General features: G+C 32.3%; 6 protein-coding genes and 1 long non-coding RNA gene across 17 annotated transcripts; 1 reads left to right on the top strand and 6 right to left on the bottom strand.

The window, feature by feature from the left end:
* Positions 1-12736: 12736 nt before the first annotated feature.
* On the bottom strand, positions 12737-29649 carry LOC120769757 (guanine nucleotide-binding protein subunit gamma-e). Its single transcript, XM_040096919.1, has 4 exons — positions 29464-29649; positions 23506-23647; positions 18153-18929; positions 12737-18101 (listed from the first exon to the last, which is right to left on the bottom strand). Exons 2-3 carry the CDS (start codon positions 23616-23618, stop codon positions 18824-18826), a joined length of 219 nt encoding a protein of 72 aa, XP_039952853.1. The 5' UTR covers positions 23619-23647; positions 29464-29649; the 3' UTR covers positions 12737-18101; positions 18153-18823.
* A 583-nt stretch (positions 29650-30232) lies between these two features.
* Positions 30233-33211, bottom strand: LOC120768132 (odorant receptor 49a-like). Of its 2 annotated transcripts, XM_040094689.1 has the most exons (5): positions 32409-33211; positions 32041-32150; positions 31655-31856; positions 31274-31429; positions 30233-31208 (listed from the first exon to the last, which is right to left on the bottom strand). In XM_040094689.1, exons 1-5 carry the CDS (start codon positions 32811-32813, stop codon positions 31155-31157), a joined length of 927 nt encoding a protein of 308 aa, XP_039950623.1. In that variant the 5' UTR covers positions 32814-33211; the 3' UTR covers positions 30233-31154. The 2 variants fall into 2 exon arrangements, with proteins under 2 accessions (XP_039950623.1, XP_039950622.1); XM_040094688.1 differs by having other exon boundaries at positions 32041-33211.
* Positions 33212-38730: 5519 nt separating this feature from the next.
* LOC120767237 (ELAV-like protein 2) lies at positions 38731-45840 on the bottom strand. Its single transcript, XM_040093077.1, has 8 exons — positions 45623-45840; positions 42831-43430; positions 42657-42760; positions 42423-42576; positions 42015-42288; positions 41762-41939; positions 41523-41680; positions 38731-41246 (listed from the first exon to the last, which is right to left on the bottom strand). The coding sequence occupies exons 2-8, from the start codon at positions 43144-43146 to the stop codon at positions 40601-40603; spliced, it is 1830 nt and encodes a 609-aa protein (XP_039949011.1). The 5' UTR covers positions 43147-43430; positions 45623-45840; the 3' UTR covers positions 38731-40600.
* Positions 45841-48015: 2175 nt separating this feature from the next.
* LOC120767239 lies at positions 48016-54636 on the top strand. Of its 4 annotated transcripts, none has more exons than XR_005704679.1 (4): positions 48016-48232; positions 48534-48895; positions 49188-49357; positions 54550-54636. It is a non-coding gene; the product is annotated as an uncharacterized LOC120767239 (long non-coding RNA). The 4 variants fall into 4 exon arrangements; XR_005704680.1 differs by lacking the exon at positions 48016-48232 and having other exon boundaries at positions 48448-48616; positions 48678-48895; XR_005704677.1 differs by lacking the exon at positions 48016-48232 and having other exon boundaries at positions 48448-48895.
* On the bottom strand, positions 51945-78513 carry LOC120767236 (AF4/FMR2 family member lilli). Of its 6 annotated transcripts, none has more exons than XM_040093070.1 (13): positions 77966-78513; positions 75080-75398; positions 61839-62511; positions 61309-61769; positions 61200-61253; positions 60514-61108; positions 57011-60448; positions 56652-56950; positions 56389-56583; positions 56197-56283; positions 55967-56132; positions 55753-55903; positions 55383-55672 (listed from the first exon to the last, which is right to left on the bottom strand). In XM_040093070.1, exons 2-13 carry the CDS (start codon positions 75106-75108, stop codon positions 55383-55385), a joined length of 6438 nt encoding a protein of 2145 aa, XP_039949004.1. In that variant the 5' UTR covers positions 75109-75398; positions 77966-78513. The 6 variants fall into 6 exon arrangements, with proteins under 6 accessions (XP_039949006.1, XP_039949004.1, XP_039949005.1 ...); XM_040093071.1 differs by having other exon boundaries at positions 75080-75395; XM_040093076.1 differs by lacking the exon at positions 75080-75398 and adding an exon at positions 65063-65136.
* A 1943-nt stretch (positions 78514-80456) lies between these two features.
* On the bottom strand, positions 80457-87662 carry LOC120767238 (putative oxidoreductase GLYR1 homolog). 2 transcript variants are annotated; one of them, XM_040093078.1, is made up of 10 exons: positions 87275-87662; positions 86685-86721; positions 86183-86265; positions 85239-86058; positions 83680-83790; positions 83462-83605; positions 83268-83394; positions 81671-81760; positions 81516-81605; positions 80457-81447 (listed from the first exon to the last, which is right to left on the bottom strand). In XM_040093078.1, exons 1-10 carry the CDS (start codon positions 87352-87354, stop codon positions 81248-81250), a joined length of 1782 nt encoding a protein of 593 aa, XP_039949012.1. In that variant the 5' UTR covers positions 87355-87662; the 3' UTR covers positions 80457-81247. The 2 variants fall into 2 exon arrangements, with proteins under 2 accessions (XP_039949012.1, XP_039949013.1); XM_040093079.1 differs by having other exon boundaries at positions 81671-81757.
* A 1859-nt stretch (positions 87663-89521) lies between these two features.
* Positions 89522-91895, bottom strand: LOC120769620 (retinaldehyde-binding protein 1). Its single transcript, XM_040096723.1, has 6 exons — positions 91814-91895; positions 90667-90912; positions 90469-90598; positions 90025-90199; positions 89822-89893; positions 89522-89635 (listed from the first exon to the last, which is right to left on the bottom strand). The coding sequence occupies exons 1-6, from the start codon at positions 91893-91895 to the stop codon at positions 89522-89524; spliced, it is 819 nt and encodes a 272-aa protein (XP_039952657.1).
* Positions 91896-121939: the final 30044 nt, after the last annotated feature.

Raw genomic sequence — 121939 nt, 5'->3', positions numbered from 1 at the left:
AAATTTAAGGACGCATGTGTGTATATACTATATTATACAAATCTTTCAAAAATAATTACATTTTTGCAAGTGCAAGTTGAGGAAATTAATTAATTATTAAGCGTTATGTTTAAGTACATAATTCTTATAAAACACTAAGAAAAGTAATGTTTAAAGTTTTAAATATTTCGAACTGTAAAACAGTCAAGTTTAATCCAATAAGCATATTAAATTAAGGGGAAACGGTAAACGATTTTGTTATAAAAATATTTACACTGACTATTTTGCACCGCACCAACTAAAAATATTAATTTTTCGAAAAAAATCTAAATTTAAATTTCAATTGAATTTATAAAAAATAATACTACAAATCTGCTACAAACTTATAAACAAGCATAAAGTTTCAAACAAAAAATGCAGTGATATATCAAAATAATTCTATTATATCGCAAAAGTATACAAATTGTAGATGAAGTAATTGAAAATTGTACTTTGTACAATGCAAATGATAGGTAATAGTTACGTTGGCGTAGGAGACGGTTGGAGAAAAATAGCCAAAAATTATAAAGCAAGATAAGCATTTTATGAACAGCGTTCTTTTATAAAAAAAACGTGTACCCATAAATACGCTTCAAAAACTCATACATATACATATAATTACTAATTTTCTAATTCCAGTAAAATGTTTATATTGTTTAAATTTTGAAAATGTTATTTATTTTGATTCCAATATTTTTTTTTATTTATAAAATAGAAAATTTACACTTGAAAAAAAATTGACACTAGAGTAGGAAAAATTTACATAATGCACAGTTGTGGTTACTAACCGGTTATGATTTTAATATTTTTATTTATTTAGAATTAAAATATACCTAAAAGCCATTTTCATTTAATAAGATTAAAGCTTGTCCCTGGGTTATCTTGCAAAATGTGGTCCATTAGTTGAAATGCAGTCAGATACTAATGCACTAGATACTACGTATAAGAAGATGAAATCCAACTTTATTTTTGTTTCCATTTCATATAATATATCTGGGATTTTATTAACTATGAACTTTCAGTTATTTTCTATTGATTTGAAGTAAAAAAAAAATTGTTTGTTATTTGAAATGTTTTTTTCCTTTTTCTGTAATTAAAAAAAAAGAAGGAGGATAGTTTGATTGTGAGATATTAGTTCAATAAATACATATAGCATGTAATTTGCCCAATATTGTTGTAAAATAAAAATAATAGACGTAAAAACCTAGTTAATTGTCTTAGCTTTAGAAAGCCTAATTAATTAAGTGTAATTAACGAGAAGAAAATGAAATTTTTATTATTAAGGTGTTCAGTGGCTAAAACACTATTGTTTGCTTTATTAATTTATTAAACAAGATAAAAAGGGCAATGAAACTTTCAAATATAATATCCATTAAATAATATAAAGAATTCTTACTTGATTTATGTTAGTTAATTTAAAAGTTACATAGTATATCTGAAATGCAATGTATTTATGTAGGTGCAGCAACTGTTAAGGGTAAATTATTGTTATTTTTTTAATTATATAAAAATATTGTTTTTTTATTAATTACAACTTAAGTTTTTCTACGGATGTAACTCTATATAAAGATATTCTTAAACACGTTATATACTATAAATAGACACCAAACGTATACTTTTCGTGTCGTTGTAGTTAATAGCAGTTATGTTACAACTTTTAATAATAAAAATTAATAGTAAATTTTTTCTACTACATAAGCCTTTTCCGTTTTTTGTCTTCTTAAGTTTGTAATGCAAATTAATAAAAATGTAAAGTTGATATAATAAAAATATTTCGTGTAATCATTTCTTTTTGATATTCTCTTTTCAGTTTGTTTACAGTTATTATTTGAATTCTCTATTAGGTGACTTGTAATCTTGGGAGTACGAATGAAACCACATACATATGTAGATTTGAAGTTATCAAGAGTGTTATAGCACTTCATTCTAATTCAAATAGTGAGGTGAGTTTTATATTTTAAAATTTCTTTCAATTATTGAGTCAATTGTGCGATAAGTAGTATGTACATATAATAGTACATGTATAATAATCCACACAGATTTTTACTTCGAAAAATTAGTTAGAGTTTGATAACGCCGGTCATTCAATAATAGTAAAAATTACTAATTAATAATTTCTTTACCACTTCCTAAAAAAGGATTATATCCATTTTGAAATCATCATTTTGTGTATGAAGTTTTTTTCACTGCATTTTATGTAAATACATTCGAGACACTTTGCTTGTGTGTGCATATTATATTTAAACAAAAGAAAAATAAGTAAAATATAGAGATCAAATTGATTGAAAAACGAAGGGCGATAAAGGAGAACAAAAAACTCTCGGAAATATAGAAATACCTCTTATATAAGTTCAAATTATAAATTAAATAAATGAGATAATATAAAATTATGTAACATAAAATGAATATGATATAATATAATATAGGACAATTTATTATATTATCAGGAAAAACGACTTTTAGATATAAATATGGTCAATTTTGACTAAAGAGCATTCAACCCAATTATGAAGACCGACATGATTGCGGCGACTATTTTTCATTGTAGTGTGAAAGAATGGCCCATTTCTTTATATTTGGAAATATATGTACATATTTCGATACATATATCGACTACAAAAAAGTTAAAGGCAAAACATTACTATTATTTTTTCTAAAAGACCACACATACACAATAAGCCAATAAAATACTGTTTATGTAATGAACTAATATTATCATCGTTCATTGCCTCAATTATTCAAACTCAATGAAAGGACGACGAAATAATACAATATGTAGCTAAGCGGTTGATATTTCAGTGCAGTTGCTAACGTTAATCGAATTCATTATCGATGTGATCAGTCGGTGTTCATAAGAGGAGTGATTTACATTTTTCCCCACATAAAAAAATCAAACAAATAAAAAGATAAATAATAATTTATATATACACACTAAAATATGAATACATTCCCATAGTACAGTATATAAAAAAATATTATAATAAAAACATTTAATTAAAAATATTAAAGATGCACCGTATAGAACATTAAATTTAGAAAGTGAAGTAAGTTAAAGTGAATTGATATGTTAATAATTCTGGTTAGTAAATTATATGCTAATATGAAGAGTTAATATAGAGGAAGTAGTTTCATAAGAAGAAATTTACATGGAAAACAGCGCCTTAAGTGCAGTAAATATAAAAATAAGATTAAGAACGAACCATTTTTAGAGGCTATGATCACAATTAAGTGGTACAAATGTTTATTCGATTAGTGCATTTTTGTAAAACAAAAAAATATATATTTATGTCATAAGATAGTTATTAAAACTGAACACTTGAATGTTTGAGCATTGTTTTTTGTAATCGAACAACAAAACGAATTATCATTTGTGTGCATATGGTATTTGGGTATTATTTGCGGAAAAAGAAATATTCAAAAATATTGTAGTACTTAAATTCTGTAATTAGACTTATTTATTATTATACCAAAAGTTGCTAAATTTATATGTATCACTAATTACTACTCTTAAAAGGTTTTAAACCTTCGAAATAAATGTAAAGAAGGTAGATGGTAAAAATGTATACTAAACATATAATTGTTATACAAGTTAAATGACAAACTATCATTTCTGCGTACAATAATCGATATTTTCGATTAAACATTATAATCTTATTTTATTAGCAGTTTTATAACTACAGATAATTTTAGTAATAATTTTAAAAGTATGATTGCATATGGAAATATTAATAATTGACATTTTATGGCCCATTACATTTTCAATATTCATTAAAATATCACATAGAAATGTGTTTAGTGATAAACCTAAAAATGCGATATTTTCCTGTCGATTGTTAATATTTCATTCTGTCCCTGTTTTCCTCTTTTTACAATGTTTTCCATTTTTATGTGAAGAAAACAAAAAAATTTAAAAAGTGAAATTTTTGTGTGTGAATATGTATTTTAATTCCCTATATTCCTGTTTTCCCCTTTTTACATTGTTTTCCATTTTTATGTGAAGAAACCAAAAAATAATTGAAAAAGGGAAATTTTTGTGTGTGAAAATGTATTTTAAATACATAATTGTTTTTAATTTGTATTTAGTAGAAAAATTTAAAATCTCATTACAAACTGCTTAGATGAATATTTAAATATTTATTAATACATCCAAACAGAGAATTGATACAAATATTATAAGTAAATGACAAAGCGTAAACGAGCAAAATTATTTAAACGACAAGTGGCATTTACTGTTTTTTGAGACTAATTGTAAGTAGTAAATCTCTTTACACTTTTAACACAAAATGTAAATTTAGTGAGAATTAGAATATGAAAAACCCATAACAATAATTAAGGGAAATAGTAAAGAGCAGAACTTATAAATATTAGGTAATAATTTTCATAAAACTGTTATGAAAAATACAAACACAAAAATATATACATATGTATATATTAGTACTCAATTTTCAAACGTTTATATGTTTTCATAATTTCAATTTGAATAATTATTATTTAAATAACAGATCAAATGTTTGTATCAAAAATTTTCTCACAAAACAATAGGTTAATTTTATGTATTTATATACATAATTACAGTATGTATAAAATACTACTCTATAATTTTACAAACACTTGCAGCTTTTAACACATAGAGTACGCACGTTATCTACATACTTGTACATATGTATATGCGCATATATACTTGAATATTTTTAATAAAAGTCCTAATATATGAAAATATTAAAAAGTCTGGAGACTTAATCTTTCATATATACATAATTATACATATAACTGTTTTTTATTTTGTACAATATCAATACTTAACTTAAACAAATATTAAAAATGCTAATACATTTAAGTATTGTTAATTACCGAAAGTTCAACCAGGTTATGTACATACATATATAGGATTTTATACCTGAGACGGTTAGAAAAAACGTATATAAACCTGCGAAATAACAAACTCATAAAAACTGACAACTTTTAATGTTCTGTTCTATTTGCATGGCCTACCTTTAAGTTATTTATTACTGAAATAAAAGAAAAACGAAAAGAAGTACCAAATATGTATTGTTCTACACATTGCTGCCTGTCGAAAAAAGATATACAAAAGTGTAATTGTATAGAACATTGCAATCAACAATGTAAGCACTTACATATATACTTTATGAAAAAAAAAACTATATGGTAACTATATAATAATATTGAAAAATTAAAATATAATTTAAAGGCTAACAATGTAATGTGTACATAAAAGAACATAAAATAATTGCATCACAATCTCAAACTAATTTGGCTTAAATTAAAACAAAACTCAATTCGTACTACATTCGATATATATATATATGTACATATATATATATATAATACAGTAAAGTATACATACAAAATATCTACACAAGTATTTACAAAGTTAATAGTCAATAGATCCCTCGAATTTCGCAATTCATTGCACCAGAAAATATATATATTAAATAGTTGCATACAAATTAAAAACATCATTCATTTAAGAAAAGGCAATAAAATAGAAGACGCGGCCAAATAACTATTTTTTATATGTAGTAATTCTATTGTTTCTATTTAATAGTTTTTCTTATGATTTGAATAACCTCAATTTACTGCATTGAATAGAAATATTAAAATAACATTGATTCGAATGAAAGAATTTATCTCTTCAAAACATACCGAAACGAAGCCTTAACATTATAACAATGGCTTAAAATAAGATGAATGCTACTTATATAATTATATATATATATATACCAACAAGAAGAATGACATGAAATATTGATTGGCTGTGGTTGTTTTGGTGAAAACATGTAAGAAAGTACGAAATCAAGAATAAACACAATTTGGAAAAAAAGTCATGTAATCGTAAATAGGAGGAACATATTTAGGCATCATAACTCCAATAAAATGGGTTGATATGGGATTGATTATAAAATTTAACGATTCAGTAAGACTGAGTAATATGTATGAGCAAAAATGTGTACAAGTAAAATTACTAAAAACTGTAGCAAAAGCATAAATGTTTGCGCTATTGTTCGGAGTCGCATAAAAGTGTACATATGATTTTATATTGTACATAACAATTACATTGCAAGCTAGATTTTGTTTATTTTTCCTCAATAATAGAAATAAAATATAAAGTGACAAAAAAGTTATATGTTTGCCAACAGTACACCCCTTTTTAACAATTGCTGACACTTTTATATAAAGTATATGAAATCGATTTCATTACTTACATATTATCAATTTGATTGTTTTCAACTATCGCTTATACCTACATTAAGGATTCAAAATTATATTGTTTGTTACTGTCCGCATGCTATGTCATTATTGTTACTTCTTTCTTATATTTTTATGATATAGATATGTATAAATTTAAAATATTTCCATGTTAAAGAGTTGTTTACTAAATAAGAAAAGTACAACAATATATGCACCAACTCGAATGTCACTGAAAACTGAAAAAACGGCTTCACAAACTTAAATGTAAAAAATTAAAGTATTTATACGATGTGCATAGTAAATTGTATTCATAATTTTAATTAAATAGATAAATATATAGGTATAAGTATAGTGGATTGTAACACATGTGTTCATGTATGCGCTGCACCTGTCTATATTTTTTCTTATAAAACAAAGAAAACTAAATTGAACTATACATCATATATGTATAGTATAGCAAACTATTAATGACATAATCATATTTCGTATCATTTTGTGGATATTCATGTGTATAAAATATGTTGCGTCTTCAGCATTGTTAATGACAGTTAAGATAAAATCTGTTCTAAAGATTGTTTCAACCTTCTAACAGATATTCCATCAGCTTAATTGATTATAAAAATCCGGTTTAGTTTAATTAATACCTAAACCATGAAGTATTAAAATGTGTGGGTGTGGATATACATAGGTATATGTGTTTCAAAAAATATAATCAACTGTACATACATTTAAATATATCTTTCAAATATTTGTTTATTATTTATTACATATTTCAAGGTATTGTCTCTATGTACTTGTATGTATGCATATTTGTCTAGATATTATGCAAATCGTGGAATTACGCTATAAATGTATGTACATATACATAAAAACAACATTTATATGGTGCACGTGAAGCTTTTGTTAAGAAACTCCATATGTATGTATTTGTATTATTTTATATATTCAATTTACTGAATAGATTTGCTGTAGTTTCAAAATTACATCGACGCGAATAGTAATGGTGAATTTAACTCAACAATACAACATGATGATTTGATGCAACCGTTAGAGGGAGAATTTTAAATCCACTGAACATATGTATGTACCATATACATATGTGTAACAAATATGTATTTCAGTGTTTACATTTTCCTTATCATTTAGTTTATATGTATATTTTTTTCAAATAAGTAATTATGATCTCTGATATTTTTTAATGTTGACTTTCGCCTTCGATATTTCTGCAATAAATAATTATTTAAAATGATTTTGATTTATTTCTTGAGAGTTTAGTATATGAAAAAATGTTGATAAAACGTAAACTAAAAATTAGAGAAGCACAGGTACCAAAGAATTCAATGATCGAACAAAAACAGCAGATTATTAATTTTTTCTAAACGCCAGAAATTATTTGTAGAAAATGTAGACGTAGTTCTTACAACAGGAACTGTGCTAAAAATGATTATGTATTGTATTATTAAATATTTGCTTATAAATCTTATATAATAATCTTTATATACACAACCACGCATATACAGCAACAAAATCGTATGAAATAATTGAAAAAATGCAAATAGAGGAAATGAGTGAGTTAACAAAGAAATTGGAAATGATACAACATTTAATATTGAAAAAAGACTAATAAAAATATTATATTAAATTGAATAGGAATTGGTTTTATTCTTATTTACAAAACCCAGTCATTTTTGAAAATTACGTAAGTACAAAGGTTCACTAATTTTCACTGGAAAAAACATATCTACATACCCTATATCTCTTAGAAAGAATTTAATTTGAAATACATTTAATTTGCGCTAGTACCGAATATTTAATATCTATTCAGAGTTTACAGAAGACTTAATAAAAATGTAAAGTCTATAACATACTCGTATCTACCTTAAAAACAGAACAACAAGAAAAAAAGTTAACTTTATTTTGATCAGTTAGTTTGTATGGCAACTATATGCTATAGTGGTGCACGAGTGGACGAGTGCAAAATTTTAAATCGATACCTCATAAACTTAGGGTCTAGTTCGTGTATATACAAACCGATATACAGACACGGCTAAATCGGTGCAGCAGAGCATTTACATACATGTACATGTATATACATATATGTATATATTCAAAAAAAGCACACTAATTGTTAAATTAAAGTGTTTTTATTTAATGTGAAGTTCAATCGATACAATTAAGCTCTGAATGTAACATCATTCAAATGGCTCTTATGACTTGTTTTTCGTGAACAAGTCCGATGAACCCAATTCTCAAACACTTTTTCTACTAAATCAGTGGTATGTCATGAATAGCCCGTTCAGTATTGACTTCTAAAGCTTGAAGAGAGTCTGGTTTATTGCTAAAGACCAATGACTTCAAATTGCCTCACCAAGAAGTAGTATAATGGCGTTAAATCACAATTTCTTGGAGGCGATTCAATAGCACAATTTTTTGAAATATGAAATCTGCAAAGTTTTCTCCCAATAATTCGGCTGTTGTACGTGCTGTGTGGCACTTAGCCCCGTTTTGCTGGAATCAGATGCTGTTAAGATTAACTTCTTGGAATTGCGGCCATAAAAAGTTGGTTATCCTCGATCTATATCGGTCTTCATTTCGAAAGAAGTAAGGCCGATGATTCCACCAGACAAAAAACCACACCAAACTGACAATTTAGGTGAATGTAATGGTTGTTCATGAATAATTTGTGGATTTTCTTCGTACCAGAATCGATTTGTTTGCTTACCGCACCACTCAAGTGCAGAACACATAGAGCGCGACAGACTGCAAGCGACATCTGTCAAATATTAAAATACACACGTTCTAATGGACACAGTTATTTAGACAGCTGTACGGCTACACGACTGCAGGCCGACAGTTGTCGCTCTCGCTAACTTCAAAATATTTTTATATTTGCCAGCGACAGTGACAGTAGAGAGGAGTGACGCCACTAATATGTAAAATGTAAAATTATTCAAAGCTCTAACAAACCTGTCGTTATTATGTTATTTTACAAATAAAAGCATAAAATAGCTCTGTTATATCATGTGTAATAACAATTTATAATTTAAAACAAATAAATTTACCTATTTACTTATTTTTTGCATAACAAATTTCACTTTAAATAAAATATTAAAATTTCATTGAAGTTAAAGGTATTAGTATGGCCACAACGAAATTGTGTACATGCAAAGTGGACAGCTGTGTTGTCTTGTGTACATGCCGGCCATTGTTATGTCGCTGCCTTCTTACAAATGTTCATGTAGAAGAATTCACGACACCATTTACAGTTCACTGTTGTGCTGCCATGTCGTGTCGCGCTCTATGTGTTCAGCACTTCAGATGAAAGTGAGCCTCATTAGAGAAATTGATTTAAAAAAAAAATTGTTATCAAGTTGTTCTAAGGAAAAATCAGCAAATTAACGAGGTTTACGATGATCCAATGACTTCAGTTCCTGAGTAGTTCCTGAGTGAGAATAATTGTATACAGATTTAAGTCTTAATCCTTCTCCAAAATCCGCCAGGTTGTGGTTTGAGATAGTCCCAATTCTTGAGAACGTCTTGGATTCGATAAATTGCGTTTTTGTCTTATTGACACTTGAACATTATGAAAATTCTTGCGAATATCTTTCCATGATGAAATTTTTAAAAAATACTTAATACAAGAAAAAACGTTAACTTCGGTTGCACCGAAGCTAAATACCCTTCACAGGTGCATTTCTCTTAGTAACTATGTGTTCAGTTTGTATGGAAGCTATATGCTGTAGTAATTCGTTCTGAACATTTTTTTTGTAGATTATATTGTTACCTTAAGCAATAATCTATGCCAAATTTCATGAAGATACCACGTCAAATGCGAAAGTTTTCCATACAAGCCCTTGATTCCGATCGTTGGGTTTGTATAGCAGCTATATGCTATAGTAATCCGATCTGAGCAATTTCTTCTGATATTACATTATTTCTACAAACAATAACTCATACAAAATTTCGTGAAGATATATCGTCAAATGAGGAAGTTTCCCATGCAAGCATTTGATTGATCATTCAGTTTGTATGGCAGCTATATGCTATAGTTAACCGATCTGAAAAATTTTTTCGGAGATTACATTGTTGTCTTAGAAAGTAATCTATACCAAATTTCGTAATTATATATTGTCAAATGTAAAAGTTTTCCATACAAAAACTTGATTCCGATCATTCAGTTTGTATGGCAGCTATATGATATAGTTAACCGATCTGAACAATTTCTTCGGAGATTACATTGTTGTCTTAGAAAGTAATCTATACCAAATTTCGTGAAGATACATTGTCAAATGTGAAAGTTTTCTATACAAACCCTTGATTCCGATCGTTCAGTTTATATGGCAGCTATATGTAATAGTGGTCGGATATCGGCAGCTCCGACAAATGAGCAGCTTCTTAAAGAGAAAATGACGTTTGCAAAATTTCAAAACGATATCTTAAAAACCGAGGGACTAGTTCGTATATATACAGACAGACGGACAGACAGACAGACAGACGGACATGGCTAAATCGACTCAGCTCGACATACTGATCATTTATATATATACTTTATAGTATATCGGTATCCGTTGATTGGGTTCGGAAATTACCGTTCCGTACATATTAAACAAAACACTTATCTACGAACGCAATTTCTCTAAATCTCTATTGTGTGAGGGAAGTGTAAGTGTGCAGGTGCATTGTGGTACCTAAAAATCCCATGATAAATATTGTATAATACCTTAAATGGAGAAAGAGTTTTGAGGCTATCACAAACTTTTTGAGAGGGCTAATATTAGTTTTGACTATGTCTTCTAGTTCGGCGAAGGTAAGACTACCATGATATTTCAGCCTCCGTCTTGCAAAGGCTGGAAAATAGAGATGGAAACCCCTGAATGTTTCCAAAGTGTAAACGTAGAAGTGTATGTAATTTATTATTTTAGCGTAGTTCGATTAGAATTAAACCAACGGAGTAGAACTGTGCATCTCCAAAGACTACAACACGTTCACCGTAGATCGTAGACCGTAGTTGAATATCAAGAATATATCAAACCAATAACATCTTGCCTTTGTAATTATATTTGAATGTGATGCAAGACCCTCCAAACATTGATAAATACCTGTATTTACGAAATTTAGCTTCTAGAAATGGTTCTGTTGGACAGATTAACTGCAAAAAAAATTAATTTATGTAAAAAACTGTTCAACTTAAATAAGGCCTTTGAAATTAATTCAGACATGACAGTAAAAAATTCACATTTATAATGTCCACAATTCTCTTATTCCCATTTCCAAAGAATATTTGTGCTCAAAATTATTCCCAAAAAGAAATAATACTTACGTATGTACATATTTGTAGATTATAGATTTTTTTTGCTGAAATTTCATAATTAAAATATTATTCCAAGTAGATTTTAATTAAAAATAATAATAATATTTATAATATAATGAAGGCGAAAACTTGATTGTCAGTATGTATAATACTTAAAAGCATTGTACTTGAGGTTTAATTTTGAAAATGATTGATACAAATATTTGTCAATGGAAAAAATTAAGAATTGTTTAGAAATACATACATATACGTTTTGTTATTTATCAATTGTTTTACTTTCAAGATATAAACTCTCTTATCTTTCAAAATAGATCAAACTGAACACAGCGTACTAAACTTACTTAAACCGGTTCATTAGTTTAAGAGTTTATCCCGGCGAAAACGTGACGTTATATACATATACATGTGTACGTATGTATGTATGTATATTGATGCATGTACGTCGATACCTAAATTGGATATTTTTATTTCATAAACCTTTTTTGATTGGATACTTATGTACCTTTAGTCTTAATATCCGTGTAATGATATTTTGACAAAATTTATTACATATGTATGTTAGTAGGTTCGCCAAACTACTAATGTTGCAAAATATTTTATAAAACACAAACTAATTGAAAATACATTGAACAGAAAAAAACTTAATTTAATTCAATTTACATTCATGCGACAATATTAAAAACTAATAACGCAATATGTTGGGTTGGGAAGTTGAAGGATATTTTGAATATGTTTATTTATGAGCTTTAATTTGTCATATTAACAATTTCTTGACGAATGTGGAGTAAAAAATAAAACGCAGGCATACTTTTTATTTTTTTTTTTTTTTAATTTCTTAGAAGGTGCTTTTTCACTAAGATGTTTCGATTTTTACTTGGAATATTTTTTCATTTTATTGGTGATTTTTTCACTACTCATTATGAGTTACAGATTATTTCTAGTTTGGAAATCGTTTGCTTTTCTTTCTAATAGTGGCTAAAATTGTAGTTTCATATATATTGTATACTGAAAGTTCTTGCCGATTCAAATATTTTTTCTAAGAGTGGCTAAAATTTTTTGCTTGTTACTGAATATAGGGTTATTACCTGTTTTAATATCCCACAATAATATAAGTGTACTCGTATATAAAACAAATAAATAGGGTTTCTTCTTAATAATTGTGTATTACTATATGTATTTGAATTTAAATTGTTGTTCTTTTTATAGGTTTTTACGAATGATGTTTGTTGGTTTTGTTTTTTTTTTTTTTGTTTTTTGTTTAAATACCATCACTAACTTATGTTTGTAACTTGTATTTCTATATATCTCGTTTAAGTATAATTAGTCATTCTAAGTAGAATACATTAAACTAAGTGCTAAATGAAACAAAGATTTTTTTCTTTTTGATTCGCAGTCTAGATGTTGTTGACCGCTAGAAACTCTTTAGAGTTTATTTTGGTAAATTTGGGCAACTTTCAATATCAATCAATTTCTTAATTATAATTAATCTTAAGCTCAAGCAGCTACTATTATGCATTTAATATATATGCAAAATGCATAATATAGCAATTTAACATGCAAGTCGCTTGGAGTTTACATGTAATCATAAATCTATACTTTTGGTAACATTATTAAAATGTAATATTTTGAAAAGGTATTTAAATTCTATTATTTTAATAGTTATGCATTGTAATTGATAATTTTTGCTAATTCTTTTGTTAATAATATCGTTTATTATAATTTGAGAGCCAACATTAACTTACGTTACTAAATATCTAAATATTAGAGATCTCAGTAGTTTAACCTCATTGAATTTGACTTTGCCATCTACTCCGTTTTATAATGTTTAACATTTCCGTTTATCCATAATTAATATTTGTTTTACTCGTGGTTATCTCTGTGATATTTCGTGGTTATAGTGCTTTCAAAAGAACGTTTCCTTTTTCCTCGAGCATACCTGCTGAAATGTAACAGTTCATATAACATCCTGCTTTCATAACACGATTAAGCTTACAGATTCCAAAGAGTATATTTTCTATTTTAATATTTGTAACCTCTATGAACTGGTTTATATTTCTCAGTAGAATTAACATTAAATTTTCGAGGATGATGCTCTGACAAATACTATACTATATCGGCTTAAAACGAACTTCAGTGATTATTTTTTAAAGAGTTTATGAGCAAAAAATCGTGCCAATAAAAAGTAAGACTACATTAGTTTTTGATTACAGGTAGAAGAGATTTTTTTTCTATATCAATATAATTATGAAGTACTACACGCTTCAAAAACTGTGTTAATATTTTTTGGGGAAGCTGAATAAATTACAATTTCTAATACAATTGTTTTTGCGGTATATGTATGTATTGTTATTTCTTATACTGAATAATTTCAAGTATATATGTATATGTTACGCAGAAATGTGGAGATGTAAATTCAATCATCCTAGCTTACCAGCTCACCTACACGCTCAAAATCATCACCACAGATTTCACACATTCATGCTGTGGCTGTTCGTGAGTTTTCTGACTCCTCATTAATACACGTTTCCTACCCTATCTCAGTGATATATCGTATCGCGCATAACAATTGTCGCACAACTGCACAAATGACAACATTACTACGGTTAATTTCTAAGGCTTCATAAGAGCTTTCGGCAAACTTATTACTGCTTTGATTGTTTGTGAAAACAGAAATTCATTTAATATGATCTGAAAACAATATGGGTATATAGAAATGACATACATATGTATACGAAATTTTCTAAATTAAAAATACCATATATTAGCTATTTTCTTTGTTCTTCGAATTGTTTGTCGAATTAAATGCATATTTATTTGCATAGATTAATTGTCAAAGCTTTTTTGTTATCATATCTATAATCGATTAACATCAAAAGATGAAAAAGTTTCCATCTATGCGATACTACTTTCAACGTATTTGCTAATTGTGTGTTCGAATTTTGTAAAATGAGCCATTGTAGAAGTAATTTAATAACTCTCCATTACATCCATCCCATTTAAAATCTTGGCTGTTAGTTTGTGGTGATATTTTGGCAGTTTTTTCGCAAAATCTTTCGCTCGTTCTCACTGCCTCTTCGTTTTCACAGTCTGTACATCTGTAGTTCAATATTTTGACTGCAATCAAATATTTTTCGCTTCCTAGCCATATTTTCGATATTTTATAAATATTTTTCTCAGCTGCTTAGCCTTCAATTTACTTTATCTCCTTTATTTAAATGAGCATTGACCTTCTTAACATATAAAGATATATTTTTTGGTTCTGAGCTATTCTTAAGTAAGTTTTCGTACAAATTTCCCAAAATTCCGGAAACTTATGTTTGTTCAAAATAATTGTATTATTCAAGAATATAGATTTTGTTTATGTAGATAGTATTATGCATATACATGTGTGACAATTATATACTTATTTTGTGACTTAACCAATTTAAATATATATTTTCTCTACGTTGTCTGAAATACTTTTGTAATAACTTTAATACATTTTAAACTGATGTAACTTAAAACTTATTGGTTATTTCATTCGGTTTCATGAATTATCTAATCACAGAAACTAACGGTTTCAGAAAATCAAATCACACCTTTTTAATATGGATAAAGACATTTTTCTTTTACACCTTACACTTTTCCGTTGTGTCTTTTAATATTTACTTATTAAACGATTGTTGTTTTGATTTTTCATGCTATTAAATGTTATCTTAACACTATTTTTCAGCTGCAATTAACGCTCAATTATCAGATAGTCATTTTAATGAATGTCGGAGTAACTCCGGTTCTGATTTATTTTTAAACTATTACTATTTTTTCGTCACACATTATTATTAAAATTGTATTTTTTCGGAATGATTACATTTGTTAACACACATATATTATTTTTATTATTATATTCAAGATCAAATATTTAAAGTTGTTATATGCTTCCACTACTTTTTATGTAACATGTCTTAATATTTTAGTAAACCTACTTTTACTTATTATTTCGTATTTTTGTTGCTTGTTGACTTAAAATTATGACGACTCTTCCTTCGTGTTGTTGTTAAGGATGTGTATTTTTAAGTTTTACGTTTGTTGTACTCATCACTAATTTGACATCTGTTTGTCAACTACTTTTTATGTGTAAATGTCGGGTTTGTTTTTAATTGCAGTTGTATTTGTTTGTTTTCTTTTTATCTTCATCGCCAGCCAAGTTCAGTTATTTTACTGAACTCCAGCTTATTTTCAACACACTTTCTTCCACTTCCTTTCACACTTTGGCTTAAAGTTCTCGAATAAATTTTATTTTAATAATAAATAAGTTCATGATAACCTCGTAAAAAACGAAAATATCTACTATTTTGTTGGTACTGTTGTTAATTCAATGTTTAACACAAGTATGTATGATGTAAGAAAATTGAAATAGTATAATTTGTAAAGTTACTTTATGTTAGGTGTTGTATCGATACATTGGCTATGGTTCTTTTAACTTTAAGTACTCATAAAATTTTTATTTGGTGTTATTCCATTGAGTAACTTTAATATTTTATTTACGAAAGCAAACTAATAAGTTTTGTGAGACATTTACAATTGATAACTCTTAAAATTACTAAATATTTTTAGTGCGCACATATACCAGAAGGACAACTTCTTTATATTCTGTATATATAATATGTATGTATGTGTATATAGTTTTGTATATATTTACTTACGTTTTGGCCACCTTTTCATTATAATTTATAATTAAGTTTCATTTTATTTACTCATTTTCGATGAATTATACGATTGCGAGACATTTTCGAATAATTTGATGTTGAATTAAGTACATGACTGAAGCTATCGAATTGCATACGAATATTGTTGTAATTTATGTTAAGCTATAATTAAATATAAATTATGTTGTTAATTTGCTTTCGCCTATTTATTATTAATGCCTTATTTGGCCTTTTCAATAAAATGTTAAAAGTACATACATACTGTTTGAACTATGTTGAAATTGTTTTCTACTTTCCTCATTTAATTCATTAATAATATCGGAAACTAATAAAACAGTGAGAAGAAATGTTATACATATGTAGCAATCCAATTAAATTGCGTCACAAGTAATTTATAACATATACTGAAACTATGAGCCATATACATATATACTACATATTGAAACTAGTTCACTGTTTTTAATTTTTTTTGGTAAGATTTTATAAAATGTATTTATTACCTTTCGTTTTGACCATACTAGTATGCAAAGAAAGTTTCCTGATTAAGCAAGCAAAAATGCTTACGGATAAAAATTTCGCTTTGATGTTTTCAGTAAAGTAATAATTTAAAACGAAATACATTTGAAATAACACAACTGACTTTTTGTTTTTAAGTAAAGTTTTAATAGCTAGTAAGATAGCTTCACAATGTTCCAATAGCATTTCATGAATTCATTATGGAATCTATGATTTCAATATTAATTTTTGTTTACTGATAGGCACATAGCGCATGTTGAATAAATCATAGTGAATAATCTTCCTTGGCTTAGCAAAGTCAAATATACGAGTATTTATATGTATGTATGTCGAAGTTTTATTTTTATAAAAAGTTCTGAATATCAAAAATCGTAGCATTGGCTTCATACATCTTTCTACGAATATACTATATTTTCCCAGTAATAAGTTTAATTAATGTAGGTAATAGAAAATTTCAATTTAAAATGTGTATAGTGAACACGTATTATTTGCTTTTGGTTACGGTGAATGTGATTTGATCGCGTGAAAGTAGAATGCAAAAAGTAATATCACTTTTTCGCTTAATTTCATTTGTAAGGCTGCATTGTTGAAAATGAATTAAAGTTTTTAATTACATCATTTCCGCGTATAACTTTGTGTTTATTATGCTTTACTCAAAAATAGGGTGGGATAAGGGTTGTATCTTTTGTATTTTTTCAACACCAGATTTTTAATACTAATGTTAGACTTTTACAATTAAGTATTTGTAATATATCCTCAAGAACTACTTATAATAATACACATATTAGGATTTCTAAAATAATAATTTCGATTATTTTGAATTTTTGGTGGTTTGTTTTTATATGGTTTCATATTTTATTTACTTAGGAGAATTAAGAATTGCTCTTATATTGGGAAAATTTGAGGTTTACGATAATTTTAAATAAAAAATAGCACGTGAAGATAATATAAAATAACAAAATTTTTAAGACTAAGTAGCTTAAAAACTTAAAAACATGAAACTAAAGATATTTATTGAACGTCAATGGCTACGATGATTTGTCAGATTTCATTTGAGTATTAGTTTTGGATTGGTTATTTTGTAACTAGTACATCTCATGTACATATATTAGATTCAGCGAAAAAATAATCTATGTATGTTTTCGTATTTTTAAATATATTGTATGCACATATTTAAACTAAATACATAATGTTTTCTTAGCCTCCAAATTCAACTAACGAGCTTAACGAATAGCTAAAATTAGTTAGAATCAGTTGCGTTAGCAAATCCAGCAAAGAGAAATCGCTACCAACTACGTTGACGAAAGATGTTTATCCATAGCTAATTTTCCAGAAAATCGTTAAATTGTTAACCTAAAAACCTACATACGAAAATTAATTTCAGTACTTATAAAAATAATTTTGTTGCTTACTGTAATCTTCGAGAAAGTGTTTCATAGTAGAATTCCCAAAATTTACCGTGGAACCACATGAAGAAAGCGACAATGTGTATAAGAGTTGGACGTTGTACAATTTCTCGTAGGGTACGACGTTTTAACTGGTGAATTAATTTTTGGGTTTTGGAATGCGAATACTCATGCAGATGTTGATTGTAATTCAAGTTATAATTTTGATAGTAATAATTGTTGTTATTATTGTAATAATTATTACCATAGCTACTACATACTGTAACTGTTTCCTCATTTAGAAAGAATTCATCGACTTCATTTTGTTCCTTTTCGCTGTAGTCTTCTGTTATTCTTTCTCTTTCAACCCCATCTACACCGTCCTTTAATTTTAACTGACTTTCCTGCTGTTGAATATTTTCTGGATGTAAGGAATTATTATAATCAGTTATTTCTTTAAAACAGTTTATTTTATTAAGACTATCTGAATGTTGCAGGTTTGCTTTGTTGCTATTGTAGTCATTAATTGCATTTTGTGGTTGTATTCTTAATGGTTGATTTATTTTATTTTCATTCCTTGTTTTATAACTTTTATTATTGACAAAATTTTTCTGACTAGTGGTATTATTGTGGTGATTGTAGTAATAAATGGGATACTTGTGAATGTTGGTATCATACTGTTGCGGTTTACGATAATATTACATAAGAACGCATTTTCCTTTTTCAGCCCAAGGATTGTTCTTCTTATCCGGGGCATTAATTAGAGGATCATTTTTCTCATTTTCCTCGATGAAAGATCGCATTCTGGAAATATGAGAAAACGAACAAGTAATTTATATAGTACAATACTTAGAAGTATGCAAAAAATAAATATATGTAAGTATATGTTGCTATCATAATACAATATGCTTCAGAGATTAGTTTAACAAAATACATCCTTCAAAATATTTGTATTTCCTTAAGGATGCCCCGAAGTTAGTAAGACCCAGAAGAAAGCATCGGAGATCTTAAAAAAAAGGGGTTAAATGAGTACAAGTCGCCCCCTCTAAACACACACAACATTCTCCATCTCAACACACTACTCCACAAGGCATAACATCTTATGTGACACTACAAAACAAATAATTCAGATCGAATCACTATAGACATATGTATATCTTTTTTCCTTACTAAGTAATCTTAATTCGACTTGTAGATTTTTTACATCAAACAACATGGCCAGAAATCGGAAGCCGGTTACGATTTCATATTTAGTTATACCTACAATTCACCATGCAGCCCAAGTGGACGTTTTTCTTGTTAACAATTACATGTGTATGTTAAATCAATATTTAAGCATATATTCCAATTATAAATATCATACTTTAAGGATTTAGTATTCGTTCTGCTTTCCAGTATTGATTTGTTTTTGTTAATATCTTTTACTTGTAATATTTTATGACAATCCAATTTTGGAGGTTTTGACTGTTCTTCTGTCAGAAGTTAATCTGGGTGCTGAAAGGTATTTGAAGAAAACTAAAGCTTTTCGATTGATTTATACTCCCTCTCGATCGGCTTAAAGCACCATATTAGTTAAATAATAGCAAAAAATACCAGCAAAAAAGCACTGCAACGTGATTAATAGCCATTAAAGATATGCTGAACAGCCACATTCTTTAGTTATTTTTTCATCTCATGTTACCACAATTATGATTTTTGTGTTCCTCACTCTCCTGTCAACTAAATTCCACTTGAATGTAAATATTTGCCATTGGTCACGTTTTGCCAATATTTGCTTTGAACAAAATCAATGGCCTGATGATGTGTTACCACTTATCCATTTATGTAACTATGTAGTTAGTGCGTATTTCACTCTATATATAGCACCTATAAGCAGATCGGCATTAGAATTAAAATTCAAATTAACTGCAGTAATACGAGGTACTGAAGGCATCTGGTAGTTAACCGCAAAAATATTTACTCAATGCTCTAGCGCCACATAGCTAAGCTGACAGAGAAAAGTAGATATATGAAATGTACATTCGATATTCCCAAAACTCTCAAATCTTCTTAGTGTCTGTCTTCAAATGCAAAGATGTTCTATTATCACTAACTATTTTACCAACCTTATCTGTCCATGTCTTATCACCCATAGGCAAATAGGCAGCCATGGCTTATATTGACCCACTTTGAATTAAACTATGCCGCTTTAATATTACTTGAAAGTACTAAATTGTAATGAACACGATTTTATTTTTATTATTTATATAAGAAAACTCTGAACGAAATATTGTATCAGAAAATGTTAATAAATTTATGACTTTATCAAGAATAAGCAAGATAATTATGATGCACTTATTTTATTTGTAATATTACCTTATTTTAATATATTCATCTCAATTCATTTAACTTTGAGTTCTTAAAGTATAAATTGACACACTAACACTAAATCATCTATTATTATCAACACTGCTCGTATTCGTTTCATAGATATACTATATGTATATAAAATCTCTAAGTGTAAACTATGTGGTGATAGCGGCCGTAAGGTGATGCTTTTGTTAATACATAGAATAAAAACATCAAACGAGGTCAAACTCATTGACCTCATCATTGAGTATAAAGAGTAAAGGTATCTTAAGTTTGACAAAAAATAATGTATGTACTATGTATATGAAATACATAACAAATGAGAGGTGGTTACAAAATACTGTGCCCTAAAATGATGCAAATTTTACTCTTTTGGTTATTTAATGGTTTATGAAACTGCAAAATCACGCTCATTGTATGCTTTCTCTTCAAGCTCTACTTTGTGACGTTTTATAAATACAAATTGTAATCAAAAATAATAAGATTTAAGTGTAGTAATTTACATTTACATACTTATGTAAGAAGTTCGAAAACCAAATAGAAAACAGTATATGAAATTCTTATAGTATATTAATGTGCTGGACCTTTAAGTGTAAATCGACATTGTAAAAAAATTATACTCTATACTTTTTAAGGCTTTGGTGCTAATTTAAGACCTATGAGTCTTGGTCCAAAAGCATGTCGAACGAGTGTTTTAGCTCGTTGGCCGGTATGGCCGTCAGTATGCCGATGCAAGCCTTTTGAATGGACTCTACGTCTGCATAATGCTTTCCTTTCAAAATGCAAATGTATTTTTCCGAAAAGGAAGAAGTCGCATGGTGCCATATCAGGTGAATACGGGGAGTGGTTAATGGTTAAAATGTGATTTTTGGTCAAATAATCGTCTTTCGAATGTTGGATTCTAGCAGTTTTTGGTCGTCAGTTAATTTGTGCGGAACAAACCGTGCACACACCTTTCGTAAGCCCAAATGTTCGGTCAAAATGCGATACATCGATGTTTTGGAGATGTTCAATTCCATTTCCATCAGTTTCAATGATGATTTCGGCTGAGTTTTGATGAATTCACGCACAGTTTCGATGAAATTTCCGGTGATCACGGATTTTGATTGGCCCACATGTTGATCGTCATTTATTTCCTCACGATCACTTTGAAAACGTTGAAACCACTCGTGCACTCTGCTACGGGATAGGCAATCATCGCCATAAACTTATTTCAACAATTGAAACGTTTCGGTAAAAGTTTTACCAGTGTTAAAACAAAATTTAATGTTGGCTCTTTCTTCGAAGCTCATTTTCGTACCGATAACACAAACATACTGACACTTAAAACGCAAAAACTTCACTTCCAATCTATGAAATGTCTCACTGGACAATCGATAAAGATAGCAGACTCTAACGCACCAGTCGTCAGTATAGATGGCGCCTCCAGGGGGCGCTAGAGTCAAAAAGTACTGTTTACTTTGGAATGCACCTTGTATATGCGAATTGGTTCCCACTGGTACGGTAGCTTTTTGATATACAAACTATATTAGAGAGAGCTTATCCCAAACTTAACGAAAACATTTTTGTAACCACGCCCACCTCCCACACAACTGTTATTTTACTACTAAAAGTGCGATAATTCTCTAACGAAAAATGTCATAAGTATTAAATTTAACCATAAATGTAACACATTAGGTTCGCATATGAATTGATATATAATTGTACAATAAGTGGTTTAGCTCTAACTTTTGGGAGACATATTTTATTTCATCAAGTGCTCTACCATTTCGAACCACATTTTGCACATGCCTATTGGGAAACTATATGAAATAGACAATTTCTCCCAGTATGGAAAATGGGTAAAGTTGATTTCGCCTCATCTCCAAACATCTAATATAATGATTTTCGAACTCTCGGTTGACCGTCAATGAAATATTTTACAATAAATAAATCATAAGCTTGGATATATTATTATTTAAAGAGGTATGATTGCTAAGAAACAATTTTTACTATTAAATAAATATTGCAGTAAATTATATTTCAATCAATACTAACTGTTTGCTATGTGGGCCTTTATGTAAAGGTGATATGCTTATTTTTCTATATTTGATATTAATCAAAGTTTATGAACTTTAATACACAATTTTAAATATTTAATATAGTATAACCAAAAAATATAACAAATTAAGAAATGAACGAAAAGTTATGTTGCATTAGCCTTGGCATTTATTACAACAAAGTATACAATTCATAGCGAGTATTGACTACAATTGATGTTACTTAAAGTAAATTTTTTTAGATAAAATTTAATCAGGTTATAGTACATATAATAATATATAATATACATATGTATATAAATATGTTAATTAATTTAACTAATTAAACTCAAAAATATTAATTCGTATTCTAAAGCCTTTTGAAACTTAGTGGCAAGTATAGCATAGAAGGCACACAAAGCGCTGAAACATATTAGAACTCTCGTTATGTAAAATTTAATCAATATTCTGATTTTTAATTTATTCGTATATGCATTTTAAATCTATGAGATGGTATGAGGTAGTTAAACAAATTTAGTCAAATTAATACAATTGGTATGGATTATGTTTAGCTTATGTGTTTGTTATTCTTTGTATCTTTATCACACACATTTTGTAAAGAACTTTTGCCAACTTTTATATATTTTGTGATGAATATAGATAGTCCAATTGTAGTCGATATTTTGTCTGCTAAAATATGAATTGCGAATGTATACTCATTATATACAAATTTTGAATATTCGAGCGATTCACAAGTTAATACATAAACCATAGCTGGTATGAATCGAGGGTATTGTACACACACCTTACTTTTTTGTTGTACAGCTTTAAGGTATTCAAGCATATTTTTAGGCGTGTGAACAAAATACACTACACAATTTCACATACAAATTTCCATATATCAAATTTGTATTTGACATAATTTAGCATATTTTTATTTATTGCGCATATAATAAAACTATTTTCCAAATTCTAAGAAATAAATTGTCTCAAAATTTAAATACGATACTCACTCTGCAATACTTTTAGATAATGGCCATCGTTCCATCGAAGCCTGGTACTTCATGTTCTCAATTTGCTTCTTTAATGCGTCCCGATCCATGTTTTGTAGAGCACTGGGATCCATGACGGCTGAAATTCATCCACATACCACCCCTGGAAATTTTTAGAGAAAAAAAGATGAGAGTACATACTATGAATTGAGTGCAAACGATTATATTGAGAGTAAAATAATAAGTGTAGTTATTGTTGGAATTGTGTTACAAATACAAATATTTTCCCAATCACGAATGTATGTACAAAATTTCAATTTCCCAGGCGCGCGCAATACAACACTCTCTGGACTTTTACCGCTCACTCTAATCATGCTATTCTACTTTTCCCTGGGCCAGTTTTTAATGTGTAATTCTAACCGTATAACGCACGCAACCACTTACCTTATGCATCATATTTTATAGGGTATATTGTTTTATTATCCGACTATGCATTATTATTGTACATTGTATATTTGGAATGCATATATAAAGAAAAAACGACTAATGTCACTCAATACTTAGTAAATCGGGTTGTTCAAGAATACACAATATCCTTTGAAATATCCTACATTGTTACATATTTTTGGAACCACACCCACTGTTACTGTTAAGTTTCTTGTAAACCATAAAGCTTATAACATAAATCGTGGCGCTTTACAGCTTACGAACTCTCTTGCTGTTTTAAATTTGTTGGAAACTCGTTCGGAATTTCTCTCATAATCAGAACTCTCCAATTTTTCTTTTAATTTTATTTAGTTTCTTAATTTGTAAGAATGGAGCTCTTTTCTGGATAACTCTTAGAATAACATGGACATAAACCGGCAAGGAGTCTAAATCTACTCATGCAAACAACGTGTGCCAACGTCCACAGATATGCTTTCTATAGGTTAACCCGGGAAAATTTTTGTTGCCTTGCAAGAAATCTTCAATAACACTTCGACGAGATGTCTTACATTTAAATACTATACATACATACATATACAAATTGTACAACATCCTGCAAACTATGGAGTTGGAGCCATAACAAAAAAAATTATATTTAAGCTATGAAACATTTTAGATTTGGTAAAAATTTGCCCACTTGAGCAATTCAGTATATCATCATAGAAAGAATCGGTTCAACAAATTATCCCTGTTTATACACTTGCTTCAGTCCTTTACGTATGTACATATATATTTGAATGAACAAATGCCTGGATATACCAGTAACTAAGCCAGAACATGCGCAATGATATGAAAAATGCAGCATGGAATTGAGAGTGAGTGCAATAGTAAAGTACGGTGATTAAAATCACAATATTTTTATACAAATCAAATTTGAGACTTCGAATTCTAATCGCAAGTAATTGGCGGAAATATATAGATAATCATTAAACATAAATAAGATCTACCCATTCGATAAGCAAATAAATAAAAGTAATGCACATAAAAAAAATAATTTCTTGTATTCAACATCTACGACCTCAGATGACACTAACTAAAGCTCTCAATGTTACATATTTCAATTAGAGTATCGTTCGCACTCAATATACTTTTAGGTATAACATTATCTTTAACAATGTTAAATTAATTTTCAGTAATATTTTAGAGCAAACATTTCAAATAACGGTCAAATTATTACTTTCCGAATATCTTATTCCGTAAAATAAAACTAGTTAATGACTCAATTCACCAATTTCAAGCAAGGGAGATTGCTTGAAATTGGTGATGTTTAATGATGTAAACAGCTGAAGTGTATGCTTTGTGTTTTACTCGCGAAATACCGTTAGAGATATTTCGTGAATAGTGCTTGACGTTCATGTTCTGACTTGATAATTTTTTTGGGTTAAAAATTTTTCTTAGGGGCACTCCTATTATTTTGAACACAGCTGTATGTTAGTCGACATTTCCTTTGCGTTTTCTTGTATATCTCGCATAGCTCATCGTTCTATCGAATGAGATATTCGCCGTGGCCAACGCGCAAAGGACCATAAATCTTTCGCAGAACTTTTCTCTCGAAAACTTGCAACGTCGACTCATCAGTTGATGTCATCGTCCAAGACTCTGCACCATATAGCAGGACGGGAATTATGAGCGACTTATAGAGTTTGGTTTTTGTTCGTCGAGACCTGCACCTGTTGCCAAGAGTTATCCTGCGTTGGATTTCCAGGCTGACATTGTTGGTGGTGTTAATACTGGTTCCTAAATAGACGAAATTATCTACAACTTCGAAGTTATGACTGTCAATAGTGACGTGAGAGCCAAGTCGCGAGTGCGACGACTGTTTGTTTGATGTTAGGAGATATTTCGTCTTGCCTCGTTCACTACCAGATCCATTTGCTTTGCTTCCTTGTCCAGTCTGGAGAAAGCAGAACTAACGGCGCGGGTGTTGAGCCCGATGATATCAATATCATCGGCATACGCCAGGAGTTGTACACTCTTATAGAGGATGGGACCCTCTCTATTTAGTTCTGCAGCTCGAACTATTTTCTCCAGGAGCAGGTTGAAGAAGTCACACGATAGGGAGTCGCCTTGTCTGAAACCTCGTTTGGTATCGAACGGCTCGGAGAGGTCCTCCCCGATCCTGACGGAGCTTTTCGTGTTGTTCAACGTCAGTTTACACAGCCGTATTAGTTTTGCGGGGATACCAAATTCAGACATCGCGGCATAAAGGCAGCTCCTTTTCGTGCTGTCGAAAGCAGCTTTGAAATCGACGAAGAGGTGGTGTGTGTCGATTCTCCTTTCACGGGTCTTTTCAAGATTTGGCGCATGGTGAATATCTGGTCGGTTGTTGATTTTCCAGGTCTGAAGCCACACTGATAAGGTCCAATCAGTTTGTTGACGGTGGGCTTTAATCTTTCACACAATACGCTCGATGGAACCTTATATGCGATGTTGAAGAGGCTAATCCCACGGTAGTTGGCGCAGATTGTGGGGTCTCCTTTTTTATGGATTGGGCATAGCACACTTAAATTCCAATCGTCCGACCATATTTTACAAAGAAGCTGATGCATGCTCCCTATTAGTTCTTCGCCGCCGTGTTTGAATAGCTCGGCCGGTAGTCCGTCGGCCCCTGCCGCTTTGTTGTTCTTGAGGCGGGCAATTGCTATTCGAACTTCTTCATGGTCGGGTAATGGAACGTCTGCTCCATCGTCATCGATTGGGGAATCGGGTTCTCCTTCTCCTGGTGTTGTGCGTTCACTGCCATTCAGCAGGCTGGAGAAGTGTTTCCTCCATAATTTAACTATGCTCTGGGCATCAGTGACTAGATCACCTTTGGGGGTTCTACAAGAGTATGCTCCGGTCATGAAACCTTCTGTAAGCCGCCGCATTTTTTCGTAGAATTTTCGAGCATTACCCCTGTCGGCCAGCTTATCAAGCTCTTCGTACTCACGCATTTCGGCCTCTTTCTCTTCTGTCTGCAAATGCGTCTCGCTTCCCTCTTCAACTCTCGGTATCTATCCCATCCCGCACGTGTAGTGGTCGATCGTAACGTTGCGAGGTAGGCAGCCTGTTTTCTCTCCGCTGCAACACGGCACTCCTCGTCGTACCAGCTGTTCTTTTGTACTTTCCGAAAACCAATGGTTTCGCTTGCAGCTGTACGTAAGGAGTTTGAAATGCCGTCCCACAGTTCCCTTATACCGAGTTGTTGACGAGTGCTCTCATAGAGCAGGAGTGCAAGCCGAGTAGAAAATCGTTCGGCTGTCTGTTGTGATTGCAGCTTCTCGACGTCGAATCTTCCTTGTGTTTGTTGGCGTGCGTTTTTTGCTGCACAGAGGCGGGTGCGAATCTTAGCTGCAATAAGATAGTGCTCCGAGTCGTAGCGAGTGTAGTGTTTTTTTGCGTGGCGGGTCCCAAACCCAGCGTACAACCCTATGTAGGGAATGTTTCGCCTTCTCATATTAGCTCGCCTTCGAACGGATGTTCTTAGGCTACCCAGAGGATACTTGGTCAAAGACCGGAAGTAGTGAGCTGCTTGAGCCATGTGTAAAAGAATCATTTCTGGCCACTTCCAAGTGAATAGCGATCAGAGAACTTTCCTCACTTGCTTGAATTTCTACACATGACTCCATCCTCCAATTTATTTTTCCTTCTGGATATTACAACTATTGTGGCAAACTTAATATACTCTGTTCAGGGTATTAAAAGTAATGTTAATGTCTGAACTGTAGTATCTAGCGCACTATACTTACTTTAATCAATATCTCAAATATTTTATCCGTATAAATGTTTTTAGACGTAATCCATTTCAGAACCTTTATCGCATAGTTTGTAAGTAGAATTAAAAATAAATATTTGTTCCTACGGAATACGCACTACGTAATCATTTATACATTTATATAATTTTCGAGCATCATGTATGGGATAATTAATAGAAATAGAGAGTAGTACAACAGTGAGGGCCTTTTTCGCTTAAATTCTGAATTTCATTTTAACTTTTAATACACTAAAGAAATTTTGTGCAATACAAATTTTGCAGAAATGTTAAATGAAATGTATATGTTTAATGATGAATATAAAAACTCATTGTGTATGAAAGTAGAGAGTCAAACGTAAGCTTTCAAGCAATTTATGCAAAAGACAGCACAGAAATGTAGGAATCGCAACCTAAAACATCTTAATTGGATTAGTTGTCTCTGTTTTGGTTTTTTAATGGCATATCGACAATTTGAGTATGTATACATGTAAATTCTGCCTATGTGTACATACCATTACCTTAAATCAAACTAAAGTTTTTTTATATAATTACGCATAGAATATACTAGTTTAAAACTAGAATTTCTTAAATAAAAATAAACCACTCAGGAAAACACCATATCCTTTCATAAAATATGTATATATTTACACTTTTGATCTCGATAATTGATAATTGTTGCATGACTCGCCTTTCGTAAAACCATCTACTATACGTAATATCGTTTGCAAAATTTGTAATATACTTACATACTCAATATGTTCGGAAAAATTTCGAAATATGGTTTTTGCATTGAAAATCTAAAATCTCTCATTTTAATGTATTTGGTTATATTTTGATCTTATTAAAACGATAATTTAATTATTCGAACATATTAGCAATGTTACTATTAAAAGTATTCGTATTTGGTTTATTAATTTTTTCTGTGAATAGTTATAACAAATATTAGAAGATGGAGATTATAAGATACTAAAATAATACCGTTTAGAAGTCAATATTTGATAGGAAGTAAATATTCAAGATATGTTTGATCTATCGATTCGCCAAAATATTCTCAATTTCAGAAACATTTCTGGCAATTTCTGGCATTACTACATTCTTATTTTTTACATTATGTATAAATATGTCACTCCTTAGAAGGAGAGATCATTGTTAAAACATTTAATTTTCACAGTTCCATGGTACTCTTTCAATTTGTCAAATTTTATTTATGAACAGATTTTTATGACAGATAGTTACAATTAATAAATTTCAGAGTGGACTGTACAAAATTGTAATTTTGATACATTTAGCGCAATGAGCTTTTTTCCAAGCGTCTAGTGCGAGAGTTAGCGGCATGCGGCATCAAAAATGCTTGGCAGCGGTGGAGCACACTCAGAGCCCGCCCGGAAGTTAAAGTAGAAAAATTTATTGCGGACGGAGTTTTTAACGGTCCATTCACATATTTATACAGTCTTGACTGGAAAGATTAATGGAATTTTTTTGAAAATTCCTTGGATGCGTTTACAGTCTCGTTTGCATTAACATGAAAATCACTATATTCGCAACAAAAAAATATATTATATTTAAGAACTTTAGAAAGATGTCGTTATAAAAGTATACGTAAATCAATTTTTATATAATAACCCTATCTCGTTTAATTTAAGAGAACAAACCCAATATTGCTTTGAAAAATGTTAAGATACTATTACGAATAAAGAAATTAATCCTCCAGATATATTTTTTAAAGATTAGATCCGCATTAGATATTTGAAATAACTTACCACCTATTAAAATGATTAACAGCTCACGTACTTCCGAAAATTCGCACCAAAACAGTTTACTGCTTAAATACAAAAATTACAAAATTTAAAAACTATTGCTTCGAATATGTATTTTTGAAATTTAAAGTTCACGATGCAGTATTCTAGCAGCAATTGTATGTCAAGCGGAGAGCTTTCCTTAACTGTACTGAGTCGCATACGTTCTTTGTACACTCTATATGCGTTAATTTAATAAAAGCACATTACCGAAATATGTATGTAATTCAATACTTATACAAAATTATAATCAAATTAGTAGCATGAACGTATCGCTGGAGGCACACAATTAACAGTTATCAAACGACCGCCGACTGACTGCTACACGAGTCTAGATGGTCTACAAAACTACGACGGCGCAAAAGAGCGCGAAAAATCGAAAGCAATAAAATTAAAAATTGCTTTAGCAATTTTTAATGGTGTTGCCTTTAAGGTTGTTCGCCCATATATTCACCCATCACTGCAGCATGTATATGCTACTGTTACACCATTACTGCGAAGATCGATTGCGGCAGACATATAAAATGTAATATATATGTCTGTAGTAGTCAGCTTATACACCAGCCGGGTACCTGCTGGTTCCGTAGAAGTTGAAATTTGTGGAATAGAAAGAACATAGACAACACGGCACGAGTTTGAATATACATATGTAGACCATGAAACTACATGGCAACCAACAAATAGAATATTGCCAATGCAAGACAGAGCTTTAAAGCGCCTAGCAGTGAACCTTAAATGAAGGCATTTTGTTACATGTGTATATGAATGTGAAATAACGAACTACATTTGCTTTCGAAAAGAATGTATGCGCTTTTAAAGTACTTTTAAAAATGGGACTGAAACGTCGCTCAACAAATATTAAAAGTATGAACTGAATGTGCTAACTTTTCTGACAGTAACAACGGTCTCTCATAGGTTGTTGATGTAATTATATAATACTAACACAGCATTCAGCAAAGTTGTTTTTAACATCTTAAACTAATATTAACATACATACATATATATATATATATGTCTGTCTGTCCGTTCGTGAAACAGAATTATGTATGAACTTCATACAACGGTTAATAACTATCAAAATAAGTCAGAAATTAAGTGCGCAACTTTTCTTGAATAAGTGTTAAAATTAGAAAAAATGGTTCAGGACTTCTGCTAATTTCCATTATTCTGGTTGACTTTATTAAATGTACAGGCACCCTTACATTATAACGAATGTATAATTACTAAACAATTTAATTTTTTAATATAGTTTTGCACATACCTCCAAACATTTCACACGCATTTAATAGTTACCATTTGGGTATATCGTCACCTGAGATGCAAGCTAAAACCATTTTTCATAAGTTTAATAGAATAAAAAAATGTATATATAAAACACATATTGAAATAAAACTTTAATTTCAGCTATAACTTGAAGCTTAAAGTTGTGTACATGTAGGTAGTACGATGTAGTGTTTCGTAATATATCAAAAACTGGATTTCGAATTTTTATGTTACTTTGCTTTTCATTTTAGGTTCGAACTTCGCACTATCATTTTCGTTATGAAGGTATCGTAGTTAGAATCTTTATTTAGCTTTGTATACCTACTATGTATATATTGCGTACAAGATGAATTATCAAAATATTTTTTATAAACAATAAAATATTAATTATACTAATCCAAAGCACGTTGCAGCACCGCGAATACGCGATAGGTCATCGTCATTACCTAGGGTAAGATAAAAAAAAATTAATTACATATTTTAAATGATTCGATAATTTTCAACTTCTCACAATTTGAAAGGTCGCCAGCGATATAGGTTGAAATCCTTTTGCGGTCAGCCGGGCTGGTTTCTGCGCACGCGCAATTATGTTAAATAATAAGGTTTTGTATGTTTGCGAGCCATTATACCAACGGTTTTTGTATGCACATAGTGCTAAGTTTTCACTCTAAAAGTATAAAAATAATTACGACACGTATATAAGTTCATAACCCTGTTAAATACGTTAGGGGTGCAATAAAACTGCTTGCTGCCTATGGAATTTTTGGTAAAACATGTAAAAATTTGTAGATGTTTTACCATTTCACTAATTAAATGTTTTAATAATTTAACAATTGGAGGCAGAAGCACCATTACACCCGATAACGGAATAATTGCGATTAAAGGAACTTACAATGGTAATCAGCTTCTGTCCATATTGACATACCATAAAGAATTGGGCAACAGTAACGAAAAAGAAGCTGAGAAAATTTAAGAATCCGAAACCAAAGCCCTCCAACTTCAGTTGCACAACAATTATGCAAAATACGGCACAATTTGATATTAATTTAAATAATAGAGTTGTTCCAAAAACTTCATTTAGTTCGCTACAAAGGCTGTAAATTAAAAATTTTAGTTTAAATATTAATACATGTTATATAAAAATATATTACCATAAGTTAGTAGTACTCATTCACAAACCGAGAATTTATGTTCATATGGTATAATGCATATTTGTTTACAGGCATCATATTTTATGTGAGTGATTACAAAATAAAATATGTATGAAATATAGCTTACTCCAACATTAACTGATGCTTTCTTATCCATTCCATCAAAAATTCACAATCTGCCTTTGAGTTATCCATGCTAGGCTCATAAGCTTCCAGTGAGGATCCCAAATATTCCAGCTGCATACAAAATTGTCCCGCAAAAGTGCACACATATAAATCCGTTCCCAAATTTGTTGTTGTACAAAAATGCCCGTTTAAGTATTCCGAAATATAGATGAGAATGTAATAATGCGGCGTACAATAGTTAAAGTTATATGACATTGGTGTTGGATGCAAATATGAAAATGCTGCTGCAGCATAACCGTAACGAAATAAATCTATTATGTACATGAAAATTGACTGGAGCATTGGCCCAATAAGTATCGAATTAGTTACCGTTAGATAAGAAACAATCATTATACGGGCACGTTTGAAGCTGTATTTATCCACTTGATATAATTTTTGTTCAATAGACGTCATTGGGTACTCATTAGACAGAGATTGGTAAATTACACGAAGACGTTTTGCATTCAGAAGAAATACAAAAAATTTCACATTTGAATCAATAGCATAAGATATATATACACCTAAACGAAAGCTATTCAAAATGTCACCACTTAAAATCAGTTCACGCAATTGGAATAGCATATAGATGCGCGTGCATATACCACTTATTGTCGTAAATATAAGAAATGCTTTCATTAAAGCCTGTCGCCAATTTGCTCGTGGCAATTGTTGAAAATCATAACCCACTATGCGATATAAAGCATTAGGAAACCAAAAAAATTGAACAAAATCCATTTTATTCGTCAGTTTAGTAGACTATATTTGTTTTGTTTTCACAGCAGCTAGTATCAAATCGTTAAACACATATGTTGACTAAGGGGTCCTTTATATATATTTTTTTAGAGTATAATGCACATTAATTATGTGGCAAGCTTGTGGTTATTGCATTTGTGGTTTTTGTATATCTTTAAAGAAAAAGAGCATTTTAAATGAATTAGTGTTTGGAAAAATTCTGATTGATCAGGACAACGTAGTATTTATAAATATTTAATATGAGTACATACATACATACATACATAGTATATCAACAGCGATTCGCAGAAACATTTGCACCGAAGCAATAATACCCTTCACAAATAAAAAGAAAACTATATTACAAGAACTTTGATCGGTCAGTTTGTATGTCATCTACTTATATGATAACAAATTTAATTAATTTTTTTGAGTAAATGTAGCTGTCATACATTCGTAAACTTTTCATTTGACGAGATGTATTCACGAAATTTTGCGTGGGCTACGCAAAGATAAATTAATTAAAATTAATATTTTATAATATTGAAGTATATGTTATCATGAGAAATTAAAGAATTTTTAACAAAAGTACTTAAATGAATTAATTATTTATTTTTCTATTTATAAATTTTGAAGATAAGGTTTTATATAATTGCAATTTCATTTTTTTCTGCATTTACCTGAATCCTTAAAAATGATGAAATAAAAATTAATTGATGACCTTAAATCTATAAGATTAAAATTCATTGTTAAGAAAATCGAAAACAATTTGAGAAATGCAAAATTACTTTAACTATGCAATAATTCTTTACACTCACAAAAGCTCATGAAAAGCAAAGCATCATCAATCGCTTAGTTTTAATGAAGTAGACAGCAATTAATTTGAACTTTTTCCATTTCATAATCCTTAAGAAAATGGGAGATTCTAAAACATTTTTTCGAACACTTTATTTATTCTTTACTGAGTAATTGAAACACTTGCATACATGCGTATAATTAGGCATACTATTTCCTATATGGTGTCAAACTTTCGACGGCCCTGAAAATTTATTTGTAAAACCAAACACTTGACAAAAGTTGGCGTATTCAAGAATAGTTCTTTGGAAATATGATCTGCGATTATTAAGGTGTTTAAAAAAAAAAGTGTAAAGGTTTTTAACGCATTGCAAAACTAAGTAACTGATTTGATTACTCTATGAATATGCAAAATGAATGAGATTGCGCTAAAGCTACTTTAAATTAAATTAGGTATTTTCCATATTGATCTTCTTGAAGTGAAGTTGATTTACTTTTGGACTATTAGCTGTTACGAATACTATAAAACTGCATTGTATTATTGCAATATCCAGAAATATTGAGCATTAAACTTATATTGAAGAGTTCTTGAAAACAAGTTTTAAAAAATCGTATTTTTTTAAAACACGCTTTTATAGAAAAATACATACTATGCAAACCAGTTGTGTATACAAAGCTAAGCTTAGGACAATCAATACTAGAGCAATTCTTTAGTCTAAAAATTACGTGGAGACTAATTACGTACGATTCTGATACAAGACTGACTAGAAAATATCGGTTCGATTTAAATTAGGATGCCTGATACATTTATGCTTATTTATATACTCGTTTATAATGCAATGTAAATATACACGTATGAATAATATATGTATTTGTGTTGCGACATAACTTCATTTTATTTTTATTTTTATTTTATTTTTTTAATTTTCTATAAATTTCTATCGATGTTATATTTTTAAATATGTATGCATTTCTCAGTAGTAATTGTTTTTATATGAAGAAGTTATTTATTTTAGTGCGCATTGTTTTATAAGTTAATTCCAAATTTCAACGAATGATCTAGTTAATATAATAATTAAATACACTTAATAATTGTGTTCTACTAGTTCAATATGTAATATGTACTTGTATATATTCGTTCGTGTTTAAAGTATTATTCAGGCCCAGTATAAGAATATCTACTTTAAGTTTATAAGTATCTTCGCTTATTTTACAAAATACATTCGATCGTCGTTCCTTTTATAATAAGATATATTAATGAACCGCAGAGAATGAATTAATTTGTATTATTTCATTTTAGTTTTTAACATGCATATGTATATACATACGTGTATCTGTAATTTAATACATTTATTAATAATCGCATGACTATTTTAATAAAATGATGCACAAAAAGTATACATATATTTAATTTATAATAATTAGAAGCAGTCAACATTTTGATTGCTAAAGTGGTTTTCCGGCTTTAATATCTATCAATGTAAGATTTTACATTTTTGTAAAACAAATTAAATTTCTAAAATAACTCAGAATTGTATATTGAAATATTTAAAGACATTTTAATAAAGAAAAAATTCCTAAGAAGGGAATCAAATAAAATTAAGCTCATTTTAAATTCTCTTCTGGGTACAAATTTTGAAAATAGCTCATATGTATATTCAAAATTTGTCATAAACATAGGAATATTTATATCCAGTTGCATATATTCCAAATATTAGTTAGTTTTTATATTTATTGAAGTTAAATAATTAATTTTATCTTAAGATTTGGATGTTTTTCTTGTCTCGTTTTTCTGGTTCCTGTTTTTGTATGCGGTGTAAAAGTACAAAAGTGAACATTTACAATAACAAGTTCTCACCTTGAGTATGGTAAATTTAAATTACCTTATTTTTTTAATTTTATTTGTATATTTTTTACGTTAGTTTCATATGCGGTCGTAAATGATTCTTCGTTAATTATTTACTTCAAGATATGCGACTTTTTGCTATATTAACGATTTCTATTTTGCATATGCTTGCGTTTTTTTATATTTTCTAATATCATTTTTGTTACTGTTATTTCCTTAACTTATCATATTCATATTTTTCACCTTAACCATTTATTTTAGAAACTTGTAAAATTAAGTAAAAAATTCCATACATATAGACATGTGTGGATTATTGTACGATTTGTTGTTTATTATTTCGTATTTCCATCTCATAATCCTTATTTTGTGTAATAAACATACTTCTGCAACTGTTGTATCTGCTTTATGTATATTGAAAATACATACTCGGTTATTATATTTTAATTAATTAAAATGGGACCTTATTGCCTGCCCATACAACTATTTATGAGCAATTGATTGTAACTAGCTGTATATTTATTTTTATAAACTAACAAATTCTGCAAGCCAATAGCATAAAATTTATTGAAATATTAGATTTCATAATTCATCTACAATCAAATTCCCCTGCTACTATTTCAGCAAATGTTATATTAAAACACTGAAATACACAACGTCAATAGGATAGTTTATAGGTGATATCAAAATGCTTTTAATACTGAACCTTAGGCTCGTTTTACACATATTTATATATTTAAGAAATCATGTTTGCCTTAAGATAAATTCATTTTTTGGTTATTGAGGAAAATAGTATTACGTACGTACGGTAGGCTGAGTTTTTAAATGCCATAAGAAAGTTTTGGGAACTTACATATGTAAAAAAAACCGCCGAGCTTAAAGTTTAAGTTATGAAGTACTTTTAGAGTAACTATTTAATGTTGCTTGATAGATAAGTTTTAAAATTTATATGTGCTTGGGTTATTAGTTAATGAACTTCTTAATATTAACTACTTGTTCAAGATGATTTTCCTCTTTAACTTTTGTATTTACGTCTGAATAATTTGAAATATGTCTTTAATAATCTTTCTATTTGTAATAATTTGTTATAGAGGAATGTCAGTTACACATAACAGTGAAAAATATAAGACAATAGCACGATTGTTCACAACACATGTTTTTGCTTAAGTCGACCATTTGTATACATACATACATATATATGAATTACCAAGAACTTCTTCTATTTGGATCATACGCCTTGATGTTACCCCACATATGGAAACTCCAGCAAGAGAAGTTTTATGTCGGAAATCTACTAGGAAGTTCTAAACTTGCATCTGACATTATAAATATTTATAGTGATTTATATACGTATCTATATACTATATAGTACATATTTTTATTATCAGTATGTGAAAAAGACATAGCAAATAATTCATTATGTTATACAAGTGCATGAAAAGTATATGTACACCCGCGGCCAAGCGTAACTTACCACTTGATATTTTTTCACTATCTTAAATTTTTTCGTTCTTTGGGTAACTTTTTTATGGATTTAATAAAATACGGGGAATATATAGATGGCTCGAATATACATACATATTTGGTTAACTGTTGACTTTAATCTGGCCCATTTGTAAAATTAAATTGAGACAACTTTTTTTTATTTGCACAAAAGTCTTTGATTTCATTATTACTAATTCTTGTAATAACTTAACAACATTTTTTGTTTCAATTGAAAATGGAATTACAACATATTCAAAAAGAATAACGGGAAATCTAATATGGCGTCGGTCCACCTCTAGCGGATATTACAGCTTCGATACGAGCAGGCATTGACCCAACAAGTTTCTCCAAAACACTGCTTGAAATTTCCTCCTCCCAAACACTTTCTAACATTTTTTTAGTTCTCGTTTACTTTTACTTTTTTGACAGAACTTATTTTTTTTTTTTTAATATTTTATATTTGTGTAAGTCAGAGATCACTTCGTTAAAACTTAACGGAAAAATTCCTTTACCGCAACAAGTACCGTTACAATGAGTGATAGAACACGTTTTCGCTAGAAATTTCTTAATGGTAAGTTACGCTTGGCCGCGGGTGTACGTAGTAGTTACATCTTCTTCATTCGGGAAATTTTGACAATCCTGTTTTTTTGAGTAGCAACGTATAACATTGTGAATTAAAATGTAATAAAATAAATTTTTAGAAACTTGAAAATGTTTTCAAAACCCTTTTAATTTTACGTTTGCACTTACTGCCTTTCGTTTTCTCTAATATTAAATTTTAAAGCATCTCTTTTATCTTGGTGCTCTTTTTTGTGTTGTATTTTCATTCCTAACTTTTATTACACATTCGTATATTACTATCATGGTATTTATGTATATGTAATAGCGTCTTTTAATACTTAGCTATTTTTAGTAAGTATTTAATTTATATCTATTAAATAGTCCTAAACCATACAGTATTTGTTAAACAAAGAATCCTCCGGTTTTATTCGCTTTGAGTTTCAGATGAATTCGGTGTATCTTTGGTTCTTGTAAACTCACAAACTTTCATTCGTTGTATTCGAAATTTTTAAGTACGTTTTAGCGGTTTTCGAAATTCTAATCCGATTTTATAAGAAATTGAGTATACAAAGAAAGTGAAGACTAAGTTGTGATTAAAAATGTAAGAAAATATGATTATTAATAAATAAAAATTATTGTTATAATTATAATAGCAACCTTGTATGCGCATTCTTTTGTTATTGTACTTCTGCTGCTAATTTACAGTTGATTTAAATCTTCTCCTAGTACTTTAAGTCAATGTCCGTTGAATTTTTATGCGGATTTCTTGGCCATATCGTTTAAAGTAAGTCACATTGCAGTTAGAACAAATTACAATGCTAATGTTTTGCACAATCGGGATTCTCACAAGAAAAGCCAAATAATTGTGTTACTTTTTAATATGTGTGTATGTATATGTAAGTACATAAGTAAAGTATGTGAGGTGAGGTGTATATGCACATAACATAATTAATTAATATAATAAACATGTATAAAAAAGTATGGTATTTAATAATACAATAATTAAGGTGAGTACCAATTATTTTGTATATGCAAAATACAAATGTACTTACATAAGTTAGGTCCGTTGCAATGTGTATCACTTTATTATTTTTTTATATCAAATGAAGAATAGATGTTGTTGAAAACGACTCTTCACAAGTTTAATGAAGGGAATTAAAAATGAAACTTTTTGTCTTGAGAAATAAAATATTGAAATAAAACGTATTTATTACCTTCCGAAACTGTACTTTGAAATTTGTTGTATGTTATTTGTAGAATTTATTTGTTAATCATGCAAATTTCCTCATTTTGCGATTTTCATGTGGTATTCTTTCTCTGTGGCTACGTTTCCAAATGTTATGAATTATAACTCAATAACATTAGAAATGAATACATACATGAACAGAAAAAAGTATTGTTATCACTTTTCAAAATGATGCGCAAGGACTAGGTTGTCATATCTTTAAGCATGTATTTTTATAATTCTAAAAAATATATGTATAGTTTCTTTCTATTATTTATTCATAAATAGTTTATATTCTCCTTACTTTGTATTTCACCTAATTTTTACAAAACTATTTTTGAATTTTTTTTTTTACATATTAAAAAACAAGCATAACTGAAAATCCTGAAAAAACGTAGGTATAACTCTCTTATGCAAAACAAGTAGGTAATTTGTAACAACTAAGTATTGTAACAAAATCATCATTATTTTTACAACTGTGTTAATGATAGAATCCGTCTTATTGAGCAGAATTCAATTTACAAATATTATGTTTGCAACATTACCTTTTCCACGACGAATGCAGATAGTTTAGACTAATTTTCTCATTAAAAATTAATGCTGTAGTAATTGCCTATTTTGGTTATGCACATTTCTTTTTTATTTCAAATACATCTTTAAATGTATAAAATTACTTTTAAGTACATGTATAAAATTTATTTGAATATCATAGATTGTAATGTATACTACGCAAATTGTTAATAGTCAGAACTGGGAGCTACTTGATGTTCATTATACAAGACCAAAGAAAAACATAAATATTCGAATCACTTGATTTCAAACACCGTATTCAATGTAATTCTATAAATACTTATAGCACTAACAAATATGTATACGCATTATACATATTTTGCAAAACGATTAACATTTTGCAAATTTTGTATGCCATTACCAACAAACTGTCTGATTTATAAGTTGTAAAACTAGGATTTTATAAATGTATGCTTTCAAAAAATTTAAAAATGCGTTCGAATTACGGGCTTGTAGATTGAACATACTCACTTGTTAAAAGATGTAGCAAAAAAAGATGTGGCGATTTCACACATACATAGTTTGTTGTAAAAACTTTAATTTTACGAATATTCTAAATATTTTCGGCTTATATGCAAGTTAGATGATGTAGGATGCAAGTGAAATACTTTTTATGCTATTAAAGGAAGCTTTAAATAATAAAATAATATCAATCTATGCAAATTATGTTTTAAACCAATTGGATGAAACTCAAGTAACTTCGAAAACATTTTTTGTAGGAAAAAAATTAATAACTACAAATCTTGCTAAAAATTATTACTATTGTGAATAAATAATTAGTTTGAGACGCTCGTTATTCTCCAGATCTTAACTTATTTCACAGGTGTATCTATAAAATTTTGCATCATGATCGATTAAAGCAGTTTAAGTAATCCCATATTAAACAAATATAACAATTCTTACAAAATACTATATAGTAAAAGAAACAGTAAATATATATGTATATTAATATTCAGTTGTCAGAGTTAAAAACAGTATTCAAATCACCTAAATCTAAACTGTGGCTAATGGTGATGAAAAGTAAACAAAAGCAATTTGGATTCTTTCAACAATTAGAATTGTAACTTCAGCACGAAAATATCAATAATTATATCATCTTGAAAATTATTGGCTAAGCGTTAATTCCCGAAAGCAATTAAGCAATTACATATATTACCTCTCTAAATATTGCATATCCGCAATATATAACGAACACATCTTATAATCAAACAAACGTAAATGATTAAAATTCAAGAACTCAATTTGTTAATAATTAACATTTTGTACCTAAAACTATTAAAGAAACTCCGATAGAAATAACATAAGTATAACTTAAAAAAACCAATTCGAATAAGGTAAAAGGGAAGAAAGTGAATTTTTTGCAGCTGCTGCGGCTGCTGCTGCAGCTTGCGCGGCACGAGTGTTACTGCTAGACGTGCCGGCGAAGTTGTTGTTTGCTGCTCCCACTACACCCCGGCCGCGATGCTGTTGATGCTGTGTATGTTGTTGGACTGCAGCTGCAGCTGTACTGCTCGCAGCAACACTCGTAAGAAGATGTGCAAATTCTTGTTGCATTTGCACACGCTGTTGTAATAACTCAAAGTGATTGCGTGGCTTGTTGTAGATAAATTTGCTTGCTGTCTTTATGAGAGCCTGTGTCTGAGGTGTTGTAGGTATTGGACTGCGCCCTGCCATAGAATTTACACCTGTTCGCTGATTACAACCATTGGCACCAAATGAACTAATCGATGCGGCTGCAGCTACATTTGCAATTGTTGCTGCTGCGACCGCGGCTGCCGCTGCTTGATGTGGGGTTTGTGGTGGTGGCAAATTCAATAGTGATTGCAAATCAGTGGCTCTTGTTGTTGAAGCCGCCGTGGGGGGTTGCTGTGTTTTACGATTTGTATGTTGCTGGCTCTGATGTTGTAGCCTGTTACTATTATTGTGCTGACCGCTGGTGGCATTGATGTTGCTGTTGCTGTTGGTGTTATGTTTGTTGTTTTGGTTAGTGTTGTTGTTGTTCGTTTTACGGCTACCACTACCACCGCCATTCAAATGCATCAACATCAATTCAGTGCTGTTAAGGGAGTTGAAACTGAAACTGGTGGTGGTTGTGGTTGTGGTGGTTGTGGTGTTCTTGTTCTTGTTGGTGGTGTTGGAATTGAACAGGGAGGGTGGTGTCGGTGTTGTTGTTAGGTTTATTGTATTGGTGGCGGTGGCATTCATAACAGCAGTTATTTTCGTTAATAATTACGTTTGCTTTGTTTTATTCGTCTTAAAGCTGACTTGAAGTACACGGTTGCCCAGTGTATATCCATTGAGGGATTGTATGGCGACAACAGCTTCCTCATAATTAGTCATAGTGACAAAGCCGAAACCTTTGCACTTATTGGTTTGCAGATCACGTATAACCTACCACAATGCAAGTAATAATTCGAACATTAATTAAATATACAAGTTGAATAGACATTATGTAATGGAATTATAACTCACCTTAACTGATTGCACGGCACCGAATGGGCCAAATAGCTGCCACAATACATTCTCCTCAGTTTCTGGTGCCAAATTGTAAACGAAAATACACCATCCGGAACCGTTGATGGGATTCCCCGGTAGCATTGTGTTCGCCAAAAGATCACCAGCCAAAGGTGAATAACGTGAAATCACCGAGCTGACAAAAGTGAAATATATTGAGAAAAATTATGTACGATACAATTTTTTGTTTACATAGCAGGACTATTCTTGCCTGTAGCGGCTTGCTGCCGAAGGATGTATAGCTGCCGCTGCAGCAGCTGCGCCAACTGCCGCTGCGGCGGCGGGAAAACCGCGTGCTCTAGCAGTCTGTGGCGTTAAATAAGCAGCCAATGGTTGTAAGGACTTATTATTACTGGGGTTATTGGCAAATTTAACAATAATTGGATCGGTGGCGTTTTTTGGTATAGTTCCATTTAACTCCTTTATAGCACGATCAGCTTCATGACGTTGATCGAAACGTATAAAGCCAACACCTTTCGATAGACCTTAAAAAGGTAAAATAAAAAATAATTCTTTCCAGCGACGTAAAATAATGGTAAAATATAAGTTTTGTATAAAACTTGTGTGGAATATTCCCAATAAAACTACAAATGATAATAATATAAACATAAAATCCCACCTGTGATATTGTCGCATAAAATTCTTGAGGTAATTATCTTGCCATATGGACTGAATAGTACTTCGAGTTCTGGTTGAGTCATATTTTTGGGAAGACCAGACACATATAAATTTGCACCCTTAATTGATTCTGAACTAGGACGGGCTACTGAAACCTGCGTAAGAAAAGAACAATTTAAATATAGTAGAACTAGTACTTATATGCAACCCATTTCTGAAACGGTGGATAACTTGCTTTAATTGTTTTATTTTGTAAACGCAAGCCATTGAGTGAACTTATTGCCTTCTCAGCATCTTCTTGCTTTATATAATTTACAAATCCGTACCCGAGACTTTGACCTGCCGACCCAAAGGGAAAATATTCAAATTATTCTTTATGTGAAAATACGAATGTATTTTATTTGCGCACCTGTAACTTTATCTCTAATCAGTTTGCAACTCTCCACATCCCCAAAACTAACAAATAACGACCGAATCTCCTCTTGAGACATCGTCTGGGGTAAGTAATTCACAATCAAATTTGTTTTAGAGTCGTTATCCATATTATTGTTGTTGTTGTTAGCATTTGTATTATTATTGTTATTATTATTACTACCAGCATTAGCGGTAGCCGTTGCTGCTGTTACTGCGCCACTCGCGGTAGCAGCTCCGAGACCGCTACTGCCGTTTTGCTGCTGTTGTTGACTTTCAACCATGTTGTTACTATTAGAGCTGGTAGTCATCATTTAGTGAAAAATATGTTGTAGATACGTGATTTTCGTTTCGTCCAAAGACGCAAATGGCACAGAAACGAGGAATATATAATTTAAAAAATAACGTTCAGTGTTCAAAAGCTTTTAAATTATAAATATAAAATTAAGAAAATTAAGTTTTTAATTACGAAGTCCTGAATAAAACAAATATATTGCTTAATTTCTTTTAGTTCCTCAACAATAATACTGATGGTTTGTTTCTTGTGTATCTTAATAACTTGTTTGTTGACACCGTTTATAGATGTAATAGCGCAGCACTGAAAAATATTTTAAAATGGTGAAACTTTGAAACGAAGCAGAATAATTTAATATATATGTATGTATAATACATCTATAACGATATACAATACTTAAATTATTTGTAATCTACATTTGTCTATTTTTTATATCCTAAATGTTACCTAAAACTAGTTGATATAGATATGTATGTATATATGAGTGATCAGGATGACGGGACGAGTTGAAATCCGGTGACTGTCTGTTTGTACCATACCATAAAGTACCATAACTAAGCACTAAATTCAGATATAAAACTCTAATTTGGCAAAAGGGATCGCAGTAGCAAGGAGCATCTGTGGGCAAAAAAGTTTGCAAAAGTGGACGTGGCTCCGCCCTCTAATAAGTTTAATATACATATCTAAAAAACCAACTACCACTACCACAAATTGGTCTGGCGCAAATACTATAAGACTTCTACCGACAGTGTGATAATGGTTGAAATCGGATGATGACCCTAGACTAGGGAATGAGCCTAGAATATATACACATAAGTATGTATAAATGATCAGAGAGATAAACTGTGTTGATTCAACTATGTCTGTATGTACATATATACGCGAAATAGATACTCAGTTTTTGAGATATCACTCGGAAAATCGGAACACGATTATTTCTCCCCAAAAAGATGCAAATTTCTCGGAATCGCCGAATAGTTTGCACAATGTAGCCGGTTTTCTATCTTATTAGACTAAGAGCGTTGAGATTAAAATGTATATAAAATTACCACTTTTGATATTATTGATATAATAACTAAAGTAAATATTGTTTGGGTTCTCAAATATAAAATAACCTACTTTTAAATTTTTATTGATTATTCATTTCTACTCGAAACTACACAACATGGGTCCTATTCTGTAACCCGATTTAAAAAAATTACCCTTAGAAATAATATATTTCAAAAACATTCTAAAAAACATAAATAAATATGGAAGATCAACTTAACTAAGTATAGAATATTTGTTTAAACTTTGAGATTGTTCTTTCAATGGCTACAATGGCAGCTGAAAAACGAATACCTCAATTTCGGATGATATCGCAAATACAAGAATTTTTTCATTAAATTATATGCAGGCACATGGCCAATGCAGACACAAAACAGCAATCCATAAGATACATTATAATTTCAAAAAGAAAATACGGATTATAATACAGTAGAAAAAAATACAGATTTCGCTTAGGTGCGTGTGATATACATACATATATTGTAGATCTTTCCTGAGCGATGTCTTCATGAATCATATAATGTGAAAATCAAGAAAGAGAAAGGTACCGACAGCTGATTTTTGTTTTAAAATTTGAAAGCAAGTTATAAGAAAGGAGTTATGTTTGTAAATAACTGAAAAATAACGGTAATTACTTTGCTTATAAGTTTGCAGCAAGAGCAATATTTATCGTTCGTCTACAGTGGTTGTAGCAGACGGTGGCGTAGCAATTGCCTCAATTACGAGAAGCCATTTCTAGTCGACCATATTCTTATATACTTGTACATACATACAAATATGTTGAAATATATTGACTTGTGGATATTTATGGATAGACAACACATGCATATTTTTAGCCGATTCTGACATTTTCGGCGGCAAAATACTACATTTGTTGCAATCCCGATGTATTTCAATATTAGTGTTTGGTTTATTCGGACAAATATAAATGCAATATCATACATTTACATACATCGATCGCATATTCTGTTAATAATTTGGATTTGAATTATGATATATATATATATACATATACATATAATGTTTTATGGTAAAAATATTTAATTAGACTTTTTTTCAACAAATAATAATAATAATCCTCTTTATTTTCCGTGCACATATAAATTTTAATACCCCTTATTTAGTTTTCTTTTAATCCAATTTGAGTAGTTCATCCATATACTATATAAAATATACGGCACAATTAGGTAGGCGGAAAACCGAAAAGCTAAATAAATGTACATAGCAAAAATTATTTTCGCAATTTTTCGCTTTCAAAAGATGAAATTGGTACTAAATTTTTGCGATTACGAAACACATTAGCCATGAATAGAATATCCGTAGTAGTGCAAAGCACATTTTGTAGTATTAAATAATATAGATAGTTTTTGAATTAATTAAAATGTTGATTATAATAAGTGTAAACTATTATTTTATACCTACAAAAATTATTATTTTGCTAACTATACCATTGATTTTCATAAAAGCGTTTTCACAAAACCGAGTAGGAACGGGAAATAAATTAAGTAAATTAATTTAATTAATAATTTCCTTTAATGTTTATTATTTATTTATTGCATTTTTTATATAAAAACCGAACCGAAGTACAAAACGAAAATGTAGAACACAAACGCAAATGAAATTAAGGAAAAATCAACTCAAAGTAGAAAAGAATACGGTCCTTCCTTCAAATCAACTGAACGGAAATAAACTAAAGGCCCCTAATGAAAACTTTTAAACATATTTTATAGACATTGCAGAGAAATTCAACAAAAGTGTTGTAGCGAGTTTGCGTGAGAGAATGTGTTGGTATTCGTGTAACATTGTAAAGAGTGTAGGGTGAGAGTCATTGAACTAGTGGTAAGTATAATTATTACTGCGCAGGCTTCAAAGAAATTTTAATATTCGAAATTAAGAGAGGAGAGAGAAGAATACCATATATAGAGAAAAAAAAATTATAAAAATTAAAAGATAAAAATTAAAAGATAAAAAATATATTACAATTTAATTAGTAAAAATTATATACAAAAAACACGAATGCTGCATTTCGCCCCTCCTTGGGAGACTTCGATGACAATTAAGTTTAGCTTTCATCTAAAAAGGGTTTAGATGTCAACTGTAACAACAACAACAACCATTGAACATAAATCTTATTTTTAAGATCGTACCAAGTAATTATGTCGAACTACGTGCTTATGATAATATTGTATAATGATAATAACTCAAAAAGTTTAATACGGTACAATAGAATGGGCCAAAAATGTACTAAATTGCATATAAGTTACTATGCAACAAAAAGCCGGCATATGAGCTATTTTCAGAAAAACTAGGAAGATAAAGTTCTGTTAAGAAATATGGAGTAAATTTCTGCAGTTGCTTTTGAGCTATACATACATTCCAAAAAGATGTACCATATATATTTGCTCTTTCTGTGTATTAAACTTATAAAACAAATCCCCTCAAACAAAAAAAAAACATGCGTAACCACTTAAATTTGTATCTGTATTTTTTAAATCGATCTAAAACGCCTTATTGTGTATTATACTCCAGATGCTTAATAAAACACTAAATATTTAATTTTTTAATATAATCGTGGAAACTAAACCAAAAATGTGTACGCGCATACTTTCCGTAATGATTTACTCAATAGTAAAATAAAAAGTAAGTAATTAACGATTTGATAATATATACGTGATATATACGTCAGCGCGAATTAACTTATCTGTTTCCACGATCGTATTAAAGAGTATCTTACATCCAGTTAAATAAGTTTAGCTTCAAACTATTATATCTATATAAAGAACTCTGTCAGACGAACACAAATATACACAATAGTATGAATTGAAAATAATATAAAGTTGTCATGAAATAAACAAAATCAAAAAAATTGGGTTGAGTTGTGAAAAAGCTACCAATTCATTTATAAAGTAAGGTTTAAATCGTACCAATGCAAATTCACTTTTTTTCAAATAAATATCTTCACATATAATCTTCCTATTTTTTCCGGTTAATGTCGACCGAAGCAAGAAAAACAATCAAAAATGCGTACAATAAAAGATAATTAACATTGTGAATTAGCTAACGTATGGAAATATAAAAATATTGCAATTTTAAATTATCATTATCGCACATATGTATAAACAACCATTGATGCAACCATTCACAAATATTTTATACGGTTAAAACCACAATAACAAGTTAAAATTATTTATACGATTACATCCTGTAAACCAATTCCCATGAAAGAAATTACTACGAATGTTGAAATTGCAATATACCATATCAGAATCACATATACATATATCAAAATAATTCGTTTACATTTATTTTTACACCAGCCCCACCCACTTATATTCATATCACAAACAGATGCGACTATATGTTATCATCACAGTTAGTTCAAATAACATGATTTTATTCATGAAATTATATTAATATTATTTATTATGAAATCTCATATTATACATTCCGCCACCCAAACGTAAATAATTGCATCCATAATGCGTATGTCGGTATATACTTATAGTTATTCCAAACTTTATTTATTAGAATTAAAGTAAAATGTGTACTTGATTATGAAAACCAGGTAAAAATTTAAATTGCAAACGGAACCTACTTATCATATAACTAGTACCTTAATACTTTTTCTTATGTTAACGATTTAAACTTTTTAGGGTGCGGCAATGTTAGAAACTGCAAAGACACATAAATTATAAGCTACCAGCAGCTGTTCACTGGGGATTCCGTTGATTTTGCCACTAATGTATGTATATAAACGATCGAATTTTTCTCTTGGCTTCTTCAACGCCTAAAATCGTGCTTTATCTGCATAGTTGGCATGGACGGGTAGGTCATAGTAATCACAATCAGCTGCAAGTTCTGGAAGCTCGACAATTTATTGGGGGAAAAATTTGCTCTTTAAAAGAATGCAATTGCAATAAATTTCAGTTGAATTAGAATATGTACGACGAAATGTCGAGTTTAGTTGAAACAGTCGCAATCGTGCATATTCAAATTTATAAAAATAAATTATCGAGCAGACTTTACATCTAATAACGTATACATTCGCATCAATACATGTAAGCATTAATGCATTAGTATATTTGGTTTTGGCGAATGCATTTTACAATGGGGAAATTCAAATTTTTGCGGAAAATCAATTGCGATTATTGCAAAGTGCAGAAAACGCCCTTAATATTTAACCATTTAGTGCATGAAATTTCACTAAAAATAAACATATTTTTAAAGTACTACGATAATACGTGAATGAAATATTACTCTCAATTACTTTTTTTAATTCATTGTAAAAGTTGTCACACAACTTTAAAAAACACTTATTTAATTTATTAATATGGCTTCTAATCACAATTTTTTTTTTAGTACACCTTCCGTGTTCTACGTTTGAAACTTCATTTATTTTCGAAACTTTAATATTCAAACATAATGTTCAAGTTGTTGTAATGGTAACTACTATATATACTTTCAAACTATAATTTCTCATTTTTAATTAATTTCTTTTTAAAGAATACACATCCTACTTGATTTCATAGAACCAAAATCGCGTACAGAGAAACACAACTTGCTGTTGGAGAGTGCAAGAACTAAATGATTAAAGGCGACCGCTTACTGCTTTCAGGATAAAAATGCATATACCGAACATGAAAGCATCATCAACGAGGAAACTCAGAGTAGGAGGTGGGAAAACAACAAGGCAACAGGACACATGAAAAGGAATTCACGGAGTATGCATATAACACAAAAAATATATATCGCTAAAACAACTCAGAAGCACACAGTGGGCTAAGTCGGCCTACTATTCTGTATTCGGTTTAAACAAATGTACAATCAAATATTTATACCTTGAATAAAACAAGATTATAAGTTGTTTATTAAGAATAAATTACTATATGTTTACTTTTAAGTAACTATAAAATTAATATAGTTGATTGAGAGATGAAAACCTTACACTTTCCTAACTATCGCGAAAATGCACGATACTATTTAGACTAAACCATCAATTTTATACCTTTTCAGCACGGATTCAACACACTAACACATGCATTTCTGCATGCACATCGTATACAATAAGGAACTGCAATTGTCATTTTTCTCTTACTGGTACAAGCGCAGGAGTAATTTTGTTGTGGTAGGTTCACAACAACGCAAACCGGAGAATATTGTCAACAACTGGAAATGTTTTAAAGGTATATATACACAAAAATCTATATATACTTATATTTCTATATAACGGTATTTCGCGAGAGCAATGCATGCGATACACTACGTTAAAGTACGTAACGTAAAAGTTGAATATTTATATATACATATATGAATATACAAACGCTCATGTACTTATGACCATGTTGATAGCTTCATTTACATGTAGTATATAAACATATGTATGTAAAATATGTAATGTTCGAAAATAGAAACAAATATTAATAACAATTTACAAAACTTTGGATGGCACTGCCGGCAATACTATAAAAAATACTTATAGACATGGATATACCTAAATACCTATGTTATATGGTATGCACATGTATACAAAAATAAGTCGATGCAGCAGCTAAAGGGTGGGTAGCCACAAGCACGTGTGAGTAGAGTATTGCTTCGTTTTCATTCGTAGCTGGTTTGTCTGTTTGGTCCTGGCTCAACTTGACACCATTTATGTCAAAAGAACATTGAACTTTGCAATCGTCTTCTCACCGCAGGTCCCACTTCCATAAACAACATAATGCGCCCACTCCTATTGCATTAGCAAGAATAAACTAAAACTTATATTGTGGTATATGGTTTTAATAAATCATTTAAAACTATTTCAACTATGTGCATAATCGCACTACTAAATTAATCTTTAGACGTTTTTCATTGATAAATTTCTTTAAAAAAAAAACCAAGAACGTGTGAATTTGTGCATAAAGATTTGAGTGATTTAATTTTTATTTACGAATTTCTACTAACCTTACCGTTGTCTCCTTTCATATGTAGTCCCCATTTTTCTTGCAAGTACAAATAACTTAATTATGATCAAATTTTCCAAACATCAAAAGCACTAGTATGTGAATTTGTTAAGTTTTCTTTCATCGTTTAAATAAATAGAAATGTAGGATTTTTCACACGATGCACAAGATTGCGTGACTTGTACATATAATGGTTAAACACCGCAGACACCAATTATCGGTGCCGGTAAACGGATATGCAAATGCAATGATGCAGCCGGAAGTGGTTGAGTAATTTATTTTTGTTTTTCTTGGAAATGTACCGTTGACATTTCGTTTGTGTTATAAAAATTCATGACTATAGGATTTGCAACTTACTGGTCACATTTTTCACATCTATTTCACGTCATCAAGGTTAGTTAAATTTGTAGAGAAGGAAACGAAAGATGGCGATACAGTAATTGAGTGTAGTAAATATATTTATCTTGAGGCTGATATTATAAATTAAAAAGCATTTTATCATTACCAATGTTATGTCGAGTTCATCCAGTTCTCACTCGTTAATTTTCCAAAAGTGATTACTCTGAATCCATCGATGATTACAATAAAAGTAGTTATGGGTTTAAAATTTTTATATATTTTAGTCTCAGCCTGAAAATCCTAACAACAGCTTTATATTTGATAACAAATCAAACTGTATATTCTCAAATATTTGAACACTTAGGTAATATAAACTGAACAACTCGCCGTCTTTTAAACAATAGTCTTTGAGATTTAGCTATTAACTCCAACACTTTACGGAATAGTTTTAAAGTAATTTTACATATTCCATATATCTTAATAAAATTTTGGCGCCTTTGCTTTATCCCCGATTCCAGTAAAAATGCAAAATTATCGGATAATCACGCGACCTTGCACATATAACGTATTTTTCATTATGTGTTGCCAACTGCCTTTTGACTTTCTGATTATTTTGCGTTACCAACTATGACTATTAGGGAAAACAGCGTATTTCAGAAGATAATTTTTTGAAACGCACTTATGTATAAATGGATGTTTCACTACCACTACCTACATTATATTGGTAATTTTATTATAGTGGTGTTTGAATGATAACCATATAAAAATGTTCTGCCTATCCACAATTAGGTGAAAATACCTTATACATATATGTTTGAAAATCAAAAACCTTGAAGATTTGAATAAAGTCATATTTTTATTGAAAGTTATGAATTTCAGTAATTCCTTTTGAATTGTTCATTTTTGATAAAATAACTACTTCTGCATTAAACAAACGTTGATGTTGTTGTTGTCATATGTGTTTTGTATTCAGTTATTCATTTATTTTCACTTTATTCCTACATTTCCTTTTCTTTACAAAATTAAGATACAATAAGTACGTAATTATAAGAAGTATAATATTAATAATTAATATACGATACAATTATTTTCTACAATTTGTATATAATAATATTTTTTGTAGCCGTTGTGTAATTTTGTTGTTGCTTTTGTTTCAACTGTTTCTCGCTATTTATTTTATATTTGTACAAAATACAAGATTTGTTTAGTAATATTTTGGTACTTACTGTTCATTGTATTTAATTACTGCAATATGCATACATATATATAATTTTTTAATGGTTGTTACAAACCTAATTCCACTTTTAATTACATTTGGTAAGTAAATTAAATTAAATCAAATATCTACATACATATACAACTTATTAATCGATTAAATTTCATTTTGGTTTGTAGCTATTCTGGGATTGGTTTATTTCACAGAGTTTACACTTCTTAATCCACATCTTTAAGATATTTTAACCTCAAAAAATAAAACCAAATATTTGTGTTTTATACTGAAAATGTGGTGTAAGGTTTGATCATTACTTTTTAATATTAGTTTTTAATTTTATTTTCATTTATCAAAAAATATATTGTTGCTCATTTCTAAGGCTACGTTACAAATATTATTTATAAATTTGTTATGTTACAACGGAGTACTTTTCAAATTATACGCTTGGCATTTTTTTTTAATACTCCTATTTATATTTTTTGCAGAAAATTAACTTGGTGCTTTTTTAAGTTTTATTATTCCTAACATATGTAACTACAAATTTTTCCGTTGTTTTTTAATGCTACAACTATTCCCTTCTGACTTTTTAATATACCTATATATAAATATGTATTTACTCACTTTAGAATATCTTAAATTATTTGTTTATAGAAAACTACGTTTGTTAAACATCAATTGTTGTTCTTACATTTGCTTGCTAATGATTGGTTTAGAATGAATTTCTTAAAAAGAACTAACGGTTTCCACTTAAATTATCTTACCAATTATCCATATTTTTACTAATTACTAATAATTAATATTTTATACTTAACTTATTATATTCTATGTTATACTTTATTGCTGTTAAATTCAATTATCATTGCATAGTTTTTATTCAAAAGTACAAATTGAATTCATGATTATATATTTATTCAATTCCATTTTCGATTCTAACTATACCTATATAGATATAGCCAATTTTTATATAAAGCCCTATTATTTATAGTGTTCTTTGAGTAGAGCAAACATCCTTTCGATTACTTCATTAGTATCTACACCTCCTTTTTTACTATTCTAATTTTAAATAGAATTCTTTGAAATTTGTGATTTAGTGTTCTGAACCCTTTTCGCTTGGCAGATGTTGTATCTGAATTGCAGTTTTTGTAAACTTTCATTATATTCGGATACTCGTAGAACTTGAGCCAATATGTATACATGTCAATCTCGATTTCGGCTTCAGTCTTGCACAATACGTATTCAGCTTTCAAAAAAGAGAAGCCATAAATAATTTCCCATTAAAACAAAATAGCGATAACTGTCATGTCTTTATTTTTTAATATTCCAGTTCCTGTTGTTGTGATATAAACATTTTCCAAATATATATTTGTAGAATGCTGCCGATTTGGCCGGATAAAAATCCGGGTCTGTGTCTGTTACGTTCGGAACTAATTTTTAATGAGCAATACCTATTCTAATATGGGAATAGGATCATTTGATTACGTTTACTTAATTGCGAAATTCTTTGGATAGACCATTTCATATGCTGTATAAGAATATTTTTGAGTTGTTGCTTTGTCGTAAATTGTTTCCCTATATTAGCGATGCGTTTGCTACAATAAACGTAAAGTTCTTATTTTCACCTTTCTTACATATATGTATATGTCATTTTATGTATCTTCAAAATATAATTTTTAACTTTTCCCTTTTTTTATATTTTACATTAATATTTACCCGCGTATAAAAACACATGTATTATGCATATTTTTATACAACTTATCCAAAAAATAATAAAACATCTTCTTATTCACATCTTTTGATTTTATATAAATGCATTTAAATACATTCGTATGCATCCATACTTATATTGACAACAACCCCAATTAGCCAATATATTCATTCAACTTCATTTTGTTATTCTGGTTGTATTCATTTCATTTATTTTTATTTTTACGTTATAAATATATCATTTTCAATATATATTATATTTTTTATTATATCCCGATTAATTTTATTTACTTATTATACATTTCTTTATTTTCTATATTGATTACAAAATCTCAAAATGGGTAATAAATGAATGAGTCGTTACTTCTTCACTATTTTGATTTTTAACATTTAACTAATTTATATTAAAGTTTATGCAAGTGTTTACATAAAATATCCGAATCGAAACAATAAACAGGTCATCAGGTTTTTCCATAATCAAAATATTTATATATCTTTTTCCATATCGTTTCATTTGGGTTTCACTAACATTATTTCACGGCTGTCATTATTGCTTTGACAAAATTCTCTTATTAGCAAATCTGCATATGAATGTTCATAACTATGCATATATATACTTAAAAGTTTCCCTTAAGTAATGGAATTTAAAAGAAAAAAATGTGAAGATGAAGATGTATATAAATCTATTGCACATTTTGGATTTTTCTTTTGAAATTCGTGACGGAAATGAAGAGTAATTTGTAATAGAAACTAACTTCGTAGCCTAGACCTTGTAGCAACATTGAATTAAAAAAATAATAAAACGCAAAATTTGATGAGAACATGTAAATTATTTTGGCAATTTTATTTCTTAATTCCATATATTTCTATATTTCTCCAATCTAAATAAATATTTCGATTGCTGGACCGCATAGGCACGTTGGTAACATACTTAAATTTATTTTTACTAATCGTCATCTTATATTTTTAATCGTGCGTACATGTCATTTAAAAATATGGTGTTTCGAAAGATAGCAAAATAAACAAAATATATTCTCTTATAATAAAATAAGATTAACTATAGTTTGGCAAAAATTATTAAATCAATAATTATCGATTTTGTAAAGTTATTTTTAGTCTGTTTGTAAACATATTCTTTAAATAAATGTGTTCTTTTATTTATCACATGCGACCCAAGGACCAGCAACCATTTTTTAAAAGTTAATAATTTTAAATCCAAAATCATGTTACCCGAGGGTTGTAACTATAAACAAGACATATATGTAAGTGTGTGATGTGAAAAATATATATCATTGAACTATATATATTTCTTATTGTAATATGAGAAATTCAAAAAATCCTCAAAACTTGTATTTGAGTACAATTTCATGCAATAAAATAAACAATTATAATTTCCGCCAAATTTCTAACCGTGGTTTGTATCCCCTTGTATAAATAAATTAAAATAATTAAAATAGAAATAAAGTAATGATTGTAATAACATTTGCTTCATTGCAAGCTAAATATTTACAAAACGTGTGATATCTTTAATATTTTTTATTAATTTCCTCTATATATACACCTTTGCAAAATGAAGAACTTTAAAAAATCTAAGAATTATGATGTTAAAAGTTCTTTACATGTAAATAGGAAAAACAGGTATTTTTTCTTCTTTTTAAATTAAGCGTTATTAATGATAAATTTTTTTGGGTTAATTGTATATAGCAATAATAATGTAATAATAAAAACAATATTATTATAAACTGTAACACTTTGTTTTGCTAATGAACTTCATGACCAACAAGCAAGGATGTGCCTGCCACTCACTCGTCCAAATCTACATATATACATACATATGTATATATATAGCACGAAAGCCTTTTTAATGCCTAAATTCTAAGTTAGAGAATAAGAAATGCAACTACGTTCTTTTTCCGTGGCGATTAAGAAGTTTCTTGGATGTTTAATGGGAAAAATAATAGCACATATACCCAAGTAAATCTATAAAGGCGTATACCACCAATTTCATTACTACTGCGGTTGCAATGTTACCGAACTTATGGCGCTGGCGCTTTTGTTGATGGTGGGTGTGGTGTTACTAAGTGTGGTAGTAGTATTAACATAAGCCACTGAGGCATTGTCGGTTATAGTCACACTATCGCTGCATCCACTGGTATTAGTTGTAGTAGACGCAGAAGTCGTGGTGGTGGTATTCGCACTTTTCAGCTTCTTAAGACCCGATTGTATATAACGAAACAAATCATACATGGAGGTGTGTAGCGTAAGAGGTCCATTTTCACGATCCAATGCTATAAAGAAGTCTGTAAACATAAGAAATTTAAGATTATTAAAAATAGCTAGTACAAAACCTATATCTTTAATGACGACGAACACTACTTACCAGTATGGTTTCCTTGCCGTACAAGTCGATCCGCTTGATCCCATAAATCGTGACAATTAGCCAAATAATTGAAGTACAAATTTTGGTGATTTAATGTGATCTGAATATCTTGCCGCATACCCCGTCCGGGAGGTGTATTCGAACCAGAGCCCTGGAAAGTAAAGTAAAATAAGATTATTATTATTTTCAAATTTTCGCTTTTTAATTGATTTACCTGTGAACAAACTGAGTTCGATGGCGAGTTAGATGAAGGTGTATTACCATTAAGATGCTCCACCCGACCACTTTTTAAAAAATCTGCGCAGTGGTTGATGATATTCCGACAATAGTTTCGTTTCAATTTATATAGTTTTAACGAGATTAGAGATTGGCAACGTAAACTAAAGCAAACAAGTAAAATTGGTTAAATTAAAAAAAAACTCTCATTGATTGTATAATTGTTACCTTAAGATAGCAACTTTGTTGTGCGGTTCATGGAGTTCATTAGATGTAGATGAAACTTGCAAATGCTTAATCTTCGATGAAATAAACCTGAATAAAAAAGTAAAATTAATATATAAGATATCATAGTATTACTAGAGAAATCTCTATAACATTATATTTAGTTTATGTTTAGAAATCGCACACTTTACTCACTTAATTAAATTTAGTGTATCCTTGTACATAACCCAACTGGCGTCCTCCGAATTACGATGCAGTTCTAGTACCGCTCCAGATAGAATAAAATATATAACAGCCTCCAAATACAGAGTTACTTGGTTGAATAGATTTTGTTCCCTATCGGCCGCGTGCTTTCTCTTGACTGCTTCCTGTAGGAATTTCGAATTTTTCCTAAAACAAATATAAATAATCTATTAAATACAATCACATATTTTTATATATATGTATATAAAGCTTACCCAATATCATCACAGAGTCCATCATCATCGCGTTCAAAATATGATCGGTATATTGCTTGCGGTGGTGGTGCTAATGGAGCGTTTAGATTTTCAGGTGGCACTAGTATATTACTAGCACCAATATCTGCAGTCGTTACTGTATTTAAATTATTACTTGCTGTTTGGGTGTTCGCTAGATTTTGTGAGCCATTCGAAGCCGTAACATTAGTGAGATGCTGTTGTTGCTGCATTTGTCGCACCGCCAGTAATCGATCGTGGTTGGTAGGAGCTAACTGCCGATTTTCCATTTGATGATCATTCTAAAGAATAAAAAAATATCAATTAAATAAAGTTCCACAGCGAAAATTCAGTGATATTACCTCCATTTGCCCATTGTTGTTCATTCCAAGTGGAGGAATTATAGCAATCGCACGTCTACATGTGTCATTTACACCAGCATGACCACTGCTAATAGCGTTACTTCCTATTTCACGTTCAATAGCTCCCAAAGCAGTTATCGATTTCCCAACGTCCTTTTCTTTATCTTGTATTGTTAATAATGGACCACTACCGGCATCACTTTCCTTCCCCTCCTTCATATCTTTACCATCTTTGGAATATTTGTCCATTTTATCCTTTTTCCGCTTTTTGTCTTTGTATGGACTCGAGCTGGCGCTACGTTTGCGCCGTTGCGATTTTGGCTCAGTTATATCGTTTACGCGCATTTGCTGTGAGGTTGGTGACCCATCAGGCCGATCGTCTTCCTTATCAGCGGATACAAAAGCGATTTGTGGAGTTAAACCAGGCTTACAGTCCTGCTTAAGTAGTAGAAGCTCTTGTTTCACTGAGCCGCTTGTTTTAAACTTAGTTTCGCTGCAGTAAACGTCAGCTTTAGGTTGTGGCGCGATGGATACACTCTCTAATTCAGAGCCTGGTTCATTTTTGATTAATTGCTCATGTTTTAATAGCTGCTTAGTAGAGGGTGAACTATTTGATGCATTCGTAATTAAGTTGTAACCATTTGGTGTAAGTTGAGGCTGTGGTTTGGGGGTTGTACCACCGCTACCACCACCATCTGTGGAAAGATTGCTCAGGCGGCCATTTGAATGCATTGTGTTCAGTCTTTGTTTGCTTCCACTAACACCAATACCAACCAAACTTTCCCTGGAATGCGATAGTTCCCGCTCCGTCGGACAGTTTGGAGTTGTAGGTGTTCTGTTGCCACTTCCGCTACCAGTTATGGTCGATGTTGCTTGCAAATCAGCATTTAATATTGCTTCGTGTTGGGCACAACGGGATATGGTAGTATTAGAAAGCCGATAAGTATTTGTACGCCACTCTGGTAAAATGCGTTTAAGTCGAGATAAATCAACTTTACATAAAAGGGATGGGAAATTAGGCAACAACGTTGCTGTTGTTCTCATAGGTGATGCCGTTGGGGCTGACAGTAATGATGCCGGTGTAGGTGTTGGCGTGCGGGTTGAAGGTGGAGTGCGAGTAGGTGTACAAGACGGCGTTCTAATGCGTTGCTGTTGCACTTTCCGTTCAGCACTATTTCGACTACTGCGATCCGGTGTGCGGTGCGACCCAACTGCTGCCAGTTGAGGCAAAGCACGTGGTGATTTTATATGACCGGGAGTTAGCCTAGGTGATTGTGAATTAGCAACTGTGGCGGTTGCAACGAGATTCTCTTGGCTATTAGATAACGTTAAGCTGGCGGACACTGTAGTTCTATATCCAGAGGCATTGGGAGATATCAACTTTTGTTGCTGCTGCTCGTCGATGACCAGCACCTGACCTTGCTTTTTGGCACCGCCTTCTGGATTAAAAATACGCGTAAGCGTAACATTCTTATTCTTATCGCTTGCTTTGGGCTTGTCACGGCGCAGTCTCGAACTATTGGAACTGCTGCTGATATTAGTAGTAACTTTCGTACCAGTCTTACTGTGCTTACTTTTGCCTCGATTACTAACGGATGCACCAGGTTCTGTATCAAAATGTTCATCCCCACTGCTGCTACTCGATGATGACGATGACACACTACTTGAACTAGAAGTCGAACTAGACACAGGAGCCGCTGAAATGGGCACTTTATATGGCGATTGCATATTCTGAGAGCGATGTGAACTGCCACCACTGGTATTGCCACCATGTGTTACGGAATTACCTGCCGTTGCACCTGCGTTATAATTCCTGACCGAACTGCCGTACGAACCAGATCCGGAATCTGATGATTCATCATCACTATCAGCCTCCTCATCGGCCTGAGTGAAATGTGACGTTGACCTCTTTCGCTTACCACTATTTGCCATCTTGGCCGAACCACCGGTGCTTACTGACGATATTGCTATTGGCGGGACATCATCATGTGAAGATTTACGTCTATTCAATTGAACTATAATGCGACTAGTAGAAGCGGGCAATACGTTTGCTGCGACTGAACATGTTGACGCTGGGGTTACTGCTGCTGCTGTTGGCCGCGCCGATATATTGCGTTTTGTTTTTGTAGCACCTGCGACTTTATTTTTATTATCATCACCGGATGATGAACCGCTTATAACCCCATCTTCACATTCTGTTTCCGAAGAAGACGAACTAGAGGATTTCGATGTTGAATACGATGTTGAACCGGACGAAGATGTATCAATGATTGGAACGCTTGTTAGTGCCGCCGGTTGTGTAGTCTGAGAATGTAATTTTATCGGGATGATACCAGTCGAATTTGAATTTTGACGAGAGGCTCTTCTTTTTGTTGTGGCCTTTTTAGCAACCAAAGCACCACTATTAACATCTTTGCTAGCTGTTAATTTGGGACCTTTTGAAGCGATAGCAATCGGAGTTGCATTGGTTTTCTTTCCACTTCCACTGCCAGCAGTTTTCCGTGGCCGGCCTGGTCCTTTCTTTGCAGGCACTACCGGCGTTGGTTCCGAGTACAGTTTTCCTCCTGGGCCAGTTACTGCTCTCAGCTCAGATGGGCTTACTGTCACACCACCACTTTTAAAATCTGATGTCATATCTTCTTCGTCACTAGAGTCCAATTGCGTTGTAATGCTGGTTGCCGAATTCCGAGGTTTCTTTCGCTTACGTAAAGGTGCTGTCTTTGTTAGAGGATTGATGGGTAAGACCGTTATTGAGTTTGGAACTGTGGGCGCTGATGCCAATGGCTGTGACGTTGAAGGTGGTAATGCTGTAATAGCTGCTGGTACACCAGGTATTTTTAACGTGCCACCTGGACCCAATGTTGGTACAGTAGACCTTGTAGATGTTGTCAGGGCATCTTCATCATCACTACTGTTCGATGTAGGTCCATCACTGGATGGCGCTGATAACTGGCCAACACGCCTCTTCACCGAGCCCGCCGAAACACTGTTACGCATATGTGGTGATGCGGAAGGAGTGCGCCTATGTCCATTCCCGCTAATGGTAGAAGTGTTGTAAGGAGTGACAGTGGTAGTACCACCCGCCAAAGACATTGGGGCAACAGTTGATGTTGCTACTGCTGTTAAACCAGGAACTTCATGTTTTATTTGGCTCGTTGGTATCGCAACAAATTCTGCAGCATTTAACAGAGGTACCTGCGTTTGTTGTTGCTGGGATGAGACATGAACATGTGCCTGTGTTGTACCAGAGGAAGTAGCTTTCAATGAGCTTGGATAAAGCACATCAGCTTCTTTTTTTATTTCATTTATAAACGCAGGCACACCTCCACTAATATGTGTTTTAGCTCCACTTGAATTGGACATCACGCTACGTGTATCGCAATTACGAAGACCAGTACTCTCTTCATCATCATCGTCACTGCGTGCGGAGAACTTTTTCTGTTAAAAACAAAAAAAAAATATACTTAAAATGGTCAAAAAGTATGGTTAGTAATTCCGCTTACCGCTACTCCATAGTTGGTATTTTCGTGCTTCACGATCGTGGGATTAGGTTGGGGTTGTGTAGCTTCAGGTATTATTTGAGCCCCACCTGGTAAAAGAGTCGGTTCATCCATGCTCACATTAATTGAATTTACAACCAGCGAATTTGCTGGTGGTGGAGTGGCATTTTGTGCTAAGGCAGGCTTTTTATTAAAATATCGACTTAAATTCCATTTACTCGAATCTGACGGAGAAGGGGTTTTATTGGATGACGAAGACGTAGAACTCGGCCCTGAACTGGAAGAACCCGCCGAACCCAGAGCATTACTGTTTAGATAAATATTTGAACGGCTACCACCAAGAGGTTCAATAATCTTTGACTTATCATTTATGAGTTTATTTGCAACTGTACGTCCAGCTGATGGAGCCGTTTGTTGTGGCTGCTGTTGTTGCTGTTGCTGAAGTGAATTTTGCGTAAGTGATTTTGGATTGTGGGCTGAGGATTGTTGCTGAAGCGACGCAAGTGAAGATCGATGGTTTTCACTCTTTGAAGATTCTTCACTACCCGACTCACTAGAATCTGAGGGTGAACTATCACTGGAATTATGAACTGAACGACTGCATATATGAAAAGAAAAATAATTCGTTATTATTACTAGGATAAGAATATATAAAACAAAACATCCTAAAAATTGAACATTATGTTTACCTCTGTTTTCGACGATCATCATCTGATTCTGAAAGCTCCAAATCGTTTTCCAACCTAGAAAATATAGTTTTAAAATTTTCTATTCAAAGTTTCTAGATGCTTTGCTTACGTGGAGTTCTGTTTTTCTAAAGTTGGTCCAACTTGATCCATTAGTGGTTTTAAGGACTCCTTAGACAATAACAATCCTTGTCTAACGGCTGTAGTCACAAGCGGCGAACTTAACACTGCAGTACCAATAGCAGCCGATGGGATAGCACCAGACATTATTGCTGGCATACCGCTACTAATAGTTGTTATCCCACAAGTGCTTGATGTGATCTGAGGATTAGGGGTTGCGGGTAGAGCTGAGATTGGTGTTATGGGCATTGGAACCGCACTCTGTAATAATTCCGCTCCGGAAGGTGGCGAACCCAAAATAGGTTGTACCGGCCCAACTGAATATTTGTGGCGATTAGGCCCATTCAGATTGTAATCAGCGATACTTGTACGGGGCGTTGCGGCTATTTTAGTAATTTGCTCAGGAGCGCGATAAGTTTGATCCACTTTGGAGATTATATCATTTATTGACTTCTAAAAAAATATATATAATTAAATTTTGAAAATTGTTCAAATCAAAATAATAACAAATGTGTAACTCACCGGCAATGGCTTAGGAAACCGTCCATTGTGTAGAGGTGCTGTTGATTTGGGAGGTCCCAAATACCCATTCGATGGTGGTGGTAGCAAAGATGTTGAATTTAAACTGCTGTTGTTTCCAGTGTTGCCGCCTATAGTTCCAGATGGTGGTGGTAACAAAGGTGGAGGACCTTTTGGTGGTGCCATTCCACTGCTAGGTCGTAAATCATTTTTAGCCGACTGAACCGAATAACTTCCCCGCCCGTTATATGGTAGCTTGTTATCATGCTGCTTCAGATACGGTTGTTGACGCAATGGTTGTTGGTAATGATGAGTTTGTTGCGTTGTCTGCTGAAGAGTCTGTGAACCAGCCAACGAACGATGCGAAGACAATAAATTGGTGGACATAGAGACGTTACCGATATTATTGCCGCCAGCTGAGGACGAGGCACTTGATTGTAAATGACTAACCAGCAAGGCATTGTTGGAGGATGGTTGTACACCAACTCCTTCCGTAGTCATAAACTCAATGGCTTTAGAATGATCGCCCAGTTTGGCGGTGATATCGTCATCTACCTCGGAGGGGTTCACTCTACGCGGTTCTGGAAAGAGGGCATGCTCTCGGCCGACACTTTGCACTTGCTGACGTTTATGTTTTTCACGTTCCCTCTGTTGACGACGCTCAAAATCTTCCATTCTGTTTCGCGCAGGAAGAAAATCCGAGAAAGACATAAGACGGGAATTTTTAGAAATTTTCCGGCGTGTTTAATAGAAATTATACGGATTATATTAAATATGTATATTTTTCTTATTTTCAGTTTCAGTATGTATCGTACTTGGCTATAATTTTTGAACAAAACTAGAAGACTAACTGACATGCGCAGTACAAGAACTTCGCGAAATGGCGAAAGGTTGGATCGATGCGCACTTAGCACATGTACTTGTAAAATTTATAAACTTGACTGACATGCGTAGCACAAGAACTTCACGAAATAACTGAAGGTTAGATCGACGCGCGCATAATTTATATATTTCAAAACCTGCGGCGTGTAAGGTAGTAACCGCGTATTAATAGTGCAGAGTTTGTTAGCGCTGCGAGATAAATTTTAGAGGTAATACAATGACAGCAGGTAGACGCTGCATATGTAATGACATCGATTAATCGAGAACTAATAAATAATGATTATTGAAATTATAACAAATAAAATATATATATTTATTTATTTATTAAAGTATTTGAATTCAAATATGTAAAACATTAATAAAGATCTGATATCAAATATAGTTTCATTTAAAACAAATAGTTGACATCCCAAATTATTATTTGCCACAATGATGTATTTTTCTATCTATTTATACATCTAACTGCAATTACATATCTATGCTGCATTATTGGGGTGATTCAATATTTACAACATTTGGCTTCTACCGATTTTCAGTTACATTACTTTGAGCCCACTTCTGTGGCTGATATTATGATCATGAATTTGCAAAGCGCCATACAGAGATTAACGTAATACATATGTATGTATGCTTTTATAACAATTATGCTTTGAAAAGTACGCCTTCTCTTTTCATTTCACTGACTAGTTCGGAGACAAAGGTCGAAATAAAAAATTATATTTGTGTCATTAGCAAGCACAATTTTTTATAATATAAAGTTTTTTTTCTTTTAAATAAACGTAATTTATGCTTGCTACCTCACATATTTATAAAAAAATTTGCAAATGTTTGTAATACCCAGAAGGGAAATTTATCGGAGAACTTATAAAGTATATTTATAAAAGATCAGTAAAGTAAATTTTGCACACGCCCTTTTCTCCCCCTAGAAACTGCTTATTGATGGAATCGCCTATATCGGATTACTATAGCATTTGATAGCCATTCAAACTGACCGATCAAAATTATGATGAAATGTTTGCCGTACTAAGCAATCGAGTTAAAGGTTGTTTATATCAAACAACGTGAATATAAAGCAATAACAAAACGTTTTTTGTTGTCTTTCCTGCTTTCTTGATATTTTATTAAAAATATTTACGTACGTATTTTTATTTATTTAAGAAAAACCCCCTAGAAATCAATTATGAATATATTTTCTAGTACAACCGCGATCTAACTTAACTTTCCAATAATATGTCTTTTGTTTTTTTTTCAGACTTTTTTATTGTTCTAAACTTTCCGACCTAGATGTACATATGTATAATATATACATATGCTTTATCCACTAAATATCAATATCCTTTTTAGCCAGACAAAAAATTTTAAAAAATACATTGGTACTATAACTACCACAGTCCGAAAATAAATTTTGGGTTTTTATAAACTTCGTATACCTGAAATATAGTACTTCATTTTAGTAGACTTAGACTTTAGCTTCTTATGAAATTTATACAAACTATAAGAAAAGAAGAAAAATACTTGAAAGCCTTATATAAGATTATGTTTAGGGACCATCATTACACAAACATAGTCATTAAAAAAACAAATAGCGGCACGATAGCCAATATTACATTTCATTGTACAACCACGGGCCTAACTTAACTTTCCGAACCAAAGTCCGTTTTTTTCTAAGTCTCATTTTATAAACATACTTTCTACGGGTAGTCTATTATTCTTGACCTAGATGTATATACATATGTACATAAGTACATATATTTGTCAATATTCAATAGAATAACGGAGAGATCAGTGATACAATAATTACCATAGTCCGAACAAAATTTGAGTTTTTAGAAACCTCGCTTACCTGAAAAAGATTACTTTCGACTTCTTTAAATCATTTTGTGATTTTTTTTTAATAATTAGGGTGGTAATAACCTTGGGAATAATGGATTTTTACCTGTGTTCAAACAACTGTCAGCGCTTCAGTAAAGTTTGATAAAATACTTACATGTAGACATACTTGTATTTATGTATGTATTTAATAAAATGTGAGTTAAGTAACTCAGATGATTCAAATTCTCTACAATCTATTTGATTAAAGCGGATATACATATGCTGAGAGTAAGATTTTATTGCAAAAGACGCCAAAATGCCAAGGAATCGGAAAATAATGGTTTTTCTTACTGCTTATCTGATTGGCTATTTGGCAATTTTAATATATCCTTTTGACAGGACTGAATTAACATTGAATAAATAGATAGTAATGATCAAAATAACATAACTCAATTTTTATAGGATATTTACAACCAAATTTCAATTATGTATAAGAATTTGAAAGAAACTAGTAGTCAATTGTGCATACTTACTGTACGCTCTCATATAGCTTTTAATCAATTTGTTTAATAATATAAAAATTCTGGAGGATAAGATGTTTGCTTACCTGCAAAAAGAGAAAATACAAATATATTATTATACAAATGTAAATATTGAAAATATATGTGTATACATACATATGTATATAATATCTATACTAAGATGAATGAAGAATTAAGCCGTTAACTAAACAAGAAGTACAATTACTATCATCTACAGATATTTCTGACGATATGCCCTTGTTTTCTCATCGACTCATTAATGCACGAAAAATAATGAATATTAAGTATCTCTCCCATGCCTCGCCTTTATAAAAAAATGGTCTTAGTTATTTAATGGATTATTACATAGTATAGAGCTGAGACTACTTTTGCAAACTATCTATCAACGCCGGTTTCAGACTTGCTGTCATTACGATAGAATTAGATTTGCTGCTCAGGAGCACAGCCTCCTTTAGAGAAATAATCACCCTGATTGTAGCGCTGCGGTACTGACCTTGAAGTAACTAACGCCATCAATTTTCTTCTGAATACTCTGATTAACACTAGTATCAAGGGCCCCAGCGGATTCACAGGCAACTGTTAAGTTGGAAAAGATGAAAAGGGTACGAGTCAAAGCTTCACTTATCTTATTGGGTTTTACTACTGAATAGATGCGCATCGCGGAATCTTAGCGTATGTTAGGAAACCAAACATTGGTACTTGCGCGGTCCGAGATCTTTCCAGGCTAATAAATCCCTTCTCCTACAGTGAATAAATAAAGTTTTGGCACAGGCGTTGCCTTAGTTGAAAATGTGTTCAAAATTGAAATTACAATTTTTTTAACCAACTTTTCGACACAGTTCGTATTTGTTTATGTACATACATAAACGCAAATGTACATATGTATATCATAATAAGCAAAGAAATATTCCGTTATTTCATAACAAACGCGAAATGCATGTAAAAACGGCTAAACGCTCATGAAGAAGGTTCTGCATAAATTGTGAGTAAGTTAAGTTTTTGGGAAATATCTGTTTTTTTTTAATTTCTTTGCTCTATTCGGCTTATTACTCATAATTATTTTTAAGTTATTCAATTTTCAATCGTTTTATGTCAGTATAAAAGTTTAAGTAGTTAGAAGTAAATGGCCGGTCATACAAAAATTTCGATAGATGTCTGTAAAATTATAATGAATTTGAACAAGCAGCAAAAATCTTATTGTGAAATTGGTAATATAGTCCAGAGACCTTATTCAAGTGTGCAAAATATTATAAAACAGACGCCTAAAAAAATTCAGACCACGTCAGGAACGAGCTGTAATAGCGGCAGTGGCTCAGAAGATTTCAGCAGCAAAGCTGTGTCAAGAGATTCAACAAAGCTTTGAAAAAACTTTGACCCCCAAACTGTACGTAACATTTTACACAAAATGGTTATCATGCGCGAAGTAAGCCATTCATTAAGCGTACGAATAAAAAAATATACTGGAGTTAGCCAAATTTAATGTTAATCAGGCGGAATTTTTCTGGAATAAGGCAATATTTGGTAACGAATCAAAATTTAATATGTTTGGTTCCGATGGTGCGCAAAAAATTTAACGAAAACGAAACAAACTCCAGGAAAGTAATATAATAAGACTATGAAGCTTGACAGCGGTAAGGTTAGGAGTTGCATTGCAGCATCTGGTGTGCGAAATGTCATTTTGATTGATGATAAAATGGATAAGCACTCATATTTGAAAATCGTAAAGAAAAATTTAGCTCCAAACGTTTAAAAGTTGGGCTTAAGTGGGTAGTCATTATTGTTTCAACAAGACATTGACCCGAAACATGCATCATATCTTGTGCAAGAATGCCTTATCTGCCATTGTAAGCAATTAAAAACACCTCCGTAATCCCCAGAACTAGCGCTATAGCATATTTGGCATCTACTCACCATATAACATCGAAGGATTCACTTAAAGAGGCCATACGTACGGAAACTTGTTTATGTAGAACCTTTAATACTTTTATTATAATTTCATTAATTTTAAAAATATGAAATATCTTTCAAATATATAATAAAAATTTTGAAATTTAAACACATATTTATAATTACTTTCGTAAATTCAAAGGGAAGCCCGTAATTTTTGAATAAACATTTAAGTTTACGGTGTGCCTAAACTTTTTTGATTCACTGTATGTATCAGCCGTATGTTCTAACCTATCCCACCCTGATTTTTATTACAAATAAGACAAAAACTTTAATGTCAAACACAAATGCATTTATGTATGTATGTATAATTTTACTCTCTTAGGTAAACAAAGTAGTTATAATCATTCTATGTAGAATTTGTCTATAATTTATTTATTTTTTAATTAAAAAATTGATTATGGAATAAATGCTGTAAAATTTAAAGCAAGTAGCGATCGGCAGAAGTTGAAATTAAACAAGAATTAGAACAGCAAAGCGAATCAAAGTAAATACTATTACAATCCGGACAAATGTAATTAGTATGCGAAGCATAAAGAAATACACTCATATGAATGCATGTAACGCATGCATGCAGTTGAATGATACATTTATTGAGGTATCCAAAATAACAGCACAAAATTGCAAAGAGCACAGTAGTAAGAAAAAAACAGATATGAAATGAAAAAATTAAATCTTTAGTAGAACCATTATAGAGTCTTAACTATCCAGATTTATGTATATAGGTTTGCTAGACAATGTACACCTCACAAACACCGGTAACCACTAATTCAAATCTGAACTTACATATGTATGTAAACACGTCTCAACTTATGGTACAATAAACAATATCTATGAGGATTACACAATCATTTCATTACATAGATTTTTAGCAGATATACCTTTACTATAGGATCTACCAACAACGACGTGATGTTAAAATGAAATAAAACACTCAAATTTGGTTAAAATGGGTTATGTTTTTTTTGTTACGCAGATAATTTAATGCCATTCATTGTTTGAATGAAATGTCGGCCAAATGGCCACCAACTGCATCTCCATCCGTGAACGCCCGAGTCGATTGCATAAAATTCCGCACGCTATTAATGGTTAAGGCATAGATTTACAATTCTGCAGGAAAAGTGCACTAAAAGCATATAATCGACACTTAATGGTTTTTGCAAGAATATTATTGTAAAGTTTAAGTAAAATGAATAACCGGAAAGTTATCAAAACATTATATTATGCAAAGAGACGAAGGAGTTTATAAATAAACGTCAACATGTTATAAAATAAAACCATTTGCACAACGAGTAAGAACGAACTTTGTTCAGACGCAGTCGGCTATTTATTAAAGTATTCTTGAATTTTGCATAACTAAAGGAGTATGGAAAATTTTAAGAAGTCAGTGAAACCTTAATATTAAAATTCATATAAAATAAGTATTTGTTAAATGATTGATATTGGTATAACTCCCAGCATGGCGACAAGTAGGGACTGATTTCGTCCCTTTTGGGTTTAAATTTGTTTTATAGATATTATGAAAATAGTTCGTCTGTTTATGCAGTACATAATTTTTATTTATAATTAAATAATTGTAACAAAAATGGTAGTTGAACAAATTATTTACATTTTAAAAACATTATTCGGGGGAATATCAAGATAATTTGAGGTCCACTGTCAATGGATGACATTCAGTTCTTTCTACTGTTATTACAAACAAACAAACTATGGTATGCATCAAACTTCACTGTCATACGGTGAATAAATTTCATGAACAATACCATGCGTATTACATCGGACGCGTCATATAACAATGAATGCTACTGCTAACTACTAACAAAAGAATCTCCAAATACCTTTGCTTTTCTACGTAGTAATCGATACGAGGTACGAAATCCACGATAGGGACCTCTGATTGTGGCACAGCTGACCAACACTGAGTTATAAAGCAAAGCTTAATAAACTATTTTATTGGGCAGTAGTTGTTTTCTGGTCGATCAAATTTCATGTTTTGGATGAAAATAAGAAGTTTTTGTCTCGCATTGAAGTAGTTAATATAAATATAACTATATTTAATTTAAAAATTTCCAAATAATATTAAAAATGTATTAAATTTGAGATTAGCACTTGCAGTGGGGTGTTTGCTAATATTTCTAGCATTAATCAATATAATATTTTGCAACCTTAAGTTTCAGTGTTTTATGTATTGTGACAAAAAAACGGAAATGGTAAATAAAACTTTAAATATTTAATTATTCATCAATATATATTTTATTGCCTTCAAAGTAATCCCCACCAGATGCAAACGATTTTTCGAGTCCTCGAAACACTTTTCATAAGTACTTTTTGAGATGGACTTCTGCTCCTTCAGCGACTTTTGCTTTATCTCTTCGATCGACTGAAAACCGATTCCGGGCAGACTGTCTGTCTGCCCGTCCGTCCTTGCAAGCTGTAACTTGAGTAAAAATTGAGATATCTTGTTGAAACTCGGGATAGGAGTTCGTATACATATACGAAACTTATAGTTCCATAACTACAAGGTGCATTCCAAATTAAACAGGACTTAAAAAAAACGGAACAAATGGTTTTTTCGGCAAAATCAATTTATTTTATTCAAAATAGTCTCCTTCTGCTTCAATACATCTTTTTGCACGGTGCAAAAGCATGTCGAAGGAGTGTTTTAGCTCGTTGGCCGGTGTGGCCGCCAGTATGCCGGTGAAAGTCGTTTGAATGGCCTCTACGTCCGCATAACGCTTTTCTTTCATGGGCAAATGCATTTTTTCGAAAAGAAAGAAGTCGCACAGTGCCATATCAGGTGAATATGGGGAGTGGTTAATGGTTAAAATGTGATTTTTGGTCAAATAATCGGTCACAATCGGTCTTTCGAATGTTGGATTCTGAGCAATTTTTGGTCGTCAGTCAATTTGTGCGGAACAAACCGTGCACACACCTTACGCAAGCCCAAATGTACGGTCAGAATCCGATAATCGACGTTGTGGAGATGTTCAATTTCATTTCCACGATCTTAGCATCTACGGCTGCAACGTGCACATAGTCGGAAGTGTGGTCCCACTACTGAAACAAAGGGGAGTCCTATCGTTCGATAACTCTCCTCTCCCCAGTAGTGAAAGCACTTGAGGCCTTGCTACTCCCGACCTTCTCTCACCACCTGAGATTATCAAACCACAAATATGGATTCCGAAAAGTGCACACTACCACCAGAGCCCAGATAGTTCGTGGCCTTAACCAGAAACCACCCTGTGAGAGAACGATTTTCGTAGCGTTGGACTTGTCAAAAGCCTTTGACACAGTCAGTCACCCAACACTACTGCAGGACATAGAACAAACTACACTCCCCCCAGGACTGAAGAGGTGGACCATAAACTATCTGAGCGATCATCAATCATCCTTACTGTTTCGAGGAGAAAATTCTAAACTGAAAAGAATTAAACAAGTGGTTGCGCAGGGTGGTGTCCTCTCCCCGCTATTGTTTAATTTATGTATCTTGAAACTTCTATAGGCACCAGAGGGAGTTTACATAACCTCGTACGCCAGTGATTGCATTGGCATGTGTTCAAAGGTAAATGGTTATGTCTACGACCTTTCTTGCTTCTTCTTTGCACGGAACTTAATACTCCATCACCATCAACACCTCCACCGACTCACTTCCAGGGAATGAAATACTCGGAGTAAACGAAAACGAAAAGTTCGAGTTTCAGCGAGAAACATGAGTAACTGCAGTTTCGTTCTGGATACTGTAGCAGGTTAAACTCCTACTTATCCAGATTATTCAAACAGGATCGAAAACGCGTTGTACTTTAACAACTGTTTCGAGGAGTGAAAAACATGTTGACATAAGTGTATTGAGGGACAAGGAGGATTGCTTTGAGGAGGACGACATAGATATTGAAAAATAAATTAAAAATTAAAAAATTATGAACAAAATCTATTTATGTATTTTTTGCCCATAGTTATACTAGTATTCGTCCAATCACAACACTCCGTTACAAAGGAAAACTAAACTTAACATTATGTATATAACTATATAAGTTTCAACGGTAACAATAGCATCAGAAAGAAAATAACAGCTGACAATGTGAAAAGTCGTTATTCCCATCACGTGCCAGTCTTCAAAACATGAGAGAATCATACTGAGTTAATCTTACAATATATATATATATATATATATATATATATATATACTTGTATATATGTACATATATACATATTTATAACATTTATAAAAGCTACTGCTGACTACTTTTGATCTTCAGAGAATTTAAAAATTGTTCTACTTATCCAGATTATTCAAACAGGATCGAAAACGCGTTGTACTTTAACAACTGTTTCGAGGAGTGGAAAACATGTTGACATAAGTGTATTGAGGGACAAGGAGGATTGCTTTGAGGAGGACGACATAGATATTGAAAAATAAATTAAAAATTAAAAAAATTATGAACAAAATCTATTTATGTATTTTTTGCTCATAGTTATACTAGTATTCGTCCAATCACAACACTCCGTTACAAAGGAAAACTAAACTTAACATTATGTATCAACGGTAACAATAGCATCAGAAAGAAAATAACAGCTGACAATGTGAAAAGTCGTTATTCCCATCACGTGCCAGTCTTCAAAACATGAGAGAATCATACTGAGTTAAACTTACAATATAACATTTATAAAAGCTACTGCTGACTACTTTTGATCTTCAGAGAATTTAAAAATTGTTTAAACATTTCATTACAGTTTCGATGCTATTCAGGTCTGAGTACATTGAAAGTAATGAATCAATACATTAAATGTTTATTTCCAAGTAGTTGCAAATGGAATACCAAATTCAATTTTATAATTCATTTAAATTACTTAAATTTGTTACAAATATTTAATAATCAAAGTTAAAAACTCGAATGAAGAACTATGTTTTGAAATGGAAATCCATATGGTATACCGTATACCACGTATGATGAGTTCAGCTTTTGCTTATAGAAAGTAATAGAGATCTTAAATGAGAGACATACAGACATTGACTTCAAAAACTAGCGACAGGCGACAGGCAGCGAACGGACATTGCCCCTATCGTTGAAGGAACTGAAGGCCATCCCAAAAAGTGGTCATAAAGTGTTTTAAGGACTAAAAAAATCGTTGGCACATTATTCACCAGATTTGGCTGCGTGTGATTTTTTCCTGTTCCCCAAGCTGAAACTGCCACGCCCTGGTACCTTTTTTTAGTCGATCGAAAAGATAATTTACGGGTACTTTTTTTCACAATGTGAAAGAATTACAAGCAAGTTTATAAACGAAATAGCGCTGAAATACACCATAAAAAGTGGATGTATGGATTAAATTTATACTTTTAAATCAGAAAGCAGCAAGTGAATCTATATTTAATACATAGAAAAAGGTCAGGTTGGAAATTTCGCTTTATGATTCCTATTGAATGAATGAAAGTCTCTTGTTTCCCAAAGAACTTTTATAAAAAAGTTCAAAGTTATTATTTAAAGTAAAAATGTACTCTTTTGCATGCGGTAAAATTCTTTTTGTTATGAAATTAATTGTTGACTTTTTATAATAAGTTGATAAGTTAACAATAAATTTACAATATGAAGAAAATAAATGTGATGTTACGGTGATAGCCAAGGATATATGTATGGACGGGGCTTTAAATGAAAATTGTTAAAAATGATACAGGAGTGAAAGGATAACCTTGAGGCAGGTTTAAACTTACATTTAACATGTAAAACAAAGCCTTGTCCGAAAATGTTATAAAAAATAGCATACTGTTATTTTATATATTTTTCTTTACCTAATGATCTTTTGAGTAATATTTTTAGGTGACAAATACAAATTAATCAAAGGCAAATTTTCTCAAGCAAGCACTAATTTGGAAGGCAATAATCATTAAGTCAGCAAACTACAAAGCCACTAAATTACACCCGCCAACAAAAAAAATATTTTTTTTGGGGTTCCTGTTCTCATGCTTGAATCCTGATTCTAGACATTGAAAAACACTTAAATATTAATCTTTAGTTCTTTAAGTTTGCTTTGGGCTGATCTACATCGATAAGTATATTTAGGGTTTAATACGAGAGAGCTCATAGAAGCATAAAAGAAATACAAAAAAGATTCACTTTTAGACAGTAATTTCTTGTTATTTTACATATACATATATATTATTGTTTATCACACATTTTGAATAAAAACGACTCTTGTACCTAAAAAAAAGTTTTCTAATTATAATCTATAGTGAAATTGTAGAAAAAATATAAAAATCATCGAAAAATTGCTCTAATTTCTACGAAAGCAAACTTAACAGGAAAAAAAAATTTGTTCGTTATTTTTGTCATAGGAGACACTAAAATTTAACATGTAGATGTCAGACCCAAAAATCGTGTTGACCGGTGTTATCACTTAGATCAAATGCGTTATATTATATTATTTTAATACTTTTCAGAAGTAAACTATTATTATTTACTATCACTCAAAGAGATTTTTTAGATGAAACAGGCAATGCTAAATAAATTGCCTATATATTTTTTTATATTTCAGTAATGCTCAATTTTGAATTAATGTAGAGGTTTTAGAGATAAGTTTACGTTATATGCGAAACATATTTGTTTTACTGAGATAGTTATACATATAAACACACTATTAAAAAACCATTCCGATTATCTATGAAATGTTGATAAGCTTATCTTGTGTTCGTTCGATTAATTATATTTTGAATACAGTATTAATGTGAAAATTTGTGCTTACAAAAATTTTCACCTGAAAATCTTACTATGAATACTACCTATATGTGTACATATGTAAGCAACCTATTCTAAAAGTATAACCTGTACTTAAAGACACAAAAATGCACTGACTTTGGTGTGCATGTTATTTCAATACAAATTTATTTTATTGTGTTTTGTTTGCTGGTGTTAACACGTTCCGATGTTTCTTAATTACTGTCCAATTTATTTAGCACATGCCGAATATAAAACCAGCATATATGTACATACATATGTACCTAAAAAAGTTATAGAATAATTCGACTAGAAACATATCATCTTTACCCCCAACTTCATACACAGCTTAAAGAAAAAAGAGTTATACTAAATCTTATTTCTTCATAGTAACCGGAACGGACCCGTATTTTTAACCAGCCAAGGACTGGCAACTCGGTCCCATGCCTCGAAATTACTTCAGGAATGTTTTATTCCACTACAACAACAAAATAGTCGAATTGTTTACAATTTTGTTGTCCGGGTCCGTTCCGGTTACTTAGACCCGACTGTCGTGCGAACAGTTACTTAGAATAATAATATACAGTTGTGATAATAGCAGTGATCATTAAGGAAACGAATATGCATAATATTTCATTTTTGTAACTAAGGGCAAATAAACTTTTCTTTTATTATCAAAAATTTGAGAAATCTACTTCACTTTAAACATTTATAAGCCTTACCAATTTACTGAATGATATTTACTTACTGTTCTTAAAAACCAACATAGATATGTAGAAATTAGATATCTGAATGAAAATTTCAGGTATTTAATGCCACTTGACAGCAAAAAAAAAAGGCTCAAGAAAATACAATATTCAATAGCGGTCAGAAGCGACAAAACAAAAATGCTTGTTGATTGTACATATCTCGAGAAATGATTACGTTCACTGTAAAACAAATGTGACTTGTGGGTATGTATAGTCAAGCATGCTGTACTCAATTAAAATTAAAAAAAAGAATCTATTAAAAATAATGTTCATGGAAGAAACGGCTTTTGTTGCCTTTTTAATTAGGCAATTTTGGTAAGAGACGCAATAAGTTTACTGATTAAATTTATATATCACTGATGCATAATGTCATAAATTATTGGTTGTTGTACCGGCAGAAATTATTCCTGAAATAATTTCGAGTGGTGCAGAGTTGACAGTCCTTGGCCGGATAAAAAGCCGAGTTCGTTCCCATTGCTTACACCCGAATGTCGCACGACCGGAAATATTAAAAAAATTGTAATATCGCATGCTTGCCAAAGCTCAATGAAATTTTATACAATATAATTTAGGCTACTATGTACATATATTTATAAACTTACCGTGATTTTGGAATTTTTTTCATATCCATTTCATTGGGTTTAGCAAACTTTTTACTAAATCTCGCATACCCAACTAAGACATGGTTGCTTCAATTTGAGATATTTTCTCAAAAACAGCTTTTATTTTTTCTGCTGAATGCTGCTGTTACAGTCGTCACCGTCTGAGTTAATGTTAATAAAATTATTTTCAAAGGACTTTACACTTTCCCGAAAGCAGCAAGTTAATAGTTTTTTATTTTAATATTCATAGGTATCGCAATAACTTGTTTAAAGGGTTTTTGAAAACGCAATGAAAACGTTTTTTTCATTAAAAGAACTACTGTCAAGAAAGTAAAGGTCGTATATGAAGGTCGTGGTGAAATGTATTTTGCCAATCTACATAGGATTTATGTTTTTATATATGGAATTAAAATATTAGGTTTTTCCTCAATGTTCTCGACTCTCTCTCAACGTTTTTCGGCATATACGACGTAGTTCAACTGTTGTGAATACCGAAAACATATAAAGTATGATATACTGATATTTTGATCTTAGAAAATTTTTTTTATGTTTCAAATCTAACTTTATTGTAACTAGGTATTTTGGGCTTTAAAATATCGGTATACCCATATAATTTTGATTATCGTACTTTATATGTAGGTGTATAACCCTCGGTATCTGAATACCTATACAATGTGTTTTAGTAGCATTGTTTTTTGCTTAAGTATTGTTTAAAATTATCTGCTTATACATCTGCTAGTCAGTTTTTTGTTTTTTATACGATGAGTTCGTGCACCTTCGGTATTGTCGGTAGCTTCTACAATTACGATGAGTATTATAATACTCTCGGCGCGCAAACGGCAATATCGTGAATTGTATTATTTATTTTTTCAATATGTGTTGATGAAATAGTTGTTGCTATTATAGGTATATAAGAAGCAGAACCGGTGTATAAAATATTAGGTTTAGTGATTCTGAGACCAATATTTAATTATCATGAGGGTTTCACTTAGCTGATTTTTGTTACTATTTGATTTACGGAATTAAACAATTAGTTGTGTATCATGAGATAGATTTTTCTTGGGTTTATTGCGCAGTTTACTCATATTTTCGTCACCTTGCCTGGCTTTATTAAACCGTGTTCCACCATTCCTCTATTCCTACCTAATCTTCTTTCTATTGCCAAACGCGAAATTTTTAACTTTACACATACGCTATTTGCTTTTGATTAACTTTGATTTTTATGTCAATACTTCTGTCACTATAACCAAGAGATCATCCTTACGTTAAGCCTTTAATTCTTTGTAACTATAAACGATTTTACACTTCAAAACTTTCTTTTTTTAAGTGGCCGTTTAAAACTGTTTCGCCAAAATTTTACACACTCATATACCTTATAGACGAATAATACCACTAATAAACATTAAGATACTTAGTAAAACTACACTTATTTCGCAACTTTTTATAAACAATAATTTGCTTTAAAAAGAAGAATAGAAAAATTTGACCACTCTTTGCAGATTGATGGGTTTATTTTGCATTAATTTTTTCTCTACTTCTTCAATGTCTTCTTTACACACATTCAAACAAATTTTCTTCGACTTCGTTGTTGCATCTTTTCATATTAATTTTATTTTTTTTCTCACCGTTTTTCCTTCATTCTTACAATACTCTTAACACATTTTATATTTTAAATGAGCATGTATTTGTAATATTTTCACTTATCACTAGACATTTGCCAACAATTTTCTTCTTATTAATAGATTTTCATTGATCACAATTTTTTCACACTTTCACCCACGTTTCTCTTCTTTACGGTTTACACATATTTTTTGATAACTATTTAACAATTTTCGTCAACATATCATTTGAAATTCGGCAGACAAAAGATTAGCAACTACTTCACACGGCTCAAGTATATCGGGAATTTCTTCTACGTCTTGATTTATCTTTATCTCTTCTCATGCTTTGTTTCTCTTCCTATCCTTTTGTCACTTATTATCTTTTTTTCTTTTTAAAGGTATACTATATCTATCTCTTTTACTTTCGTATTTTGTTATTTTCCTATGTAAAACCAGAGAAACTAAAAATGTTTTTACATTCTCTGGTAAAACTTTCAATTCAACATAGTTCGAGATTCTACAAAATTGTATGCATGGCCATGTATAATAACTCCTGTATAGGAATTTAATAAATCACATTATTTGTTTATTGAAACTATCCGTACTTCTTACTTCGTTTCTATTTCACAAATTTAAAAAAACTCAACACTGTCAAATAAATATTTTTGGGGTCACATTACACAAATATTTTTTTTACATCTATATTGTAAAACACTTCAAATGATCTGGCTAATTTACATTAATGATTTTTGACGACAAACAATTTATAGGGATTTTATAATACTATCTCATAGCATTATCGCGTTAAATTTAAGATATGTATTTCCATCGATTTTCGAAGTACTCTCATATGACATGACATCTATAAGTTGTTGTTTTTTTTTTTTGACAGGAAATGTCAACGCAGTTGAATACGCTTTCAAAACACACAAGTAAATAAAAGTGGAAATGTCAAAACCGTTGACGTCTGAAAATCTAATATAATCATGTCTTTAGGAAATGTAAGGATTTTACGACCTCGAACCAACCTCAATTTTTCGTTATTCGAACGAAAGAAATAACCATATTTTTAGCAATAGCTCCTATTTTCTCGCACACACTCTGAATTGGTGAGCCATTCTTACATTTGACACAATTTATGAGTGAAATTTTGTAGAAGAAAATATGCGAGTAGTAAAAAATACAAAATAATTAAAAAGCTATATAGAATGAATTAACGCTGATGAAATGTAGATAAAAAGTAATGAACATGGGAAAAATTTCATGTACACCGTAATGAACTTACATTGGCATTTGGCCTGATAACTCCACTTGCCGTTCTTTAAATCCACATCAATTCCAATCGTTTTGAAAAATTGTGGCCCGGTCAAATATATTATTCGAATAAATCTTTGAGAAAATTAGTCACACACCCACAGTTAACACAATCTCTGAACACCAAATCGAATTAGATTGTCAGAAAAAAGTACTGGTATATTTATTGGCAGCTATAATTGCAAATTTGTTGTTGCTTTTCGCATCACGATACGCAGACTGGTTACCCATTGAAATTCATTAACTTTTGATATAATCTACACTTTTTAGATTTGAATGGTAAGATTTTTTGGTGTTTTGTTTTTGAAAGTAATACTTTAATCAATTAACAATAACAATATTCGTTGGCGGATGTTAAGTATGTACCTACATACGACTGGCCGATACTTTGTCACAATGGTGTTGCTTTTCTTTAGTCCTCAGCAACACGCAATGGCAGACGACATATTCATATTTAGATTTTAAACAACGCACATGTCAATTTTTAATTGATTAAATGTTGTTTTGATAACTGCATATTATTACAGCCTATCGTTTTTTAATTAGAAAATATCTCCGTTTTAATTTCAACAGAAAATTAATGTCAAATTTGGAAAATGAAAAGCAAAGTTCGCCATTTTCTATTTTTTGTAAATCGCTTTTGAACTGGTTTTCGTTCATTCGTTGCTTGATATACATATTCCTGTCAAAGAAAATTCGTTAGTTTACCGACTCGTTGAAAGCAATAAATGAGGGTATTCAATTACCAATGGACACAAACGATTTGTTTTAAAAATTCACGATTCATTATAAGGTTTTTGTCGACAGACCAAAAACAGGGAACTGTCAAGTGTGTTTATTCATATTGTGATTCTGTACCAGCTGTCTTGCTTTTATATATTTTTCATAACACAAAAAAATATTTCTACCAAACATTCCCGCCAAAAATCTGTTTTTTGAGTAATAACTGCGTACGAAGAGATTGTTAAGTCCTAAATTCATTAAAATGTAAACAAGGAATTCATGAAAAACATTAAAGATTATTTTACATTATGGATTAAAATTAAATCCGTAAGAGAAAGCATGCTCCGAAATAACACAATCTGATATAATTGAATGGCTTTACTTGAAAACAGTTATTTTTTGTTTTGTAAATAAGGGTTTTACCTTTTAACACCATATTGCCAGCTCATTTGTAATATATTGGAAGAAGTAAATATTTGGATACTTTGGGAAATTATTGAACACTCTACAGCGAAGCGATTAATCACACTTTTTTAATCTCTTTCAAGTTTTAATATATGTATATGCACATTCTATGATTCTCTTCAATATATTTGTTTGTTCATACATATATATTTTCATACGATGCATTTTACTTTTCATTGAAAATACATTTGTACATATCAAAATGCATTATAGCGTTGTCGAAACCATTTTACTTCATAATAATTACTGTCAACTCGCAAAAATCGAAATCATAAATGAGCTACCATCAAAATATTAAAAACTTAATTAATACGAAACAAGTTTGTTAGGAGAATAAAAACAAGATAAGGCATTTAAGATACTTTCGCGCAAAGTAAAGGAAGGTTTCGCAGCTGATTAGTGCGTGTGAGTATGCGTACATCCTTTCAATTAATTATTTTTCAAAGATTTAGAGACTATTGTCCAATTGTCAATAAACTCCGCTGTAAACTTAATGTTCTTATACATAAGTATGTATGTAGATTTAAGTTCTCCACAGCTGCTCTGTTTATTTCCAGTAACTTGATTTTTAATATCCAATCCATAATCGCAGCTACAATTTCTGAATCCAGTGTAGAGAAAACCAATGCTTCTTGAATATTTGGCTGGGATTTTTGATAGTATGCTATAGACAAATAATTTTTGTTTAGTTTCCGTAAGATGTTAATTTCTAAGAAATCATTTGGAATTTGTGACAAAGAAGGTATTGGCCGTATTTTTTATATTATTTCTTTGCTTAGATATACAGTTATATCATCCAAAATGTACAAGAACCAGAAACACATTACATTTGGAAAAAAATGAAAAGAAAAGGCATAAATGAAAGTTAGTTATTTAACCTGAAATTTTACCGAAAACAGAAAGCACAAATAAGTTCGAAAATAAAAATAAAGACAAGATTTTTTTATACTTGTTTGCTGATTTGCAGTCATGTGTTATTATTTTGTGTACTTAGCGTGTACTACGTAATCAGGGTTAGAACATAAAGTATGTTGGCAGTTAATATATTATAACCTTTGATATTAAAAAAAAAATATAAATTTCTATAGTTAACATGTTGTCTTTTGTTGAATATGATAACGCACATCATATATATCAGAGGCTCAGTCAAATACCTGTCAATCATTTACTTTAAGACCAAGTCTTATAGATAAAGAACCCTAGAGTAGCAAGTCCATTACATTCGAATATTAATTCCCACCTATCTTCTTCATATAATTATTTTACCCAATACATATTTTGTTTATAGAATTGTTTGTCCTCTTTATTTATTTATGTATATAAAAACAAATATATAAATGATTTGCAAAATGCGCCATGCGATATTAATTTGGATATTTTTAAATTTTTGTATGCGCACATTTACACATTCGTTACTACATTTTCGACCTCACTGTCATCTCCACAAAATATTTGCCATTTTTATTATTTTCCTCTTCTTAAACCTTATCATAAATCGAATATATATACATATATTATATATATATTTTAAACACGTGTATTTATTCTACACAGATTGCGTATTCCACTTTTTAGTATCATTATCTTGAAACATCTGAATGCACTTTTATCAGTCGTCAGTCAGTATTTATTTCAATTTAGTTTATATGTATGGTCTATTACTGACTGCTCTTGCTGCTGTGATGGGTCTGACACCAAATTTTACCTATTTCTGTTCTATATGTGGCTCATAAAATATATACTGATCTTTTAAATTTAGTGTTTTGGAGATATTGCTGCTGACCTTTGTTGCCGTCATTGATAATTGCTTTCGAAATAACCTAACTTCGAAAATGCGTAGACGCATAACATTATATTAATTTCCTAATAATTATTATGTTATAAATGGGCATATTGGAAATTTTCATTTACAACGGATTACATGTAAAAGAAACGAATGCTTTGAACCGATGCATTTCAGTGTTTCCTTTGTTGTTGCTGTTGTTTTATAGGTATATGTACGTGTCATATTATTTGAATGCACATATTAGATATTCATTTAAAATGTTGCTGTATTAACTAAATGTTAAAATCTGGATCTTACAAATACGGCACTCGAATCGTGTTCACTATAGCCAAGACGTTTTGTGTGCTTAAAAACTTCATTTGTAATTGCAGTCACAGGCATCGATTGGTCCAAATTCTCCGCCATACTGAGCACAAGGCGTAAATCTTTTTGCATGTGACTCAGTGGTTGTTGTGGGTTGAAGTCTCCTTTGGCCATTTCTATGAAGATATGGAACAGTTTTATTCAATTTACTTCATAGAGTATTATAAGTAAATCAATAACTTGCCTTTGCCTTTGGCTAATAATAATTGCGATTTCATTGACGTTAATTCAAATATGTCAATAATGTCCTTTAATGAAATTGAGAAACGGTCGGCTGCAATTAAACAAAACATGACAATTATATATAAATTCTTGCATGTATGTGCATTTATTACTTACCCAATGCTAAAGCCTCTGCTAATCCAACCAAACTGACTCCGACTATCGTTTGCAGTATCAAATTTACTTTGCAAGCATTCCCAACTTCTGCTAAATTGGGGTAAGGCGTTTTCAAAAAAATGGAAATAAAAATAACATTGCACATTAAAATAAAACCAAGTGCGAAAAATTAAACTAATTATTTTAACTAATATAACAGTAATGACTATTGTGATATGAAATACTACTTTTATATATAATGGTAGGGCTAAAGCTGAGAAAAGTTAAGTAACCATGCTGCTAATGTCAGCAGAGGGTTTCGGCAAAGGGAAGATAATGTCTTCTAAACCGATGAATGCCCTAGGGGAAAACATGCCTCTGGCCCTTCTGCCAAGGGACGGCGTTACAAAGTGTATTAACTTCACAAAGAATTTTAGAGATACTTCGGCAGCAAGACAGAGTAGCAGTACTATCCACTGGTACACTGACGTCTCGAAAACACCGGAAGGCATCGCGGGACCGTATACCAAGCTATTAATACCAATGGGACGTTTTCCAAGTAGAAGTTTTTGCTATAAGTCAGTGCGTAGAACTCAATCTCCACCGCAACTATCTCAACCGGCGTATCGTCATTCTTAGCGACAGTTAAGCGGCGCTAAAAGCGATCTCAGCATCCGGGTACACCTAATCTGGGTGCCGGGACATAAAGGGGTAGCCGGAAATGAGAAAGCCGACGAACTAGCCCGCTCTGCGGCAGCTGATGGCGGGACCAGAACCATGCATTGCAGTGGGGTCCCACACTCTTAAGGAGCTGCTCCGCACGAAGGAGAAATTGGAGAACGAACAGCCCTGGTAGCAGGCAGAGCCTCTCAAGGTTTAAGAAAATAATCAACCTTCCTCGTTACAAATTTCGCCTCCTCGACGCGCGACATGGACATAGTCTCTTGCACTAACTGCCGGTTCTGCGACATGGAACAGGAAACCCCAGTACAACTGATTCTGGATTGTTCAGCTTGGGGCCCTAGGTTCAGTAACGCTCCGCAGGCTCTTGGAATTATTCCGTATGCTGGACCTTGGTGACCAAATGTGATATAGGAGAGGGCACAATAGGTCGCAGTGCAATACCTCATTATTAACTATCTATCTATATACCTTAAATTGAAAATTGTTAGTCGTCAAAAATAAGATATATTTTTGTTTTAATTTTCTAAGGCAACTACAAATTAACTGTTAGTCCGCTTTATAACCATATTTAAAAATCGCTAAAGATTTTATAAAGATGTGAACAGTGATTTTGTAATAGCAAGCGTTTTTCTTATTAAAAGGCTACCATGCTAATTTATCATTCAGTTAGATTAGGTTATATTGGCCGCTTGTTACGGAATACATAGACTTATTGGTCCGTAGTAATGCCAGATGGAGTTTCAGTTTGGGGTAAAGTATTCGTTGTTGTTGTAGCGGAAGAATTCTTGCCCGGATAAAGAAAAATCCGGGTCCGTTCCGGTTACGCATACCCGACTGTCGTGGGAACGGTAAAGTATTTGTCATATCATTTTGGATAAAATTAAGAATTTTCTAAATAGTAATGAGGAAATACTCGTAAGTATACGCAACTTACCGCCCAGGAAAAATGTGTTTTTGGCAATAGTTTTGAAGCAAGAATGACAGTCTTCAAAGACTGAACGGTCTCCACCTGCTAAAATGATAAGCATACCATCTTCGGCCTCTTGTCGTGTGCCGTGTATCTACGAACGAAAAATGATAAAAATCTTGTTCAAGAAAGTAGAAGTAAAAAACTATATTTATAATTACTTGCACTTCCAAATAACGCCCGCCTGCAGATTGTATTCCTTCAGCTATGTCTTGCGAAGTTTCAGGGTCTATTGTCGACATCTCAACATAGGCCTTACCGTTCATTTCCTTAACGCCCAACACGCCACAATTGCCAAATACCAGCTGAAATACAATTTTTATTTTACTTAGTATTTTGATATGCCTATTTAATATGAAATATACTTTAAAATACTCACATCTTTTGATGCCTTTGGATCTGAAACACAACAGAATATAACATCTGAAGCTTCAACCACATCCATAGGTGTGCCTTTGACATCGGCACCAGCTTCAGCGAACGGTGTACACTGCAAAGTTGGTTGTATTTAGTTAACAATATAAATGTTTACTTCATAAATTGTAGACCAACAATAAAAAATAACCAAAGATGCAAAAAGTTGTATTCTAAAGAATTTTGAAAAATGAAGTATAATTATTTCAATATATTAAATTATCAATGCAATGCACATTTTCTATATAAACACAACATTAACTAAAAAAGTCTTAATGTACTTTATGGAGAGACGATGGCTACAGCAGTCAGAACTTATTAAATGAAAAAATTTAAGAATCAAAAACTGAGACTTTACATAACTTCTTTATTGGAGTAGAAAACGCTTTCGCGGTTATAGCCGAGTTAACAGCAGCGCGTCAGTCGTTTCTTTTTTTTTGCAATGTGGTACCAATTTGAGAATTAAAGCGGATTGGAGGTCTTCCTCTTCCTCTGCTTCCCCCGGCGGTTACTGCGTCGAACACTTTCAGAGCTGTACTCTTTGTGTGGGGCTGGTGGGGCATGTAAAGAGGTGGCCAGTCTTAAGCGAAGACTCATTGCACGCAGGACATATATTGGATGCTACAATATCCAGAATGAATATCAGATGTTGTCACCGTCCATGCTTCTACACCATATAGCAGGACGGGAATAATGAGTGACATTTGTACATATGTATGTAGTACATAACAATATTCACACGCACTTTGTACGCTTATATTCATGCAAATTAGTAAATAAAAGCAGCTGATTTCTCTTCTTCTTCCGTTTTTTTTTTCTTTTTTGGACTTTGTTAACTTTTTCTGTCAACATTCCACATTAAATTTTTTCTCATATTAAACCGGTACCAAGTATCAACAAGATGTCACAATTTTTTCTCAATTTTTCCGGTGCACGGACGTTTGGACACAAATAATCCTAAATATTGTGTTACCAACAACTATATGTGAACAAACTCTTTTATTCTGTGAAATATAATTGAGACTGCTTTCAGGGCACGTTTCACTCGTTCGAAATATTTCTGCAGTCAAAGTCGATAATTGTGACGATTATGCAAATTTTGTCAACATTTACATTGATTGACAATTAAAAAAAAATTACGCTGGTTGGTCAACACCGGTACGAAGTACCCATTAATTTAATGAACACTAAAATTGCTCGAAAAGTCTTGAAAAATACATTTGGAGTTGAGAATATTTTGCCGGATGTAGCCTTTTTTAAGAGCTCGAGTACATACACGAGTGATTTGGCTCCAACGATTCCAATCGTCGGAATATAATATAAGTAGGCGCTTATTTTTTCTTATTTCAAATGCTATGATATTATTTTGTAAAATGCCAATATTAATATAATATTGTGTTCTTTCAAATATTATGTAATGTAGTTTAAGGATTTATGCACACCGGAGAACACCCATATAACCGTTTTGAAACTTTAGATACCTTTTTATAACTTTAGACAACATCTTAATGTCATTTTACTTACCTTTGACATTGTGCGATTCCAGACGACCACTTTGTGACCGGTGCATAGCAAATCTTTTACAATGGTTGAACCCATGATCCCCAGACCCAGGAAACCAAAAGTCAATTGAGATGGTGTAATGTCCCGTTCTGCTAGAGTTTGGGAACGCGCATTCATATCAATTGCTTGCGCTTCTGGGCGCGATACTACCGGACGATCAAGTAGAGCGATTGAGTTAACATTGCGCCGCGATGTGCTGCCAATGTGAGCCAAAGCATCGGGATTTATTTTACGTCGTGAAGGTGGTGTTGTCGTGGATTTACGATTTATATAATCATTTAGATCTTCAAGGGCACCAACTGACGAATTTCGTTTACGCTTTGAACTGCTATTTGCGGTTTGTGATGAGCGACGTCGTTTTGTTGATGATTTAGCGACAGTTCCACTAACAGATGATTTTGCTTTGATTGTAGCTACAGCGCTCGCTTTGGCTTTGGGCGTGCGCTTGACAGGGGTTTTATAAGAAGGCTGTACATCATCCAAATCAACCGCAACATCACCGGTTATGGTCTCTACACCATTATCAGCATCATCAATGCCACGTATGTCATTTGTTGTATCATCATCCGTTAATCCATCGCGAATCTTATCGAAGTCTGCCTCAGTGGAATGATTACTGATCGTATTTTTGCTGACCTCCGCATCAACCTCTGTGGGATCTTCAATATAAGTATTAATATCAGCCATTGCATGACGAAACGAATTTGGCTTATTAACTTTTGCTAATTCGGCTTTCCAAGGCCCTTCAAAAGGTTTTATATTATTCGTTTCTATCCAAGCGCTAAGGGTTTCGATAGAGCAAAATATTAAAATTTTTATTCAACTTCAGATTTTATTCTAGTTTGCTTTGATCATTGCTATAAATACATATGTATGTATGTATGTATATAAGAAAAATTACTTACAAATTTCGTGTTCCAAAGAAAAACACACTTTTTGTGTTAGCTTTGCGCGGCTGATTCAAAAGATCGATGGAGGGTTCAACAATCTAAATAACATATGATTGAGAAAATTTATAGAGCATATGTAGTGGTATTAGTTTTTCCTAATAAATACCAAAACACATATATATTATATTTATAATAATTCTAAATTAAATATACGATTCCATGTTAGTGTAAGTATTCTAATATTTTTTAATGGTTTTACTTATAGCCATATAGGTTAACTTGTTTTGTTTTGGAAAACAATTTTAAAATGTTATATTTGAGGCATTGTCGCTGTTGACAACCTTCAGCAAATGTAATGCAAATGCCTGTATAGACATAAACTATATGTATTTGGATACCACATACAAGTAACGCAAACAAAGCGTTGAAAAACCAGCAACATTGTGTGGCAAGCAAAAGTACAGTCAAAATAAAACTTGGATATTTTTTAAACTGAGGGTTTAATTATTGTACTTACCATTGCCGGCCATGGTGTGAAGCCTTTCATCTTTGCCCTGAAATTTAAAAATAAAACATTAATATTTTAACCCATTGAATCCTCAATAAATTCAACTAAATGTAGAACATTCCAATAGTTAAGCGAAGTAATTATTTTATGAAAAAAGATTGCGCGGGAAATTGTTATTTACTTTGCCTAAACCACGAAAGAGAAAATTGATAATAGTGGTTGAGAAGCAATCACACCAATATTTTAGAATGGGTGGAAGAAGTGCCGAATGTAGCAACGATATCGTCGTACACATAGTACAGCTCTGGTGCCAACGGAGCGATAGAAATAATGCAAGCTGTCTACGTTGAAATAACTGTTTACTCGATTCACTTTAAAGCTATTTCCTAACAACGTAGCTTAGTTACAACTAATTTTCAGAAGAGTAGGCCACTTCTAGCCACGAGTATTTATTTTCAATTGTTTCCCCCCAATTTTCAATTGCAATTTTAGGTTATGTGCGCCATTTTTTCTGCCATTTGTCAAATAATACTTTGCTCCCGCTTGGAATTTCGTGAATATGCTTCCATTTGCTGTGTTAAGGAGTAATTTGTACTCACCAAATCAAGTCTTTCGGTTTATAATTGTAAAATTCTGTTGAGTCATTACTGGGTAATGATAATTTTTTGGCTTTCGACATTTCAACGATATTATCGATTCTAAATTGGAAACTTATTTTGCCGCCGTTTCTTCAATTAATCTTTACTACGCTAATGAAAAGTAATCCACACGTAATATTGTTCAATCTAAATTGTTATTTTTTGCACGATAAACGTGCTGAAAACACACAAAAATCTGATACACACGCCGCCAGAAGTCGAATTCACCAAAATATTTGTATTTTGAGTTAAAATCACAAGGTTAAAATGTGATAAAAAATGTTAAAAAAATGAACGCAATCACGACGATGCGATTCACTATGGTCGGCCGTTGAATTTCGTTGCTTCTTTCTTTCTTTCTTTTTGCCGTCAAATTTGTGAAAACAAAAATGGCGTCGAAAACAATAATTCAGCCCATTGCTGAATTGCTTACAATAGTATGAGTCCAGTGACATCTATGCCATTACATCCAAATTGGTGTTTGACCTGACTAAAAACTAGTCGCGCATTTCTTCAACAGGGTGTGCATAAATGAGTCAAAGAAAAATTAAATTAGAAATTAAAAAAAAAAATTGGTAACCAAAACTCAAGTCATATTGGTTATTGGTAACCAAAACTCCGGCAAAAATATCACTTGCACCGAATTCGCTGACTGCGCGTCACCGTGACGTTAATAAGAAACTCAATACCGCACTCAGTATGCATCGGCCATTATGCTGATCGAACACTTTTAGCCTTGCGCGTGACAACAACAAAATAAACGCAAGACAGCAAGAATTGGGAAACAGTTGCTATGTAAGCAACTAAGAGTCATGTGCTGAACACATAGAGAGCGACAGACTGCAAGCGACATCTCTCAAATATTAAAATACACACGTTCTTAATGACAGTTATGTAGTCGTGCAGCTGTCTAACTTAATGTGTCCATAAGAACGTGTGTAGTCAGTTATTTCAACTCTTCCGCGGAGACCGGCTGCCCTTGGGATTACCAAGGGAAATAAAATTTTCTAAAAACAAATTCCAAAGGAATTGTATTACTTATACAAGTTGTAATAACCTCTTCTTATTTGATCCAACTACGATATCCTCGGTGGGTAACAAACTTGTTTCGAAACAAAATATCATAAATACATTAAACGCTTTTGCTAACTGGGATATTGCCGTAGTTTTTCTGTTCTTGTTTCCGTTATAGTTTGACAGCTGAAAAGCAATATTTCATATGTTCGTCGGGCAGTTTAGGATTAGAGATTGTTGTTAATTTAATTAATTTTGTTATATTCAAATGAAATCATTATGGAATTTTGCAAAATTGCTTTCACGTTAACAAACAAGACATATATATATGTATATGTATGTGTGTATTTTAACAATTGATGTATTACAAAAAAAAGTTGATAATTTAGTAAATGTGTGAAGAATTTAATCATGGGAATTAAAAAAAGTGTAACGGTATTTATGCATTTTGCTAAACAAAACAAAATGGTCTTTGTTTTGCGGCTGAATACCGATTGAGAGACCATATTTGGCTCTTCACTAAGTCTTTTGAGATGCCTGTGGTTGGATGAAGACATAATTTCAGAAAATTTAGAACACATACATATGAATGTAAACTTCGAAATTTAAGTAAGGAAAATAAACTACCGCTTCTAACAGACATATTTAAACGTAATGTTATCTTCTTTTAAAAATCACTCTATTCGAGAAAAGGGTAATCCATAAAAGATCATACATGGATCTACTGACATTATGCGACTTATTTAATACCTTTACCTGCATTTTGGGTAAAATGATCAAAAAAGCGTTCTTTTTTCGATAAAAATTCCCAATAAATAAAATGAAAATAGAAGTTTATATATGTTATTGGATGCCTTTGTATTATCAAAAAGCTAAAGCAAAAGTCATGCTAACAATAAATTACAAATTTGAAAAAAATTTAATAATTATACTAAAAAAGTAAAAAAAATACGAATTCAAAATTTTTGCTTTATACTGTTACATTAGGACAGCTTTTATTTTTTAACTAAGTCTATATACTGCTGAAAAATATTTAAAGCATTTCTGTTAGAAATTAAAAAGAGGAAGTACAATTGTTTTTCAAACGATAAAATATTATTTTATTTCTTTCGAAACACTACAAATGAGTTGAAATTAATATTGAATTCTGATAACTACTTAAAAACTAGCTTAATAAACTATATTCATTCACATTTAGTTCAATAATTTTCTTTTGTAGTTTTGGAGTTTCGAAAGATATGCAGAGTGCCTTAACAAGTGTTCGTATAAGATGTTCACATCCAGCTCATTTTCCTTGGGGCCACCATACTGTGAAATTTTAAGAAAATAAAGGTTTTAGTGAACAACTAAATTCATTTGCGTGTGAAATACACTAGAACTTAAATTTGTTGCATTACTTTGTTAATTTTAGTAGTTGACTAAATTTACAAAGGTATAAGGTATGTTTTAAATACTTTAATTATCAAATACTAATTTAAATGTTGAAATACGCACCTCAGCCGGTAAATTTTCATACCCCACCATATTTCGCAGTTTGTCAAAATTTTTGCCATCATGAATGTGTATCTACCGAGAAAAATATTAAAGCAAATATTCCAATGTCATAAAATGATAAATGCTTAACTCTGACCTTATATATACAAGTACATATGTATGCATATATTTTATGTGCGTTTTTATAATTATTATTTACTTACACGGTCTTTGAACTCTTTACTAGCAAAGGACATCATCAAATTGGTTGTGGCATTCAAAAACATGCCCTTCTGTATGACATGTACAATACGTGATGTAAACGGCATAACATCATTTTTGGCATTCACCATTTTGGCCATGGCGGGTGAGGCGAAACGCAAAAATCGTTTGTTGGTACTAAAAAATTGGATAAATGAATACACAGTTATACTTGATGGATGACTTTTATGAATGCCGTTAATTCGAGTGGATGTGCATGTAATATCTTTTTAATATAATTTTTTTAATATTTTATAAGAATAGTATTTTTCTTTACCGTAAATTTTTATAATATAAAATATCTCTGCTGATAAATTAAAAAATATAGACTTATGTACATATTACTTATGTTAGCTTATATAAATATCTATTACATAGCAGTTTTAAACTTTCAAGTCTGTACATACCCACTTAAGTCACTGATAACAGTGATTCCATATTTTTGCGCCTGTGGCAATAGTAAAAGCGATTCGAATATTAAATCATCCATTTCGATAATGTCGTACATATAATTAGGGAATGTTTTAAATGCATCGACTATAAAAAGTGAAAATTATAATTTAAAATTAAAAATAAAAAAGCATCTAGTTCTTAACCGAATTTACCTGTTTTCGATACAAAAATCACACGCCCATCTTTGTCTGGCTTAGGCATAATGTATTTGCTGAGTGTTTGATAAAAATGATTCTGAAAGTAATGCACCTCGTGATGTGCTAACCAGTCTGGATTATGTAGTTTAAAGTCGTAATACCTATTGATGGCTTCATAAGCGCGTCCAACCTGCCAACCAACAAATGTCAGGAATTTGGAAAGCAAAATATCATCGGCGCTTATATCCAACTCATTGGCAGCTAGATATTGGGATCAGATGACAAATAGTTTCATTTGAAAATGTTTGGATTTTAATAACACAAACTTTTAATAAATAACATATTTGGCTCTAACTTTCAGTGCTTTGATGATGAGTTATAATATATATTAGGTAGTCGAAGAAGTCTTTTCGAATTTCTAATCAAACCCGTGCTTTGATGATATATATGATAGTCGGAAAAGTCTTTTCGTATTTCGTATCAAACTTCAACTTTTTTTTTATATTTATAACGAACTTTAGTAAACCAAATATGTACCATTTTGGTCGACTACTTTTTGTCCTTTTCCGCTAGAGAAAAGGACAAAATTCCATTCATCATTCCATCAGTGTAAAACTTTTCTGGTTTCTCGGCGAAAAACTGCGACACAGTTTGACAAACTTCTCTTGAAGCCGACTTTACTCCATTAACGGAGTTCTGCATTGACCGAAACAAATGGTAGTCCGATGGTGCCAGGTAAGGGCTATATGGTGGATGCATCAAAACTTCCCAGCCAATCTCTCCCAATTTCTGCCGAGTCATCAAAGGTGTGTGTGGTCTAGTGTTATCCTGATGGAAGACGAAGCGAGCCATTGCTGTGCTACATGAACTGACACAGCATCCTCTCCGTAAACTTCACAAATCTCACCTTTCCAACACTATATGGTATGACACAATGTGACAAAATACGAAAAGACTTTTTCGACTACCCAATATAAAAAAGTGATATTTAACAAAAAAATTCATAACCCAAAGAATTAGATTAATATTTTACAATTAAAATATCCAGCACATAATTTTATTGTATTTAAAAGCACATTTAATTTCACAAAATATTCTGCCTTCAATTTGTTATCCTTATTGTTCTGTATATTTCCCACTGTATGCTTTTTAGTACACTCACTCTCCACCAAATTGCGCAATTCCTGCATTTTGTCCAACTGCTCAGCAGTGTGTTCAAATTTTGTTGACAATAATATTTGCATTTTACTTAGAGGAACTTTAATTGTGTACGCACGCGCCTTCGTCTAAAGTTGTTTGAGCAATAAGTTTATTTGATTTCTATTTTATGCTTTGTACACCTGCCGTCAGTCAATGGCCGACGACGCTCCACGATGATTTAGCTGCCCATAAAATGTGTCTCTTGCTTCAGTGTAATAATAAAACGTATTCTACCGAAAAATGCTAAAAGTCGCAACGCTACACGAAAGTGTGTATTACCATTGTATAATAATGGGCGACAATTATGCGAAATTGACTTATGCAACGATATTGTTACAATTTCTCAACACTATAATTTAATTGAATGTTAAAGTTAAGACTTGCTGCTTCCCTGATTTTTTTTCTAATTGGCAGTCTTCGGCGGTTGTTAAAGCAGTTTGCTCTTGTATCTGGTCAAAATGATCGAGTGTAGAGTGAAATCTTTGAATTTTTCGTCACCTTCTTGGTCACCTGGCAGATGCTGTTGCAAAGTAATGAGTATATGATTGTTTAATGTTTCATGCACTTAGCACCCAGATGTGCGATTATACAAAATTTAAACACCGTTTTTTAATTATTAAATGTTACTTGAAATTATAAATGGCTTACGTACTTGAAAAATGTTCATAAAAATGGTCGCTCTGACTTTCTTAGACTTTGATCATTTTTTAAACTTTGTCTGAAGTAGTGAGAACAGTAAGGTCAATACGGGAGTGTAGTAAGAGTTTCAAAGCAATAAATTTAAGTACATATTGCTTTGTAAAACCAAAAAAAAAAAAATTTAGTAGAATTTTCCACTCGGTATAACGATTTCACCTAACGGCTGTGTGTAGTGCTTTTAAGTCCCCGTTTTTATATAAGCGAATAAGAAATAAATTCTGAAATTTTGGAAAAAAAAAATTTTAAACTCGGCCATTGCGACGCCATTTCCGGTGAATTATCGGAAAAAAGATACGCCCGCGTTGGCAGTATAACTCTTTACAGAAGCATCTGAAGTGAAAAATACGTGTTTTAGTTAAAACCTTAGCTTAGAACTTGGACATATTCACAAATAATGAAAAGTTCAGTGACTTTTTTTCAAATTGTTGTAGTCGAAAAAAATCCTTCGTCCAAGTCTTCAAGAATTATATCTCAAAAACCTTTCAATCATCTTTTAAAACTTTATGAAGATAGGCTGAGTAGTTCCCGAGAAATATTGCCAACCGACTTCAAAAGCACAGTTTCGAGAAAAACTCGTTAAAGACGGCGGACTTAGCCTAATTAGCCTCGAATGCACAAGTTCTCAAGCTGTATCTCCGAAACTATTTCTCGGATCAAATTGAAAATTTAGGACAATATTGTAGAGGTGTTATAGAATTTAATAAGAAAATAAAAAAATTATATTTTTTGAAACCCATAAACCCATGTAATCCCTTAACAGATATGCAAAAGGCCTTTTAATTGAAATTCTTACATGTCTCACATGTCGTCGGGTTAAAATATCTAAGGTTTTTGGATAATTTAAAGCGGAAAACATGTGTAGATCAATGATATGATTCAATCGTTAAAAAAATGTTCATAGATATACTAAAATGAACTCTTTGAACTAATTGTCTGCAATGTTCTTTATTCTAAAACTATAAATTCCAAAAACCGATTTTTAGCTCCTAAATGATCGGACCCCTCCTAGTGTTTGGGATTGTTGTTTCCGTACAACATATGTACATAGTTTCATAGTATACATATGTATACTGCATTTCTTATCAGGATTAGATGTCACTGTAAATTGACTAATAAGCATCAAGGTAATCCATTATTACTGATATTAGCTGTCGTATTCTCAGTCGCTGCTTAGGAAGTGGCTTACAAGGTCTTAGGAATGTTCACACTTAGACATGTATGGATGTGCTTCCGAATCCAAAATTCACAATATCTAAAATGTCACTTTCAATGGTGCAATTCATATATACCCCTAAAATAGATCTTTACAACTGATTAGCATGCAAAACACGAAAACTGGAAACCTCTTTACTTTGTTATTGACTTACTTGTTATTGAGCGATTAACGGATATTTGTGTATATCTTACTACGTTTAAAATGCAAAGCTAGTTTTTCGAATGATCCAAATATATAAATATTATTGAAATTGAAAAAGAAATATAATGCAAACAAAAAGAAATTCGCTTAAAGTACATATGTAACCCAATCAAGTTATACACTGCCTAATTATTTTACACAACATGTCGCAGTCGGTGTTCCTAGCAGTCAGTGTGCTAATCATAATCGTCATTTATGCTTATTTAACGTGTTGAAGAGCAGGTCAGGGTTTGACATCCATATGTGTCTCACAATTTTACTTATATTTATGTGCATTTATAGGGCATTCACTTACATACGAATACATCATGAGTGTTCCACATATGTTTGCGAATATGAACACATAGTTCTTGCATAAAAAATGAAATATTGTTTACTCATGCAACGTGTTGCTACAGAGTATATTAGTTTTGTTCACCTAATTAATCGATATAGATATAAGGTTTTATATACTACATATATGTACATACTTGTATATTGATTGTCGAAAAAGTCGTTTCGTATTTCTAATCAAACTTCAAGGCTGGAGCAGCTCATAGTGGATGATTTCTTCCCAATTCCACCAAACATTCAGCATACCATAAGAGGCGTCAATCCTGGCTTTGTGGCCATTTATTGAGCTTCACCACGCTTGGACCATGATCTCTTTTGCACATTATTGTCGTATTTGGTCTACTTTTCGTCTTCTGTTACCATTCGCTTCAGAAATGGTTCGATTTCATTTAGTTCCAGCAAAGAACCGCAGATGTTAATTCGATCCATTAAATTTTTTCACAGACAATTTAAGTGGTGGCCTAACATCGAGCTTCTTTTTGTAGCCAGCCTTTTTTAAATAGTTCAAAACCTTTTGATGATGAATATTGTGTTTCTTAACAATGTCATGGCTGCTTATGTGACGGTCCTGGTCAATCTTTTCCATAATTTCAACGACTTTTTCAACGATAGGTCAATCAGAGCGATAGACATCGAAATTTCCAGAACGGAAGCGAGCGAACCATTGTTGTGCTATACGAACTGATACAGTAAACTTTACACATTCTTCCCTTTTTTATAGAAAATTTCAAAATATAGCGAATTTCTTCATTATTTTCACTCATGATTGTTTCAATTCGGATAAAATTCCTTGTTGTTAATAGAATGCCTGTACGTTAAAAATATATGGAATCGGGCAATACTTCCCTCCCTGTTTTAGCAAAATTAACGAAAAATATTCCATGTACTGTAGTTTAATGTCGAAAATATGTGAATTTAAGCTACTAAAATTGCTTGAAAATATCTTCTGAAGTATATCTCTGCAATGTCAAAATTAATGCAATCAGTACTTCTCTATCTCTGGCCCCAATTTGACTTTGCAGATTGCAAGAGTATGAAATGTTCGGTTACTCCCGAACTCACCCCTTCCTTACTTGTTTTTATTTCTTTAGTTGCGAATGCTAATGACGCAAATTAAAACAACAAAGTGGTAATGTATTCATACCTATGTATGTATAATTGTAAATGCAAAAAAGCTCAGGTGCTAGTTAGCGATTAAAATAGGAAAATTGTGTCCGGTATCGACACTTATTGATTGTTTTCTGCTTAGCAATTGACTTGCCAAAATTTGATGTTATCCAGCGCTTTGATCTCTCGGCTATTCCCAATTGCCTAGGTGTTCCAAATGGGCAGTTATAAAATATATTAGTTGAAATGACAGTTTTTGAATGTTGTAATGCCGGTTTGAGTTGTACAAATCTCATATATGTACGTATAGGTCGCAAACAATAAAAATAGTTTAGTTACAGAATGTGAGTAACATTGACAAAATCAGCATAAACAGAAATAGAAAAATATAATCGACAGCAACATGTGGCCGAAGGTTTTAGTACGAAATTAAGTACGTGACTTAATAAGCTGTTACTTTAAAGGAAGAAAATAGTTCCATAATACCATAGTGGGTTTGAACTTCAGAAAATGCTTCAATGGAATGTTTACATGTATATATTTTTAAATAACGTGGTTTGACAGTTGCCACATAAATAGTTTTATTTTAACTAAAACGAATGTTATAAAATAATTTTATTATATTCCATCGCTCGGTCTGCTTAAAATAGATTTCATCTTTTATACTAGCTGTACTTCGTTTAACTCTTGCCCCACTGAGTGGTTTTAATGTGTTAAATACTCACTGGGAATTGCATGTTTAGTGATATTAGAGTCATACGAAATAGTATTTGAATCCACATAAACGCATATATAAATAACACTCATTATTAGCATGGTTTTTTTCTATCGGCAACCACAAATTGACGGGTTTGCCAACAAATAAATGCGAGAGCAATTGCGAACTTATTAGTTAGATTAATGACATTTTGTGGTGTTTGGAGTTTGTGGTATATGGTATTAAAAACTTAGCAGCAGATTCAATGCGGCTATAGCGAAGTCATTGAGTTGTGAATATGTTGTTTACGGCTGGCGACCATTTTAATCGCTTGGATGGCTAATGGCCACGATAAAAATCCACCGTCTAAGTTAAATGATGTTCAATGCAATTTGGCACTCACATTTGGCAAATACCAAGTTAACAACAATGGTGGCAACATTATTATGTGTACATACATATACTATATATATATGTATGTTAAGACCGCAAAGATAAAATCAGCCAAATTTTGAATGGTATATGTTTTGTTAATCATTATATCCATTACTATAACTATTTAGCGTAATTATTTGGTAATAAATTCTGGATGTGTATGCCTATACTCGGTATAACACCGTTAGTTTTATAGTATAATTGTTTTGTAAGAAATTTAAATACATTCATATGTTCTTAAATTGGCGCATAATAGTTTTGTTTGAGATAGATCTAGTGTTATATATATATAAATTATTAGGATAAGGAGATGAATTGAAATCCGAGTGACTGCATACATATGTATGTTGATGAAATTTGAAACAATGTTCAATAATGAAGATACGTTACTCTATTGTATAATTTTTACTAAGTCCAGGTGCCAATTTCTGTTTTTTTAGGGTTGTTAACACTTAACTACATAAGTTAGGTTAGATTAATCTGGCAGACCAATAAGCCACGCATAGACCAGTTTAGGTCCTTTGCGATACCAGATGGAGTTCAGTTACGATGAGGAGTGGTCATCATTTAGGATGCCTGCGCTTGACGCGAATTTAGACAGAGTCAGAGTTGTCTTTGCTACATAAATGGCGGCAAATTTAAATTCTACGTTAATTTTGGGACATCATTTACATGCTGAATCGTACGAGAGAGTTTTATAGTAGCCAGAGTCAAAATTGAACGATGGGTGTGGAACCGAAAATATCTCCAGATCTACTTGACCAATTCCGAACAAATTTCGTACATCACATTGTGATAATCTTTCTATGTTACACTGCAAAACCTGTCGCAATCACGCCTTTTTTCAATATAACTTCATTTTATATTCCATCTGAATAGTACATTTAAGGCAGGGTTGCCATTTTTCCGCTAGAGACATTATTCCATCGGTGTAAAACTTACATCAGTGTAAATCGAAATTTCGACATTTCCAGAATGGAAGCGAGCGAACCATTGTTTTGCTACGCGAACTGATACTGGTATGACACAATGTGATTGGTAGCACTGCATATATGTATACTTGTACGACTGCAACGACATCTATTGACAAAATACGAAAAGAATTGTTCGACCACCCAATATAAAGGTTTTCGAACTTCGCAGTGACTTTGCACCGCATATAACGACCAATATGTGAGTTATCTTAATAAAGATCAGAAAGCGTGTTTTACTTATACTCGTAAAGGAGTATCTTTGTGCCTAAAATAGATAAAATTGAGCGAAAACTTGGCCCAGCCCCTATATGTATAACTAATATCAGGATTTTCCAACATCCGGCTGACTTTACTCTATTTGAATGGTTTTACATCTAAAGCCAGGGAAATGGCTTTGATTCTTGCAAGAGTAGAAAATGTTCAGTTGCACACGAACATAGCTCTTCCTTACTTGTTCTTACTTATTTTCTTTTTTTAGGTTTTCTTTTTATAGATTGGTTTGTATCTTTCATATAATACAAAAGCATTTTCATGTTAATTTATCATTTGCAGTGTAAATTTCGAGGATTATTAGTGCAAAACCTTGTTATTGTTATTGTGCTGCAGTGGTAATGCACTTAAAGTGGCTGCAGTGCATCACTCACACATTTTGTTCATATTTCCATTCATTTTTGGCTATAGCTTAGCAGATGGTGACACATTTGCAAACCCCTGAAAAGTGGTCAAGGGTCACAAATGCGTTTTATGACCAAAAAATATTTGAAAGAACATTTTTTGCTAGTATCTTCATGAAAGGATGGTCGAGGCTCTGCTCACACATACCCTCATATGTATGTATATGCATAAGCTTTACATGCTACTGATGCGTTACTTCCTTGGTTAATGGTCATGCAGTTGCGTTTCTGCAGGCATATAGACCTAGATACTAAGTATATTTCATATGTGTACGTGTTTGCATTGTGGCATTTTGGCACTTTGTTGCAGCTGTTAACGTTAAATTTTGTTGCGGTGCAATATCTCAGATAACATTGAATCCACCAATTCGCTGCACTTTTCAGAGTTTTTCTAAAGTAAAATACGTTTTTATACCCGGAACGTGACGTATAGAGTTTGTCACAATGTTTGAAACACCCAAAATGAAACGTCGCAGACCCTATCAGTGCTGTATACAGTTTATCAGCGTGACAATCTAAATAGATGTAACCATGTCCGTCCATCCGTTTCTCTTAGCTCAGTTTTCGAGATATTGACCACAAATTTTGCATATTTCCTTTTTGCACCAAGAAGATGCTCATTTGTTAGAACCTCCGATATCGGACAACTATAGTATATAGTACGATTACAATCTCCGAAGAAATTGATGATATCGGGTCACTATAGCATATATGTAGCTGCCATATAAATTGACCGATCAAAATCAAGAAAAAGGTCTTCTTATACCTCTTTATGATATTAAAAATGTACCTGTGAAAGCTAGCTTCGGTTATAGCTTCGGTGCATCTGAAGTTAACGTTTTTTCTTGTTTCTTTTAAATTTTGAGCTTTGTGGTTTTTATAAACATACATACATATCTCTTAAGCCAATTTTATATGTGTATGCAGTTTCCGTAGATCATGATCATGAAGAAATTAACTATTTTTCAAAGTGCATAAAAAATTATTTGCAAGATCTTGCCAATTCAAAGTTCTTCATATTTGCATGTTCTGTAGGACATGAATTGTAAAAGTGCTTTCAGTGCATCATATTCTAAGGAGTGATAAAGACACTTATCAACATATAAAGTGGTTAGAAGCAGATGGGCAAGACATGGTAAGGTATCCTATTGACTTTCAAAGTCAAAGTTTTGCTTGACGAAAATTCTGTGAGCGGTTTGACTCGCCAAACGGCAACCATTACCAGAAAATATCTTCCATACTTGTAGACGTTTTAAGTTGTGAGACTACGACGTACCGAGTGGGGGTTGAACATTTAACAAAGTTTATTGCCGATTAACATGTAATAAAAAATAAAATTTTTGCATGTATGTATGTATGTATATATACTTCTAACAAAACAAAACAAAACTGCTTGATATAGTATAAAAAAGAACGACTTTCATTCCAGTAGGTAATTTTCCGGCTTTCATATAAGTATAAGTTAAGTTGTATACAGAGGCGTATGAATATATTTTTTGTTGATATTTTATATACTTAAATACTTTGAGTAGAGCATTACACATAACTCAACTATGCTCGATTTACCCAAAGCAAATGGCGGAAAAAATGTGATTTCGCAAACGAAGAAGAATCTGAAGACGAAGCCAAATCATAGCAACAAGAAGCTGTACTAACAAAGGCCGCAATCGCAAAAGTATGCATACTGAATTTAGCTGAAATCGCGGTAATTTTTTCATCAATTATATGATGCGAAAAATATGAAGAGATTTACAATCTGCTTCATTCTTGCCTTACTGCAGAATTGCCAGCCAGCCCGACTTATGTGCCGATGTGTTTGTGCGCCTCTAAGTATGCTATATTCATATGCCATGCGCTATTATATTTGCCAAAGCGTATTTACTACTAAATCCGTTATAAAGTACTAAAAGTATATATAAATGCAGATAAATACAGCAGTGAACGAAATTGACTACCAACTCCCTCATGTAAGCATATTATTAAGCAAAAAAATGAAAATAAAATTATAGTACATATTTATTTGTACTCAGCAAATGGTGGAACTTGCCACGACAGCGGTACCAACTAAACTTTAATGTTGGTTGTGTAGAATATCAGCAAATCTCTTAGTAATGTGGAAGGAAAATGTAAGAATATTTGGAATATATGTGTGTGTATTGGAGTATATAATCAAGAAAGTGGATATGTTTATGTCGCACTCGTGAGGTCTAAGAGCATTTACCGGCTAAGAGGTTAAATATTATGCATGCATCCTTGCACTGTTGAAAGATATGAGCTGCACAAGACCGGGCGGTAGACGCAAATGCGCACTGAATCATCTTGAAAATTGTCTACTTATGTATATATGAAGTATAAATAAAAAATTACTTTGATGATGAGTGATAGAAATCGTTATCTTCATAATAAGAGTGTTATTTAACAAATTGCTGTTTAGCCTGGTCGTTTGCTTTTGCCAAAAACACAAAGCTAAATATGCTACCAAATCAAAATTTTTAAATAAAAAAAAATCGTTTTATTGGGAATGAACACGTTCAAAAATTTATAAAAAATCTTAGAAATATGAGAAGCATTTTATGTATTAATAATATTGTTTTTAAATAAGGATTTAATATTTCCCTGGTTATCATGATACACAATACGAGTATTATAGTTTTGACATAGTGTGTTATTATATTACAAAAATAAAATATGTGTATGTAATCGTACTATTTTTGTAATTGCGGCGATGTCCCAATTAAAAATTAACAACAACAATACTATTCTGCATAAACTTTCATTACCGCCCTTCTGGTATGTCTGCATTTTCCTGTTACAGCAATTATTGTTGCCATTTCTGGAATTGCACATACTGACATTGTTATTATCGTGGCTGTAAATTGAACTGTCAGTTGCCAGGCGATATATGCTACTGATTTTTTACACCACATGCTATTTAAAATGTTTTGCTGGTGTTTACCTTTTGTATGTGTTGTTGAGTTTATACATTTTAATTGCTTTCGTTTTATCATAAAACTATTCCCGGCACTAATACTATTTAAACTGGCATACATGTGACGGTGATTTCTTTACATATTTCAAAACTGAATTTTATCCTGTTTAGATGTCATGCAGGCCTTTATATAAAAGAAAAGCATAACATATATTAATAAATTCTCTAATATTCTCCTTTCGATAAAAGTCGACAAGCGTTAGGTTAGAATTAATATTTTTTCAATAATATGCAATTTTTTTCGAATTAGAGACTTGCATTTCTTTTAAGTGATTTTTCTTTAGCGAGTGTTGAAAAGCAAGAATTTGCTTTGGTTATTTTTATACTCTTGTAACCAGTTGCTACAGAGTATAATAGTTTTGTTCACCTAACGGTTGTATCACATAAAACTAAACGAGATAGATATGGGGTTAAATATATAAATGATTAGGGTGTCAGAAAAGTTGAAATCCGGTTGACTGTCTGTCTGACCGTCCGCCCGTTCGTGCAAGCTGTAACTTGAGTAAAAATTGAAATATCTTAATGAAACTTTTTATGCAGGTTCCTTAGTAGAAAAAAAATTCGAGTTCGGATGAGTGTAATCGGACCACTGCCACGCCCACAAATCGCCAATAACCGAAGACCTATAAAGTGTCATAACTAAGCACTAAATTAAGATAAAAAACTGTAATTTGGCTCAGGGGATCGCAGAGCAAGGGACATCTGTGAATAAAAAATTTTGAAAAAGTGGGCATGGCCCCGCCCCATAATATGTTTAAGGCTACAACAACCAAATTCGCATGAATATTACAAGAACTACTACCGATATGAAATCGGATGAAAACCCCGCTCACTCTCCATGTAACGGTACTGTTCAAAACTTCTGAAAGCGCGATAAATCGAGAACTATGTATATGCCATAGAAACATAAAAAATTTCCGCCGTCATTTTCCGTGTCATACCATCGACAAGGCTGTATAGGGACCGTAGTAAAAATTAGACGATGGGCGTGGCACCACCCACTTTTTGGTGAAATCCCATATCTCAGGACCCGACCAACCGATTTCTACAAAATTCGTTACGTGGCATTATTTTCATATTCCTATATAACATTATGAAAATGAGCCAAATTGGACAACAACCACGCCTACTTTCCATATAGAACAATTTTAAATTCCACTTGATTCGTTCAGTTTCCAGTACGCAAATCATTAGTAATTCTGTGTATACAAAATGGAGGGTATCGGGTCAATTCTTCCGAGCCCCCATATACCTAATATAAAGATTTTAGAACTTCCTGTTGACTTTATGCTGGATATATGGCCAATATTAGAGCTATCTCAATGATAATTTCAGAACGAATTTGACTCATAACAGTATATCATTTTGCCTAAAGTGGATATAATTGGGCGAAAACTTGATCTAATCACCATATAACCATTACCAGGATTTTCGAACATCCCACTGATTTTGTATAATGAAAATCGCTTTATTATTTTAAAAAATGTTCTTCATAAGATCTGTACACTTTTGTATGTAGGTTTCTCCAAAACATGCGTTCTAAATGCGTCAACCGTGACTTCAGGTGTCGAAAAACGTTTAACTCTTAATTGATTTTTTTCGTACAGGAATAAAAAGAAATATTTGGTTCTAAGTCGGGACTTTACGTTGAATTACTCATCGAACTGATGGTTTGAGTGCTCAAAAATGCAATTGTTTCAGTCGATGTTTGAGAGTTCGGATAATTTGGGTGGAGAAGCGGTTGGTTTTTCTAATTTCTTGAAAGACATTTGGCAAAGAAATGATTGTGTACTACTCAGAATTTTCTATTATGTTGTGCTAGTTCAAAGGTTGCAATACTCGTATGTCCAGTTGTTCCATAAAACAGGCAACCATTTGCGTGTAAGTACTTCGTGTGCGAACAACTTTTGTCGACCTCAAATATGGTAGAGAGGGGTTAATTAGGAAATTAACATACCGAGGTATTATATCTTTGATACATACAATGTATTTGCACATATCTTTCTAAATATGTTTTCGATTTAAGCATAGAAACGTATTTGTATGTGAAAACTAATACACTTCCTAGCACAACAATGCAAATTCACTGTTCCAGCCCGATGTTTGCTCTGTTTCAATTTCCATGTGCCCACATTTAATTTAGCATTTTCACGGAGATAATTTAGATTCGACGCTGGTATTAATTGAGTCGGCTGACTAGGTGCACTAGTGTGTTTACCCAAACCTAATCGGAAACTTCGCCCGATGATCAATTAATGCAGAAATTGTTTTGACATTTTGCGCCAGAAATGGATTTTGCTGCTTTAACGACGGGAAGCGGTGTCAACACTACACACAACACACAATACAAAACCACACATTTTCGTTAAAAACTTGCAAATGGCTGGCAATCTATGGAATTGCGTACAACATACATATTCCCCTATAATTGGGTAAACAATATTTGGATGGCGAAAATTGCGTAAACCACTAAATAGATCAACAAACAAATTGAAATTAATTCAGGTTCGAGAAGAGGATATTTGAAATATATAGGCAGAACACATAGGTTTTGAAGATTTTTAGTTTCCCCTCTTCTTGCTTGCTGCCGATTATTTTAGTTCTTATGACAGCTCTCCAAGTCTGCCATTATTATTTTGCACTTAATTAACATTTGGAAGGGAAAAATGAATTAACCCACAACGCAATGAAAGAGGATTTCAACGAACCTGAGTTGGAAAAAGAGAGGGCGGACAAGAGAAAATTAATTAAATGTTTTAAAAGGAGTTGGAAAAACGCCGCACAAATAAATTGTCAGCGTTAAACCTTTTACCTTTAGTTACTTACAATGCATTTCACAGCTTTTGTTCATTGGCAAAAAAACATTAAAACAAAAAAGGGGAAGGTAAAAAATGTTTGGGCAACGTGTTGACATCGAAATGTATAGAAAAAAATAAATAAAAGGGAGAAAAAAGTATTACGAACTAAGCAGTGCTGAATGCGCCAAGTATCGACATTATAATATTGTAAATATAATAAAAAAAATGTTGTTTAAAGTGTTTCGGTGGTGCGTTGATTTGTCGGTGCCAATGTTTGTGGATCTCGCTAATGAAAACTCTACTGCCTTTCGTAAAAAAACTGCTTGTGCTCTTGTGCCAACAAGTGCAATACAAAATCAGTAAGTTGAATAAAAAAGACTCGCAATTAATTAGACAAGTAGTTGGACAATTATCGCCTGCGCCAACTGTTAGGTATATAGCATTTTACAAATACTCTAGCATGTCAAACAATTTGAGATGGTGGATTTTTTGCAAAGTGGTTCTTTCCCAGAGTAATTGAAAAAATTGGCCAACAATGTATTTAATTTGTGGAATCAATTAGCACAACAATGGATTTGTACAGCAAGCAATAGAAAAAAGGAAATCAAAGCAAAGCGTCGGCTGTGGAGATTAATTATACTGAAGAGCTACTTGAAAAGGTGCAAACCGAGCGACTGAGTAGAAATGCGCCAGCATTAAATGAGGAATGTTTAAATACAAAATACACCACAAACGCTATGAAAAAATCACTCATCGGTTGGAAAAACTGGTTAAACTAATGAGAACCACACTTACAGCGCAAAGCAGCGATATGTTCATTGTGTTACTTTTTCTCTTGTTCGATCTAGAGCACTATAGGAGGGTATGTTAGTCTAGAGGCATGCATTTTTGGTAATTTTTGAGGGGTTATAAAAAAGAATGCGTTTGCAGTGGTCGTCATCAAACGGGGGTCTGTCGTCCGATGCTGTTTTCTTTCTTTCATTGGGGGTGTTTTTACGTGGCGTGTCTCAAACCCAGCGCACAACCCTGGGGAGGGTTGGGGGTTGGTTCGCCTTCTCACTTTAGCTCGCCTTCATACGGATGTTTTTTGGCTACCCAGAGCATACTTGGGAAATGGGCCTCATTGCTGAACAAAATTTGACGAAAACGTCGGATCTTCTTAGAACTTTTCAAGAGCCCATAACGCGAAGCGATGTCGCTTGGGAAGGTTGAGCGGCTTCATTTCTTGCACAAGCTGTATTTTGTAAGCTTTTAATTTAAGGAGCTATACCAACGTGACATTTTCAAAAAAAAAAAAAATTTTTTTTTGATTTTTCGATAGTTTATATTTCCAAAAATATCCTGTGAAATTCGCAAGGTCGTATCTTGAATAGTTTTTAGATGGCAGCGTTCTAAATAGCAACCGCTCGCAGGTACAAACCTATATAAGTGGAACTTTAAACGCGTTTTTCTTGTAACGACATTTTTCAAAATTGCTGACATCATAACTCAACGAGAAGTCAACCGATCGACTTCAAATTTAAACTGAGTAGTTATAAATATACAAGTATTTCCTATACAATGACTTACGATCTTTTTGATCGGTTGAAAATTGTCAATTTAGCATTAAAAAACGAAATTTTTTACATAAAAAAAAAACGATTTTTTATTAAATTAACGCCATTTTGTTAATTTTTGATATTTTTCAAAGATCGTAGGTCATTGTATAGTAAATATATTTAAGTTTTGAATTTTTTTGTTTCTGCTACTTATTTGGTCGGAATCATGTCAGCAGTTGGGGCACTTATTTTTTGGCACCTCCATAACTCCGTTATTATACCCTGAACAGTGTACATATGTATATTAAGTTTGCCACGAAGTTTGTAACACCCAGAAGGAAACGTCGGAGACCTTATGAATATATATAAATGATCAGTATGTTGAGTTGAGTTAACTTAGCCATGTCCGTCTGTCTGTCTGTCCGTCTGTCAGTAAATATACGAACTAGTCCCTCAGTTTTTAAGATATCGTTTTGAAATTTTGCAAACGTCATTTTCTCTTCAAAAAGCTGCTCCTTTGTCGGAACTGCCGATATCGACCACTATAACATATAGCTGCCAAACTGAACGATCGGAATCAAGTTCGTGTATGGAAAACTTTCACATTTGACAATGTATCTTCACCAAATTGGGTATAGATTATTTTCTAAGATAATATAGTAATATATGAAGAAATTGTTCAGATCGGCACACTATAGCATATAGCTGCCATACAAACCGAACGATCGGAATCATGGGCTTGTATGGAAAACTTTCGCATTTGACGTGGTATCTTCACGAAATTTGACATGAATTATTGCTTAAGGTAATAATATAATCTCCGAAATAAATGTTCAGATCGGATTACTATAGCATAGTATATGTAGCTTCCACACAAACATAGTTACTAAAAGAAATGCACCTGTGAAGGGTATATTAGCTTCGGTGCAGCCGAAGTTAACGTTTTTTCTTGTTTTTAAAAATTTTTGTAAAAAAAATCTTAAAATACATATATTTGAAAATATACCTTATTACGTCCAAAGAAGTTCGAGACATTCAATCGAGTACTTTTCTTTAAAAAAAATCATGAAAATCGCCTAATCTTTCATGCGTCACACTGGTATAGCCCCTAAAGATCTCGATGTAAAATTCGACAAGTTGTTCCATACGTCAGGTCAGTTTGACATGACGCACGCGAGATCTGTCAAAAAGGCTAAAGGAAAAAGTGCCTCTACTGGATCACCCGTTTCAAATATAACGCATGCATATATTACATATCACATAATCAAACGTATATTAGTATTTAGAGATTGAGTATGATTGGACTTGTTGGTGATTTTGTTGTGAAAATTTCAAGCTATTCCAATGAGCACAATTTCTGGTATTTTATCCAATGTGCTGAAAGTTTCCCTGACTGTGGCTGTATAAATTTTAATCTTTTAATTATAAAATGGTATTTATATACAATTTTTGATTTTAACTAGAACTCTATGGCTAATAAAGTCTCCAAAGGGTGATAAAGGGGATCGCGAAGTGAGGAGACACATGATATTTGTAAATTTTTGAAAAATGGACTGAAACCCGTCCTAATGTATTATTAGTAAACATATATCGAATGGGTGAAATCGGACAAGGTTACTTATATTTGTTAATTCCTTAAAAAGTACTGTGAGAAACTTAAATTTCTCATCCTAAGCCACTGGAGCTGACCTTTCAGGTCTTACTTATTATGCTTTACGTATTTTAGAGTGTGCGCCAAGCAAGGGTTATCGCGAAATGATGCTTATAAATAAAGCACAAACATTTATTAACATGAGGGTACATTTACCCACACTGAGCATGCCGATGTCATTTACATCTACCGCTTGGCTGCCAAATTTTACACTTTTTGTATGAGAAAACATTGAACAGAAAAAGGTCCTCCATTGGTTATTGACTGCTGGGGCGGTTCCATGTGGTTTGTGATATTTGATAATCTCGTGTAAAATAAATATTCCACAATTGTATGAATTTATCTTCCTTTATTGGTGTTATCTTGGAAACTCGCAACACTACTTACTTATTTTACTGAGCTTTACTGAGCTGCACACATAACTGCCATAGTTTTGTAATATTTTTGCACTATATAATTTATGATAGTTTTTTTCATATGTATCTATGTACGTACATATGTACTCGTATAAGTCACTATTTATTTTGGATTTGAGTATTGTGAAAGAATTACGGCAGAATAATCTCTTTGCTGTTGGTACAACATACATACATACATGTGTATTTACCTATCGATTTAGGTATGCCTCAATATACAGTTAAATGTAGTATAACTAAAAAAATATCCTTGACTAGAGGAGAAATATATATATAAAACGTCTAATTCCCTGATCGTCATCGAATTTTCAGAAAAAAGTGTGTTAATACAGATTTGTTTCTTTGGTTTATGTATTTTTCGGTGTAAGTCGGTTGTTTCCAAATCACAGACTAAGATTTCCGGAAGCCCAGAAATTGACCGAACGATTCTGAAGTTAGATCCCAAACAAGTTTCCAATGTATTTCACTCAATCGATCTTTATATTTATAATAAATATTATTGTATATGTAAGTCGACCACTTGTCTATTACCTTTATACAATATTTAAGGTTTTTATAAAAAGTATGCCATTGAATTATGTCTTTTTTTATGGTCCAAAATTTCTTATATTCTTTTACTTTATTAAAAAAGGTGCTATTTTAATGCAGCGCCGTCTGTTCAAGCAAGTCAAGATAAGTGGATAAAGTTAAGCATTTCTGCATTAAAGAGTAAGCATTTATGCTAATAAAATTTCGAAAAAATTATTACAAATTTCCTACTAATATTTATTGCATATATACATACACACATGCATATGTCCGCATCCTTCAAAAGTTTCTTCCTTGACTTTGACACAATGATTTGCTGTGCTTGTTTGTTTTTCATTATCAACTTAAGTAGAAACAGTTGTTTGAAAGCACATGTGTGACCAAGACACGCCTCCACTACATAGCAACGCAGGATATGGAGTTTAGAAAATTGTCGCTGCTTGCCGACGTATTTAAGAGCGTGATATGTAACTTTGGATGAGGAGAAAACTAGCATAACAAGCTGAAAGCAAAGCAAAGTGTGAAAAGTTGTTGGGAAGTTAAAGCATCGGAGTGTAACAAAAGTTTCAACAAACAAATGACGACATTTTGTAAAGTTCAGCACGTACAAACATTCACACATCCTCTAGCATACTCAATACGTTTGAACGCCTTGAAATGTTAGGCCAGATTTCTTGTACGGTACTGCCAGTAATCAAAGATCTGTTTATATGGAGAATTAATATATTAACACTATGGTATTATTGGACCTGCCTATATTTGGATATTTATGCAAAGCATAGGACAACGCTTGCATGAAATTAAAGTATTGGGTCACAATTGTAGTCATAAACAAGTTTTTTGTTGCCTTGGATATCTTAGCAAGTTTTGATGTTTTCAAGTGTTCGGTTTACGAATTTAATCAATCATCTTTTTATGATTATTGCCAATCTCATTTTTTGATAATTTATCAGCTTTTTAGTACTAAAATTTATTTTTGTAGTTATGATTAGGATTCTGTAAGCCTTTGTCACACAGGCAAATCAAGCGATCTTAACTCTCAGACTGCTAACCGAAAATATGCGAAATATTATGTGGAAGATTTTAATAAAAATGAAACATAGAGATATCAAGACTTCAGTCTTCAAAATGCCCTTTTTCACTCAATGAAAATCTTGCTTTCATTTCAAAACAATGATGTTGCCTAATAATAAAAACCAAACATAGATTATAAATAAAAGTGTTATTTTCTTTTAGGTTTCCCTATCTGAAATTAAAATAAAGGTTTAAAAATTTACCAGAGAAAGTCTTACAGAATCATTGATCGTATTCTGGATTGTGAGCACAAATACATTACCTATATCCAAAATAAATCAATCCAGGGCAACAAAACCACCAAAAGTCAGTGTAACTTATTTCACTTTAATTAATTTGGAAACTTACAAAAGCTCTAATAAAGTTACTAAAATCAAAGTGGGAGAATAGCAGTCTTTAGGAGGCCCATTGTAATACCATCAGGACTAAAAAACACTCACTATATTGACTTATCTTTGAACCACCCCGTGCGTCTGATGAAGACGAGACGTCGTCAAGGAACCCTTGACATATAGTTGGGATTCTTTTTGTATATAAAGCCTTACATTTGCATGAAAGTCTGCCAATTAGATATTTGATTTGTATTTAGTAACTTTTACTAATTTTGACAAAACTATAAGAGACTTTAGTGATTTTGGAGCCGCCTGACTGTACCTATGCCTTATGGTGTGCCCTTGTCAGAACAAGAAGGCACTATTTAATTACTGTGATCTCCGCTTGGAAAACACTACAATAGTCTGGTAAACAGAAGGCAACTTTGCTATGACCACTTGAAATGCAATTTTTTGTTTCGACGAGGATTGACTGCAATAAATTTTTATTACAATACATTATTTTGAGACTAGTTCGGCGGCTTTGAGAAAACATTATACGATTATACAAAATCACACAAACGTCTCAAAACAGGCGATCCTTCTTCTTCTTTAATGGTGTAGACACCGTTTACGCGATTATACCCGAGTTAACAAGAGCGCGTCAGTCGATTCTTCTTTTCGCTACGTGGCGCCAATTGGAGATTCCTAGCGAAGTCAGGTCCTTCTCCACCTGCTCTTTCCGACGGAGTGGAGGTCTTCCTCTTCCTCTCCCCTTGGTGGGTACTGCGTTGAATACTTTCAGAGCTGGAGTGTTTTCGTCCATTCGAACAGCATCGTTCAATCGAATGCGATATTCGCCGTGGGCAACGCGCAAAGAACCATAAATCTTTCGCAGAAACACTCGAAAAATGAGTGACTTACAGAGTTTGGTTTTTGCTCGTCGAGAGGACTTTACTTCTCAATTGCCTACTCAGTCCGAAGGAGCACCTGTTGGCAAGAGTTATTCCGTGTTGGATTTCCAGGTGATCCTTATCGTAAAGTAGTCATATATAAGTAGTTAAAGAATTTGTATTTGGTGGCGTTCGACAAAACTCAGCAAAAAACCCACTAACTAGCCTTCCTACTTTGTTTTTACAATACTACTCAGACTCAGGCACCATGTAGTAGACATATAATACTTGTTGACCCCCTCTCTTGTAAATTCCATAAGTTGAGACACACGTGTATAATGTGTATATATATATGTACGCTATAATTGAGCAAAACGAAAGAAATACGCGAATTGGTGAAAACATCACCATGAACTTCAACCCTATAAATTTCAATAAAGAATAATTTAGAAGGTGTCCATTAGATGCGAAAACTAAAAAGTCTTCCAAATATACAATTGCGTAAAATTCAGAGAAAAGTTGCACAAAGAAAGGAAATAAAGTTTGCGAAAAGTGTTCAGGGGTCGAAATAAAAGAGCCGATAAAAATATGTTCATCAAGAAGAGAATGCTGCAATAATGGTGCGGCAATTTGCGGAAACCCCAACCAAAAACATATAAAACGAATGAAAAGTGCAATATACTACTCAAGGGGTGAATAGATGGGGGCAGCTGAGAGTGTTGCGAAGAATAAGTTTTCTTCAACAGCGCTACTTTAGTTTTCTCGAACAAATCGTCGGCTAGTTCACAACGGCAAAGAAAATTTGTGTTTTCACCATTTGACTTTGTTTTTTAATGGTTCTCTACATATGTATAACTATATGTGCTCGTAACTTTACATTAACTTTGCTATTTACACTGTTGCCACATTACTTCAATAGAAATAACGTTTTTTCGTGGGAATATCAAAACAAAACCAAACTGAGAATAAAATATCAACATGAAATAAACAAATAAATCGCAAATCAAATAAAAGGTGTGAGAAAGTGGTAAACTACGCTGAAACTTGCGTCGACAAAAGCAAACTGGCTACAGTGCTTTGATGCTGTCGCTTAATTTGTAATGGAATTTCTAGTAAACATTACAACAAAATACCTATTTTTAAACTCCTCTATTCCGTGTTCTCTGTGCATTTCGCACTTGTACCCGCTGGTGTCTTCACCATTGCCGATAGCGTGGCCATCATTTGAGAATTCTCGAGGGGAAAACCATTAACTGTTGAGTGAAATTTGAAAGACGAAAAAACATAATTTCAGTTGCAATGGTATGTAATCCTGATGCTAACGGCGTGGCAGCAAAAACAGCAGCGCCTGCGTTGGTGGCAGCGATGAAATTCGCAATAAATTTTATAAGTTCGAGTTTTCAACTTTTTTCTTTAATTTTTTATTATTCTGTTTACTTTGCTGAAGTGCAAAAATGTTCAAACGTAATAGGTATGTCCTCCTGCATACCGCCGAGCTTTATACTGTGACAAATACATGTGTATGTATGCATACAGTAAAACTGGTGCGACAAACAGTTTTAGTTGGACATATTTCTTTTTCGTCTTCTTGAAATTCGGACCTTTCTTCGGTTGTTCCGATGGCATGTTGTTGTTTTGATGCGTGAATGTTGCAAAGTGAAGTGTCGCGCTCAAGGCGAAGGCTTGGCAACATGCAGTGGTAGGGGGATCAACAAATGTGTTGCAAACAAAGTACAGCATGACTAAAGTGAAGTGAGTGCATAGGGTGGGTGGTTACTCCTATTCATGTCGCATCGATGGTGCACAAAATGCGATGGATCCAAGGAAAATCGTAAGAAACGCAAAAACTACTGAAGAAAACTGTCGCATTATACAATAAATTCGCATCACTGACGCTCCTTCACACTTCAACGCTTGAGGGCGCATTGCACATTTCTCCTGCGCTAGGGGATAATTTTCACTGTTCATATGTACAAATGTATTTACCTATTTATTTGGCCCGTTGACCATCAGTTGAGATCGACAGTGAAGGACGAGCACTGGTAACCTTTAATATGCGTACATACATAGCATGTACATTTGTATGTATGTTACAATTTGTAAAATTATTAGTGCAGAAATTCAATTTGATTGAATAAATTCCAGACCGCAGTGAAACCGTGAGTTCGCGAGAAACTATTTGCAATCATTTTAAATGATTTTTGATTGGAATAAAACTACTCGAAGATGTTACAAAGTTCATTCCAAGCAATTGAAAATAATGGAATATCCATACATACAGATGGGTGCAAGACTTGGTCGCGACAGATACTCGTAAAAAATTATAGAAAATGATTATTATAGGACTGGTTGTGCTCTAAATACAAGATTTTAAAAAATTATTTTTCTAGAAGCGGTTGTTCTCTACATGCAAAATCCAACATTTTTCAATATTTCTATGGTTATGTTGATAACATAAATGATTTGAATTACAGATATAAATATTAATGTTTACCCAAAATAGCATAGTAATAAAAAACAAGTAAGAAAGAGCCAAGTTTGGATATAACCAATTTTATGCATTTTATGCTCTTGCAATTTGCAAGGATTAAAGCCAGGGAACAATTTCAGTTACATAAGGCCTGTTAGTTATAAGTGATCTGGGACATGTTTTAACGTAATTTTATTCATACTAAATGCGCACCGTTATATAAAAAACACACTCTGTAAATTTTATTAAGATAACTCAAATATCATATTCCAACAATATATGCGGTATAAGTCACCCGGAAGTTCGAAGCTCTTTATATAAGGTATATCGGGGCTATCCCGTCAACCCATCTGTATCACACAGACATACTACTATCAGGAAAGGATTATCTCTGAATTTCAAATATATATCTGCAAAAGGAAAAAATTCGTGAAAGAAGACCCAGTTTGCAGAAGAAAAAAAATTCTTTTTCATCAGGACAATGCACCGTGTCACAAGATCTCACATTTTAACCGATTTTTTCGGTAAATAGCCAATTATTAGTACTGGGTCCACATAGTCAGTACCTAGGGGCTTGAACAGTTTTGGTTCGATTTACGCAATTTTTAGTTATAAGGGGGCACACCTCAAACGCATCCTCATTTTGTATTGTATTTGTAACATCACCTACCAAATTTTGTTGAAATCGGTCTGGCGGGTTTCGAGATATGTGCTTTCACCTAAAAGTAGGCGTTGCCGCGCCCCTCGTCCAATTTGACCCCGGCTCCCTTAAAAGCTTCTCATACCATCTCGGGGTTAAAATTTAATTTAAAAACGGTTGGAAGGCAATTTTTCGCTAAATTCTTCAACGTCAGCTCCAATTTCTTGCCACCATGCAGCTGCCAAGAAGAAGTGCCAAAGTTATCCAGCAGTAGTAAGCTCGCCAAACTCATTAGTTTGCGTTTGAGTGCTTCCTGGTATGCATACAAATAGATGTAAATGGTGAAAATGTGTAATTAAATGGTTGCGTGCAACGAATGTACTGTTGAGAAAATCTACATATGTGTTTGTATACACATGTTATGTACATATATATATATATATGGTATAGTATAAAGGTGCGACGAATCAGTAAAATATTTTACCTTAAGAATAGAATAGTTTGTTTTAGCACAAATCACGTCAAGAAATTGAATTTGTATACATACTTAAGTGATGATACATACTCACGTGTGACTTGCAGGCACGCACCCATATATTGTATATACTTATATGTAAAATCATTCTTACATAACGCATACGCTGTCAACTTGTTATCACGTATGGCTCACCTGTCGTGAATTGAACGCAGCAAAAGTAATTTTCTAGTGTAAATACATACACATAGTATGTGTGTAAAGTGTGGTGGGTATATGAATGTTCGGTAATACGCGTTTTCACATTTGAATGCACAGCAGCATATATACATACATATATCTGTGCCTTTTGTAAACTTTCTTGGCTTGGGAACTATACTTACAAAATCAAGTTTTCCAACCTCACTTTTGTCACTTTGATAAGCTTAGAATGCCGTGTTTGCGGCTGAGTTTTCTCGCTTACGGCTGACGCCAATACTACGCTTGACTGACGCCTGCGAATCATACAATTATAATTAATAAAACCGTCAGTGCGTGCGTGTTAATGTTACCACCGTGTCGTTCATTTAATTGAAATTAAGATTTCATGAAAAGAATTAAATTCAAATTACTATTTAAATATATTAAATTATTCTCAAATTACTCAGACTTATACAGGACCGCTTTTCAAAGTAGTTTGTTTGTAAGTTCTACACATTCTCATGGAAGTGGAAATATTTTTAAGTAGTACAAAAGATCTAAAATGCTGTATGCTCATTAAATATTACGTCGTCTAACTTACAAATTTTTAATGCTCACTAAACCCTAAATTCTCTTATTTCGCTGACTTGATTCCCTTATATCCCATTTTAGGACTTTCCTTATAAAATATGAATATTGCAGTGTTTAGAGATATTTAAATTCTTTTTTACATAACACCCATTAAAAATGTATTTGTAAGAAAAGCGTATTGGTTCTTCTTATAGAAAATTATACAAAAGAAAGAGATTCATAGTAGGATGAAACCCATCGGAAGAAAAATTGTTACATGTTCATATAGTGTTTACAAAATGTAAAAAGAATATCCATTCCTGCTTAGCAATGGTAAGAGTGGCATACGCTAAACCAAATTTCAGGGGAGATTTTCTGTTCCAATTTTGCATCATGTTACCAACGCACTAGTCGAATGTAGCTGATTTCGATTCTTCTTAGTGATCCCTACACCAGGTTGTTCCATGAGTTTTGTCGTTTGATAAGAAAAATACAATTTTATGATTCAAAATACACTTTATTATTCAGTATAATCTCCCTGAACATTAATATACTTGCTCCAAAGAACCTCCAACCTGTGGATCCCATCCCTGAAGTGAGAATCCGGAAGGTCTGCAAAATAAGCTTCAACAGACGTTTAGCCCTCTTCATTTGATGAAAAACGCTTGCGACGCATACATTTTTTGAGTGCTGGAAACAAATGGAAGTCGCGGAGGGCCAAATGAGGTGAATACGTTGGATGCTCAACAATTCGAACTTTAACTCATGGATTTTAGCCAATGTCAAAGTGCTTTTGTGACACGGTGCATTGTCCTGATGAAAAAGAATTTTTTCTTCTGCAAACCGGGTCTTTTTTCAAGATTTTTTTCCTTTTGCAATAATATTCAGAATTAATTGTTTCACCAGTTTGCAAGTAATCTACAAACAAAATTCCTCTCGTATCCCAAAAAACTGATGCCATAACCTTCTTGGCCGATTTCCGAACACGAATGTGCCTCTTGTTTTGATTCAGGATCGTGATGATAGATCCAAGTCTCACAAAATCCACTTTACCCTTTTTAAAATGCTCCAAATGTTGCTGAGAAAGTCGCATTCGAATGTGTTTTTGTTCCATTGTTAGCGAATGCGGCACCCATTGTGCATACAGCTTTCCAAAATCCAAAATTTCACTGAAAATATGGTTCACACTGCCTAATGAGATATGAAAAGCTTCTACTAAATCTCGTACAGTCAATCGACGACCTTCCAAAACCATATCCTGTATTTTGGCTATGATTTCTGGTGTTGATACGCTTTTTGGACATCCTTCACGTGGATCGTGTTCAAGGCTTGTTCGACCATGTTTAAATTCAGCAACCCATCCAGACTGTTCTAATTGTAGGTGAACAATCATTATACACTTTTAACATTCGTTCGTGAATTTCTTTTGGTGCTACACCTTCCAAAAATAAGAATTTTATCACTGCACGATATTCAGTTTTTTTAATTTAAAAAAAATACTGTGACACGGCGACACTAAATGGCTTGTAAACAAAGAATGAATTGATTGAAATGAAACTTCACATACGTTCATATGAAGAGTGTACCAACAAAACAAAAAAAAAAATTGGGCTAGTAGCAACGCCCTCTCTTGTCGAACGACAAAACTTATTGAACAACCTGTTAGATACGCGCACGAAGTTTGACGAATCCTCGGAATAACCGTTCCCCGAATTCTCCGTTACCTCAAGAAATGAACTCAAAATATCGTCTATAAGGACTACTTGCTAAAATATGTATTATACCGGCGATTGAAATGAAATTAAAATATTGCATAGAAATACTTAATTATTGTATAATCTATAACAAATACTCAAATATTTATTTATAAAGATAGTGAAATATCAACTATAAATTTTAAACTCGATATTAGCGAAATTGATAAATTTTTTACGTAAACCAAATTAATCATTATTTTTACCGCCAGAACTTTAACTTCAAAAGGGTGGTCTCTCATCCGAGGCTGTTTTGTCTTTTTAATTGGTACTGATTTTTACGTGGCAGGTCCCAAACCCAGCGCACAACCTTATGTAGGGGATGTTTCGCCTTCTCACTTTAGCCAGCCTTCGAACGGAGGTTTCAGACAATGCGACTCCCTATCGTGCGACTTCAACCTGCTTCTGGAGAAAATAGTTCGAGCTGCAGAACTAAATGAGAACAGCTGCTGGCGTATGCCGATGATATTGATATCATCAATGACAGAAACCGATGAGTCGATTACGATTTGCGCATTGGCCACGGCGAACATCGCATTCGATGGAACGATGAGCTGTACGAGATATACGACGACATTGACATAGTTCAGCGAATTAAAAGACAGCGGCTACGCTGGCTAGGCCATGTTGTCCGGATGGATGAAAACCCTCCAGGTCTGAAAGTATCCGACGCTGTAACCGCCGGGGGAAGCAGAGGAAGGGGAAGACCCCCACTCCGTTATACATAAATTTTATGGGGTTCTGACGTTGGCAAACTTAATACTTGTATACAATGTTCAGGCTATAATTTAATACTCATGCGTAGTATATTCAAGTTTTGTATATAAATTTATGTATAAGTACATATAAAAGAAAGCATAAACAGCGTTACAGCTTCATATCATTTATTTGAATTGATTATTATTAAAAAAAATTCCCACATTGTTTTCTTATACTTCTGGTAGGGAAGAAGGGTTGGAATGGTTATGAAAACGCTTTATTTCTTGATCAACGTGTCTATTTGCATTCTAAAAAGTCACGCATGTTGCATTTATGGCAATTGCTGCACAGTAAGTTCATAAAATCGCAATATGAGCTTGAGATAAGGGTAAGCAACGAGGGTGGGTTATTGAAGAAGCAATGATATTCGCACAATAAAAACGTTTTGCGGTTTACAAAAAACATTTATTATCATGCCTATGAACTTGAGTTGCCAAGTACTATATTGTATTAGTAATATAATTTTCTCGAAATATTTTTTATACCAGCATATGCGAATAAGTATACTCTACTTTCGTCCTCATGTCGCCTTCTTATAAATATTTTGCATTCAATAATGTAATTTAATGTTTTTGTTTATACTTGTATTTCCTTTTAAGTTCCAATTCATTTGAATTATAAGAACAAATGTGACTTCTGCCCTACATATGTATGTCTTTTCGTCGTTTAGCCAATATGTCTGTCACAATGGCTACTTTTGATCCGTTGTTTCACTTTAAAGTGACCGTTGTTGCGGAGGGCGTACAAATTTTGACAAAGCATCACGAATTCATAAACATTAATAGCTGAACAACGGGTAGTACGGAACTAGGCATGCCTAAAAAGAATTAGGACGGAAACTATAGTATACACTTTGCAATTCATAAGTAAGAAAAGGATGAAGGATCATACGTATAAAATATTTTCGGTTAAAATTTGCAGTTGAGTCTTAAGAAACACATAGAAATTTTAACATAATTTTCTGGTAGAAATGCTATCCAATACCGGTAACCTAACCGATAGTTTATTCCAGGGTAGTTACAGTAAGAGGCCGTAGCGTTATGTTTCTTCCCTTAACGGTACACTGTATGCAAATCCAGAGTTTTAATTCATAGTTAGAAACTTTTGTGCTTTTTATATTTATTGTTTCTAAGACATTACTGCAACATTAAGGCTTAAATTTGTGTATTTCTTATAGGTTTATTTGTGGTAGCTATATACCCTGTGATACTAATGATGAATGAATAGTTTAGAAGGCAATTCATATGTTTTATATACTATATTACATTATTCTTGTTGAAAAAATTTTCGAAATTTGATTTCGAATTGTTGTGTTACAACTGGGTGAATTGTTAACTTAAACCGGAAACATTCATTACTATTTGCACATGTGTGTACTATATATAAAACCCATAAATATTCGCACAATAAATATGTACTTATTTGTATTCAACTCAAATTTTGTTATTATTGTCACAATATTGTCAAATAGTCGAAATTTTCGGCAAATGTTCCAGCTACACACACCCGTATGTATATGTATAATGAAATTATTTCGCATTGTGGTCATTTGTCCGCTGCAGCTCATTGTGACATTCATTACTGGCGGTCTCAACAAATTGCGGTTGTAGTTGTAATTGCGAATATGCGCAGTGTTTGTTGCTATTGTTTTAAAGCTGTTTAAATAGATATTTATTACTTTTAGGTCAATATTTGGTTGATAAGTGCAATAAATTCTTGCTATCCCGGACATTCTATTTATTGTGGCCGCTGTGAGCTGCACATGAAGTACATACATATGTATGCATGTAAGATACTGAAATGCCGTTATATGGTGAACAAATGCTGTCAGTAATCAGTATACTATCTACTATAAATACTCGAATGATTTTCACTTCTATTTTAATATTTTAGTTATAATGATTTAATGTTGGAGTATGATAATATTATCAAACGTATTAGTTATCTTTAAAAATTGATTTTCATGAAACGTTGAAACGAAAATTTTAAATCAGTTGAATAGACGAGTAGTACATTAAGCTATGAAAAACAAAAAAACGTTAAATTCGCTTTCACCGAATTTTGAATATTCCTCAGAAATAACGAAGTTCCCTAGAAGGACTTAATTTTTGATCGTTTTGTTTGTATGGCAGCTAAGTATATGCAATAGTGGTTCGATATCGGTGATACTGACAAATGAGCAGCTTTTAGTTGAGAAAAGACCGTGGACAAAATTGCAGATCAATATCTCAATAACTGAGAGTTACTTCCCATATATACAGACGGATAGACAGACATGGCTAAATCGACTCAGCTCATCACGCTAATCTTTTAGATATACAAGTATGTATATTTTGTTCCTTTTGGAAATCATCCATACTCCATAATATCTGCATGCATAAGATATGTATGCAGTATCATTTTTGGGAAAGTTTCAATTGTTGAATAGCAACAAAAGGTGGTACAAGAGTTGCGCCAGAATCATTTGTAAGAATCAGGTTGTAAGCCCCACCCCCACCCACACACAGGCATACATATGTATATAAATTGATAAAATATTTATGTAATTTAATTTTACCATACTGTTCTTTAACAATCTACTATAATATAAAAAGAAAGCAATCTTTTAGTTATTCGGAGTTTCCCTCCTTCCTCTGCCTCCATCATCTCCATTTTCTAAGTACATTGCTTGCGCGAAATTGAACAATGCAAATAATTGTCAAACATTTCCGATAACTGTAGAAAGCTACAAGTGAGCGAAAAAAATGGAATAAATAAAAGAAAAATGTGAATACAAAGAAGATAGACAAATTGACTAAGTGAACAAGTAATGGCGGGAAGCGGTGGTGGTGTTATCTCTGTCAGCGGCTGAGGCATTTCCATGCATGGGCAATAAAAACGCATGAATGTCAGCTAGAAAAGCAAGTGAACTTCAATGAAGAAGTGAGTTGTGCTAGTAAAAAATGAGAAAGAGCCAATATTTGTGCGATGAATTGTTCGCTAACTTCTGTGCCAATACTTCTGATAAAGAGAAATCGTGCTTATTGTCGTGTCGCCGCTGCATTCGTATCTGTCAATATATTTGCTCGTTTAAGTGCGCAACTGATAAGTGTATTCATGCAAGTTTGAATTTACGTTTGCACTTTGACTGTTACCAATGTCATTGTCACAAAAGATTTCCAAGGACATTGTTTAAGGCGAAAAATCGTAATTCTTATGGGCTTCCGTTATGTTCTCTTATAACTGAGCATAGCAAAACTACTTTTATGTAACTTTGTGACTATAATTACTACTAACTTTCTTCAGACTGTTTTGCATTTGGAAATCAAGTCACAAATTTTCTATGTTTGAACAATTATAATCTTTAACTGCGACATTAAAAAAAGTTACAGTGATACGTATATACATATGCATGTATGTATGTGCGGTGCTTTGTGTGAAGAAAGTAGGAATAAGGGTTAATTTCATGTTACATTACCCTAGTAAAACTTTTTCTCTCAAGCCTTCCTTATATGTATTATGGTATATTTATTGCTTAACTGACAAAAGCCGCGAAACAAATTAGTGCGGCTAACCTCAGCAAGAAGTGAACTAAGGAATCTAACGTGTTGAGTTGTGCGAGCAATTGAGCTACCTTAGTGTGCGTTTCTCACAAACAAGCAGGAATACCTTGCAGTTTACCTATTAGGCAGACTTAGGTTAACATTTATGCTAATAAATTACACGCGATGCTATCACAAAATATAATTAAGTGCTAAATTTCCACACGAAAGCCTAACAAGTCGACACTTGTATAGTGGAAGATTGGCAAATGGATAGACTTTATTTTCGTTGACTCTAACTGCTTTCGGAATTACTTTATTACATGTCAAAACAGTGAACTTACCGCAAAATTAAATGGACGTGTAAGTGGCTGGAGGAGCAGATCTGCTATGGGGATTTTTGATATACCCTACAATGTATGATTGTTGAAGATAGTCAAACTTATGTTGTGAAATTATTTAACTAACACAAAAAGGTAATATGCAACTTTTGGGCCTATGGAATTTTGTAACGAAAAAGGAAGTTTTCGATAAAACAGCTGGTCTATAGGGTTTTAAAAAATAATTTTTTGTTAAATCTTTAGTATTTGACAAATAAAGAATAATGATTCGGATTATTTCGGGAGGTTGATCTGTTCTTAGAGAACGGTATGACCTAATAGAATACCACAGCTATTTAACTAAGCGCAGCAAAGTTTTCAGTTTGAGTAGTTAAGTACATTGTAGCGCAACAAAGTAGCCAGCGTAGATTGAGGTTGGCGTGGCATAAAAGAAAGCGTGTTAGGTGCATATAAAAGGCGTCAACAGCCGGATAGAAAGGGCGAAATTTGTGAAAATTTACGTGCAACGTTGCACTACATGTCAAACGGAAGCGGATGTTGCAATGGCACCCTCAGACATGGCAGCTTAAAAAGAGAAAACGGCGAATGAAGCCTAGAGACAACAAGACATATATGTAAAAGACTGGCGTGCAGTGGCTTGTTACGTAGCCGACATCGCTTGTTGCATAGCCAAGCGGCAAGCTACCAGGCAGAAAGGCATTGTGTTTGCCAGTTGGACATTTTGTTGTTTAATCTAAATGGCCAGGCCGTAATATGTTACTTCGAGCAACTCGCTGCAAAACAGAAATCAGCACATTTGAGCATTCTTGGGAGGGGCGCAGAAATAAGAGTAAACACTTTTCTT

Source organism: Bactrocera tryoni, chromosome 2 (assembly GCF_016617805.1).
Source record: "Bactrocera tryoni isolate S06 chromosome 2, CSIRO_BtryS06_freeze2, whole genome shotgun sequence".
Classification (NCBI taxonomy): Eukaryota; Metazoa; Arthropoda; class Insecta; order Diptera; family Tephritidae; genus Bactrocera; species Bactrocera tryoni.
Note: the sequence above shows the minus strand (reverse complement) of the source record. Positions and strands in the feature narration are given on the sequence as shown.

Bases quoted from the DNA above. Each gene is read 5' to 3' on its own strand.
- LOC120769620 (XM_040096723.1), bottom strand. From the start codon at position 91,895: ATGCAAATATTATTGTCAACAAAATTTGAACACACTGCTGAGCAGTTG. The intron at 90,599-90,666 runs GTAAATTCGGTT...CACTTTTTATAG, and splicing joins GATTTTTGTATCGAAAACAG to TCGATGCATTTAAAACATTC. The intron at 90,200-90,468 runs GTATGTACAGAC...CCAATTTTTTAG, and splicing joins GTTATCAGTGACTTAAGTGG to TACCAACAAACGATTTTTGC.
- LOC120768132 (XM_040094688.1), bottom strand. From the start codon at position 32,813: ATGGATTTTGTTCAATTTTTTTGGTTTCCTAATGCTTTATATCGCATA. The intron at 31,857-32,040 runs GTAAGCTATATT...TTTAATTTACAG, and splicing joins AAGCATCAGTTAATGTTGGA to CCTTTGTAGCGAACTAAATG. The intron at 31,430-31,654 runs GTAAGTTCCTTT...TTATACTTTTAG, and splicing joins GACAGAAGCTGATTACCATT to AGTGAAAACTTAGCACTATG.
- LOC120769757 (XM_040096919.1), bottom strand. From the start codon at position 23,618: ATGGATCCCAGTGCTCTACAAAACATGGATCGGGACGCATTAAAGAAG. The intron at 18,930-23,505 runs GTGAGTATCGTA...TCATATTTCCAG, and splicing joins TTATCTAAAAGTATTGCAGA to AATGCGATCTTTCATCGAGG.
- LOC120767238 (XM_040093078.1), bottom strand. From the start codon at position 87,354: ATGTCGAAAGCCAAAAAATTATCATTACCCAGTAATGACTCAACAGAA. The intron at 86,722-87,274 runs GTGAGTACAAAT...TTTAAATTTCAG, and splicing joins AAACCGAAAGACTTGATTTG to GGCAAAGATGAAAGGCTTCA. The intron at 83,791-85,238 runs GTAAGTAAAATG...CCAACTTTGCAG, and splicing joins GGAATCGCACAATGTCAAAG to TGTACACCGTTCGCTGAAGC.
- LOC120767237 (XM_040093077.1), bottom strand. From the start codon at position 43,146: ATGATGACTACCAGCTCTAATAGTAACAACATGGTTGAAAGTCAACAA. The intron at 42,289-42,422 runs GTGGGATTTTAT...TACCTTTTTAAG, and splicing joins TTTATGCGACAATATCACAG to GTCTATCGAAAGGTGTTGGC. The intron at 41,247-41,522 runs GTAATTATTAAC...TAACACCAACAG, and splicing joins ACGAATAAAACAAAGCAAAC to CAACAGCAACATCAATGCCA.
- LOC120767236 (XM_040093070.1), bottom strand. From the start codon at position 75,108: ATGGATATGAAAAAAATTCCAAAATCACG. The intron at 62,512-75,079 runs GTAAGTTTATAA...TGCGCGAAACAG, and splicing joins AAAAAAATTCCAAAATCACG to AATGGAAGATTTTGAGCGTC. The intron at 61,254-61,308 runs GTAAGCAAAGCA...TATATTTTCTAG, and splicing joins TTAGAAAAACAGAACTCCAC to GTTGGAAAACGATTTGGAGC.